Source organism: Cryptomeria japonica, chromosome 9 (assembly GCF_030272615.1).
Source record: "Cryptomeria japonica chromosome 9, Sugi_1.0, whole genome shotgun sequence".
Taxonomy (NCBI): Eukaryota; Viridiplantae; Streptophyta; class Pinopsida; order Cupressales; family Cupressaceae; genus Cryptomeria; species Cryptomeria japonica.
The window spans coordinates 588,226,245-588,370,423 of NC_081413.1; the positions used below are offsets into that span (position 1 = coordinate 588,226,245).

General features: G+C 36.3%; 5 protein-coding genes and 1 pseudogene across 5 annotated transcripts; all 6 read right to left on the minus strand.

Annotated features, from left to right (window-relative positions):
- Positions 1-16,065: 16,065 nt before the first annotated feature.
- On the minus strand, positions 16,066-17,093 carry LOC131858210 (pathogenesis-related protein 1-like). Its single transcript, XM_059211344.1, has 2 exons — positions 16,847-17,093; positions 16,066-16,679 (listed from the first exon to the last, which is right to left on the minus strand). The coding sequence occupies exons 1-2, from the start codon at positions 17,025-17,027 to the stop codon at positions 16,372-16,374; spliced, it is 489 nt and encodes a 162-aa protein (XP_059067327.1). The 5' UTR covers positions 17,028-17,093; the 3' UTR covers positions 16,066-16,371.
- A 20,035-nt stretch (positions 17,094-37,128) lies between these two features.
- LOC131858225 (pathogenesis-related protein 1-like) lies at positions 37,129-38,040 on the minus strand. Its single transcript, XM_059211398.1, has 2 exons — positions 37,794-38,040; positions 37,129-37,626 (listed from the first exon to the last, which is right to left on the minus strand). The coding sequence occupies exons 1-2, from the start codon at positions 37,972-37,974 to the stop codon at positions 37,319-37,321; spliced, it is 489 nt and encodes a 162-aa protein (XP_059067381.1). The 5' UTR covers positions 37,975-38,040; the 3' UTR covers positions 37,129-37,318.
- A 19,919-nt stretch (positions 38,041-57,959) lies between these two features.
- LOC131858213 (pathogenesis-related protein 1-like) lies at positions 57,960-58,987 on the minus strand. Its single transcript, XM_059211363.1, has 2 exons — positions 58,741-58,987; positions 57,960-58,573 (listed from the first exon to the last, which is right to left on the minus strand). Exons 1-2 carry the CDS (start codon positions 58,919-58,921, stop codon positions 58,266-58,268), a joined length of 489 nt encoding a protein of 162 aa, XP_059067346.1. The 5' UTR covers positions 58,922-58,987; the 3' UTR covers positions 57,960-58,265.
- A 19,815-nt stretch (positions 58,988-78,802) lies between these two features.
- Positions 78,803-79,935, minus strand: LOC131858233 (pathogenesis-related protein 1-like; annotated as a pseudogene).
- A 19,919-nt stretch (positions 79,936-99,854) lies between these two features.
- Positions 99,855-100,882, minus strand: LOC131858212 (pathogenesis-related protein 1-like). Its single transcript, XM_059211359.1, has 2 exons — positions 100,636-100,882; positions 99,855-100,468 (listed from the first exon to the last, which is right to left on the minus strand). Exons 1-2 carry the CDS (start codon positions 100,814-100,816, stop codon positions 100,161-100,163), a joined length of 489 nt encoding a protein of 162 aa, XP_059067342.1. The 5' UTR covers positions 100,817-100,882; the 3' UTR covers positions 99,855-100,160.
- A 19,919-nt stretch (positions 100,883-120,801) lies between these two features.
- LOC131858211 (pathogenesis-related protein 1-like) lies at positions 120,802-121,829 on the minus strand. Its single transcript, XM_059211356.1, has 2 exons — positions 121,583-121,829; positions 120,802-121,415 (listed from the first exon to the last, which is right to left on the minus strand). The coding sequence occupies exons 1-2, from the start codon at positions 121,761-121,763 to the stop codon at positions 121,108-121,110; spliced, it is 489 nt and encodes a 162-aa protein (XP_059067339.1). The 5' UTR covers positions 121,764-121,829; the 3' UTR covers positions 120,802-121,107.
- Positions 121,830-144,179: the final 22,350 nt, after the last annotated feature.

Consider the following 144,179-nt stretch of genomic DNA (forward strand, 5'->3'; position numbering starts at 1 on the left):
AAAATCTTCTACAAATAAAATTAAATTATTAGTCTAATTAACATTATTATATTTTGTGTGACATTATTGTCTATAATATTCAACCAATTTGAATTATTTTAGTGAATACCCGCAATAAAGTGGTTGAAATTTCTAATATCTTTTAGAATATTATTAGATTTAAAAAACAACTGATTAAAAGATCATACAAAGGTGATTGTTGAAACATGAATTTTTTAATTATTGCTTTCTTTGGGACAATGCATTAGGCGTGTATATAATTTGATATAATAGGAAATGGATAATATTAAAGAGAAGCTATAGTTTTGATATTGGGGAGCAAAGCTCAAACCAGAACTACTATGAGAACTAAGACTCTAGCATAATTTCTTCCTGCAATAGGGTTGTATGGGTCATCTTTGAGCATGGTGATTCTTCCTTTGGGCTCTGCACTATGTACACTCCCAATGTTTATAGGGATAGATCTGACCTCTGGCAATGGCTTGCATCCCTTGCAAATATCCCTTGGATCCTTGGGGAAGACTTTAACATGGTTGAACACAAGGAAGATAAGTTAGGGGGGGGCCAATGTTGAGTGAAAAGAGGAAGAGAAGTTAGATTGGGTATGATTGAAAAGCATTAAGAGACTCTTTGACCCCTTGGAAGGTTTAAAACAAGCGTATAAGGGCATATGGTTTACGTGGTGCAATTATCAAAAAGCTAGAAACGGGATTTTCTCTAGATTGGACAGATTCTACACCGACAAGGATGCCTTATCCTTTGTCCTGGATCAACAAGGGTGCCCGATGATTGTGAGGCCTTCTTCCCTATCTGGCCATCACCCCATTTTTGCCAATCTTGTCTTCAAAAGTTCTAACAAGACGGATAACAAAAGTGGTGGCAAATTCATCCTTAACAGTAAATTATTACAATACCATGATGTTTCGGCTACCATTCATATTGCGAGATTGTTCAATAAATGGGATTCTCAAGATATCTCTAATATTACTAGTTGGAATACCTCGGTGTCTAACTAGCAGAAGGTTCTTTGTACCATTGGTAAGAAAAGGCCAAGGATGCTAGACAGCTGGAGCTAATCCTCTCCTCTAATATGCATAAGGCAGAGTAAGACATTCAAAGAGACCCCAACAGTTCACATCTTACCCACTTGGTGGTTGTGGCTAGAGATAAACTCGGGAAACTTCAGCATGTTCGAGCCATGGGAGCCAGGACTAGAGGTAGGATGTCGTGGTTGTCTCAAGGAGATAAAGGATCTAAATTCTTCTTCAACCTTCTTAACCAGAAATAGTTCAAGGAGAATATAGAAAAGTTGTGGGTGGTCAGCAGGGAAGTCTCTCAAGAAGAAGAGATCATGGATGAATTCTTTTCTATACAAGATATTGTTCTCCTCAGAGGATTCTCCCGCATCCATGCTTGCTAGAGACCAATGTTGGACTCTTTTACCTAAGCTTCTCTCTCTTCAAGAAGGTAAGATTTTTAGTAGGCCTTTCTCGGTTGAGGAGATCAAAGGAGCCATCAAATATTTGGATAATGATAAAGCCCTCGGTCCGGATGGGCTTACCAATGAGTTCTATAAGGCTAATATTAGCTGGATTGTGGATGACTTACTAGAGGTATATAAGGAAGCTACTAAGACAGGGTCTCTGGGTGCTGACATTAATAGAGGCCTTATCAAACTTATCTAAAGAAGGGGACAAGGCTCTTATCAAAAATTCGCATCCTATTACACTACTTAATGTATCCTATAAGATCCTTATGAAGATGATTGCTATTAGACTTGAAAATATCCTTCCTGAGTTTGTTTGTATCACTCAGACTGCATTTATTAAAGGGAGATACACCTTGGAGAACCTCATTACTAGTTGGGAGGCTATGGAGTGGGCTAGACTTTCGGATCAAAAGGTGGCCATTTTTCTTTTGGACTTTGGAAAGGCTTACGATAGGATTGAATGGAGCTTTATTTCCATGATGCTTAAAGATTTTGGTTTCCGTGAGGTTTTCTCTCAATATGTTCAGGTACTCCTTAGGGATGCTCATTCCCAGGTAGAAGTTAAAGGGTTGATCTCGTAGCCCTTCAAGCTTAGTACATCTATTTGACAAGGGTACCCTCTATCCCTTGCTCGCTTTGTAATGGCCTCTGATGCTCTATTTTACCTTCTTAGGGATAACTCTCTCTCCCCAAGGGTTAGAGGGATCTCCCTTTCGAATAAGTCTAAATTGATTAACATTCAGTTTGCAGATGACTCTGCACTTTTCTTTGAACTTTCCTAGGAAAACTTGAGTGCTTTATCTCCCAAGCTCACCTTGTTTTGTGATGCTTCACGGGCAAAGATTTCCCAAACCAAATCTACTATACTCAATTAGTCTAAGTGACCACCAAATTGGCTCTCCACCTATGGGTTTCAAAGGGGATGACCTCACACAATTTTCAGATACTTGGGGATTTCTTTCGCAATCTCTCCTTGCCTCAAAGATATGTGGGTGTGGATTAAGGGCAAGATTGACACCAAACTTACCAAATGGAACAAACAGTACCTCTCACTGGCTGGGACAGTACAAGTTTGTCAAAAGATTATGTCAGCCTATAGTATCTACTATGCCTCTGTATGGATGTTTAGTAATTATCAAATCAACGAGTTGCAGAAGATAATCAGAGATTTTTTGTGGTCCGATGGTAGAGGTCAAAGAAAAGAACACTCAGTCAAATGGGAGTGGTTTTGTATGGAAAAGACTATTGGAGGACTAGGCCTTTAGGATCTTAATTCTTGCCAAATGGGAGTCAAATGGGAGTGGTTTAGCAATTAATTTTTGCTTTCTTTGGGAAAATGCATTAGGCATGTATATAATTTGATATAATAGGAAATGGATAATATTAAAGAGAAGCTGTAGTTTTGATAATGGGGAGCAAAGCTCAAACCAACTATTATGAGAACTAAGACTCTAGCATAATTTCTTCCTGCAATAGGGTTGTATGGATCACCTTTGAGCATGGTGACTCTTCCTTTGGGCTTTGCACTATGTACACTCTCAATGATTATAGGGATAGATCTGACCTCTGGAAATGGCTTGCATCACTTCCAGATATCCCCTAGGTCCTTGGGGGAAACTTTAACATGGTTGAACACAAGGAAGATAAGTTAGGGGGAGCCAATGTTGAGTGGAAAGGGGAAGAGAAGGTAGATTGGGTAAGACTGTAAAGCATTAAGAGACTCTTTGACCCCTTGGAAGGTTTAAAACAACCCTATAAGGGAATATGGTTTACCTGGTGCAGTTATCAAATAGCTAGAAACGGGATTTTCTCTAGATTGGACAGATTCTAAACCAACAAGGATGCCTTATCCTTTGTCCCGGATCAACAAGGGTGCCCGATGATTCTGAGGCCTTCTTCTGTATCTGGCCATCACCCCATTTTTGCCAATATTGTTTTCAGAAGTTCTAACAAGACGGATAACAAAAGTGGTGGCAAATTCATCCTTAACAGTAAATTATTGTAGGACCATGATGTTTTGGGTGCTATTCATATTGTAAGATTGTTCAATAAATGGGATTCTCAAGATATCTCTAATATTAATAGGTGGAATACCTCAATGTCTGACTAGCAGAAGGTTCTTTGTACCATTGGTAAGAAGTAGGCCAAGGATGCTAGACAGATGGAGCTTATCCTCTCCTTTGATATGCATAAGGCAGAGTAAGACATTCAAAGAGACCCCAACAGTTCACATCTTACCCACTTGGTGGGAGTGGCTAGAGATAAACTCGGGAAATTTCAGCATGTTAGAGCCATGGTAGCCAGGACTAGAGGTAGGATGTTGTGGTTGTCTCAAGGAGATAAAGGATGTAAATTCTTCTTCAACCTTGTTAACCAAAAACAGTTCAAGGAGAAGATAGAAATGTTGTGGGTGGACAGCAGGGAAGTCTCTGAATAATAAGAGATCATGGATGAACTCTTTCTTTTACAAGATGTTGTTCTCCTAAGAGGATTCTCCTGCATCCATGCTTGCTAAAGACAAATGTAGGACTCTTTTCCCCAAGCTTCTCTCTCTTCAAGAAGGTAAGACTCTTAGTAGGCCTCTCTCCGGTGAGGAAATAAAAGGAGCCATCAAATATTTGCATAATGGTAAAGCCCTCGGTCCGGATGGGCTTACCAATGAGTTCTATAAGGCTAATATTAGCTGGATTGTGGATAACTTACTAGAGGTATATAAGGAATCTACTAAGACAGGGTCTCTGGGTGCTAACATTAATAGAGGCCATATCAAACTTGTCTAAAGAAGGGGAGAAGGCTCTTATCAAAAAGTCGCGTCCTATTACACTACTTAATGTATCCTTTAAGATCCTTCCGAAGATGATTGCTATTAGACTTGAAAATATCCTTCCTAAGTTTATTTGTATCACTCAGACTGCATTTATTAAAGGGAGATACACCTTGGAGAACCTCATTACCAGTTGTGAGGCTATGGAGTTGGCTAGACTTTCGGATCAAAAGGTGGTCATGTTTCTATTGGACTTTGGAAAGGCTTACGATAGGATTGAATGGATCTTTATTTCCATGATGCTTAAATCTTTTGGTTTCCCTGAGGTTTTCTCTCAATATGTTCAGGTACTCCTTAGGGATGCTCATTCCCAGGTAGAAGTTAATGGGTTGATCTTGTAGCCCTTCAAGCTTAGTAGATCTATTCGGCAAGGGTGCCCACTATCCCCTACTCTCTTTGTAATATCCTCTGACGCTCTGTTTTACCTTCTCAGGGATAACTCTCTCTCCCCAAGGGTTAGAGGGATCTCCCTTTTGAATAATTCTAAATTGCTTAACATTCAGTTTGCAGATGACACTACACTTTTCTTTGAACTGTCCAAGGAAAACTTGAGTGCTTTATCTCCCAACCTCACCTTGTTCTGTGATGCTTCAGGGGAAAAGATTTCCCAAACCAAATCTACTATACTCAGTTAGTCTGAGGGGCCACCAAATTGTCTCTCCACCTATGGGTTTCAATGGGGAGGACCTAACACAATTTTCAGATACCTCGGGATTCCTTTCACAATCTCTCCTTGCCTCAAAGATATGTGGGTATGGATTAAGGTCAAGATTGACAGCAAACTTACCAAATTGAACAAACACTACCTCTCGCTGGCCGGGAGAGTACAAGTTTGGCAAAAGATTATGTTAGCCTATAGTATCTACTATGCCTCTGTATGGATGTTTACTAATTATCAAATCAATGAGTTGTAGAAGATAATCAGATATTTTTTGTGGTCCGATGGTAGAGGTCAAAGAAAACCTCACTCAGTCAAATGGAATTGCTGTTGTATGGACAAGACTATTGGAGGACTAGATGTTTAGGATCTTAAAGTGCAAGGGACTGCACTTGTTGCTAAATGGATCTTCCATTCATTGGAAGGCAATGAACCTTGGAAAGTACTCATTCGGAACAACGTCAGACTGGGTGTTCCCAAGAAGGCTAAATCCTGGAAATCCCTTCCTATTAGTGACCTTTTAGCTGGAACCTTCTCAGTCTCTACCACAGGCTCTGCTGTCTTTAAATCTATTTGGAAGGCATGGGAGAGCGTTAGGTTTAGTATTCGCAAAAATTGGATCAGTCCCGATAACCAAGTCTGTGGGGAATGATCAATCTGGTGGAACTTAGCCCACAATGGTAAACCCCTCGATCTCACTCAAGGATGTTCGGCCAAGAAATGGGCCAACAAAGGTATTTGTTGTCTTAAAGATATTATTGTTAATGGTGCTCTCATCTCATGGGATGGTCTTTCCAGCAAATATCAGCTTCCTTTGTCTAATAAAAGACCATAAGACATTATGTACAATGCATGTGATCTCTTGCAGCTTCCTAAAAGATGCAATGTGAATGAAGACAGGTTTGTATCCTTCTCATGGGCTGATGGCAGCCCACTCTGTAATGTGAAATTAATTTCTATCTATAAAACTATATCATATAATGTTGATATTCTTAATCATGTTAATATTATTTGGTACTCGGAATTATCACCTGCTCAATGGGGCAAAATATTTAAGGCTCTTTGGAGCTCTCCTCTGGCTCCTAAAAAGAAAACTTTTAGATGGTTGTTAATGCTTGATAAATTGCCTATTAGATTTGATTATAGTAAAGAAGATCTTTATAATATTTGTAAAGTTTAGGATTCCAGTAGACATATCTTCTTTGATTGTATTATTAGTAAGGAAGTTTGGCTTATTTTTTGTTTGATTAAACCGATGTATATTAACATACTTGATGTTGTTACTGGATTTATTAAAGGCATTAAGAAAGACACTAATCTCTTTTGGAATGTGTTATCTTGTGAAATTCTTTGGCATCTATGGAGAATTAGGAATATAGAAATATTTCAAGGGGAAGAAAGGGCCCTTATTGAGTCTTTTCGTAGACTCGGGTTTCATTTTATCTTCTCGCAGGTTACTATGGTTATCAGGCTGAATAAGGAGAAATTTTGTAGGTTCCTTACTGATGGGCATACAATAATATTTATCTGTGAGCTCTCTCATGGCTATACCTGGGGGAGAATGAATGCAGAAAGAACCCCCTTTATAATTTCTCTGGAATCATGGATGCTCTTATGGAGAAAATCATAGGAAATGGACAGCTGGTTTGCCGGCAAATGGTACACTCTGTCGGAATGTTGGATGGTCGGAGGTTGGTTTGGATAGAAGGCCCCTTCGAATGGACTGCTTGGATCTAGCACAAATTTATCTCATTATGGATGTATATAGTTGGATAGTCTTTTGTATATGCCTCTTTAGCTGCATAGGCCTGTATATGTTTCGCATATATCACGGTTTAGGACTGTATAATCTTTTTGTATATGTTGACCGGTATTTTGTATAAACCCATATGTCAATACCCTAATCTTTACATACTCTCTGATGTGGATACATACTTAGAAGGCTGGCATGAATTGTTGACACAAATTTAATTGTTTTGTAATTCAGTCTACTCTCTATTATCAATAAATAAATAATTATTTATCTGTATTTAAATAAGACAAAGTGCATTCAATAAGTAGCATTGAAAATGAAGACAATGATATCATTAATAGAATAAGTCATAAAAAAATCCTTAAATGATTAAAAATATAATGAATCAAAATCTTCTACAATTGATATTAAATTATTAGTCTAATTATTATTATTATATTTTGTGTGACATTATTGTCAATAATATTCAACCAATTTGAATTCTTTTAGGGAATACCCTTAATAAAGTGCTTGAAATTTCTAATATATTTAAGAATATTATTAGATTTTTTAAAAAAAATGATTAAAAGATCATACAAAGGTGATTGTTGAAACATGATTTTTTTAATTCTTTTTTTTTTTTAACAATACATTAGGCATGTGTATAAATTGATATTATAGGAAATGGATAATATTAAAGAGAAGCTACAGTTTTTATATTGGGGAGCAAAGCCCGAACCTGAACTACTATGACAACTAAGACTGTGGCGTAATTTCTTCCTACGTTGTATTAGTATGATTGCTGGGAGAATTCACCAAATAAGTATTCTTATAGCCCTTAATATCTATCATCATCTACAAAGTGAAGCGCATCAGCTTATACAAAAGATAAGTGAACAAAGGAAAAATGTAGTACACCATCTAAAAATTAGACCCAAGTGGAAGATTTGCTACTTCTCTCAAGCTTCGTGGAAATAATGAAGAAGGATGGAAAAAGAGAATCGAAGACCAACGTAGTAGGTGTTGAAAATCATGGGGGATGTACATTACCCTACAATATCAACTTAGCAGGTTGCTACTTCTCTGTGTCGTGGACTCCTCTATTATGTGCTTTTGGTCCTACGAAGGGCGGTTGTTTTCTTTAGATGGTGGTGTCTTTTGATGCTAGGGATTCATTAGGAAGGGCTTCTTCTTTCTTATTTTTGTGTTGTTGTCTCTCAATCCTCCTTTCCTACTTGGTTCGGGGTTTGGAAGTTTTATTTGACTCTCACCTTCTAGTAACTTTTTGGTGGTTGGCCTTGAAGGTGTTGTGTTCTTCAAGGATTATTTTTATGTTGTGAGTTGGTAGCACGTTGTCTTTGTTGTTCGTAAAGGCACATTTTCCCTTGGCAAAGAGTTTCCTCATGCTGCGGTGGGTGGAACTAGAATGGATGTTGTGGGCCCCGGATACCTTGCGGGTGCCTAATCAAAGAAGGCTCTATTCTTCGTTATTCTTCTATAATGTTGGATCCTTGTTGCTTCTAGAGGTTGTTTTATTCATGGGGGACTTCTACTTTCAATCCCTACTTCCCCATGGTTTATGGCTTTGTCGCTTTCCTTTAGGATCTTGTGCAAACGGTAGGTTCTAGGATCTCTTTTTTTCCAATTCTTTCAGTTTCTGGCTATGGTCTCTTCCCGAGTTATCCTTCTCTCTCATATTTTCTCCCTTTTTATTTATGATATCAGGTGTTCCATCAAGGTGCCTTTGAACATGTTTGGGCTAGTCCATTCAAGATTGTTTTTTGCTCTACAAGAATGGCTAGGTGTTCCTTTTAGGTTGTGGGGTGCCTTCCAAAACACTCTGTTAGTTTTTTACACTCTATTAGTTTTTTATTTTCTTTATTTTTTGGCCAATGCAAGGGTTTTCATTTAGGATTATGGTTTGGGGTGCTCTCCAAAACCCCTCTTTTTATAGAATGTGAGAGTGTAAGTCTGCTAAGAGTTTGGGACCCTTGTTCCCGCCTTTTGGGTTCTTTTTTCTTCTGGATTGCTTCTCAAAAAAGGGGTGTTCCCTTTTTTGGTGTCTGGGGGTTTCACTTCTTGTGAGCTCCTCCTGGTTATGTAAATGGGTATAGGCCCTCTCTTTCTTTTATTAATCAAAACTATTCTATTGTATTTTACATTTCAAATCATGAAAATTTTTACATGTATGTTATTTTCTTTCATGCTTTATGTTTAAAATAATCAAGTTTCTCTTTTCAAAATAGGAATCGGCGCATAAAATGGTTTGGAGACACATCAATTAAGTTTTCTAAAAATGTATTGATTAGTAGCTAAAAAGACGTTTTTATTTTTAAGATGGAAAACATAGACATAGACAACCAACCAAGCTTGTTTTAAGGTCTACAAGCCACAGACAACCATCTGAAAGGTGTTGACCTAGTGTTTGCAGTTTCTTATTTCTTTGAATACTAATGTGGATGAACCTACATCTCTAGAAGAGGGATTAGGTATGAATGATGAAGAATCTTGGAAGGTTATTATTGATGATGAAATGGTGGCTTTGAAAAGGAATGATGCATGGGATCTTGTACCATTTCTTGAAGGATGAAAACCCGTCGGTTGTAAGTGGATTTCAAGAAAAAGATTGGTTCAAATGGAGGTATTGAGAATTATAAAGAACGCTTGGTTACGAATGGTTACTGTGAGGTTGAGGGAATTGGTTATGGTGAGATATTTTCTCCTCTTATGAAAATAAAAGCCATTATATTTTTTCTTTCTACCGCTGATGCTTATAATTTAAAGGTTGAGCAAATGGATGTGAAAACTACATCCCTTCATGATGATTTTCAGGAGGAAATTCATATGACATGCAGCAAGAGCATTGCGTGATAAAAGGTAAAAGTAATTTGGTTGGAAAATTGAAGAATTATTTGTTTGGCCTCGAACCTCGTCTTAGAATGTGGTACCCAAAATTTTATACATGTGTTTTGAGTTTGGGTTTTGAGGGTTATAAGTCATATCACTATGTTTATTATAACTTTGATGGTGATCATTTCCTGTGCATTGCATTATATGTTGACGATATGTCATTCATTGGTAAAGGGAAAGGTATGATTTCAGAACTAAAGTCTCAGCTTGTTGCTAAAATTGAAATGAAAGATCTTGGTACGAAAAAACACATTCTTGGGATGGAGATTACAAGAGATAGAGTGAACAAAAAGTTATGGCTAGGCTAGATTAAGTATGCCAATTCAATCTTACAGAGGTTCAACATGCACCACTCTATACCATTATGTGTTCCTTTTACAGTTGGAATAAAATTCTCCATTTTCATATTGCCCTGCATCCCCATCAAAGATGGAAGACATGAGCAGAGTGCCTTACCAGAGCGCAGTTTGAAGATTGATGTATGATATGGTCTGTACTAGATCGGACATTTCCTAAGCAGTGGGAGTTCTTTGGAGATATATGTCTAATGCTGGCAGAATTCATTGGGATGCAATTGAAAAGGTCTTCAGATATTTGGAGGGCACCCCAAAATATTCTTTGTTTTATCATGGTAATTTGGTATGAGACAAGATTTCCATTGATGTTCATGGTTATGTGGATTCAGACTAGGCAAGTGATGTTGAAAGCAGAATATCCAATGGTGCTTTTGTGTTTACTTTATCTGGTGGTGCAATTAGTCTGACAAGTAAGAGATGGGATGTGGTTGCCTTTTCTACTACTGAAGCAGAGTATATGGTAGCTACTCGCTCTTGTAAAGAAGTCGTTTGTCTTAATGGATTGTATTCAGACATTGAAATAAAACAAGGTGTATGGATAATTTATTGCGATTATCAAAGTGCGATATGTCTAGATAAGAACGTGACATTTCATGTCGGGACCAAGCACATTGATGTTTAGCATGACTTTATCATGGATATAGTCGAGAATCGTAGGGTGAAGTTGGTTAAAGTGGAGACTTTGATCAATGTTGGAGATTCTTTAACTAAGGCTATGAGCATAGAGAAGTTCAGATGGTGTTCGGAGTCTATGGGGCTCTCAGCCCCTAGTGATTAAATAATGATGTTGGAACCCCTCTCGTCCCTCTTGAAAGGCATTCAACAAGTGGAAGATTTGTTAGGAAAATTGTATTGGTGTGCTTAGAGTGTTGAATATCGTACTGGTGCATTTAGAGTGTTGAACATTCTAACGATGCATTTAGATGGGTGAATAAAAGAGAAGCGTTCAAGTACATTTAGAGTGTTGGATAAGGAATGCTCGATTTTTCCTACCGGTGCATTTTGTGTGCTATGGAAGCAATTCTAGAACTCTTGATAATTGATAAAGCCGCATTTTATGTATCAGTCGTTATTGTAAATCTTGGTTTCAGATGACACTCTATGATCCATCATCAGGATGTATGAGACTGCCAAGATATGTAAAAAAATTGATCGTGACAATCCCATACATCTCTTGACACTCTCATACATCTGGTGATGGATCACAGAGTGTGATCCGAAATATTGATGCAAAAAACAAAGACACAATCAAACTTTAGAAAACGGGATGATAATTAACTAATGGATTGTGGAAACTTGATTAAAATAATTTCGAATCTTGAGTGTTTAGCAATAGGCCATAGATCTAGCAGTCCATACTCGGTGTTCTTTTCTTCCCTCTAGAAGGAAACCTATATTATAACGGAATTGTATTACAACTATTTAGGGTGATGTATAATTAGGGCGTGATAGGTGTTGAGTTACCTCAGGATCTCAATTGGTGATACTCCTGTGAGAAGCTTGCTCTGTAATTATATTGTAATCTATTGTCGATACTTTAATAATATATTGGGTGGCTTTCGGGGTGTGGGGTTTTTCTCTCTAAAGACCTTTCCCCACGTAAATCACTTTGTTGTGGCATCGCATGCTATTTATGCTCACTTCTATTAAGTTTATGTAATTGTCTAAAGATCTGTAAAAACAATTATACATTACCCTCCTCTAAAGGTTAATTTCATGTTTCTATTCTTTCTTTGCAAACAAATAATCCATCACAGGTCACCAAAACTACAGTATACCTGTTGTTGACCATCATGAATTTTTTTTTAAGTTTAATTTTGTTTTTAAATCCTCGAGATTTTGATCCCTTGGTTGATTGACTACAACATTTTATCTAGGACCTTTTGAATTCTTATCACAAATTTTTACATGGCACGATCTTAAACTATACAATATTTGTCAGCCTCACAACTTCTCCCTATTGGGCCATCAGTGAGCGAATAGTAGGTGGCGTTTAAATTCCGGAGACTAATGCCATGATTTACATGTAGTGTTGCTTCATATATCCTTAATTGTGTGAGCTTGTTAGCTTCTCCCTATCGAACTACTCATCATTCAATGGCATCTCAAATGAGATGGGATTAAATAATTAGCCAACAAACTATTCTATGTGGGGAGCCCCCACAGAATCTGTATCGTGCCATAATTGTTTCTCATCAATAGATTACATTTTCTTGTACGATTTTAAACCATGGGAAAGGAAAATTCAAACTCACCTTATCCGTATAACCATCATCGCTGTCATTTTTCAGTGTATGAGGGCATGACCACTTTCATTGGAGTCTTTAAAATGGGGTGTCGTGGTGGTGCAGTAAGTGATCTTTGGTCATGCCATGAATTATGTAATTATTTGATGTAGAACAAATAAAATTCGTTTCATTATACTAAAGTAATCCGGTTTGTTTGATGGACTCAGAAGAACGAAGCTGTAGGAGAGGTTTCGGTGGCATATGCAGTAAGATCCCAGGAAGAAGCTATCAGCGAACAAGAAATAAAATATTTTGTTACGATATAAGTGATCTACGATGAGAGGTTATAAACGTTTATTTTGTGGATTCCATCCCCAAATCTCCCTCTGGTGAGATCTTGAGGTAGGACCTAAGAGCCAGAATTGCAATAGCCTAATCCATCCATACACTTTTTCTTCAGAAAAAAATCATACACAATATACGGTGTATAACCAAATCTACTCGCATCACACATAAATTCATGTAGTTTATTAAACTATTTAATGTTGGTATTTTTTCGTTTAATATTTTTTAGGAGCAAATCTGAACCATGCCCAGTTTGGAATTTTCCATTACTTCGAAGATTGTAACTGCTTTTGTGGGCAGTCTGCTGGCACATATGGATATGCCACTTTCTATGCATACATGGTAGGAGCCCCTCGATCCCAAAGGGATTTAAAATATTTTTTGATTTGTTGAAGGACAACCGAGCTTATATTCATAGAAATAATAGAGTCTCAATTCTATAAGAATATAAACATCTTTTATACATATTTTATATTTTCATATAATACAGAGAGCTAGATTGAGGCAGTAGACATTCAATTTTTGGGATAAAATATTCAAATTCTTTTGCATCCTTCGCAATAATTTGTCAAAACTTAAAAGATCACATAAGCTTTATTCCAATTTAGACCCCTTCCTTCATAAACTTGCACTATCCATCTTCATCCCTAGGTTTGATCGAGAGGGTGGGAATGTAGCCCTTGTAGTCTAACCAAAGTGGACCAAAGATACTTCCAATAAGTTATGCAATCAATATCAAGCACAAGGCATGGAGATCCAAATGCTAAATGTTGAGCTTTAGGGCAACATTCCACTAAATGGCTTATCATCGTAATAGACCAAGAAAATCGCCTTGGAATTTGAGGTAAAAAAGATTAATATGACTCTTGAAGAAAACAAGAAAACTTCAAGAGACGAAAAGAAAAAGAAAATAATAGAGTTGTGGAATAAACGCAAGTCAATAGAAGGCTCACAAAATCAATTGACTCGGCCTAATGGATGTAGAGTAAGCTCCAAGAAAAAGATTAGTGAATAACACAAATACATGAAGAAGAAAAGAAAACAGTAGTGTGCCTAGAATAGTACCAATGATTAGAGACATCTTCTTGAATCAGCAGGTATCCGAAACCCCAAGATGTAACACTTCAAAAAATATAATAAAGATTAACAACGACCAACCATCAGCTAAATAACCTCAATTGGGCATCAAAGATTTGGCTTGAACAACCTCAAGGTCTAGAAGTCGATAAATAGGAGACTCCTAGAGGAACGAAGACCTGAAACTTGGGTTTTGGCAAGGCTCCCATAACCTCAAGACCCAGTGAAATGAGAAGATAACATATAAAAAACAACTAGGTGACTAGGTTTTGAAAAGGCTCCCATAACCTTTGAAGTAAGGGAAACACTTGCTCTTCCAGATAGCCAAACACATACAGAAAAGAAAGAACAAATGGTTCTGATGGGATCCCCAAACCATCACAAAGGGTTTTGCAATGGCACCCTGAACCATCAAACAAATAGAAGATCCCTCCAAAGTCCAAGATCTCCACCTACATAGGAGCAACTAAAACTAAGCAGGGAATCCAACAATGTAGTACCTCTCAAAATCACCTGCATCCTACATCTCCACTTCTATAGGAGATAGCTTCACCCCAAAAAAAAAAGAGTAGAAGAGAACCAAGGAAGCCAATAGAGATACATAACCCAGTCCAACCAAGGGTTCTCCACCTCAATAGGAGAAACAAAGATCGAGAGAAAGGGAGAGACAAAACATTCACCAGGAAGCGACTCTAAAACATGATAGACAAGAAAACCATGGAGACCCACTTCCTTGAGCTTTGGGAAGCCTAAAAAGATAAACTCAAAAGGAACATCACCTCGATAGGATATCCACGAGTGAGCAGAAGAAGATCAAAACCCCTTACCCAATATCCAATAGTGAAAACGGGCCCAGAAGGCAACCAGGCCACAAACACGCCAAAGAAAACAAGAAATATCTTCATAAAAAATAATTAGAAACAAAGATTCTAGAACTTGGGGTCAAATTCACAAAACAAATACCAAAACCGAAGGAAGAAACCCTCAATAGCCTCACTATAATCAGTACAAATCATCAAGCACCCAGAACGGCCATAGGAGCAGAAAAAGAGACCACACAGAAAAGGGCGAAGTCTCTCGCAACTTCGACATCCTCAGCCACAAGCATTCCAACATCGCTCTCGTCGCTCCCACCTTTCACCAACCACCAACGCATTGTCCAAAAAGAGGTACGGGGAGCACCTAAAAAAGAGGACAAAATCCCCACGTACCACGCAACACCAAAACCAAGCACAAAAAAAAAGCCTTAGGGCAAGCAGTCTGAGAAATGGCACCAACAAATCTACACGGAATAGGGAAAGCTCCCACAACTACCACATGTAAAACACCCGTCCAGACAAAAATGGGGCACAAAAAAATCCCCCACATGGCATCGAAGGATGCATAAAGAAAACAGAAGGGAGAGGCACCAGGAAACGACCCAACAACTAGGGCCATCTCCATCGCTCTCACCGTCTCCCTCTCCTTCCTCAACAGCTTCTACAACACCGCCTATGTTTGAAACCCTAGCGCCGTCATTGTTCTCCATCTCCTTTTAACCTTTTGTTTCTTTTTTTTTTTCATTTCAATATAAATGTTATGAATATTTTATGATAAAAAATTACCTTGGTGAGATTATCTTTGCGAATCAAATTTCACACTCGTAATATTTCTCATGTTGATGTAGGTATGTGCATACAATTTTCAAATGTAGATTAAAAAATATCAATGATTCCAAAGTATTGTAATGAATTCACAAATCAATTCTGACGTGTGTATTAATAATAACGCATGCTCAAAGGTTGGGTAGAATATTATTATAGTGCGAACAGTTAATTATTTATATAATGGTAACAAAAATTCTATGTACGAGAAACTATTCATGATTATGTGGTATAGAAAATAAATGTTTTAATTTTGGCTATATTTTCTTTTAGTTGCAGGAGCTATTGTCAAAGAGTGTATTAGAAAGATCTATACAATGGAAAACAAAGGTTCCAAAACTTTTACAGAGAAAGCCTTTGCGTAAATTCCTTACAGATGAATGAAATATTTAACAACTTTGCATGGTTTTTTCTTCATCTATCAATGAAGAGAACTGAACATTTTATCTTTGTGGAATTAGTTTTGCAAATCAAACATCACACTAGTGTTAAGATTTCTCATGTTTATGTAGGTATGTATGTTGAGGCAATTTTCAAATATAGATACAAAACATCAATGAACAATTAACACTTTTATACAATGATAACAAAAATTCTATGTTCAATTTTTCGTCGAGAAGCAAATAAAATACAATCCCACAAGACAATCTGCATTTTAATAAAGAAGGACAATGCATCTCTACCGGAAAGAAGCTTCCATGAAAATAGCAGAGAAGAAATCACCATTCCATTCTATATCGAAAGGTAGTTAACCTCCATGACAGTGCTCGATTGACAGTTATTTCAAAATTGTAAAACCATAATTGAACACTTAAAAGAAAGCATCGACCTTTAGCTCATTATTACAGCAAAAACACAAAGTTTTTTTTCTAATCAATTGCGAGGAGGCTGAAATTGGAAACCCAAAATCTAAGCCAACATTGAGAAAGTGAGAAAGCTTTACAGTTAGACCCAGCTAACAGGCCTAGGACATACATCTTCCTATTGAAGTATATCTAAGTGGCACAACTGCCATTGACAAATAGTGCAACCCTCCCTGTTATCATCATCAGTGTGAGATATTATTAAGTGACACTGACACTGCTGCCATTGAGATCTTGATACTCCATTTAGCAGTATAAAGTGGGATTGGCGATAAGATATTCCTCCACCTGCTTGAACAAACCAGTGTTGTTGGCCTTGATCTCCTCAATTTTGGCTTCATCCTGGGGAACACCAGGTAGGCTATCGTAGTTGCAGGTAAATGTGGTAATGCATCCACCATTACCCCCTGGTTTAGGGGTGTATTTAATCTTGTGGCTTACTGACGCTACCTTTTCCCCCAACATTCCTCCTTCCACAAGGCTGTAACCATAAACCAGGTTGGCCTCGTCAACTAAGTCCACTTTCTCTTTCATATAGCTAAAATCTTTGTTGGCTGCAATAGCAATTACAATTTCATATCGTATTATTAGTAACAATGTCTCTGGTTCTTATGATTCAAAACTTCATCGAAAAACAATATCTTCAGCTGTTAAAATGGGACGTACAACTTAAACATGATGCAAGTTTAGAATAGTGAAACCAAACCTAAATGTTACTTACCAGGAGTGAAATTAACGTGTCGAATGGTACCAACTCCTCCATCACCTTGAACAAGTGTGATGCCCGATATGAGGCCTGGTGCTTGCTTTGGCAATAAGTTGTGGGTGTCCACAGTTGCTTTCCACAGCCTTTTTGCCTCCACTGGAGACTCTATTTCAATGCTGAAACTTCCTGCCACCATCTTCTCTTCTCTTCTCTTTATCTCAAGATTTCTACAAAAACTCTTCTTCGAAATGCTTGCCTTCGTTCGTTCGGTGTGGTGTTGTGTATGAGAAGATGTATGTATGGTATTTATAGAGTGAATTGCAAGAGCTCTATTACTAATCTTTCTTGTGAACTGATTTTGATTGTTTAGTCAAAGTAACGTGCCCTTTCTCATTGACTGACTTTCGAAGCAGGCACAGAAAACAAAAGATTCGCCACAACAACAAACCAGTTAAAATTACCAAAGCATTTGGACTTTACTAGGTACCTACCGACTCACTTTATCACATTGAGCGGATCCTCATCACACGTTTTGAATGTTTTACTATTGTTCTGGAAGCTTCCTCGCTCCACTCTCATTAGAATTCATACGATGTTGTAGCTGGACAATGAATATCTTCAGATGTGCGTAGGCAAGCAAATGAATATTATCTATGAACATGGCAATTTCTTTCCATTTGCATTTCAATTATTTATAATAAGTAATTTAAATTTAAATAATTATAATATGTATTAAAGAAAATTTAAAATAAAATATAGAGACCATGTCTAATCTTTAATATATCAATGGTTATTACTAAGTTTTCCGTTTTTAAAATGGTACAATAGATGAGTAGATATCAATTAATATGATGAGAGTTCGAGAAGTTAGATGTATTATTTTACACACTAATGAATTTAATTAATTAATTTATCTTTTACATTCATTTGAGAATCCGAAGATACTCAATCCCTAGTTATAATGAAAATGTTGATATGTATGCCACCTTGTTTGACCATAGACAAGTAAAATAACGATCTTTGAAGCACCTCTAGATTTGGATAGTTTGTCAAGATATGGATGGTAGAGATCATGTCTTAGATTGGAGTCTAGGATTTTCTTGTATGTGGGAAAGGATAAGTAGTATTCAAATATGGAGTATATGATTAGATCAAGTGAATGTAAGTGATAATAGCTTTATTGTAATTGCGAAATGAGATGCAATAAAGTTGAGGCCCGAAGAGAATGTAATTGGATGAAGGCGATCAAATCGTGAAATGAAGGGTTGAGATAAACTTGTCTCGCATGGAGAGAGGACATTTACACACGTCTGGGTCCCTCACAGGAGGATAATCAATATTGAACTTGAATTGAGTGTGGATGTGTGAAAGATTGTGTTTTGCATTTCAGTGTTGAGGTAGAAATGCATTATTTTATTCTTAAAATGAGGAGATGAACGCGCCTTACCCTAATTAAATAGATAGAATAAATCATCTAATTACTTAGTGATGAAGGAATGTTAATGTAAACATTTAAACATGATTTAATTAACTAATTATGATGGGGAGCTATCTCAATTAATTAAACAAGTATGATTTTCCTAATTAATATGTGAGGAAAGATGGTCTAAAGAATTAAATATTGTTTTTCGTTAGTTAGTGAATATCTGGTAAAGGATTATGATGTGAATTGATGAAATTGTGAGAAATGTTAGGTTGAAATGTGCAAGGGAATTTTAACTATCTAAAAAAATATGAACCTCTTTAAATATATATAATTCAATGTATATTAATGATTCAAGTTGTGCTTACAACATGAGAATACGATACCATGCAGCTTCATATCTTATACCAAGTGAATGACACAATACAAGATCAATTAAACATTTTCACTAGGGAAAAGTTAACACGAATAATACAAATAGTGATTTACATCCCTTACATGTAATGGGTAATTTCAAAAAGATGGGTAACTAAAAGGTTACCATGCCATTTCTTCGTACCCTAATAAACATAACGCAAGTGCATAATCATTTGAGTGAATTATAACATGAGTGAGTTATAACCTAAGTGTGCTCCAACACACTCACTTTATGTTTGCTTCAAATGAAAAAAGGACTTAAAGATGAGTTCATTTCAACTTTGCCTCTCAACAAGAAAATGCGATCTTGCAAACATTTCAAGACACACTCGCATTGTGGGATAGATTTTTCATTACCATTTACATGCCAAATAATTGGCAAGTTGTTGTCATAATGCGATAATAAAATTAATTGCATTGGTTTTAGGCTTATCTTTCTAATGAAACATGTAACGATGCTCCCTTTTAAAACTATTGAACATAAACCGGAAGATATCAAATAGTTTTTGCACGATCTTCTTTTAGGAGCATCTTATGGACTTACTCCTCCAGATTTTATAAGGTATTTACTTCCTTTCAAAATACGTTACAAATTAAATCTCAAATGTGCTGTAAAATTTGTGCCAAATTTAATTTAATTATAGGCTTATGTCTTCCAGTTTTTTTTTCTTTCTCCTTTACAAAAGTCATCTCGTTAAATATAATCTAAAATTGATGATGCAAGAAGTACTTTGTTCTTTTTTGTTTAAAACCATACATATTCAAATGCAAGACCTTTATTTTTCTTATTAGCACTGACCAAGAATTACTATTTATTGGTAAATACCAAATACATATTCTATTTGCAAGGGACACTGCACAGGTTATCAGGTGTTGTCACTGATGGCAACCCAAGTCCGTGATCCCATTCGCATAACTTCATTTGATCATATCGGAAGTTTTATTGGTAATTTGCTTAAGTTCGGCAAGCCTAGGACAAAGCATCTGACAGTGTTCAATATTTATGTCGGGATTTCATTTCAGGTTACCATTTTATGTTGTGGATCTGAAGGAAGGTAGATGGATGTCTGGAACATATTATTCCAGAGTTTTGGTCTCTGGTGGTGATTGGTGTGCATTATGCAAGCCTCTGAGTACCGGGTTCCGGTCCGTCAGTCTAGGACAAGCCGACTTGTGTAGTTGATCGTTGTGCAGATTTGATCGAGCGGTTTCGGTGATTGGTTTTGTGATCCGAGAGGTTTAGCCGACAGTTTTGATAACGTGTGAGCAATTGTTTTGGTCCGCATTACTATTTGTGCTCGAATGTACTCCACAGTTCATACACATTTCAATAATATTCTAAGTGTTCTTGAGCTAACTAGCGATGGATATGATTTCATGTTGCGGATATATATAATCAATGTTTTTAATCATTTTAAGCATAAAAAAAGGTGTTGGTGATCGATTGTGCGCAGTTTCACATGCGCGGGATAGATATCTATGCTTCAAATTCATAGATGAACAACCTGACAGAGAAGTAAGAGATAAAGTGTAAGAAATCAGTGTTTCGTAATTAAACGAAACTCTACTTGGGAATTTGTAGATGTTGTTCTTCAGTTCGGACATTTCAGTTATCTTTTGTTAATGATTTTTTAGGCAATGACCCTCCTTTTGAGAAGTGAGCTCTAAGCAGTATGCCTAAATGCATGTGCATTGCCATTGTGAAACCTTTATTTGAGTATACTCATTTTGTGGGTTCATCCCTACCGTGGATTTTCCCCTAACACGGCTTCCACATATAAAATCCTTGTACTATGGTGTTGTGTTTGTTCATTTTATGTTCTTGCATGTTTATTTTGATTAAATGCATTAAATGGTTAAAGGAACAGATTAATAATATCAAAGTTTGCAGAACACTGATCCACCCACCCGCTCCCCCCTCAATGTTCCTTCATTCCAACATATTCTAGATATAAATACAGTAGTAGATCGTGCATAACCTCGATTTGATCATATTAGTGTTCTTGTAAAAAAAATTGCAAATCAAAGAACGAATCCATCCTACCAAATTTTCATTGTGCTTCAAATTAATTATCCCATGTATTATTTACTTTATAGATTCATTTTATTTCGTAAAGAAAATTCAAATAATAATTTAAATTTATAAATATTTTAATTATATGTATTTAAATAAGACAAAGTGCATTCAATAAGTAGCATTGAAAATGAAGACAATTATATCATTAATAGAATAAGTCATAAAAAATTCCTTAAATGATTAAAAATATAATGAATCAAAATCTTCTACAAATAAAATTAAATTATTAGTCTAATTAACATTATTATATTTTGTGTGACATTATTGTCTATAATATTCAACCAATTTGAATTCTTTTAGTGAATACCCGCAATAAAGTGGTTGAAATTTCTAATATCTTTTAGAATATTATTAGATTTAAAAAACAACTGATTAAAAGATCATACAAAGGTGATTGTTGAAACATGAATTTTTTAATTATTGCTTTCTTTGGGACAATGCATTAGGCGTGTATATAATTTGATTTAATAGGAAATGGATAATATTAAAGAGAAGCTATAGTTTTGATATTGGGGAGCAAAGCTCAAACCAGAACTACTATGAGAACTAAGACTCTAGCATAATTTCTTCCTGCAATAGGGTTGTATGGGTCATCTTTGAGCATGGTGATTCTTCCTTTGGGCTCTGCACTATGTACACTCCCAATGTTTATAGGGATAGATCTGACCTCTGGCAATGGCTTGCATCCCTTCCAGATATCCCTTGGATCCTTGGGGAAGACTTTAACATGGTTGAACACAAGGAAGATAAGTTAGGGGGGGCCAATGTTGAGTGAAAAGAGGAAGAGAAGTTAGATTGGGTATGATTGAAAAGCATTAAGAGACTCTTTGACCCCTTGGAAGGTTTAAAACAAGCGTATAAGGGCATATGGTTTACGTGGTGCAATTATCAAAAAGCTGGAAACGGGATTTTCTCTAGATTGGACAGATTCTACACCGACAAGGATGCCTTATCCTTTGTCCTGGATCAACAAGGGTGCCCGATGATTGTGAGGCCTTCTTCCCTATCTGGCCATCACCCCATTTTTGCCAATCTTGTCTTCAAAATTTCTAACAAGACGGATAACAAAAGTGGTGGCAAATTCATCCTTAACAGTAAATTATTACAATACCATGATGTTTCGGCTACCATTCATATTGCGAGATTGTTCAATAAATGCGATTCTCAAGATATCTCTAATATTACTAGTTGGAATACCTCGGTGTCTAACTAGCAGAAGGTTCTTTGTACCATTGGTAAGAAAAGGCCAAGGATGCTAGACAGCTGGAGCTAATCCTCTCCTCTAATATGCATAAGGCAGAGTAAGACATTCAAAGAGACCCCAACAGTTCACATCTTACCCACTTGGTGGTTGTGGCTAGAGATAAACTCGGGAAACTTCAGCATGTTCGAGCCATGGGAGCCAGGACTAGAGGTAGGATGTCGTGGTTGTCTCAAGGAGATAAAGGATCTAAATTCTTCTTCAACCTTCTTAACCAGAAACAGTTCAAGGAGAATATAGAAAAGTTGTGGGTGGTCAGCAGGGAAGTCTCTCAAGAAGAAGAGATCATGGATGAATTCTTTTCTATACAAGATATTGTTCTCCTCAGAGGATTCTCCCGCATCCATGCTTGCTAGAGACCAATGTTGGACTCTTTTACCTAAGCTTCTCTCTCTTCAAGAAGGTAAGATTTTTAGTAGGCCTTTCTCGGTTGAGGAGATCAAAGGAGCCATCAAATATTTGGATAATGATAAAGCCCTCGGTCCGGATGGGCTTACCAATGAGTTCTATAAGGCTAATATTAGCTGGATTGTGGATGACTTACTAGAGGTATATAAGGAAGCTACTAAGACAGGGTCTCTGGGTGCTGACATTAATAGAGGCCTTATCAAACTTATCTAAAGAAGGGGACAAGGCTCTTATCAAAAATTTGCATCCTATTACACTACTTAATGTATCCTATAAGATCCTTATGAAGATGATTGCTATTAGACTTGAAAATATCCTTCCTGAGTTTGTTTGTATCACTCAGACTGCATTTATTAAAGGGAGATACACCTTGGAGAACCTCATTACTAGTTGGGAGGCTATGGAGTGGGCTAGACTTTCGGATCAAAAGGTGGCCATTTTTCTTTTGGACTTTGGAAAGGCTTACGATAGGATTGAATGGAGCTTTATTTCCATGATGCTTAAAGATTTTGGTTTCCGTGAGGTTTTCTCTCAATATGTTCAGGTACTCCTTAGGGATGCTCATTCCCAGGTAGAAGTTAAAGGGTTGATCTCATAGCCCTTCAAGCTTAGTACATCTATTTGACAAGGGTACCCTCTATCCCTTGCTCTCTTTGTAATGGCCTCTGATGCTCTATTTTACCTTCTTAGGGATAACTCTCTCTCCCCAAGGGTTAGAGGGATCTCCCTTTCGAATAAGTCTAAATTGATTAACATTCAGTTTGCAGATGACTCTGCACTTTTCTTTGAACTTTCCTAGGAAAACTTGAGTGCTTTATCTCCCAAGCTCACCTTGTTTTGTGATGCTTCACGGGCAAAGATTTCCCAAACCAAATCTACTATACTCAATTAGTCTAAGTGACCACCAAATTGGCTCTCCACCTATGGGTTTCAAAGGGGATGACCTCACACAATTTTCAGATACTTGGGGATTTCTTTCGCAATTTCTCCTTGCCTCAAAGATATGTGGGTGTGGATTAAGGGCAAGATTGACACCAAACTTACCAAATGGAACAAACAGTACCTCTCACTGGCTGGGACAGTACAAGTTTGTCAAAAGATTATGTCATCCTATAGTATCTACTATGCCTCTGTATGGATGTTTAGTAATTATCAAATCAACGAGTTGCAGAAGATAATCAGAGATTTTTTGTGGTCCGATGGTAGAGGTCAAAGAAAAGAACACTCAGTCAAATGGGAGTGGTTTTGTATGGAAAAGACTATTGGAGGACTAGGCCTTTAGGATCTTAATTCTTGCCAAATGGGAGTCAAATGGGAGTGGTTTAGTAATTAATTCTTGCTTTCTTTGGGACAATGCATTAGGCATGTATATAATTTGATATAATAGGAAATGGATAATATTAAAGAGAAGCTGTAGTTTTGATAATGGGGAGCAAAGCTCAAACCAACTACTATGAGAACTAAGACTCTAGCATAATTTCTTCCTGCAATAGGGTTGTATGGATCACCTTTGAGCATGGTGACTCTTCCTTTGGGCTTTGCACTATGTACACTCTCAATGATTATAGGGATAGATCTGACCTCTGGAAATGGCTTGCATCACTTCCAGATATCCCCTAGGTCCTTGGGGGAAACTTTAACATGGTTGAACACAAGGAAGATAAGTTAGGGGGAGCCAATGTTGAGTGGAAAGGGGAAGAGAAGTTAGATTGGGTAAGACTGAAAAGCATTAAGAGACTCTTTGACCCCTTGGAAGGTTTAAAACAACCCTATAAGGGAATATGGTTTACCTGGTGCAATTATCAAAAAGCTAGAAACGGGATTTTCTCTAGATTGGACAGATTCTAAACCAACAAGGATGCCTTATCCTTTGTCCCGGATCAACAAGGGTGCCCGATGATTGTGAGGCCTTCTTCTGTATCTGACCCTCACCCCATTTTTGCCAATATTGTTTTCAGAAGTTCTAACAAGACGGATAACAAAAGTGGTGGCAAATTCATCCTTAACAGTAAATTATTGTAGGACCATGATGTTTTGGGTGCTATTCATATTGTAAGATTGTTCAATAAATGGGATTCTCAAGATATCTCTAATATTAATAGGTGGAATACCTCAATGTCTGACTAGCAGAAGGTTCTTTGTACCATTGGTAAGAAGTAGGCCAAGGATGCTAGACAGATGGAGCTTATCCTCTCCTTTGATATGCATAAGGCAGAGTAAGACATTCAAAGAGACCCCAACAGTTCACATCTTACCCACTTGGTGGGAGTGGCTAGAGATAAACTCGAGAAATTTCAGCATGTTAGAGCCATGGTAGCCAGGACTAGAGGTAGGATGTTGTGGTTGTCTCAAGGAGATAAAGGATGTAAATTCTTCTTCAACCTTGTTAACCAAAAACAGTTCAAGGAGAAGATAGAAATGTTGTGGGTGGACAGCAGGGAAGTCTCTGAATAATAAGAGATCATGGATGAACTCTTTCTTTTACAAGATGTTGTTCTCCTAAGAGGATTCTCCTGCATCCATGCTTGCTAAAGACAAATGTCGGACTCTTTTCCCCAAGCTTCTCTCTCTTCAAGAGGGTAAGACTCTTAGTAGGCCTCTCTCCGGTGAGGAAATAAAAGGAGCCATCAAATATTTGCATAATGGTAAAGCCCTCGGTCCGGATGGGCTTACCAATGAGTTCTATAAGGCTAATATTAGCTGGATTGTGGATAACTTACTAGAGGTATATAAGGAATCTACTAAGACAGGGTCTCTGGGTGCTGACATTAATAGAGGCCATATCAAACTTGTCTAAAGAAGGGGAGAAGGCTCTTATCAAAAAGTCGCGTCCTATTACACTACTTAATGTATCCTTTAAGATCCTTGCGAAGATGATTGCTATTAGACTTGAAAATATCCTTCCTAAGTTTATTTGTATCACTCAGACTGCATTTATTAAAGGGAGATACACCTTGGAGAACCTCATTACCAGTTGTGAGGCTATGGAGTTGGCTAGACTTTCGGATCAAAAGGTGGTCATGTTTCTATTGGACTTTGGAAAGGCTTACGATAGGATTGAATGGATCTTTATTTCCATGATGCTTAAATCTTTTGGTTTCCCTGAGGTTTTCTCTCAATATGTTCAGGTACTCCTTAGGGATGCTCATTCCCAGGTAGAAGTTAATGGGTTGATCTTGTAGCCCTTCAAGCTTAGTAGATCTATTCGGCAATGGTGCCCACTATCCCCTACTCTCTTTGTAATATCCTCTGACGCTCTGTTTTACCTTCTCAGGGATAACTCTCTCTCCCCGAGGGTTAGAGGGATCTCCCTTTTGAATAATTCTAAATTGCTTAACATTCAGTTTGCAGATGACACTACACTTTTCTTTGAACTGTCCAAGGAAAACTTGAGTGCTTTATCTCCCAACCTCACCTTGTTCTGTGATGCTTCAGGGGAAAAGATTTCCCAAACCAAATCTACTATACTCAGTTAGTCTGAGGGGCCACCAAATTGTCTCTCCACCTATGGGTTTCAATGGGGAGGACCTAACACAATTTTCAGATACCTCGGGATTCCTTTCACAATCTCTCCTTGCCTCAAAGATATGTGGGTATGGATTAAGGTCAAGATTGACAGCAAACTTACCAAATTGAACAAACACTACCTCTCGCTGGCCGGGAGAGTACAAGTTTGGCAAAAGATTATGTTAGCCTATAGTATCTACTATGCCTCTGTATGGATGTTTACTAATTATCAAATCAATGAGTTGTAGAAGATAATCAGATATTTTTTGTGGTCCGATGGTAGAGGTCAAAGAAAACCTCACTCAGTCAAATGGAATTGCTGTTGTATGGACAAGACTATTGGAGGACTAGATGTTTAGGATCTTAAAGTGCAAGGGACTGCACTTGTTGCTAAATGGATCTTCCATTCATTGGAAGGCAATGAACCTTGGAAAGTACTCATTCGGAACAACGTCAGACTGGGTGTTCCCAAGAAGGCTAAATCCTGGAAATCCCTTCCTATTAGTGACCTTTTAGCTGGAACCTTCTCAGTCTATACCACAGGCTCTGCTGTCTTTAAATCTATTTGGAAGGCATGGGAGAGCGTTAGGTTTAGTATTCGCAAAAATTGGATCAGTCCCGATAACCAAGTCTGTGGGGAATGATCAATCTGGTGGAACTTAGCCCACAATGGTAAACCCCTCGATCTCACTCAAGGATGTTCGGCCAAGAAATGGGCCAACAAAGGTATTTGTTGTCTTAAAGATATTATTGTTAATGGTGCTCTCATCTCATGGGATGGTCTTTCCAGCAAATATCAGCTTCCTTTGTCTAATAAAAGACCATAAGACATTATGTACAATGCATGTGATCTCTTGCAGCTTCCTAAAAGATGCAATGTGAATGAAGACAGGTTTGTATCCTTCTCATGGGCTGATGGCAGCCCACTCTGTAATGTGAAATTAATTTCTATCTATAAAACTATATCATATAATGTTGATATTCTTAATCATGTTAATATTATTTGGTACTCGGAATTATCACCTGCTCAATGGGGCAAAATATTTAAGGCTCTTTGGAGCTCTCCTCTGGCTCCTAAAAAGAAAACTTTTAGATGGTTGTTAATGCTTGATAAATTGCCTATTAGATTTGATTATAGTAAAGAAGATCTTTATAATATTTGTAAAGTTTAGGATTCCAGTAGACATATCTTCTTTGACTGTATTATTAGTAAGGAAGTTTGGCTTATTTTTTGTTTGATTAAACCGATGTATATTAACATACTTGATGTTGTTACTGGATTTATTAAAGGCATTAAGAAAGACACTAATCTATTTTGGAATGTGTTATCTTGTGAAATTCTTTGGCATCTATGGAGAATTAGGAATATAGAAATATTTCAAGGGGAAGAAAGGGCCCTTATTGAGTCTTTTCGTAGACTCGGGTTTCATTTTATCTTCTCGCAGGTTACTATGGTTATCAGGCTGAATAAGGAGAAATTTTGTAGGTTCCTTACTGATGGGCATACAATAATATTTATCTGTGAGCTCTCTCATGGCTATACCTGGGGGAGAATGAATGCAGAAAGAACCCCCTTTATAATTTCTCTGGAATCATGGATGCTCTTATGGAGAAAATCATAGGAAATGGACAGCTGGTTTGCCGGCAAATGGTACACTCTGTCGGAATGTTGGATGGTCGGAGGTTGGTTTGGATAGAAGGCCCCTTCGAATGGACTGCTTGGATCTAGCACAAATTTATCTCATTATGGATGTATATAGTTGGATAGTCTTTTGTATATGCCTCTTTAGCTGCATAGGCCTGTATATGTTTCGCATATATCACGGTTTAGGACTGTATAATCTTTTTGTATATGTTGACCGGTATTTTGTATAAACCCATATGTCAATACCCTAATCTTTACATACTCTCTGATGTGGATACATACTTAGAAGGCTGGCATGAATTGTTGACACAAATTTAATTGTTTTGTAATTCAGTCTACTCTCTATTATCAATAAATAAATAATTATTTATCTGTATTTAAATAAGACAAAGTGCATTCAATAAGTAGCATTGAAAATGAAGACAATGATATCATTAATAGAATAAGTCATAAAAAAATCCTTAAATGATTAAAAATATAATGAATCAAAATCTTCTACAATTGATATTAAATTATTAGTCTAATTATTATTATTATATTTTGTGTGACATTATTGTCAATAATATTCAACCAATTTGAATTCTTTTAGGGAATACCCTTAATAAAGTGCTTGAAATTTCTAATATATTTAAGAATATTATTAGATTTTTTAAAAAAAATGATTAAAAGATCATACAAAGGTGATTGTTGAAACATGATTTTTTTAATTCTTTTTTTTTTTTAACAATACATTAGGCATGTGTATAAATTGATATTATAGGAAATGGATAATATTAAAGAGAAGCTACAGTTTTTATATTGGGGAGCAAAGCCCGAACCTGAACTACTATGACAACTAAGACTGTGGCGTAATTTCTTCCTACGTTGTATTAGTATGATTGCTGGGAGAATTCACCAAATAAGTATTCTTATAGCCCTTAATATCTATCATCATCTACAAAGTGAAGCGCATCAGCTTATACAAAAGATAAGTGAACAAAGGAAAAATGTAGTACACCATCTAAAAATTAGACCCAAGTGGAAGATTTGCTACTTCTCTCAAGCTTCGTGGAAATAATGAAGAAGGATGGAAAAAGAGAATCGAAGACCAACGTAGTAGGTGTTGAAAATCATGGGGGATGTACATTACCCTACAATATCAACTTAGCAGGTTGCTACTTCTCTGTGTCGTGGACTCCTCTATTATGTGCTTTTGGTCCTACGAAGGGCGGTTGTTTTCTTTAGATGGTGGTGTCTTTTGATGCTAGGGATTCATTAGGAAGGGCTTCTTCTTTCTTATTTTTGTGTTGTTGTCTCTCAATCCTCCTTTCCTACTTGGTTCGGGGTTTGGAAGTTTTATTTGACTCTCACCTTCTAGTAACTTTTTGGTGGTTGGCCTTGAAGGTGTTGTGTTCTTCAAGGATTATTTTTATGTTGTGAGTTGGTAGCACGTTGTCTTTGTTGTTCGTAAAGGCACATTTTCCCTTGGCAAAGAGTTTCCTCATGCTGCGGTGGGTGGAACTAGAATGGATGTTGTGGGCCCCGGATACCTTGCGGGTGCCTAATCAAAGAAGGCTCTATTCTTCGTTATTCTTCTATAATGTTGGATCCTTGTTGCTTCTAGAGGTTGTTTTATTCATGGGGGACTTCTACTTTCAATCCCTACTTCCCCATGGTTTATGGCTTTGTCGCTTTCCTTTAGGATCTTGTGCAAACGGTAGGTTCTAGGATCTCTTTTTTTCCAATTCTTTCAGTTTCTGGCTATGGTCTCTTCCCGAGTTATCCTTCTCTCTCATATTTTCTCCCTTTTTATTTATGATATCAGGTGTTCCATCAAGGTGCCTTTGAACATGTTTGGGCTAGTCCATTCAAGATTGTTTTTTGCTCTACAAGAATGGCTAGGTGTTCCTTTTAGGTTGTGGGGTGCCTTCCAAAACACTCTGTTAGTTTTTTACACTCTATTAGTTTTTTATTTTCTTTATTTTTTGGCCAATGCAAGGGTTTTCCTTTAGGATTATGGTTTGGGGTGCTCTCCAAAACCCCTCTTTTTATAGAATGTGAGAGTGTAAGTCTGCTAAGAGTTTGGGACCCTTGTTCCCGCCTTTTGGGTTCTTTTTTCTTCTGGATTGCTTCTCAAAAAAGGGGTGTTCCCTTTTTTGGTGTCTGGGGGTTTCACTTCTTGTGAGCTCCTCCTGGTTATGTAAATGGGTATAGGCCCTCTCTTTCTTTTATTAATCAAAACTATTCTATTGTATTTTACATTTCAAATCATGAAAATTTTTACATGTATGTTATTTTCTTTCATGCTTTATGTTTAAAATAATCAAGTTTCTCTTTTCAAAATAGGAATCGGCGCATAAAATGGTTTGGAGACACATCAATTAAGTTTTCTAAAAATGTATTGATTAGTAGCTAAAAAGACGTTTTTATTTTTAAGATGGAAAACATAGACATAGACAACCAACCAAGCTTGTTTTAAGGTCTACAAGCCACAGACAACCATCTGAAAGGTGTTGACCTAGTGTTTGCAGTTTCTTATTTCTTTGAATACTAATGTGGATGAACCTACATCTCTAGAAGAGGGATTAGGTATGAATGATGAAGAATCTTGGAAGGTTATTATTGATGATGAAATGGTGGCTTTGAAAAGGAATGATGCATGGGATCTTGTACCATTTCTTGAAGGATGAAAACCCGTCGGTTGTAAGTGGATTTCAAGAAAAAGATTGGTTCAAATGGAGGTATTGAGAATTATAAAGAACGCTTGGTTACGAATGGTTACTGTGAGGTTGAGGGAATTGGTTATGGTGAGATATTTTCTCCTCTTATGAAAATAAAAGCCATTATATTTTTTCTTTCTACCGCTGATGCTTATAATTTAAAGGTTGAGCAAATGGATGTGAAAACTACATCCCTTCATGATGATTTTCAGGAGGAAATTCATATGACATGCAGCAAGAGCATTGCGTGATAAAAGGTAAAAGTAATTTGGTTGGAAAATTGAAGAATTATTTGTTTGGCCTCGAACCTCGTCTTAGAATGTGGTACCCAAAATTTTATACATGTGTTTTGAGTTTGGGTTTTGAGGGTTATAAGTCATATCACTATGTTTATTATAACTTTGATGGTGATCATTTCCTGTGCATTGCATTATATGTTGACGATATGTCATTCATTGGTAAAGGGAAAGGTATGATTTCAGAACTAAAGTCTCAGCTTGTTGCTAAAATTGAAATGAAAGATCTTGGTACGAAAAAACACATTCTTGGGATGGAGATTACAAGAGATAGAGTGAACAAAAAGTTATGGCTAGGCTAGATTAAGTATGCCAATTCAATCTTACAGAGGTTCAACATGCACCACTCTATACCATTATGTGTTCCTTTTACAGTTGGAATAAAATTCTCCATTTTCATATTGCCCTGCATCCCCATCAAAGATGGAAGACATGAGCAGAGTGCCTTACCAGAGCGCAGTTTGAAGATTGATGTATGATATGGTCTGTACTAGATCGGACATTTCCTAAGCAGTGGGAGTTCTTTGGAGATATATGTCTAATGCTGGCAGAATTCATTGGGATGCAATTGAAAAGGTCTTCAGATATTTGGAGGGCACCCCAAAATATTCTTTGTTTTATCATGGTAATTTGGTATGAGACAAGATTTCCATTGATGTTCATGGTTATGTGGATTCAGACTAGGCAAGTGATGTTGAAAGCAGAATATCCAATGGTGCTTTTGTGTTTACTTTATCTGGTGGTGCAATTAGTCTGACAAGTAAGAGATGGGATGTGGTTGCCTTTTCTACTACTGAAGCAGAGTATATGGTAGCTACTCGCTCTTGTAAAGAAGTCGTTTGTCTTAATGGATTGTATTCAGACATTGAAATAAAACAAGGTGTATGGATAATTTATTGCGATTATCAAAGTGCGATATGTCTAGATAAGAACGTGACATTTCATGTCGGGACCAAGCACATTGATGTTTAGCATGACTTTATCATGGATATAGTCGAGAATCGTAGGGTGAAGTTGGTTAAAGTGGAGACTTTGATCAATGTTGGAGATTCTTTAACTAAGGCTATGAGCATAGAGAAGTTCAGATGGTGTTCGGAGTCTATGGGGCTCTCAGCCCCTAGTGATTAAATAATGATGTTGGAACCCCTCTCGTCCCTCTTGAAAGGCATTCAACAAGTGGAAGATTTGTTAGGAAAATTGTATTGGTGTGCTTAGAGTGTTGAATATCGTACTGGTGCATTTAGAGTGTTGAACATTCTAACGATGCATTTAGATGGGTGAATAAAAGAGAAGCGTTCAAGTACATTTAGAGTGTTGGATAAGGAATGCTCGATTTTTCCTACCGGTGCATTTTGTGTGCTATGGAAGCAATTCTAGAACTCTTGATAATTGATAAAGCCGCATTTTATGTATCAGTCGTTATTGTAAATCTTGGTTTCAGATGACACTCTATGATCCATCATCAGGATGTATGAGACTGCCAAGATATGTAAAAAAATTGATCGTGACAATCCCATACATCTCTTGACACTCTCATACATCTGGTGATGGATCACAGAGTGTGATCCGAAATATTGATGCAAAAAACAAAGACACAATCAAACTTTAGAAAACGGGATGATAATTAACTAATGGATTGTGGAAACTTGATTAAAATAATTTCGAATCTTGAGTGTTTAGCAATAGGCCATAGATCTAGCAGTCCATACTCGGTGTTCTTTTCTTCCCTCTAGAAGGAAACCTATATTATAACGGAATTGTATTACAACTATTTAGTGTGATGTATAATTAGGGCGTGATAGGTGTTGAGTTACCTCAGGATCTCAATTGGTGATACTCCTGTGAGAAGCTTGCTCTGTAATTATATTGTAATCTATTGTCGATACTTTAATAATATATTGGGTGGCTTTCGGGGTGTGGGGTTTTTCTCTCTAAAGACCTTTCCCCACGTAAATCACTTTGTTGTGGCATCGCATGCTATTTATGCTCACTTCTATTAAGTTTATGCAATTGTCTAAAGATCTGTAAAAACAATTATACATTACCCTCCTCTAAAGGTTAATTTCATGTTTCTATTCTTTCTTTGCAAACAAATAATCCATCACAGGTCACCAAAACTACAGTATACCTGTTGTTGACCATCATGAATTTTTTTTTAAGTTTAATTTTGTTTTTAAATCCTCGAGATTTTGATCCCTTGGTTGATTGACTACAACATTTTATCTAGGACCTTTTGAATTCTTATCACAAATTTTTACATGGCACGATCTTAAACTATACAATATTTGTCAGCCTCACAACTTCTCCCTATTGGGCCATCAGTGAGCGAATAGTAGGTGGCGTTTAAATTCCGGAGACTAATGCCATGATTTACATGTAGTGTTGCTTCATATATCCTTAATTGTGTGAGCTTGTTAGCTTCTCCCTATCGAACTACTCATCATTCAATGGCATCTCAAATGAGATGGGATTAAATAATTAGCCAACAAACTATTCTATGTGGGGAGCCCCCACAGAATCTGTATCGTGCCATAATTGTTTCTCATCAATAGATTACATTTTCTTGTACGATTTTAAACCATGGGAAAGGAAAATTCAAACTCACCTTATCCGTATAACCATCATCGTTGTCATTTTTCAGTGTATGAGGGCATGACCACTTTCATTGGAGTCTTTAAAATGGGGTGTCGTGGTGGTGCAGTAAGTGATCTTTGGTCATGCCATGAATTATGTAATTATTTGATGTAGAACAAATAAAATTCGTTTCATTATACTAAAGTAATCCGGTTTGTTTGATGGACTCAGAAGAACGAAGCTGTAGGAGAGGTTTCGGTGGCATATGCAGTAAGATCCCAGGAAGAAGCTATCAGCGAACAAGAAATAAAATATTTTGTTACGATATAAGTGATCTACGATGAGAGGTTATAAACGTTTATTTTGTGGATTCCATCCCCAAATCTCCCTCTGGTGAGATCTTGAGGTAGGACCTAAGAGCCAGAATTGCAATAGCCTAATCCATCCATACACTTTTTCTTCAGAAAAAAATCATACACAATATATGGTGTATAACCAAATCTACTCGCATCACACATAAATTCATGTAGTTTATTAAACTATTTAATGTTGGTATTTTTTCGTTTAATATTTTTTAGGAGCAAATCTGAACCATGCCCAGTTTGGAATTTTCCATTACTTCGAAGATTGTAACTGCTTTTGTGGGCAGTCTGCTGGCACATATGGATATGCCACTTTCTATGCATACATGGTAGGAGCCCCTCGATCCCAAAGGGATTTAAAATATTTTTTGATTTGTTGAAGGACAACCGAGCTTATATTCATAGAAATAATAGAGTCTCAATTCTATAAGAATATAAACATCTTTTATACATATTTTATATTTTCATATAATACAGAGAGCTAGATTGAGGCAGTAGACATTCAATTTTTGGGATAAAATATTCAAATTCTTTTGCATCCTTCGCAATAATTTGTCAAAACTTAAAAGATCACATAAGCTTTATTCCAATTTAGACCCCTTCCTTCATAAACTTGCACTATCCATCTTCATCCCTAGGTTTGATCGAGAGGGTGGGAATGTAGCCCTTGTAGTCTAACCAAAGTGGACCAAAGATACTTCCAATAAGTTATGCAATCAATATCAAGCACAAGGCATGGAGATCCAAATGCTAAATGTTGAGCTTTAGGGCAACATTCCACTAAATGGCTTATCATCGTAATAGACCAAGAAAATCGCCTTGGAATTTGAGGTAAAAAAGATTAATATGACTCTTGAAGAAAACAAGAAAACTTCAAGAGACGAAAAGAAAAAGAAAATAATAGAGTTGTGGAATAAACGCAAGTCAATAGAAGGCTCACAAAATCAATTGACTCGGCCTAATGGATGTAGAGTAAGCTCCAAGAAAAAGATTAGTGAATAACACAAATACATGAAGAAGAAAAGAAAACAGTAGTGTGCCTAGAATAGTACCAATGATTAGAGACATCTTCTTGAATCAGCAGGTATCCGAAACCCCAAGATGTAACACTTCAAAAAATATAATAAAGATTAACAACGACCAACCATCAGCTAAATAACCTCAATTGGGCATCAAAGATTTGGCTTGAACAACCTCAAGGTCTAGAAGTCGATAAATAGGAGACTCCTAGAGGAACGAAGACCTGAAACTTGGGTTTTGGCAAGGCTCCCATAATCTCAAGACCCAGTGAAATGAGAAGATAACATATAAAAAACAACTAGGTGACTAGGTTTTGAAAAGGCTCCCATAACCTTTGAAGTAAGGGAAACACTTGCTCTTCCAGATAGCCAAACACATACAGAAAAGAAAGAACAAATGGTTCTGATAGGATCCCCAAACCATCACAAAGGGTTTTGCAATGGCACCCTGAACCATCAAACAAATAGAAGATCCCTCCAAAGTCCAAGATCTCCACCTACATAGGAGCAACTAAAACTAAGCAGGGAATCCAACCATGTAGTACCTCTCAAAATCACCTGCATCCTACATCTCCACTTCTATAGGAGATAGCTTCACCCCAAAAAAAAAAGAGTAGAAGAGAACCAAGGAAGCCAATAGAGATACATAACCCAGTCCAACCAAGGGTTCTCCACCTCAATAGGAGAAACAAAGATCGAGAGAAAGGGAGAGACAAAACATTCACCAGGAAGCGACTCTAAAACATGATAGACAAGAAAACCATGGAGACCCACTTCCTTGAGCTTTGGGAAGCCTAAAAAGATAAACTCAAAAGGAACATCACCTCGATAGGATATCCACGAGTGAGCAGAAGAAGATCAAAACCCCTTACCCAATATCCAATAGTGAAAACGGGCCCAGAAGGCAACCAGGCCACAAACACGCCAAAGAAAACAAGAAATATCTTCATAAAAAAATAATTAGAAACAAAGATTCTAGAACTTGGGGTCAAATTCACAAAACAAATACCAAAACCGAAGGAAGAAACCCTCAATAGCCTCACTATAATCAGTACAAATCATCAAGCACCCAGAACGGCCATAGGAGCAGAAAAAGAGACCACACAGAAAAGGGCGAAGTCTCTCGCAACTTCGACATCCTCAGCCACAAGCATTCCAACATCGCTCTCGTCGCTCCCACCTTTCACCAACCACCAACGCATTGTCCAAAAAGAGGTACGGGGAGCACCTAAAAAAGAGGACAAAATCCCCACGTACCACGCAACACCAAAACCAAGCACAAAAAAAAAGCCTTAGGGCAAGCAGTCTGAGAAATGGCACCAACAAATCTACACGGAATAGGGAAAGCTCCCACAACTACCACATGTAAAACACCCGTCCAGACAAAAATGGGGCACAAAAAAATCCCCCACATGGCATCGAAGGGATGCATAAAGAAAACAGAAGGGAGAGGCACCAGGAAACGACCCAACAACTAGGGCCATCTCCATCGTTCTCACCGTCTCCCTCTCCTTCCTCAACAGCTTCTACAACACCGCCTATGTTTGAAACCCTAGCGCCGTCGTTGTTCTCCATCTCCTTTTAACCTTTTGTTTCTTTTTTTTTTTCATTTCAATATAAATGTTATGAATATTTTATGATAAAAAATTACCTTGGCGAGATTATCTTTGCGAATCAAATTTCACACTCGTAATATTTCTCATGTTGATGTAGGTATGTGCATACAATTTTCAAATGTAGATTAAAAAATATCAATGATTCCAAAGTATTGTAATGAATTCACAAATCAATTCTGACGTGTGTATTAATAATAACGCATGCTCAAAGGTTGGGTAGAATATTATTATAGTGCGAACAGTTAATTATTTATATAATGGTAACAAAAATTCTATGTACGAGAAACTATTCATGATTATGTGGTATAGAAAATAAATGTTTTAATTTTGGCTATATTTTCTTTTAGTTGCAGGAGCTATTGTCAAAGAGTGTATTAGAAAGATCTATACAATGGAAAACAAAGGTTCCAAAACTTTTACAGAGAAAGCCTTTGCGTAAATTCCTTACAGATGAATGAAATATTTAACAACTTTGCATGGTTTTTTCTTCATCTATCAATGAAGAGAACTGAACATTTTATCTTTGTGGAATTAGTTTTGCAAATCAAACATCACACTAGTGTTAAGATTTCTCATGTTTATGTAGGTATGTATGTTGAGGCAATTTTCAAATATAGATACAAAACATCAATGAACAATTAACACTTTTATACAATGATAACAAAAATTCTATGTTCAATTTTTCGTCGAGAAGCAAATAAAATACAATCCCACAAGACAATCTGCATTTTAATAAAGAAGGCCAATGCATCTCTACCGGAAAGAAGCTTCCATGAAAATAGCAGAGAAGAAATCACCATTCCATTCTATATCGAAAGGTAGTTAACCTCCATGACAGTGCTCGATTGACAGTTATTTCAAAATTGTAAAACCATAATTGAACACTTAAAAGAAAGCATCGACCTTTAGCTCATTATTACAGCAAAAACACAAAGTTTTTTTTCTAATCAATTGCGAGGAGGCTGAAATTGGAAACCCAAAATGTAAGCCAACATTGAGAAAGTGAGAAAGCTTTACAGTTAGACCCAGCTAACAGGCCTAGGACATACATCTTCCTATTGAAGTATATCTAAGTGGCACAACTGCCATTGACAAATAGTGCAACCCTCCCTGTTATCATCATCAGTGTGAGATATTATTAAGTGACACTGACACTGCTGCCATTGAGATCTTGATACTCCATTTAGCAGTATAAAGTGGGATTGGCGATAAGATATTCCTCCACCTGCTTGAACAAACCAGTGTTGTTGGCCTTGATCTCCTCAATTTTGGCTTCATCCTGGGGAACACCAGGTAGGCTATCGTAGTTGCAGGTAAATGTGGTAATGCATCCACCATTACCCCCTGGTTTAGGGGTGTATTTAATCTTGTGGCTTACTGACGCTACCTTTTCCCCCAACATTCCTCCTTCCACAAGGCTGTAACCATAAACCAGGTTGGCCTCGTCAACTAAGTCCACTTTCTCTTTCATATAGCTAAAATCTTTGTTGGCTGCAATAGCAATTACAATTTCATATCGTATTATTAGTAACAATGTCTCTGGTTCTTATGATTCAAAACTTCATCGAAAAACAATATCTTCAGCTGTTAAAATGGGACGTACAACTTAAACATGATGCAAGTTTAGAATAGTGAAACCAAACCTAAATGTTACTTACCAGGAGTGAAATTAACGTGTCGAATGGTACCAACTCCTCCATCACCTTGAACAAGTGTGATGCCCGATATGAGGCCTGGTGCTTGCTTTGGCAATAAGTTGTGGGTGTCCACAGTTGCTTTCCACAGCCTTTTTGCCTCCACTGGAGACTCTATTTCAATGCTGAAACTTCCTGCCACCATCTTCTCTTCTCTTCTCTTTATCTCAAGATTTCTACAAAAACTCTTCTTCGAAATGCTTGCCTTCGTTCGTTCGGTGTGGTGTTTTGTATGAGAAGATGTATGTATGGTATTTATAGAGTGAATTGCAAGAGCTCTATTACTAATCTTTCTTGTGAACTGATTTTGATTGTTTAGTCAAAGTAACGTGCCCTTTCTCATTGACTGACTTTCGAAGCAGGCACAGAAAACAAAAGATTCGCCACAACAACAAACCAGTTAAAATTACCAAAGCATTTGGACTTTACTAGGTACCTACCGACTCACTTTATCACATTGAGCGGATCCTCATCACACGTTTTGAATGTTTTACTATTGTTCTGGAAGCTTCCTCGCTCCACTCTCATTAGAATTCATACGATGTTGTAGCTGGACAATGAATATCTTCAGATGTGCGTAGGCAAGCAAATGAATATTATCTATGAACATGGCAATTTCTTTCCATTTGCATTTCAATTATTTATAATAAGTAATTTAAATTTAAATAATTATAATATGTATTAAAGAAAATTTAAAATAAAATATAGAGACCATGTCTAATCTTTAATATATCAATGGTTATTACTAAGTTTTCCGTTTTTAAAATGGTACAATAGATGAGTAGATATCAATTAATATGATGAGAGTTCGAGAAGTTAGATGTATTATTTTACACACTAATGAATTTAATTAATTAATTTATCTTTTACATTCATTTGAGAATCCGAAGATACTCAATCCCTAGTTATAATGAAAATGTTGATATGTATGCCACCTTGTTTGACCATAGACAAGTAAAATAACGATCTTTGAAGCACCTCTAGATTTGGATAGTTTGTCAAGATATGGATGGTAGAGATCATGTCTTAGATTGGAGTCTAGGATTTTCTTGTATGTGGGAAAGGATAAGTAGTATTCAAATATGGAGTATATGATTAGATCAAGTGAATGTAAGTGATAATAGCTTTATTGTAATTGCGAAATGAGATGCAATAAAGTTGAGGCCCGAAGAGAATGTAATTGGATGAAGGCGATCAAATCGTGAAATGAAGGGTTGAGATAAACTTGTCTCGCATGGAGAGAGGACATTTACACACGTCTGGGTCCCTCACAGGAGGATAATCAATATTGAACTTGAATTGAGTGTGGATGTGTGAAAGATTGTGTTTTGCATTTCAGTGTTGAGGTAGAAATGCATTATTTTATTCTTAAAATGAGGAGATGAACGCGCCTTACCCTAATTAAATAGATAGAATAAATCATCTAATTACTTAGTGATGAAGGAATGTTAATGTAAACATTTAAACATGATTTAATTAACTAATTATGATGGGGAGCTATCTCAATTAATTAAACAAGTATGATTTTCCTAATTAATATGTGAGGAAAGATGGTCTAAAGAATTAAATATTGTTTTTCGTTAGTTAGTGAATATCTGGTAAAGGATTATGATGTGAATTGATGAAATTGTGAGAAATGTTAGGTTGAAATGTGCAAGGGAATTTTAACTATCTAAAAAAATATGAACCTCTTTAAATATATATAATTCAATGTATATTAATGATTCAACTTGTGCTTACAACATGAGAATACGATACCATGCAGCTTCATATCTTATACCAAGTGAATGACACAATACAAGATCAATTAAACATTTTCACTAGGGAAAAGTTAACACGAATAATACAAATAGTGATTTACATCCCTTACATGTAATGGGTAATTTCAAAAAGATGGGTAACTAAAAGGTTACCATGCCATTTCTTCGTACCCTAATAAACATAACGCAAGTGCATAATCATTTGAGTGAATTATAACATGAGTGAGTTATAACCTAAGTGTGCTCCAACACACTCACTTTATGTTTGCTTCAAATGAAAAAAGGACTTAAAGATGAGTTCATTTCAACTTTGCCTCTCAACAAGAAAATGCGATCTTGCAAACATTTCAAGACACACTCGCATTGTGGGATAGATTTTTCATTACCATTTACATGCCAAATAATTGGCAAGTTGTTGTCATAATGCGATAATAAAATTAATTGCATTGGTTTTAGGCTTATCTTTCTAATGAAACATGTAACGATGCTCCCTTTTAAAACTATTGAACATAAACCGGAAGATATCAAATAGTTTTTGCACGATCTTCTTTTAGGAGCATCTTATGGACTTACTCCTCCAGATTTTATAAGGTATTTACTTCCTTTCAAAATACGTTACAAATTAAATCTCAAATGTGCTGTAAAATTTGTGCCAAATTTAATTTAATTATAGGCTTATGTCTTCCAGTTTTTTTTTCTTTCTCCTTTACAAAAGTCATCTCGTTAAATATAATCTAAAATTGATGATGCAAGAAGTACTTTGTTCTTTTTTGTTTAAAACCATACATATTCAAATGCAAGACCTTTATTTTTCTTATTAGCACTGACCAAGAATTACTATTTATTGGTAAATACCAAATACATATTCTATTTGCAAGGGACACTGCACAGGTTATCAGGTGTTGTCACTGATGGCAACCCAAGTCCGTGATCCCATTCGCATAACTTCATTTGATCATATCGGAAGTTTTATTGGTAATTTGCTTAAGTTCGGCAAGCCTAGGACAAAGCATCTGACAGTGTTCAATATTTATGTCGGGATTTCATTTCAGGTTACCATTTTATGTTGTGGATCTGAAGGAAGGTAGATGGATGTCTGGAACATATTATTCCAGAGTTTTGGTCTCTGGTGGTGATTGGTGTGCATTATGCAAGCCTCTGAGTACCGGGTTCCGGTCCGTCAGTCTAGGACAAGCCGACTTGTGTAGTTGATCGTTGTGCAGATTTGATCGAGCGGTTTCGGTGATTGGTTTTGTGATCCGAGAGGTTTAGCCGACAGTTTTGATAACGTGTGAGCAATTGTTTTGGTCCGCATTACTATTTGTGCTCGAATGTACTCCACAGTTCATACACATTTCAATAATATTCTAAGTGTTCTTGAGCCAACTAGCGATGGATATGATTTCATGTTGCGGATATATATAATCAATGTTTTTAATCATTTTAAGCATAAAAAAAGGTGTTGGTGATCGATTGTGCGCAGTTTCACATGCGCGGGATAGATATCTATGCTTCAAATTCATAGATGAACAACCTGACAGAGAAGTAAGAGATAAAGTGTAAGAAATCAGTGTTTCGTAATTAAACGAAACTCTACTTGGGAATTTGTAGATGTTGTTCTTCAGTTCGGACATTTCAGTTATCTTTTGTTAATGATTTTTTAGGCAATGACCCTCCTTTTGAGAAGTGAGCTCTAAGCAGTATGCCTAAATGCATGTGCATTGCCATTGTGAAACCTTTATTTGAGTATACTCATTTTGTGGGTTCATCCCTACCGTGGATTTTCCCCTAACACGGCTTCCACATATAAAATCCTTGTACTATGGTGTTGTGTTTGTTCATTTTATGTTCTTGCATGTTTATTTTGATTAAATGCATTAAATGGTTAAAGGAACAGATTAATAATATCAAAGTTTGCAGAACACTGATCCACCCACCCGCTCCCCCCTCAATGTTCCTTCATTCCAACATATTCTAGATATAAATACAGTAGTAGATCGTGCATAACCTCGATTTGATCATATTAGTGTTCTTGTAAAAAAAATTGCAAATCAAAGAACGAATCCATCCTACCAAATTTTCATTGTGCTTCAAATTAATTATCCCATGTATTATTTACTTTATAGATTCATTTTATTTCGTAAAGAAAATTCAAATAATAATTTAAATTTATAAATATTTTAATTATATGTATTTAAATAAGACAAAGTGCATTCAATAAGTAGCATTGAAAATGAAGACAATTATATCATTAATAGAATAAGTCATAAAAAATTCCTTAAATGATTAAAAATATAATGAATCAAAATCTTCTACAAATAAAATTAAATTATTAGTCTAATTAACATTATTATATTTTGTGTGACATTATTGTCTATAATATTCAACCAATTTGAATTCTTTTAGTGAATACCCGCAATAAAGTGGTTGAAATTTCTAATATCTTTTAGAATATTATTAGATTTAAAAAACAACTGATTAAAAGATCATACAAAGGTGATTGTTGAAACATGAATTTTTTAATTATTGCTTTCTTTGGGACAATGCATTAGGCGTGTATATAATTTGATTTAATAGGAAATGGATAATATTAAAGAGAAGCTATAGTTTTGATATTGGGGAGCAAAGCTCAAACCAGAACTACTATGAGAACTAAGACTCTAGCATAATTTCTTCCTGCAATAGGGTTGTATGGGTCATCTTTGAGCATGGTGATTCTTCCTTTGGGCTCTGCACTATGTACACTCCCAATGTTTATAGGGATAGATCTGACCTCTGGCAATGGCTTGCATCCCTTCCAGATATCCCTTGGATCCTTGGGGAAGACTTTAACATGGTTGAACACAAGGAAGATAAGTTAGGGGGGGCCAATGTTGAGTGAAAAGAGGAAGAGAAGTTAGATTGGGTATGATTGAAAAGCATTAAGAGACTCTTTGACCCCTTGGAAGGTTTAAAACAAGCGTATAAGGGCATATGGTTTACGTGGTGCAATTATCAAAAAGCTGGAAACGGGATTTTCTCTAGATTGGACAGATTCTACACCGACAAGGATGCCTTATCCTTTGTCCTGGATCAACAAGGGTGCCCGATGATTGTGAGGCCTTCTTCCCTATCTGGCCATCACCCCATTTTTGCCAATCTTGTCTTCAAAAGTTCTAACAAGACGGATAACAAAAGTGGTGGCAAATTCATCCTTAACAGTAAATTATTACAATACCATGATGTTTCGGCTACCATTCATATTGCGAGATTGTTCAATAAATGCGATTCTCAAGATATCTCTAATATTACTAGTTGGAATACCTCGGTGTCTAACTAGCAGAAGGTTCTTTGTACCATTGGTAAGAAAAGGCCAAGGATGCTAGACAGCTGGAGCTAATCCTCTCCTCTAATATGCATAAGGCAGAGTAAGACATTCAAAGAGACCCCAACAGTTCACATCTTACCCACTTGGTGGTTGTGGCTAGAGATAAACTCGGGAAACTTCAGCATGTTCGAGCCATGGGAGCCAGGACTAGAGGTAGGATGTCGTGGTTGTCTCAAGGAGATAAAGGATCTAAATTCTTCTTCAACCTTCTTAACCAGAAACAGTTCAAGGAGAATATAGAAAAGTTGTGGGTGGTCAGCAGGGAAGTCTCTCAAGAAGAAGAGATCATGGATGAATTCTTTTCTATACAAGATATTGTTCTCCTCAGAGGATTCTCCCGCATCCATGCTTGCTAGAGACCAATGTTGGACTCTTTTACCTAAGCTTCTCTCTCTTCAAGAAGGTAAGATTTTTAGTAGGCCTTTCTCGGTTGAGGAGATCAAAGGAGCCATCAAATATTTGGATAATGATAAAGCCCTCGGTCCGGATGGGCTTACCAATGAGTTCTATAAGGCTAATATTAGCTGGATTGTGGATGACTTACTAGAGGTATATAAGGAAGCTACTAAGACAGGGTCTCTGGGTGCTGACATTAATAGAGGCCTTATCAAACTTATCTAAAGAAGGGGACAAGGCTCTTATCAAAAATTTGCATCCTATTACACTACTTAATGTATCCTATAAGATCCTTATGAAGATGATTGCTATTAGACTTGAAAATATCCTTCCTGAGTTTGTTTGTATCACTCAGACTGCATTTATTAAAGGGAGATACACCTTGGAGAACCTCATTACTAGTTGGGAGGCTATGGAGTGGGCTAGACTTTCGGATCAAAAGGTGGCCATTTTTCTTTTGGACTTTGGAAAGGCTTACGATAGGATTGAATGGAGCTTTATTTCCATGATGCTTAAAGATTTTGGTTTCCGTGAGGTTTTCTCTCAATATGTTCAGGTACTCCTTAGGGATGCTCATTCCCAAGTAGAAGTTAAAGGGTTGATCTCATAGCCCTTCAAGCTTAGTACATCTATTTGACAAGGGTACCCTCTATCCCTTGCTCTCTTTGTAATGGCCTCTGATGCTCTATTTTACCTTCTTAGGGATAACTCTCTCTCCCCAAGGGTTAGAGGGATCTCCCTTTCGAATAAGTCTAAATTGATTAACATTCAGTTTGCAGATGACTCTGCACTTTTCTTTGAACTTTCCTAGGAAAACTTGAGTGCTTTATCTCCCAAGCTCACCTTGTTTTGTGATGCTTCACGGGCAAAGATTTCCCAAACCAAATCTACTATACTCAATTAGTCTAAGTGACCACCAAATTGGCTCTCCACCTATGGGTTTCAAAGGGGATGACCTCACACAATTTTCAGATACTTGGGGATTTCTTTCGCAATCTCTCCTTGCCTCAAAGATATGTGGGTGTGGATTAAGGGCAAGATTGACACCAAACTTACCAAATGGAACAAACAGTACCTCTCACTGGCTGGGACAGTACAAGTTTGTCAAAAGATTATGTCATCCTATAGTATCTACTATGCCTCTGTATGGATGTTTAGTAATTATCAAATCAACGAGTTGCAGAAGATAATCAGAGATTTTTTGTGGTCCGATGGTAGAGGTCAAAGAAAAGAACACTCAGTCAAATGGGAGTGGTTTTGTATGGAAAAGACTATTGGAGGACTAGGCCTTTAGGATCTTAATTCTTGCCAAATGGGAGTCAAATGGGAGTGGTTTAGTAATTAATTCTTGCTTTCTTTGGGACAATGCATTAGGCATGTATATAATTTGATATAATAGGAAATGGATAATATTAAAGAGAAGCTGTAGTTTTGATAATGGGGAGCAAAGCTCAAACCAACTACTATGAGAACTAAGACTCTAGCATAATTTCTTCCTGCAATAGGGTTGTATGGATCACCTTTGAGCATGGTGACTCTTCCTTTGGGCTTTGCACTATGTACACTCTCAATGATTATAGGGATAGATCTGACCTCTGGAAATGGCTTGCATCACTTCCAGATATCCCCTAGGTCCTTGGGGGAAACTTTAACATGGTTGAACACAAGGAAGATAAGTTAGGGGGAGCCAATGTTGAGTGGAAAGGGGAAGAGAAGTTAGATTGGTTAAGACTGAAAAGCATTAAGAGACTCTTTGACCCCTTGGAAGGTTTAAAACAACCCTATAAGGGAATATGGTTTACCTGGTGCAATTAGCAAAAAGCTAGAAATGGGATTTTCTCTAGATTGGACAGATTCTAAACCAACAAGGATGCCTTATCCTTTGTCCCGGATCAACAAGGGTGCCCGATGATTGTGAGGCCTTCTTCTGTATCTGACCCTCACCCCATTTTTGCCAATATTGTTTTCAGAAGTTCTAACAAGACGGATAACAAAAGTGGTGGCAAATTCATCCTTAACAGTAAATTATTGTAGGACCATGATGTTTTGGGTGCTATTCATATTGTAAGATTGTTCAATAAATGGGATTCTCAAGATATCTCTAATATTAATAGGTGGAATACCTCAATGTCTGACTAGCAGAAGGTTCTTTGTACCATTGGTAAGAAGTAGGCCAAGGATGCTAGACAGATGGAGCTTATCCTCTCCTTTGATATGCATAAGGCAGAGTAAGACATTCAAAGAGACCCCAACAGTTCACATCTTACCCACTTGGTGGGAGTGGCTAGAGATAAACTCGAGAAATTTCAGCATGTTAGAGCCATGGTAGCCAGGACTAGAGGTAGGATGTTGTGGTTGTCTCAAGGAGATAAAGGATGTAAATTCTTCTTCAACCTTGTTAACCAAAAACAGTTCAAGGAGAAGATAGAAATGTTGTGGGTGGACAGCAGGGAAGTCTCTGAATAATAAGAGATCATGGATGAACTCTTTCTTTTACAAGATGTTGTTCTCCTAAGAGGATTCTCCTGCATCCATGCTTGCTAAAGACAAATGTCGGACTCTTTTCCCCAAGCTTCTCTCTCTTCAAGAGGGTAAGACTCTTAGTAGGCCTCTCTCCGGTGAGGAAATAAAAGGAGCCATCAAATATTTGCATAATGGTAAAGCCCTCGGTCCGGATGGGCTTACCAATGAGTTCTATAAGGCTAATATTAGCTGGATTGTGGATAACTTACTAGAGGTATATAAGGAATCTACTAAGACAGGGTCTCTGGGTGCTGACATTAATAGAGGCCATATCAAACTTGTCTAAAGAAGGGGAGAAGGCTCTTATCAAAAAGTCGCGTCCTATTACACTACTTAATGTATCCTTTAAGATCCTTGCGAAGATGATTGCTATTAGACTTGAAAATATCCTTCCTAAGTTTATTTGTATCACTCAGACTGCATTTATTAAAGGGAGATACACCTTGGAGAACCTCATTACCAGTTGTGAGGCTATGGAGTTGGCTAGACTTTCGGATCAAAAGGTGGTCATGTTTCTATTGGACTTTGGAAAGGCTTACGATAGGATTGAATGGATCTTTATTTCCATGATGCTTAAATCTTTTGGTTTCCCTGAGGTTTTCTCTCAATATGTTCAGGTACTCCTTAGGGATGCTCATTCCCAGGTAGAAGTTAATGGGTTGATCTTGTAGCCCTTCAAGCTTAGTAGATCTATTCGGCAATGGTGCCCACTATCCCCTACTCTCTTTGTAATATCCTCTGACGCTCTGTTTTACCTTCTCAGGGATAACTCTCTCTCCCCGAGGGTTAGAGGGATCTCCCTTTTGAATAATTCTAAATTGCTTAACATTCAGTTTGCAGATGACACTACACTTTTCTTTGAACTGTCCAAGGAAAACTTGAGTGCTTTATCTCCCAACCTCACCTTGTTCTGTGATGCTTCAGGGGAAAAGATTTCCCAAACCAAATCTACTATACTCAGTTAGTCTGAGGGGCCACCAAATTGTCTCTCCACCTATGGGTTTCAATGGGGAGGACCTAACACAATTTTCAGATACCTCGGGATTCCTTTCACAATCTCTCCTTGCCTCAAAGATATGTGGGTATGGATTAAGGTCAAGATTGACAGCAAACTTACCAAATTGAAGAAACACTACCTCTCGCTGGCCGGGAGAGTACAAGTTTGGCAAAAGATTATGTTAGCCTATAGTATCTACTATGCCTCTGTATGGATGTTTACTAATTATCAAATCAATGAGTTGTAGAAGATAATCAGATATTTTTTGTGGTCCGATGGTAGAGGTCAAAGAAAACCTCACTCAGTCAAATGGAATTGCTGTTGTATGGACAAGACTATTGGAGGACTAGATGTTTAGGATCTTAAAGTGCAAGGGACTGCACTTGTTGCTAAATGGATCTTCCATTCATTGGAAGGCAATGAACCTTGGAAAGTACTCATTCGAAACAACGTCAGACTGGGTGTTCCCAAGAAGGCTAAATCCTGGAAATCCCTTCCTATTAGTGACCTTTTAGCTGGAACCTTCTCAGTCTCTACCACAGGCTCTGCTGTCTTTAAATCTATTTGGAAGGCATGGGAGAGCGTTAGGTTTAGTATTCGCAAAAATTGGATCAGTCCCGATAACCAAGTCTGTGGGGAATGATCAATCTGGTGGAACTTAGCCCACAATGGTAAACCCCTCGATCTCACTCAAGGATGTTCGGCCAAGAAATGGGCCAACAAAGGTATTTGTTGTCTTAAAGATATTATTGTTAATGGTGCTCTCATCTCATGGGATGGTCTTTCCAGCAAATATCAGCTTCCTTTGTCTAATAAAAGACCATAAGACATTATGTACAATGCATGTGATCTCTTGCAGCTTCCTAAAAGATGCAATGTGAATGAAGACAGGTTTGTATCCTTCTCATGGGCTGATGGCAGCCCACTCTGTAATGTGAAATTAATTTCTATCTATAAAACTATATCATATAATGCTGATATTCTTAATCATGTTAATATTATTTGGTACTCGGAATTATCACCTGCTCAATGGGGCAAAATATTTAAGGCTCTTTGGAGCTCTCCTCTGGCTCCTAAAAAGAAAACTTTTAGATGGTTGTTAATGCTTGATAAACTGCCTATTAGATTTGATTATAGTAAAGAAGATCTTTATAATATTTGTAAAGTTAAGGATTCCAGTAGACATATCTTCTTTGACTGTATTACTAGTAAGGAATTTTGGCTTATTTTTTGTTTGATTAAACCGATGTATATTAACATACTTGATGTTGTTACTGGATTTATTAAAGGCATTAAGAAAGACACTAATCTTTTTTGGAATGTGTTATCTTGTGAAATTCTTTGGCATCTATGGAGAATTAGGAATATAGAAATATTTCAAGGGGAAGAAAGGGCCCTTATTGAGTCTTTTCGTAGACTCGGGTTTCATTTTATCTTCTCACAGGTTACTATGGTTATCAGGCTGAATAAGGAGAAATTTTGTAGGTTCCTTACTGATGGGCATACAATAATATTTATCTGTGAGCTCTCTCATGGCTATACCTGGGGGAGAATGAATGCAGAAAGAACCCCCTTTATAATTTCTCTGGAATCATGGATGCTCTTATGGAGAAAATCATAGGAAATGGACAGCTGGTTTGCCGGCAAATGGTACACTCTGTCGGAATGTTGGATGGTCGGAGGTTGGTTTGGATAGAAGGCCCCTTCGAATGGACTGCTTGGATCTAGCACAAATTTATCTCATTATGGATGTATATAGTTGGATAGTCTTTTGTATATGCCTCTTTAGCTGCATAGGCCTGTATATGTTTCGCATATATCACGGTTTAGGACTGTATAATCTTTTTGTATATGTTGACCGGTATTTTGTATAAACCCATATGTCAATACCCTAATCTTTACATACTCTCTGATGTGGATACATACTTAGAAGGCTGGCATGAATTGTTGACACAAATTTAATTGTTTTGTAATTCAGTCTACTCTCTATTATCAATAAATAAATAATTATTTATCTGTATTTAAATAAGACAAAGTGCATTCAATAAGTAGCATTGAAAATGAAGACAATGATATCATTAATAGAATAAGTCATAAAAAAATCCTTAAATGATTAAAAATATAATGAATCAAAATCTTCTACAATTGATATTAAATTATTAGTCTAATTATTATTATTATATTTTGTGTGACATTATTGTCAATAATATTCAACCAATTTGAATTCTTTTAGGGAATACCCTTAATAAAGTGGTTGAAATTTCTAATATATTTAAGAATATTATTAGATTTTTTTAAAAAAATGATTAAAACATCATACAAAGGTGATTGTTGAAACATGATTTTTTTAATTCTTTTTTTTTTTTAACAATACATTAGGCATGTGTATAAATTGATATTATAGGAAATGGATAATATTAAAGAGAAGCTATAGTTTTGATATTGGGGAGCAAAGCCCGAACCTGAACTACTATGACAACTAAGACTGTGGCGTAATTTCTTCCTACGCTGTATTAGTATGATTGCTGGGAGAATTCACCAAATAAGTATTCTTATAGCCCTTAATATCTATCATCATCTACAAAGTGAAGCGCATCAGCTTATACAAAAGATAAGTGAACAGAGGAAAAATGTAGTACACCATCTAAAAATTAGACCCAAGTGGAAGATTTGCTACTTCTCTCAAGCTTCGTGGAAATAATGAAGAAGGATGGAAAAAGAGAATCGAAGACCAACGTAGTAGGTGTTGAAAATCATGGGGGATGTACATTACCCTACAATATCAACTTAGCAGGTTGCTACTTCTCTGTGTCGTGGACTCCTGTATTATGTGCTTTTGGTCCTACGAAGGGCGGTTGTTTTCTTTAGATGGTGGTGTCTTTTGATGCTAGGGATTCATTAGGAAGGGCTTCTTCTTTCTTATTTTTGTGTTGTTGTCTCTCAATCCTCCTTTCCTACTTGGTTCGGGGTTTGGAAGTTTTATTTGACTCTCACCTTCTAGTAACTTTTTGGTGGTTGGCCTTGAAGGTGTTGTGTTCTTCAAGGATTATTTTTATGTTGTGAGTTGGTAGCACGTTGTCTTTGTTGTTCGTAAAGGCACATTTTCCTTTGGCAAAGAGTTTCCTCATGCTGCGGTGGGTGGAACTAGAATGGATGTTGTGGGCCCCGGATACCTTGCGGGTGCCTAATCAAAGAAGGCTCTATTCTTCGTTATTCTTCTATAATGTTGGATCCTTGTTGCTTCTAGAGGTTGTTTTATTCATGGGGGACTTCTACTTTCACTCCCTACTTCCCCATGGTTTATGGCTTTGTCGCTTTCCTTTAGGATCTTGTGCAAACGGTAGGTTCTAGGATCTCTTTTTTTCCAATTCTTTCGGTTTCTGGCTATGGTCTCTTCCCGAGTTATCCTTCTCTCTGATATTTTCTCCCTTTTTATTTATGATATCAGCTGTTCCATCAAGGTGCCTTTGAACATGTTTGGGCTAGTCCATTCAAGATTGTTTTTTGCTCTACAGGAATGGCTAGGTGTTCCTTTTAGGTTGTGGGGTGCCTTCCAAAACACTCTGTTAGTTTTTTACAATCTATTAGTTTTTTATTTTCTTTATTTTTTGGCCAATGCAAGGGTTTTCATTTAGGATTATGGTTTGGGGTGCTCTCCAAAACCCCTCTTTTTATAGAATGTGAGAGTGTAAGTCTGCTAAGAGTTTGGGACCCTTGTTCCCGCCTTTTGGGTTCTTTTTTCTTCTGGATTGCTTCTCAAAAAAGGGGTGTTCCCTTTTTTGGTGTCTGGGGGTTTCACTTCTTGTGAGCTCCTCCTGGTTATGTAAATGGGTATAGGCCCTCTCTTTCTTTTATTAATCAAAACTATTCTATTGTATTTTACATTTCGAATCATGAAAATTTTTACATGTATGTTATTTTCTTTCATGCTTTGTGTTTAAAATAATCAAGTTTCTCTTTTCAAAATAGGAATCGGTGCATAAAATGGTTTGGAGACACATCAATTAAGTTTTCTAAAAATGTATTGATTAGTAGCTAAAAAGACGTTTTTATTTTTAAGATGGAAAACATAGACATAGACAACCAACCAAGCTTGTTTTAAGGTCTACAAGCCACAGACAACCATCTGAAAGGTGTTGACCTAGTGTTTGCAGTTTCTTATTTCTTTGAATACTAATGTGGATGAACCTACATCTCTAGAAGAGGGATTAGGTATGAATGATGAAGAATCTTGGAAGGTTATTATTGATGATGAAATGGTGGCTTTGAAAAGGAATGATGCATGGGATCTTGTACCATTTCTTGAAGGATGAAAACCCGTCGGTTGTAAGTGGATTTCAAGAAAAAGATTGGTTCAAATGGAGGTATTGAGAATTATAAAGAACGCTTGGTTACGAATGGTTACTGTGAGGTTGAGGGAATTGGTTATGGTGAGATATTTTCTCCTCTTATGAAAATAAAAGCCATTATATTTTTTCTTTCTACCGCTGATGCTTATAATTTAAAGGTTGAGCAAATGGATGTGAAAACTACATCCCTTCATGATGATTTTCAGGAGGAAATTCATATGACATGCAGCAAGAGCATTGCGTGATAAAAGGTAAAAGTAATTTGGTTGGAAAATTGAAGAATTATTTGTTTGGCCTCGAACCTCGTCTTAGAATGTGGTACCCAAAATTTTATACATGTGTTTTGAGTTTGGGTTTTGAGGGTTATAAGTCATATCACTATGTTTATTATAACTTTGATGGTGATCATTTCCTGTGCATTGCATTATATGTTGACGATATGTCATTCATTGGTAAAGGGAAAGGTATGATTTAAGAACTAAAGTCTCAGCTTGTTGCTAAAATTGAAATGAAAGATCTTGGTACGAAAAAACACATTCTTGGGATGGAGATTACAAGAGATAGAGTGAACAAAAAGTTATGGCTAGGCTAGATTAAGTATGCCAATTCAATCTTACAGAGGTTCAACATGCACCACTCTATACCATTATGTGTTCCTTTTACAGTTGGAATAAAATTCTCCATTTTCATATTGCCCTGCATCCCCATCAAAGATGGAAGACATGAGCAGAGTGCCTTACCAGAGCGCAGTTTGAAGATTGATGTATGATATGGTCTGTACTAGATCGGACATTTCCTAAGCAGTGGGAGTTCTTTGGAGATATATGTCTAATGCTGGCAGAATTCATTGGGATGCAATTGAAAAGGTCTTCAGATATTTGGAGGGCACCCCAAAATATTCTTTGTTTTATCATGGTAATTTGGTATGAGACAAGATTTCCATTGATGTTCATGGTTATGTGGATTCAGACTAGGCAAGTGATGTTGAAAGCAAAATATCCAATGGTGCTTTTGTGTTTACTTTATCTGGTGGTGCAATTAGTCTGACAAGTAAGAGATGGGATGTGGTTGCCTTTTCTACTACTGAAGCAGAGTATATGGTAGCTACTCGCTCTTGTAAATAAGTCGTTTGTCTTAATGGATTGTATTCAGACATTGAAATAAGACAAGGTGTATGGATAATTTATTGCGATTATCAAAGTGCGATATGTCTAGATAAGAACGTGACATTTCATGTCGGGACCAAGCACATTGATGTTTAGCATGACTTTATCATGGATATAGTCGAGAATCGTAGGGTGAAGTTGGTTAAAGTGGAGACTTTGATCAATGTTGGAGATTCTTTAACTAAGGCTATGAGCATAGAGAAGTTCAGATGGTGTTCGGAGTCTATGGGGCTCTCAGCCCCTAGTGATTAAATAATGATGTTGGAACCCCTCTCGTCCCTCTTGAAAGGCATTCAACAAGTGGAAGATTTGTTAGGAAAATTGTATTGGTGTGCTTAGAGTGTTGAATATCGTACTGGTGCATTTAGAGTGTTGAACATTCTAACGATGCATTTAGATGGGTGAATAAAAGAGAAGCGTTCAAGTACATTTAGAGTGTTGGATAAGGAATGCTCGATTTTTCCTACCGGTGCATTTTGTGTGCTATGGAAGCAATTCTAGAACTCTTGATAATTGATAAAGCCGCATTTTATGTATCAGTCGTTATTGTAAATCTTGGTTTCAGATGACACTCTATGATCCATCATCAGGATGTATGAGACTGCCAAGATATGTAAAAAAATTGATCGTGACAATCCCATACATCTCTTGACACTCTCATACATCTGGTGATGGATCACAGAGTGTGATCCGAAATATTGATGCAAAAAACAAAGACACAATCAAACTTTAGAAAACGGGATGATAATTAACTAATGGATTGTGGAAACTTGATTAAAATAATTTCGAATCTTGAGTGTTTAGCAATAGGCCATAGATCTAGCAGTCCATACTCGGTGTTCTTTTCTTCCCTCTAGAAGGAAACCTATATTATAACGGAATTGTATTACAACTATTTAGTGTGATGTATAATTAGGGCGTGATAGCTGTTGAGTTACCTCAGGATCTCAATTGGTGATACTCCTGTGAGAAGCTTGCTCTGTAATTATATTGTAATCTATTGTCGATACTTTAATAATATATTGGGTGGCTTTCGGGGTGTGGGGTTTTTCTCTCTAAAGACCTTTCCCCACGTAAATCACTTTGTTGTGGCATCGCATGCTATTTATGCTCACTTCTATTAAGTTTATGTAATTGTCTAAAGATCTGTAAAAACAATTATACATTACCCTCCTCTAAAGGTTAATTTCATGTTTCTATTCTTTCTTTGCAAACAAATAATCCATCACAGGTCACCAAAACTACAGTATACCTGTTGTTGACCATCATGAATTTTTTTTTAAGTTTAATTTTGTTTTTAAATCCTCGAGATTTTGATCCCTTGGTTGATTGACTACAACATTTTATCTAGGACCTTTTGAATTCTTATCACAAATTTTTACATGGCACGATCTTAAACTATACAATATTTGTCAGCCTCACAACTTCTCCCTATTGGGCCATCAGTGAGCGAATAGTAGGTGGCGTTTAAATTCCAGAGACTAATGCCATGATTTACATGTAGTGTTGCTTCATATATCCTTAATTGTGTGAGCTTGTTAGCTTCTCCCTATCGAACTACTCATCATTCAATGGCATCTCAAATGAGATGGGATTAAATAATTAGCCAACAAACTATTCTATGTGGGGAGCCCCCACAGAATCTGTATCGTGCCATAATTGTTTCTCATCAATAGATTACATTTTCTTGTACGATTTTAAACCATGGGAAAGGAAAATTCAAACTCACCTTATCCGTATAACCATCATCGCTGTCATTTTTTAGTGTATGAGGGCATGACCACTTTCATTGGAGTCTTTAAAATGGGGTGTCGTGGTGGTGCAGTAAGTGATCTTTGGTCATGCCATGAATTATGTAATTATTTGATGTAGAACAAATAAAATTCGTTTCATTATACTAAAGTAATCCGGTTTGTTTGATGGACTCAGAAGAACGAAGCTGTAGGAGAGGTTTCGGTGGCATATGCAGTAAGATCCCAGGAAGAAGCTATCAGCGAACAAGAAATAAAATATTTTGTTACGATATAAGTGATCTACGATGAGAGGTTATAAACGTTTATTTTGTGGATTCCATCACCAAATCTCCCTCTGGTGAGATCTTGAGGTAGGACCTAAGAGCCAGAATTGCAATAGCCTAATCCATCCATACACTTTTTCTTCAGAAAAAAATCATACACAATATACGGTGTATAACCAAATCTACTCGCATCACACATAAATTCATGTAGTTTATTAAACTATTTAATGTTGGTATTTTTTCGTTTAATATTTTTTAGGAGCAAATCTGAACCATGCCCAGTTTGGAATTTTCCATTACTTTGAAGATTGTAACTGCTTTTGTGGGCAGTCTGCTGGCACATATGGATATGCCACTTTCTATGCATACATGGTAGGAGCCCCTCGATCCCAAAGGGATTTAAAATATTTTTTGATTTGTTGAAGGACAACCGAGCTTACATTCATAGAAATAATAGAGTCTCAATTCTATAAGAATATAAACATCTTTTATACATATTTTATATTTTGATATAATACAGAGAGCTAGATTGAGGCAGTAGACATTCAATTTTTGGGATAAAATATTCAAATTCTTTTGCATCCTTCGCAATAATTTGTCAAAACTTAAAAGATCACATAAGCTTTATTCCAATTTAGACCCCTTCCTTCATAAACTTGCACTATCCATCTTCATCCCTAGGTTTGATCGAGAGGGTGGGAATGTAGCCCTTGTAGTCTAACCAAAGTGGACCAAAGATACTTCCAATAAGTTATGCAATCAATATCAAGCACAAGGCATGGAGATCCAAATGCTAAATGTTGAGCTTTAGGGCAACATTCCACTAAATGGCTTATCATCGTAATAGACCAAGAAAATCGCCTTGGAATTTGAGGTAAAAAAGATTAATATGACTCTTGAAGAAAACAAGAAAACTTCAAGAGACGAAAAGAAAAAGAAAATAATAGAGTTGTGGAATAAACGCAAGTCAATAGAAGGCTCACAAAATCAATTGACTCGGCCTAATGGATGTAGAGTAAGCTCCAAGAAAAAGATTAGTGAATAACACAAATACATGAAGAAGAAAAGAAAACAGTAGTGTGCCTAGAATTGTACCAATGATTAGAGACATCTTCTTGAATCAGCAGGTATCCGAAACCCCAAGATGTAACACTTCAAAAAATATAATAAAGATTAACAACGACCAACCATCAGCTAAATAACCTCAATTGGGCATCAAAGATTTGGCTTGAACAACCTCAAGGTCTAGAAGTCGATAAATAGGAGACTCCTAGAGGAACGAAGACCTGAAACTTGGGTTTTGGCAAGGCTCCCATAACCTCAAGACCCAGTGAAATGAGAAGATAACATATAAAAAACAACTAGGTGACTAGGTTTTGAAAAGGCTCCCATAACCTTTGAAGTAAGGGAAACACTTGCTCTTCCAGATAGCCAAACACATACAGAAAAGAAAGAACAAATGGTTCTGATAGGATCCCCAAACCATCACAAAGGGTTTTGCAATGGCACCCTGAACCATCAAACAAATAGAAGATCCCTCCAAAGTCCAAGATCTCCACCTACATTGGAGCAACTAAAACTAAGCAGGGAATCCAACCATGTAGTACCTCTCAAAATCACCTGCATCCTACATCTCCACTTCTATAGGAGATAGCTTCACCCCAAAAAAAAAAGAGTAGAAGAGAACCAAGGAAGCCAATAGAGATACATAACCCAGTCCAACCAAGGGTTCTCCACCTCAATAGGAGAAACAAAGATCAAGAGAAAGGGAGAGACAAAACATTCACCAGGAAGCGACTCTAAAACATGATAGACAAGAAAACCATGGAGACCCACTTCCTTGAGCTTTGGGAAGCCTAAAAAGATAAACTCAAAAGGAACATCACCTCGATAGGATATCCACGAGTGAGCAGAAGAAGATCAAAACCCCTTACCCAATATCCAATAGTGAAAACGGGCCCAGAAGGCAACCAGGCCACAAACATGCCAAAGAAAACAAGAAATATCTTCATAAAAAAATAATTAGAAACAAAGATTCTAGAACTTGGGGTCAAATTCACAAAACAAATACCAAAACCGAAGGAAGAAACCCTCAATAGCCTCACTATAATCAGTACAAATCATCAAGCACCCAGAACGGCCATAGGAGCAGAAAAAGAAACCACACAGAAAAGGGCGAAGTCTCTCGCAACTTCGACATCCTCAGCCACAAGCATTCCAACATCGCTCTCGTCGCTCCCACCTTTCACCAACCACCAACGCATTGTCCAAAAAGAGGTACGGGGAGCACCTAAAAAAGAGGACAAAATCCCCACGTACCACGCAACACCAAAACCAAGCACAAAAAAAAAGCCTTAGGGCAAGCAGTCTGAGAAATGGCACCAACAAATCTACACGGAATAGGGAAAGCTCCCACAACTACCACATGTAAAACACCCGTCCAGACAAAAATGGGGCACAAAAAAATCCCCCACATGGCATCGAAGGGATGCATAAAGAAAACAGAAGGGAGAGGCACCAGGAAACGACCCAACAACTAGGGCCATCTCCATCGTTCTCACCGTCTCCCTCTCCTTCCTCAACAGCTTCTACAACACCGCCTATGTTTGAAACCCTAGCGCCGTCGTTGTTCTCCATCTCCTTTTAACCTTTTGTTTCTTTTTTTTTTTCATTTCAATATAAATGTTATGAATATTTTATGATAAAAAATTACCTTGGTGAGATTATCTTTGCGAATCAAATTTCACACTCGTAATATTTCTCATGTTGATGTAGGTATGTGCATACAATTTTCAAATGTAGATTAAAAAATATCAATGATTCCAAAGTATTGTAATGAATTCACAAATCAATTCTGACGTGTGTATTAATAATAACGCATGCTCAAAGGTTGGGTAGAATATTATTATAGTGCGAACAGTTAATTATTTATATAATGGTAACAAAAATTCTATGTACGAGAAACTATTCATGATTATGTGGTATAGAAAATAAATGTTTTAATTTTGGCTATATTTTCTTTTAGTTGCAGGAGCTATTGTCAAAGAGTGTATTAGAAAGATCTATACAATGGAAAACAAAGGTTCCAAAACTTTTACAGAGAAAGCCTTTGCGTAAATTCCTTACAGATGAATGAAATATTTAACAACTTTGCATGGTTTTTTCTTCATCTATCAATGAAGAGAACTGAACATTTTATCTTTGTGGAATTAGTTTTGCAAATCAAACATCACACTAGTGTTAAGATTTCTCATGTTTATGTAGGTATGTATGTTGAGGCAATTTTCAAATATAGATACAAAACATCAATGAACAATTAACACTTTTATACAATGATAACAAAAATTCTATGTTCAATTTTTCGTCGAGAAGCAAATAAAATACAATCCCACAAGACAATCTGCATTTTAATAAAGAAGGACAATGCATCTCTACCGGAAAGAAGCTTCCATGAAAATAGCAGAGAAGAAATCACCATTCCATTCTATATCGAAAGGTAGTTAACCTCCATGACAGTGCTCGATTGACAGTTATTTCAAAATTGTAAAACCATAATTGAACACTTAAAAGAAAGCATCGACCTTTAGCTCATTATTACAGCAAAAACACAAAGTTTTTTTTCTAATCAATTGCGAGGAGGCTGAAATTGGAAACCCAAAATCTAAGCCAACATTGAGAAAGTGAGAAAGCTTTACAGTTAGACCCAGCTAACAGGCCTAGGACATACATCTTCCTATTGAAGTATATCTAAGTGGCACAACTGCCATTGACAAATAGTGCAACCCTCCCTGTTATCATCATCAGTGTGAGATATTATTAAGTGACACTGACACTGCTGCCATTGAGATCTTGATACTCCATTTAGCAGTATAAAGTGGGATTGGCGATAAGATATTCCTCCACCTGCTTGAACAAACCAGTGTTGTTGGCCTTGATCTCCTCAATTTTGGCTTCATCCTGGGGAACACCAGGTAGGCTATCGTAGTTGCAGGTAAATGTGGTAATGCATCCACCATTACCCCCTGGTTTAGGGGTGTATTTAATCTTGTGGCTTACTGACGCTACCTTTTCCCCCAACATTCCTCCTTCCACAAGGCTGTAACCATAAACCAGGTTGGCCTCGTCAACTAAGTCCACTTTCTCTTTCATATAGCTAAAATCTTTGTTGGCTGCAATAGCAATTACAATTTCATATCGTATTATTAGTAACAATGTCTCTGGTTCTTATGATTCAAAACTTCATCGAAAAACAATATCTTCAGCTGTTAAAATGGGACGTACAACTTAAACATGATGCAAGTTTAGAATAGTGAAACCAAACCTAAATGTTACTTACCAGGAGTGAAATTAACGTGTCGAATGGTACCAACTCCTCCATCACCTTGAACAAGTGTGATGCCCGATATGAGGCCTGGTGCTTGCTTTGGCAATAAGTTGTGGGTGTCCACAGTTGCTTTCCACAGCCTTTTTGCCTCCACTGGAGACTCTATTTCAATGCTGAAACTTCCTGCCACCATCTTCTCTTCTCTTCTCTTTATCTCAAGATTTCTACAAAAACTCTTCTTCGAAATGCTTGCCTTCGTTCGTTCGGTGTGGTGTTGTGTATGAGAAGATGTATGTATGGTATTTATAGAGTGAATTGCAAGAGCTCTATTACTAATCTTTCTTGTGAACTGATTTTGATTGTTTAGTCAAAGTAACGTGCCCTTTCTCATTGACTGACTTTCGAAGCAGGCACAGAAAACAAAAGATTCGCCACAACAACAAACCAGTTAAAATTACCAAAGCATTTGGACTTTACTAGGTACCTACCGACTCACTTTATCACATTGAGCGGATCCTCATCACAGGTTTTGAATGTTTTACTATTGTTCTGGAAGCTTCCTCGCTCCACTCTCATTAGAATTCATACGATGTTGTAGCTGGACAATGAATATCTTCAGATGTGCGTAGGCAAGCAAATGAATATTATCTATGAACATGGCAATTTCTTTCCATTTGCATTTCAATTATTTATAATAAGTAATTTAAATTTAAATAATTATAATATGTATTAAAGAAAATTTAAAATAAAATATAGAGACCATGTCTAATCTTTAATATATCAATGGTTATTACTAAGTTTTCCGTTTTTAAAATGGTACAATAGATGAGTAGATATCAATTAATATGATGAGAGTTCGAGAAGTTAGATGTATTATTTTACACACTAATGAATTTAATTAATTAATTTATCTTTTACATTCATTTGAGAATCCGAAGATACTCAATCCCTAGTTATAATGAAAATGTTGATATGTATGCCACCTTGTTTGACCATAGACAAGTAAAATAACGATCTTTGAAGCACCTCTAGATTTGGATAGTTTGTCAAGATATGGATGGTAGAGATCATGTCTTAGATTGGAGTCTAGGATTTTCTTGTATGTGGGAAAGGATAAGTAGTATTCAAATATGGAGTATATGATTAGATCAAGTGAATGTAAGTGATAATAGCTTTATTGTAATTGCGAAATGAGATGCAATAAAGTTGAGGCCCGAAGAGAATGTAATTGGATGAAGGCGATCAAATCGTGAAATGAAGGGTTGAGATAAACTTGTCTCGCATGGAGAGAGGACATTTACACACGTCTGGGTCCCTCACAGGAGGATAATCAATATTGAACTTGAATTGAGTGTGGATGTGTGAAAGATTGTGTTTTGCATTTCAGTGTTGAGGTAGAAATGCATTATTTTATTCTTAAAATGAGGAGATGAACGCGCCTTACCCTAATTAAATAGATAGAATAAATCATCTAATTACTTAGTGATGAAGGAATGTTAATGTAAACATTTAAACATGATTTAATTAACTAATTATGATGGGGAGCTATCTCAATTAATTAAACAAGTATGATTTTCCTAATTAATATGTGAGGAAAGATGGTCTAAAGAATTAAATATTGTTTTTCGTTAGTTAGTGAATATCTGGTAAAGGATTATGATGTGAATTGATGAAATTGTGAGAAATGTTAGGTTGAAATGTGCAAGGGAATTTTAACTATCTAAAAAAATATGAACCTCTTTAAATATATATAATTCAATGTATATTAATGATTCAACTTGTGCTTACAACATGAGAATACGATACCATGCAGCTTCATATCTTATACCAAGTGAATGACACAATACAAGATCAATTAAACATTTTCACTAGGGAAAAGTTAACACGAATAATACAAATAGTGATTTACATCCCTTACATGTAATGGGTAATTTCAAAAAGATGGGTAACTAAAAGGTTACCATGCCATTTCTTCGTACCCTAATAAACATAACGCAAGTGCATAATCATTTGAGTGAATTATAACATGAGTGAGTTATAACCTAAGTGTGCTCCAACACACTCACTTTATGTTTGCTTCAAATGAAAAAAGGACTTAAAGATGAGTTCATTTCAACTTTGCCTCTCAACAAGAAAATGCGATCTTGCAAACATTTCAAGACACACTCGCATTGTGGGATAGATTTTTCATTACCATTTACATGCCAAATAATTGGCAAGTTGTTGTCATAATGCGATAATAAAATTAATTGCATTGGTTTTAGGCTTATCTTTCTAATGAAACATGTAACGATGCTCCCTTTTAAAACTATTGAACATAAACCGGAAGATATCAAATAGTTTTTGCACGATCTTCTTTTAGGAGCATCTTATGGACTTACTCCTCCAGATTTTATAAGGTATTTACTTCCTTTCAAAATACGTTACAAATTAAATCTCAAATGTGCTGTAAAATTTGTGCCAAATTTAATTTAATTATAGGCTTATGTCTTCCAGTTTTTTTTTCTTTCTCCTTTACAAAAGTCATCTCGTTAAATATAATCTAAAATTGATGATGCAAGAAGTACTTTGTTCTTTTTTGTTTAAAACCATACATATTCAAATGCAAGACCTTTATTTTTCTTATTAGCACTGACCAAGAATTACTATTTATTGGTAAATACCAAATACATATTCTATTTGCAAGGGACACTGCACAGGTTATCAGGTGTTGTCACTGATGGCAACCCAAGTCCGTGATCCCATTCGCATAACTTCATTTGATCATATCGGAAGTTTTATTGGTAATTTGCTTAAGTTCGGCAAGCCTAGGACAAAGCATCTGACAATGTTCAATATTTATGTCGGGATTTCGTTTCAGGTTACCATTTTATGTTGTGGATCTGAAGGAAGGTAGATGGATGTCTGGAACATATTATTCCAGAGTTTTGGTCTCTGGTGGTGATTGGTGTGCATTATGCAAGCCTCTGAGTACCGGGTTCCGGTCCGTCAGTCTAGGACAAGCCGACTTGTGTAGTTGATCGTTGTGCAGATTTGATCGAGCGGTTTCGGTGATTGGTTTTGTGATCCGAGAGGTTTAGCCGACAGTTTTGATAACGTGTGAGCAATTGTTTTGGTCCGCATTACTATTTGTGCTCGAATGTAGTCCACAGTTCATACACATTTCAATAATATTCTAAGTGTTCTTGAGCCAACTAGCGATGGATATGATTTCATGTTGCGGATATATATAATCAATGTTTTTAATCATTTTAAGCATAAAAAAAGGTGTTGGTGATCGATTGTGCGCAGTTTCACATGCGCGGGATAGATATCTATGCTTCAAATTCATAGATGAACAACCTGACAGAGAAGTAAGAGATAAAGTGTAAGAAATCAGTGTTTCGTAATTAAACGAAACTCTACTTGGGAATTTGTAGATGTTGTTCTTCAGTTCGGACATTTCAGTTATCTTTTGTTAATGATTTTTTAGGCAATGACCCTCCTTTTGAGAAGTGAGCTCTAAGCAGTATGCCTAAATGCATGTGCATTGCCATTGTGAAACCTTTATTTGAGTATACTCATTTTGTGGGTTCATCCCTACCGTGGATTTTCCCCTAACACGGCTTCCACATATAAAATCCTTGTACTATGGTGTTGTGTTTGTTCATTTTATGTTCTTGCATGTTTATTTTGATTAAATGCATTAAATGGTTAAAGGAACAGATTAATAATATCAAAGTTTGCAGAACACTGATCCACCCACCCGCTCCCCCCTCAATGTTCCTTCATTCCAACATATTCTAGATATAAATACAGTAGTAGATCGTGCATAACCTCGATTTGATCATATTAGTGTTCTTGTAAAAAAAATTGCAAATCAAAGAACGAATCCATCCTACCAAATTTTCATTGTGCTTCAAATTAATTATCCCATGTATTATTTACTTTATAGATTCATTTTATTTCGTAAAGAAAATTCAAATAATAATTTAAATTTATAAATATTTTAATTATATGTATTTAAATAAGACAAAGTGCATTCAATAAGTAGCATTGAAAATGAAGACAATGATATCATTAATAGAATAAGTCATAAAAAATTCCTTAAATGATTAAAAATATAATGAATCAAAATCTTCTACAAATAAAATTAAATTATTAGTCTAATTAACATTATTATATTTTGTGTGACATTATTGTCTATAATATTCAACCAATTTGAATTCTTTTAGTGAATACCCGCAATAAAGTGGTTGAAATTTCTAATATCTTTTAGAATATTATTAGATTTAAAAAACAACTGATTAAAAGATCATACAAAGGTGATTGTTGAAACATGAATTTTTTAATTATTGCTTTCTTTGGGACAATGCATTAGGCGTGTATATAATTTGATTTAATAGGAAATGGATAATATTAAAGAGAAGCTATAGTTTTGATATTGGGGAGCAAAGCTCAAACCAGAACTACTATGAGAACTAAGACTCTAGCATAATTTCTTCCTGCAATAGGGTTGTATGGGTCATCTTTGAGCATGGTGATTCTTCCTTTGGGCTCTGCACTATGTACACTCCCAATGTTTATAGGGATAGATCTGACCTCTGGCAATGGCTTGCATCCCTTCCAGATATCCCTTGGATCCTTGGGGAAGACTTTAACATGGTTGAACACAAGGAAGATAAGTTAGGGGGGGCCAATGTTGAGTGAAAAGAGGAAGAGAAGTTAGATTGGGTATGATTGAAAAGCATTAAGAGACTCTTTGACCCCTTGGAAGGTTTAAAACAAGCGTATAAGGGCATATGGTTTACGTGGTGCAATTATCAAAAAGCTGGAAACGGGATTTTCTCTAGATTGGACAGATTCTACACCGACAAGGATGCCTTATCCTTTGTCCTGGATCAACAAGGGTGCCCGATGATTGTGAGGCCTTCTTCCCTATCTGGCCATCACCCCATTTTTGCCAATCTTGTCTTCAAAAGTTCTAACAAGACGGATAACAAAAGTGGTGGCAAATTCATCCTTAACAGTAAATTATTACAATACCATGATGTTTCGGCTACCATTCATATTGCGAGATTGTTCAATAAATGCGATTCTCAAGATATCTCTAATATTACTAGTTGGAATACCTCGGTGTCTAACTAGCAGAAGGTTCTTTGTACCATTGGTAAGAAAAGGCCAAGGATGCTAGACAGCTGGAGCTAATCCTCTCCTCTAATATGCATAAGGCAGAGTAAGACATTCAAAGAGACCCCAACAGTTCACATCTTACCCACTTGGTGGTTGTGGCTAGAGATAAACTCGGGAAACTTCAGCATGTTCGAGCCATGGGAGCCAGGACTAGAGGTAGGATGTCGTGGTTGTCTCAAGGAGATAAAGGATCTAAATTCTTCTTCAACCTTCTTAACCAGAAACAGTTCAAGGAGAATATAGAAAAGTTGTTGGTGGTCAGCAGGGAAGTCTCTCAAGAAGAAGAGATCATGGATGAATTCTTTTCTATACAAGATATTGTTCTCCTCAGAGGATTGTCCCGCATCCATGCTTGCTAGAGACCAATGTTGGACTCTTTTACCTAAGCTTCTCTCTCTTCAAGAAGGTAAGATTTTTAGTAGGCCTTTCTCGGTTGAGGAGATCAAAGGAGCCATCAAATATTTGGATAATGATAAAGCCCTCGGTCCGGATGGGCTTACCAATGAGTTCTATAAGGCTAATATTAGCTGGATTGTGGATGACTTACTAGAGGTATATAAGGAAGCTACTAAGACAGGGTCTCTGGGTGCTGACATTAATAGAGGCCTTATCAAACTTATCTAAAGAAGGGGACAAGGCTCTTATCAAAAATTTGCATCCTATTACACTACTTAATGTATCCTATAAGATCCTTATGAAGATGATTGCTATTAGACTTGAAAATATCCTTCCTGAGTTTGTTTGTATCACTCAGACTGCATTTATTAAAGGGAGATACACCTTGGAGAACGTCATTACTAGTTGGGAGGCTATGGAGTGGGCTAGACTTTCGGATCAAAAGGTGGCCATTTTTCTTTTGGACTTTGGAAAGGCTTACGATAGGATTGAATGGAGCTTTATTTCCATGATGCTTAAAGATTTTGGTTTCCGTGAGGTTTTCTCTCAATATGTTCAGGTACTCCTTAGGGATGCTCATTCCCAGGTAGAAGTTAAAGGGTTGATCTCATAGCCCTTCAAGCTTAGTACATCTATTCGACAAGGGTACCCTCTATCCCTTGCTCTCTTTGTAATGGCCTCTGATGCTCTATTTTACCTTCTTAGGGATAACTCTCTCTCCCCAAGGGTTAGAGGGATCTCCCTTTCGAATAAGTCTAAATTGATTAACATTCAGTTTGCAGATGACTCTGCACTTTTCTTTGAACTTTCCTAGGAAAACTTGAGTGCTTTATCTCCCAAGCTCACCTTGTTTTGTGATGCTTCACGGGCAAAGATTTCCCAAACCAAATCTACTATACTCAATTAGTCTAAGTGACCACCAAATTGGCTCTCCACCTATGGGTTTCAAAGGGGATGACCTCACACAATTTTCAGATACTTGGGGATTTCTTTCGCAATCTCTCCTTGCCTCAAAGATATGTGGGTGTGGATTAAGGGCAAGATTGACACCAAACTTACCAAATGGAACAAACAGTACCTCTCACTGGCTGGGACAGTACAAGTTTGTCAAAAGATTATGTCATCCTATAGTATCTACTATGCCTCTGTATGGATGTTTAGTAATTATCAAATCAACGAGTTGCAGAAGATAATCAGAGATTTTTTGTGGTCCGATGGTAGAGGTCAAAGAAAAGAACACTCAGTCAAATGGGAGTGGTTTTGTATGGAAAAGACTATTGGAGGACTAGGCCTTTAGGATCTTAATTCTTGCCAAATGGGAGTCAAATGGGAGTGGTTTAGTAATTAATTCTTTCTTTCTTTGGGACAATGCATTAGGCATGTATATAATTTGATATAATAGGAAATGGATAATATTAAAGAGAAGCTGTAGTTTTGATAATGGGGAGCAAAGCTCAAACCAACTACTATGAGAACTAAGACTCTAGCATAATTTCTTCCTGCAATAGGGTTGTATGGATCACCTTTGAGCATGGTGACTCTTCCTTTGGGCTTTGCACTATGTACACTCTCAATGATTATAGGGATAGATCTGACCTCTGGAAATGGCTTGCATCACTTCCAGATATCCCCTAGGTCCTTGGGGGAAACTTTAACATGGTTGAACACAAGGAAGATAAGTTAGGGGGAGCCAATGTTGAGTGGAAAGGGGAAGAGAAGTTAGATTGGGTAAGACTGAAAAGCATTAAGAGACTCTTTGACCCCTTGGAAGGTTTAAAACAACCCTATAAGGGAATATGGTTTACCTGGTGCAATTATCAAAAAGCTAGAAACGGGATTTTCTCTAGATTGGACAGATTCTAAACCAACAAGGATGCCTTATCCTTTGTCCCGAATCAACAAGGGTGCCCGATGATTGTGAGGCCTTCTTCTGTATCTGACCCTCACCCCATTTTTGCCAATATTGTTTTCAGAAGTTCTAACAAGACGGATAACAAAAGTGGTGGCAAATTCATCCTTAACAGTAAATTATTGTAGGACCATGATGTTTTGGGTGCTATTCATATTGTAAGATTGTTCAATAAATGGGATTCTCAAGATATCTCTAATATTAATAGGTGGAATACGTCAATGTCTGACTAGCAGAAGGTTCTTTGTACCATTGGTAAGAAGTAGGCCAAGGATGCTAGACAGATGGAGCTTATCCTCTCCTTTGATATGCATAAGGCAGAGTAAGACATTCAAAGAGACCCCAACAGTTCACATCTTACCCACTTGGTGGGAGTGGCTAGAGATAAACTCGAGAAATTTCAGCATGTTAGAGCCATGGTAGCCAGGACTAGAGGTAGGATGTTGTGGTTGTCTCAAGGAGATAAAGGATGTAAATTCTTCTTCAACCTTGTTAACCAAAAACAGTTCAAGGAGAAGATAGAAATGTTGTGGGTGGACAGCAGGGAAGTCTCTGAATAATAAGAGATCATGGATGAACTCTTTCTTTTACAAGATGTTGTTCTCCTAAGAGGATTCTCCTGCATCCATGCTTGCTAAAGACAAATGTCGGACTCTTTTCCCCAAGCTTCTCTCTCTTCAAGAGGGTAAGACTCTTAGTAGGCCTCTCTCCGGTGAGGAAATAAAAGGAGCCATCAAATATTTGCATAATGGTAAAGCCCTCGGTCCGGATGGGCTTACCAATGAGTTCTATAAGGCTAATATTAGCTGGATTGTGGATAACTTACTAGAGGTATATAAGGAATCTACTAAGACAGGGTCTCTGGGTGCTGACATTAATAGAGGCCATATCAAACTTGTCTAAAGAAGGGGAGAAGGCTCTTATCAAAAAGTCGCGTCCTATTACACTACTTAATGTATCCTTTAAGATCCTTGCGAAGATGATTGCTATTAGACTTGAAAATATCCTTCCTAAGTTTATTTGTATCACTCAGACTGCATTTATTAAAGGGAGATACACCTTGGAGAACCTCATTACCAGTTGTGAGGCTATGGAGTTGGCTAGACTTTCGGATCAAAAGGTGGTCATGTTTCTATTGGACTTTGGAAAGGCTTACGATAGGATTGAATGGATCTTTATTTCCATGATGCTTAAATCTTTTGGTTTCCCTGAGGTTTTCTCTCAATATGTTCAGGTACTCCTTAGGGATGCTCATTCCCAGGTAGAAGTTAATGGGTTGATCTTGTAGCCCTTCAAGCTTAGTAGATCTATTCGGCAAGGGTGCCCACTATCCCCTACTCTCTTTGTAATATCCTCTGACGCTCTGTTTTACCTTCTCAGGGATAACTCTCTCTCCCCGAGGGTTAGAGGGATCTCCCTTTTGAATAATTCTAAATTGCTTAACATTCAGTTTGCAGATGACACTACACTTTTCTTTGAACTGTCCAAGGAAAACTTGAGTGCTTTATCTCCCAACCTCACCTTGTTCTGTGATGCTTCAGGGGAAAAGATTTCCCAAACCAAATCTACTATACTCAGTTAGTCTGAGGGGCCACCAAATTGTCTCTCCACCTATGGGTTTCAATGGGGAGGACCTAACACAATTTTCAGATACCTCGGGATTCCTTTCACAATCTCTCCTTGCCTCAAAGATATGTGGGTATGGATTAAGGTCAAGATTGACAGCAAACTTACCAAATTGAACAAACACTACCTCTCGCTGGCCGGGAGAGTACAAGTTTGGCAAAAGATTATGTTAGCCTATAGTATCTACTATGCCTCTGTATGGATGTTTACTAATTATCAAATCAATGAGTTGTAGAAGATAATCAGATATTTTTTGTGGTCCAATGGTAGAGGTCAAAGAAAACCTCACTCAGTCAAATGGAATTGCTGTTGTATGGACAAGACTATTGGAGGACTAGATGTTTAGGATCTTAAAGTGCAAGGGACTGCACTTGTTGCTAAATGGATCTTCCATTCATTGGAAGGCAATGAACCTTGGAAAGTACTCATTCGGAACAACGTCAGACTGGGTGTTCCCAAGAAGGCTAAATCCTGGAAATCCCTTCCTATTAGTGACCTTTTAGCTGGAACCTTCTCAGTCTCTACCACAGGCTCTGCTGTCTTTAAATCTATTTGGAAGGCATGGGAGAGCGTTAGGTTTAGTATTCGCAAAAATTGGATCAGTCCCGATAACCAAGTCTGTGGGGAATGATCAATCTGGTGGAACTTAGCCCACAATGGTAAACCCCTCGATCTCACTCAAGGATGTTCGGCCAAGAAATGGGCCAACAAAGGTATTTGTTGTCTTAAAGATATTATTGTTAATGGTGCTCTCATCTCATGGGATGGTCTTTCCAGCAAATATCAGCTTCCTTTGTCTAATAAAAGACCATAAGACATTATGTACAATGCATGTGATCTCTTGCAGCTTCCTAAAAGATGCAATGTGAATGAAGACAGGTTTGTATCCTTCTCATGGGCTGATGGCAGCCCACTCTGTAATGTGAAATTAATTTCTATCTATAAAACTATATCATATAATGTTGATATTCTTAATCATGTTAATATTATTTGGTACTCGGAATTATCACCTGCTCAATGGGGCAAAATATTTAAGGCTCTTTGGAGCTCTCCTCTGGCTCCTAAAAAGAAAACTTTTAGATGGTTGTTAATGCTTGATAAACTGCCTATTAGATTTGATTATAGTAAAGAAGATCTTTATAATATTTGTAAAGTTAAGGATTCCAGTAGACATATCTTCTTTGACTGTATTATTAGTAAGGAATTTTGGCTTATTTTTTGTTTGATTAAACCGATGTATATTAACATACTTGATGTTGTTACTGGATTTATTAAAGGCATTAAGAAAGACACTAATATTTTTTGGAATGTGTTATCTTGTGAAATTCTTTGGCATCTATGGAGAATTAGGAATATAGAAATATTTCAAGGGGAAGAAAGGGCCCTTATTGAGTCTTTTCGTAGACTCGGGTTTCATTTTATCTTCTCGCAGGTTACTATGGTTATCAGGCTGAATAAGGAGAAATTTTGTAGGTTCCTTACTGATGGGCATACAATAATATTTATCTGTGAGCTCTCTCATGGCTATACCTGGGGGAGAATGAATGCAGAAAGAACCCCCTTTATAATTTCTCTGGAATCATGGATGCTCTTATGGAGAAAATCATAGGAAATGGACAGCTGGTTTGCCGGCAAATGGTACACTCTGTCGGAATGTTGGATGGTCGGAGGTTGGTTTGGATAGAAGGCCCCTTCGAATGGACTGCTTGGATCTAGCACAAATTTATCTCATTATGGATGTATATAGTTGGATAGTCTTTTGTATATGCCTCTTTAGCTGCATAGGCCTGTATATGTTTCGCATATATCACGGTTTAGGACTGTATAATCTTTTTGTATATGTTGACCGGTATTTTGTATAAACCCATATGTCAATACCCTAATCTTTACATACTCTCTGATGTGGATACATACTTAGAAGGCTGGCATGAATTGTTGACACAAATTTAATTGTTTTGTAATTCAGTCTACTCTCTATTATCAATAAATAAATAATTATTTATGTGTATTTAAATAAGACAAAGTGCATTCAATAAGTAGCATTGAAAATGAAGACAATGATATCATTAATAGAATAAGTCATAAAAAAATCCTTAAATGATTAAAAATATAATGAATCAAAATCTTCTACAATTGATATTAAATTATTAGTCTAATTATTATTATTATATTTTGTGTGACATTATTGTCAATAATATTCAACCAATTTGAATTCTTTTAGGGAATACCCTTAATAAAGTGGTTGAAATTTCTAATATATTTAAGAATATTATTAGATTTTTAAAAAAAAATGATTAAAAGATCATACAAAGGTGATTGTTGAAACATGATTTTTTTAATTCTTTTTTTTTTTTAACAATACATTAGGCATGTGTATAAATTGATATTATAGGAAATGGATAATATTAAAGAGAAGCTACAGTTTTGATATTGGGGAGCAAAGCCCGAACCTGAACTACTATGACAACTAAGACTGTGGCGTAATTTCTTCCTACGTTGTATTAGTATGATTGCTGGGAGAATTCACCAAATAAGTATTCTTATAGCCCTTAATATCTATCATCATCTACAAAGTGAAGCGCATCAGCTTATACAAAAGATAAGTGAACAGAGGAAAAATGTAGTACACCATCTAAAAATTAGACCCAAGTGGAAGATTTGCTACTTCTCTCAAGCTTCGTGGAAATAATGAAGAAGGATGGAAAAAGAGAATCGAAGACCAACGTAGTAGGTGTTGAAAATCATGGGGGATGTACATTACCCTACAATATCAACTTAGCAGGTTGCTACTTCTCTGTGTCGTGGACTCCTGTATTATGTGCTTTTGGTCCTACGAAGGGCGGTTGTTTTCTTTAGATGGTGGTGTCTTTTGATGCTAGGGATTCATTAGGAAGGGCTTCTTCTTTCTTATTTTTGTGTTGTTGTCTCTCAATCCTCCTTTCCTACTTGGTTCGGGGTTTGGAAGTTTTATTTGACTCTCACCTTCTAGTAACTTTTTGGTGGTTGGCCTTGAAGGTGTTGTGTTCTTCAAGGATTATTTTTATGTTGTGAGTTGGTAGCACGTTGTCTTTGTTGTTCGTAAAGGCACATTTTCCTTTGGCAAAGAGTTTCCTCATGTTGCGGTGGGTGGAACTAGAATGGATGTTGTGGGCCCCGGATACCTTGCGGGTGCCTAATCAAAGAAGGCTCTATTCTTCGTTATTCTTCTATAATGTTGGATCCTTGTTGCTTCTAGAGGTTGTTTTATTCATGGGGGACTTCTACTTTCACTCCCTACTTCCCCATGGTTTATGGCTTTGTCGCTTTCCTTTAGGATCTTGTGCAAACGGTAGGTTCTAGGATCTCTTTTTTTCCAATTCTTTCGGTTTCTGGCTATGGTCTCTTCCCGAGTTATCCTTCTCTCTGATATTTTCTCCCTTTTTATTTATGATATCAGCTGTTCCATCAAGGTGCCTTTGAACATGTTTGGGCTAGTCCATTCAAGATTGTTTTTTGCTCTACAGGAATGGCTAGGTGTTCCTTTTAGGTTGTGGGGTGCCTTCCAAAACACTCTGTTAGTTTTTTACAATCTATTAGTTTTTTATTTTCTTTATTTTTTGGCCAATGCAAGGGTTTTCATTTAGGATTATGGTTTGGGGTGCTCTCCAAAACCCCTCTTTTTATAGAATGTGAGAGTGTAAGTCTGCTAAGAGTTTGGGACCCTTGTTCCCGCCTTTTGGGTTCTTTTTTCTTCTGGATTGCTTCTCAAAAAAGGGGTGTTCCCTTTTTTGGTGTCTGGGGGTTTCACTTCTTGTGAGCTCCTCCTGGTTATGTAAATGGGTATAGGCCCTCTCTTTCTTTTATTAATCAAAACTATTCTATTGTATTTTACATTTCGAATCATGAAAATTTTTACATGTATGTTATTTTCTTTCATGCTTTGTGTTTAAAATAATCAAGTTTCTCTTTTCAAAATAGGAATCGGTGCATAAAATGGTTTGGAGACACATCAATTAAGTTTTCTAAAAATGTATTGATTAGTAGCTAAAAAGACGTTTTTATTTTTAAGATGGAAAACATAGACATAGACAACCAACCAAGCTTGTTTTAAGGTCTACAAGCCACAGACAACCATCTGAAAGGTGTTGACCTAGTGTTTGCAGTTTCTTATTTCTTTGAATACTAATGTGGATGAACCTACATCTCTAGAAGAGGGATTAGGTATGAATGATGAAGAATCTTGGAAGGTTATTATTGATGATGAAATGGTGGCTTTGAAAAGGAATGATGCATGGGATCTTGTACCATTTCTTGAAGGATGAAAACCCGTCGGTTGTAAGTGGATTTCAAGAAAAAGATTGGTTCAAATGGAGGTATTGAGAATTATAAAGAACGCTTGGTTACGAATGGTTACTGTGAGGTTGAGGGAATTGGTTATGGTGAGATATTTTCTCCTCTTATGAAAATAAAAGCCATTATATTTTTTCTTTCTACCGCTGATGCTTATAATTTAAAGGTTGAGCAAATGGATGTGAAAACTACATCCCTTCATGATGATTTTCAGGAGGAAATTCATATGACATGCAGCAAGAGCATTGCGTGATAAAAGGTAAAAGTAATTTGGTTGGAAAATTGAAGAATTATTTGTTTGGCCTCGAACCTCGTCTTAGAATGTGGTACCCAAAATTTTATACATGTGTTTTGAGTTTGGGTTTTGAGGGTTATAAGTCATATCACTATGTTTATTATAACTTTGATGGTGATCATTTCCTGTGCATTGCATTATATGTTGACGATATGTCATTCATTGGTAAAGGGAAAGGTATGATTTCAGAACTAAAGTCTCAGCTTGTTGCTAAAATTGAAATGAAAGATCTTGGTACGAAAAAACACATTCTTGGGATGGAGATTACAAGAGATAGAGTGAACAAAAAGTTATGGCTAGGCTAGATTAAGTATGCCAATTCAATCTTACAGAGGTTCAACATGCACCACTCTATACCATTATGTGTTCCTTTTACAGTTGGAATAAAATTCTCCATTTTCATATTGCCCTGCATCCCCATCAAAGATGGAAGACATGAGCAGAGTGCCTTACCAGAGCGCAGTTTGAAGATTGATGTATGATATGGTCTGTACTAGATCGGACATTTCCTAAGCAGTGGGAGTTCTTTGGAGATATATGTCTAATGCTGGCAGAATTCATTGGGATGCAATTGAAAAGGTCTTCAGATATTTGGAGGGCACCCCAAAATATTCTTTGTTTTATCATGGTAATTTGGTATGAGACAAGATTTCCATTGATGTTCATGGTTATGTGGATTCAAACTAGGCAAGTGATGTTGAAAGCAGAATATCCAATGGTGCTTTTGTGTTTACTTTATCTGGTGGTGCAATTAGTCTGACAAGTAAGAGATGGGATGTGGTTGCCTTTTCTACTACTGAAGCAGAGTATATGGTAGCTACTCGCTCTTGTAAATAAGTCGTTTGTCTTAATGGATTGTATTCAGACATTGAAATAAGACAAGGTGTATGGATAATTTATTGCGATTATCAAAGTGCGATATGTCTAGATAAGAACGTGACATTTCATGTCGGGACCAAGCACATTGATGTTTAGCATGACTTTATCATGGATATAGTCGAGAATCGTAGGGTGAAGTTGGTTAAAGTGGAGACTTTGATCAATGTTGGAGATTCTTTAACTAAGGCTATGAGCATAGAGAAGTTCAGATGGTGTTCGGAGTCTATGGGGCTCTCAGCCCCTAGTGATTAAATAATGATGTTGGAACCCCTCTCGTCCCTCTTGAAAGGCATTCAACAAGTGGAAGATTTGTTAGGAAAATTGTATTGGTGTGCTTAGAGTGTTGAATATCGTACTGGTGCATTTAGAGTGTTGAACATTCTAACGATGCATTTAGATGGGTGAATAAAAGAGAAGCGTTCAAGTACATTTAGAGTGTTGGATAAGGAATGCTCGATTTTTCCTACCGGTGCATTTTGTGTGCTATGGAAGCAATTCTAGAACTCTTGATAATTGATAAAGCCGCATTTTATGTATCAGTCGTTATTGTAAATCTTGGTTTCAGATGACACTCTATGATCCATCATCAGGATGTATGAGACTGCCAAGATATGCAAAAAAATTGATCGTGACAATCCCATACATCTCTTGACACTCTCATACATCTGGTGATGGATCACAGAGTGTGATCCGAAATATTGATGCAAAAAACAAAGACACAATCAAACTTTAGAAAACGGGATGATAATTAACTAATGGATTGTGGAAACTTGATTAAAATAATTTCGAATCTTGAGTGTTTAGCAATAGGCCATAGATCTAGCAGTCCATACTCGGTGTTCTTTTCTTCCCTCTAGAAGGAAACCTATATTATAACGGAATTGTATTACAACTATTTAGTGTGATGTATAATTAGGGCGTGATAGGTGTTGAGTTACCTCAGGATCTCAATTGGTGATACTCCTGTGAGAAGCTTGCTCTGTAATTATATTGTAATCTATTGTCGATACTTTAATAATATATTGGGTGGCTTTCGGGGTGTGGGGTTTTTCTCTCTAAAGACCTTTCCCCACGTAAATCACTTTGTTGTGGCATCGCATGCTATTTATGCTCACTTCTATTAAGTTTATGTAATTGTCTAAAGATCTGTAAAAACAATTATACATTACCCTCCTCTAAAGGTTAATTTCATGTTTCTATTCTTTCTTTGCAAACAAATAATCCATCACAGGTCACCAAAACTACAGTATACCTGTTGTTGACCATCATGAATTTTTTTTTAAGTTTAATTTTGTTTTTAAATCCTCGAGATTTTGATCCCTTGGTTGATTGACTACAACATTTTATCTAGGACCTTTTGAATTCTTATCACAAATTTTTACATGGCACGATCTTAAACTATACAATATTTGTCAGCCTCACAACTTCTCCGTATTGGGCCATCAGTGAGCGAATAGTAGGTGGCGTTTAAATTCCAGAGACTAATGCCATGATTTACATGTAGTGTTGCTTCATATATCCTTAATTGTGTGAGCTTGTTAGCTTCTCCCTATCGAACTACTCATCATTCAATGGCATCTCAAATGAGATGGGATTAAATAATTAGCCAACAAACTATTCTATGTGGGGAGCCCCCACAGAATCTGTATCGTGCCATAATTGTTTCTCATCAATAGATTACATTTTCTTGTACGATTTTAAACCATGGGAAAGGAAAATTCAAACTCACCTTATCCGTATAACCATCATCGCTGTCATTTTTCAGTGTATGAGGGCATGACCACTTTCATTGGAGTCTTTAAAATGGGGTGTCGTGGTGGTGCAGTAAGTGATCTTTGGTCATGCCATGAATTATGTAATTATTTGATGTAGAACAAATAAAATTCGTTTCATTATACTAAAGTAATCCGGTTTGTTTGATGGACTCAGAAGAACGAAGCTGTAGGAGAGGTTTCGGTGGCATATGCAGTAAGATCCCAGGAAGAAGATATCAGCGAACAAGAAATAAAATATTTTGTTACGATATAAGTGATCTACGATGAGAGGTTATAAACGTTTATTTTGTGGATTCCATCCCCAAATCTCCCTCTGGTGAGATCTTGAGGTAGGACCTAAGAGCCAGAATTGCAATAGCCTAATCCATCCAAACACTTTTTCTTTAGAAAAAAATCATACACAATATACGGTGTATAACCAAATCTACTCGCATCACACATAAATTCATGTAGTTTATTAAACTATTTAATGTTGGTATTTTTTCGTTTAATATTTTTTAGGAGCAAATCTGAACCATGCCCAGTTTGGAATTTTCCATTACTTCGAAGATTGTAACTGCTTTTGTGGGCAGTCTGCTGGCACATATGGATATGCCACTTTCTATGCATACATGGTAGGAGCCCCTCGATCCCAAAGGGATTTAAAATATTTTTTGATTTGTTGAAGGACAACTGAGCTTATATTCATAGAAATAATAGAGTCTCAATTCTATAAGAATATAAACATCTTTTATACATATTTTATATTTTGATATAATACAGAGAGCTAGATTGAGGCAGTAGACATTCAATTTTTGGGATAAAATATTCAAATTCTTTTGCATCCTTCGCAATAATTTGTCAAAACTTAAAAGATCACATAAGCTTTATTCCAATTTAGACCCCTTCCTTCATAAACTTGCACTATCCATCTTCATCCCTAGGTTTGATCGAGAGGGTGGGAATGTAGCCCTTGTAGTCTAACCAAAGTGGACCAAAGATACTTCCAATAAGTTATGCAATCAATATCAAGCACAAGGCATGGAGATCCAAATGCTAAATGTTGAGCTTTAGGGCAACATTCCACTAAATGGCTTATCATCGTAATAGACCAAGAAAATCGCCTTGGAATTTGAGGTAAAAAAGATTAATATGACTCTTGAAGAAAACAAGAAAACTTCAAGAGACGAAAAGAAAAAGAAAATAATAGAGTTGTGGAATAAACGCAAGTCAATAGAAGGCTCACAAAATCAATTGACTCGGCCTAATGGATGTAGAGTAAGCTCCAAGAAAAAGATTAGTGAATAACACAAATACATGAAGAAGAAAAGAAAACAGTAGTGTGCCTAGAATAGTACCAATGATTAGAGACATCTTCTTGAATCAGCAGGTATCCGAAACCCCAAGATGTAACACTTCAAAAAATATAATAAATATTAACAACGACCAACCATCAGCTAAATAACCTCAATTGGGCATCAAAGATTTGGCTTGAACAACCTCAAGGTCTAGAAGTCGATAAATAGGAGACTCCTAGAGGAACGAAGACCTGAAACTTGGGTTTTGGCAAGGCTCCCATAACCTCAAGACCCAGTGAAATGAGAAGATAACATATAAAAAACAACTAGGTGACTAGGTTTTGAAAAGGCTCCCATAACCTTTGAAGTAAGGGAAACACTTGCTCTTCCAGATAGCCAAACACATACAGAAAAGAAAGAACAAATGGTTCTGATGGGATCCCCAAACCATCACAAAGGGTTTTGCAATGGCACCCTGAACCATCAAACAAATAGAAGATCCCTCCAAAGTCCAAGATCTCCACCTACATAGGAGCAACTAAAACTAAGCAGGGAATCCAACAATGTAGTACCTCTCAAAATCACCTGCATCCTACATCTCCACTTCTATAGGAGATAGCTTCACCCCAAAAAAAAAAGAGTAGAAGAGAACCAAGGAAGCCAATAGAGATACATAACCCAGTCCAACCAAGGGTTCTCCACCTCAATAGGAGAAACAAAGATCGAGAGAAAGGGAGAGACAAAACATTCACCAGGAAGCGACTCTAAAACATGATAGACAAGAAAACCATGGAGACCCACTTCCTTGAGCTTTGGGAAGCCTAAAAAGATAAACTCAAAAGGAACATCACCTCGATAGGATATCCACGAGTGAGCAGAAGAAGATCAAAACCCCTTACCCAATATCCAATAGTGAAAACGGGCCCAGAAGGCAACCAGGCCACAAACACGCCAAAGAAAACAAGAAATATCTTCATAAAAAAATAATTAGAAACAAAGATTCTAGAACTTGGGGTCAAATTCACAAAACAAATACCAAAACCGAAGGAAGAAACCCTCAATAGCCTCACTATAATCAGTACAAATCATCAAGCACCCAGAACGGCCATAGGAGCAGAAAAAGAGACCACACAGAAAAGGGCGAAGTCTCTCGCAACTTCGACATCCTCAGCCACAAGCATTCCAACATCGCTCTCGTCGCTCCCACCTTTCACCAACCACCAACGCATTGTCCAAAAAGAGGTACGGGGAGCACCTAAAAAAGAGGACAAAATCCCCACGTACCACGCAACACCAAAACCAAGCACAAAAAAAAAGCCTTAGGGCAAGCAGTCTGAGAAATGGCACCAACAAATCTACACGGAATAGGGAAAGCTCCCACAACTACCACATGTAAAACACCCGTCCAGACAAAAATGGGGCACAAAAAAATCCCCCACATGGCATTGAAGGGATGCATAAAGAAAACAGAAGGGAGAGGCACCAGGAAACGACCCAACAACTAGGGCCATCTCCATCGTTCTCACCGTCTCCCTCTCCTTCCTCAACAGCTTCTACAACACCGCCTATGTTTGAAACCCTAGCGCCGTCGTTGTTCTCCATCTCCTTTTAACCTTTTGTTTCTTTTTTTTTTTCATTTCAATATAAATGTTATGAATATTTTATGATAAAAAATTACCTTGGTGAGATTATCTTTGCGAATCAAATTTCACACTCGTAATATTTCTCATGTTGATGTAGGTATGTGCATACAATTTTCAAATGTAGATTAAAAAATATCAATGATTCCAAAGTATTGTAATGAATTCACAAATCAATTCTGACGTGTGTATTAATAATAACGCATGCTCAAAGGTTGGGTAGAATATTATTATAGTGCGAACAGTTAATTATTTATATAATGGTAACAAAAATTCTATGTACGAGAAACTATTCATGATTATGTGGTATAGAAAATAAATGTTTTAATTTTGGCTATATTTTCTTTTAGTTGCAGGAGCTATTGTCAAAGAGTGTATTAGAAAGATCTATACAATGGAAAACAAAGGTTCCAAAACTTTTACAGAGAAAGCCTTTGCGTAAATTCCTTACAGATGAATGAAATATTTAACAACTTTGCATGGTTTTTTCTTCATCTATCAATGAAGAGAACTGAACATTTTATCTTTGTGGAATTAGTTTTGCAAATCAAACATCACACTAGTGTTAAGATTTCTCATGTTTATGTAGGTATGTATGTTGAGGCAATTTTCAAATATAGATACAAAACATCAATGAACAATTAACACTTTTATACAATGATAACAAAAATTCTATGTTCAATTTTTCGTCGAGAAGCAAATAAAATACAATCCCACAAGACAATCTGCATTTTAATAAAGAAGGACAATGCATCTCTACCGGAAAGAAGCTTCCATGAAAATAGCAGAGAAGAAATCACCATTCCATTCTATATCGAAAGGTAGTTAACCTCCATGACAGTGCTCGATTGACAGTTATTTCAAAATTGTAAAACCATAATTGAACACTTAAAAGAAAGCATCGACCTTTAGCTCATTATTACAGCAAAAACACAAAGTTTTTTTTCTAATCAATTGCGAGGAGGCTGAAATTGGAAACCCAAAATCTAAGCCAACATTGAGAAAGTGAGAAAGCTTTACAGTTAGACCCAGCTAACAGGCCTAGGACATACATCTTCCTATTGAAGTATATCTAAGTGGCACAACTGCCATTGACAAATAGTGCAACCCTCCCTGTTATCATCATCAGTGTGAGATATTATTAAGTGACACTGACACTGCTGCCATTGAGATCTTGATACTCCATTTAGCAGTATAAAGTGGGATTGGCGATAAGATATTCCTCCACCTGCTTGAACAAACCAGTGTTGTTGGCCTTGATCTCCTCAATTTTGGCTTCATCCTGGGGAACACCAGGTAGGCTATCGTAGTTGCAGGTAAATGTGGTAATGCATCCACCATTACCCCCCTTGTTTAGGGGTGTATTTAATCTTGTGGCTTACTGACGCTACCTTTTCCCCCAACATTCCTCCTTCCACAAGGCTGTAACCATAAACCAGGTTGGCCTCGTCAACTAAGTCCACTTTCTCTTTCATATAGCTAAAATCTTTGTTGGCTGCAATAGCAATTACAATTTCATATCGTATTATTAGTAACAATGTCTCTGGTTCTTATGATTCAAAACTTCATCGAAAAACAATATCTTCAGCTGTTAAAATGGGACGTACAACTTAAACATGATGCAAGTTTAGAATAGTGAAACCAAACCTAAATGTTACTTACCAGGAGTGAAATTAACGTGTCGAATGGTACCAACTCCTCCATCACCTTGAACAAGTGTGATGCCCGATATGAGGCCTGGTGCTTGCTTTGGCAATAAGTTGTGGGTGTCCACAGTTGCTTTCCACAGCCTTTTTGCCTCCACTGGAGACTCTATTTCAATGCTGAAACTTCCTGCCACCATCTTCTCTTCTCTTCTCTTTATCTCAAGATTTCTACAAAAACTCTTCTTCGAAATGCTTGCCTTCGTTCGTTCGGTGTGGTGTTGTGTATGAGAAGATGTATGTATGGTATTTATAGAGTGAATTGCAAGAGCTCTATTACTAATCTTTCTTGTGAACTGATTTTGATTGTTTAGTCAAAGTAACGTGCCCTTTCTCATTGACTGACTTTCGAAGCAGGCACAGAAAACAAAAGATTCGCCACAACAACAAACCAGTTAAAATTACCAAAGCATTTGGACTTTACTAGGTACCTACCGACTCACTTTATCACATTGAGCGGATCCTCATCACAGGTTTTGAATGTTTTACTATTGTTCTGGAAGCTTCCTCGCTCCACTCTCATTAGAATTCATACGATGTTGTAGCTGGACAATGAATATCTTCAGATGTGCGTAGGCAAGCAAATGAATATTATCTATGAACATGGCAATTTCTTTCCATTTGCATTTCAATTATTTATAATAAGTAATTTAAATTTAAATAATTATAATATGTATTAAAGAAAATTTAAAATAAAATATAGAGACCATGTCTAATCTTTAATATATCAATGGTTATTACTAAGTTTTCCGTTTTTAAAATGGTACAATAGATGAGTAGATATCAATTAATATGATGAGAGTTCGAGAAGTTAGATGTATTATTTTACACACTAATGAATTTAATTAATTAATTTATCTTTTACATTCATTTGAGAATCCGAAGATACTCAATCCCTAGTTATAATGAAAATGTTGATATGTATGCCACCTTGTTTGACCATAGACAAGTAAAATAACGATCTTTGAAGCACCTCTAGATTTGGATAGTTTGTCAAGATATGGATGGTAGAGATCATGTCTTAGATTGGAGTCTAGGATTTTCTTGTATGTGGGAAAGGATAAGTAGTATTCAAATATGGAGTATATGATTAGATCAAGTGAATGTAAGTGATAATAGCTTTATTGTAATTGCGAAATGAGATGCAATAAAGTTGAGGCCCGAAGAGAATGTAATTGGATGAAGGCGATCAAATCGTGAAATGAAGGGTTGAGATAAACTTGTCTCGCATGGAGAGAGGACATTTACACACGTCTGGGTCCCTCACAGGAGGATAATCAATATTGAACTTGAATTGAGTGTGGATGTGTGAAAGATTGTGTTTTGCATTTCAGTGTTGAGGTAGAAATGCATTATTTTATTCTTAAAATGAGGAGATGAACGCGCCTTACCCTAATTAAATAGATAGAATAAATCATCTAATTACTTAGTGATGAAGGAATGTTAATGTAAACATTTAAACATGATTTAATTAACTAATTATGATGGGGAGCTATCTCAATTAATTAAACAAGTATGATTTTCCTAATTAATATGTGAGGAAAGATGGTCTAAAGAATTAAATATTGTTTTTCGTTAGTTAGTGAATATCTGGTAAAGGATTATGATGTGAATTGATGAAATTGTGAGAAATGTTAGGTTGAAATGTGCAAGGGAATTTTAACTATCTAAAAAAATATGAACCTCTTTAAATATATATAATTCAATGTATATTAATGATTCAACTTGTGCTTACAACATGAGAATACGATACCATGCAGCTTCATATCTTATACCAAGTGAATGACACAATACAAGATCAATTAAACATTTTCACTAGGGAAAAGTTAACACGAATAATACAAATAGTGATTTACATCCCTTACATGTAATGGGTAATTTCAAAAAGATGGGTAACTAAAAGGTTACCATGCCATTTCTTCGTACCCTAATAAACATAACGCAAGTGCATAATCATTTGAGTGAATTATAACATGAGTGAGTTATAACCTAAGTGTGCTCCAACACACTCACTTTATGTTTGCTTCAAATGAAAAAAGGACTTAAAGATGAGTTCATTTCAACTTTGCCTCTCAACAAGAAAATGCGATCTTGCAAACATTTCAAGACACACTCGCATTGTGGGATAGATTTTTCATTACCATTTACATGCCAAATAATTGGCAAGTTGTTGTCATAATGCGATAATAAAATTAATTGCATTGGTTTTAGGCTTATCTTTCTAATGAAACATGTAACGATGCTCCCTTTTAAAACTATTGAACATAAACCGGAAGATATCAAATAGTTTTTGCACGATCTTCTTTTAGGAGCATCTTATGGACTTACTCCTCCAGATTTTATAAGGTATTTACTTCCTTTCAAAATACGTTACAAATTAAATCTCAAATGTGCTGTAAAATTTGTGCCAAATTTAATTTAATTATAGGCTTATGTCTTCCAGTTTTTTTTTCTTTCTCCTTTACAAAAGTCATCTCGTTAAATATAATCTAAAATTGATGATGCAAGAAGTACTTTGTTCTTTTTTGTTTAAAACCATACATATTCAAATGCAAGACCTTTATTTTTCTTATTAGCACTGACCAAGAATTACTATTTATTGGTAAATACCAAATACATATTCTATTTGCAAGGGACACTGCACAGGTTATCAGGTGTTGTCACTGATGGCAACCCAAGTCCGTGATCCCATTCGCATAACTTCATTTGATCATATCGGAAGTTTTATTGGTAATTTGCTTAAGTTCGGCAAGCCTAGGACAAAGCATCTGACAATGTTCAATATTTATGTCGGGATTTCGTTTCAGGTTACCATTTTATGTTGTGGATCTGAAGGAAGGTAGATGGATGTCTGGAACATATTATTCCAGAGTTTTGGTCTCTGGTGGTGATTGGTGTGCATTATGCAAGCCTCTGAGTACCGGGTTCCGGTCCGTCAGTCTAGGACAAGCCGACTTGTGTAGTTGATCGTTGTGCAAATTTGATCGAGCGGTTTCGGTGATTGGTTTTGTGATCCGAGAGGTTTAGCCGACAGTTTTGATAATGTGTGAGCAATTGTTTTGGTCCGCATTACTATTTGTGCTCGAATGTAGTCCACAGTTCATACACGTTTCAATAATATTCTAAGTGTTCTTGAGCCAACTAGAGATGGATATGATTTCATGTTGCGGATATATATAATCAATGTTTGTAATCATTTTAAGCATAAAAAAAGGTGTTGGTGATCGATTGTGCGCAGTTTCACATGCGCGGGATAGATATCTATGCTTCAAATTCATAGATGAACAACCTGACAGAGAAGTAAGAGATAAAGTGTAAGAAATCAGTGTTTCGTAATTAAACGAAACTCTACTTGGGAATTTGTAGATGTTGTTCTTCAGTTCGGACATTTCAGTTATCTTTTGTTAATGATTTTTTAGGCAATGACCCTCCTTTTGAGAAGTGAGCTCTAAGCAGTATGCCTAAATGCATGTGCATTGCCATTGTGAAACCTTTATTTGAGTATACTCATTTTGTGGGTTCATCCCTACCGCGGATTTTCCCCTAACACGGCTTCCACATATAAAATCCTTGTACTATGGTGTTGTGTTTGTTCATTTTATGTTCTTGCATGTTTATTTTGATTAAATGCATTAAATGGTTAAAGGAACAGATTAATAATATCAAAGTTTGCAGAACACTGATTCACCCACCCGCTCCCCCCTCAATGTTCCTTCATTCCAACATATTCTAGATATAAATACAGTAGTAGATCGTGCATAACCTCGATTTGATCATATTAGTGTTCTTGTAAAAAAAATTGCAAATCAAAGAACGAATCTATCCTACCAAATTTTCATTGTGCTTCAAATTAATTATCCCATGTATTATTTACTTTATAGATTCATTTTATTTCGTAAAGAAAATTCAAATAATAATTTAAATTTATAAATATTTTAATTATATGTATTTAAATAAGACAAAGTGCATTCAATAAGTAGCGTTGAAAATGAAGACAATGATATCATTAATAGAATAAGTCATAAAAAATTCCTTAAATGATTAAAAATATAATGAATCAAAATCTTCTACAAATAAAATTAAATTATTAGTCTAATTAACATTATTATATTTTGTGTGACATTATTGTCTATAATATTCAACCAATTTGAATTCTTTTAGTGAATACCCGCAATAAAGTGGTTGAAATTTCTAATATCTTTTAGAATATTATTAGATTTAAAAAACAACTGATTAAAAGATCATACAAAGGTGATTGTTGAAACATGAATTTTTTAATTATTGCTTTCTTTGGGACAATGCATTAGGCGTGTATATAATTTGATATAATAGGAAATGGATAATATTAAAGAGAAGCTATAGTTTTGATATTGGGGAGCAAAGCTCAAACCAGAACTACTATGAGAACTAAGACTCTAGCATAATTTCTTCCTGCAATAGGGTTGTATGGGTCATCTTTGAGCATGGTGATTCTTCCTTTGGGCTCTGCACTATGTACACTCCCAATGTTTATAGGGATAGATCTGACCTCTGGCAATGGCTTGCATCCCTTCCAGATATCCCTTGGATCCTTGGGGAAGACTTTAACATGGTTGAACACAAGGAAGATAAGTTAGGGGGGGCCAATGTTGAGTGAAAAGAGGAAGAGAAGTTAGATTGGGTATGATTGAAAAGCATTAAGAGACTCTTTGACCCCTTGGAAGGTTTAAAACAAGCGTATAACGGCATATGGTTTACGTGGTGCAATTATCAAAAAGCTAGAAACGGGATTTTCTCTAGATTGGACAGATTCTACACCGACAAGGATGCCTTATCCTATGTCCTGGATCAACAAGGGTGCCCGATGATTGTGAAGCCTTCTTCCCTATCTGGCCATCACCCCATTTTTGCCAATCTTGTCTTCAAAAGTTCTAACAAGACGGATAACAAAAGTGGTGGCAAATTCATCCTTAACAGTAAATTATTACAATACCATGATGTTTCGGCTACCATTCATATTGCGAGATTGTTCAATAAATGGGATTCTCAAGATATCTCTAATATTACTAGTTGGAATACCTCGGTGTCTAACTAGCAGAAGGTTCTTTGTACCATTGGTAAGAAAAGGCCAAGGATGCTAGACAGCTGGAGCTAATCCTCTCCTCTAATATGCATAAGGCAGAGTAATACATTCAAAGAGACCCCAACAGTTCACATCTTACCCACTTGGTGGTTGTGGCTAGAGATAAACTCGGGAAACTTCAGCATGTTCGAGCCATGGGAGCCAGGACTAGAGGTAGGATGTCGTGGTTGTCTCAAGGAGATAAAGGATCTAAATTCTTCTTCAACCTTCTTAACCAGAAACAGTTCAAGGAGAATATAGAAAAGTTGTGGGTGGTCAGCAGGGAAGTCTCTCAAGAAGAAGAGATCATGGATGAATTCTTTTCTATACAAGATATTGTTCTCCTCAGAGGATTCTCCTGCATCCATGCTTGCTAGAGACCAATGTTGGCCTCTTTTACCTAAGCTTCTCTCTCTTCAAGAAGGTAAGATTTTTAGTAGGCCTTTCTCGGTTGAGGAGATCAAAGGAGCCATCAAATATTTGGATAATGATAAAGCCCTCGGTCCGGATGGGCTTACCAATGAGTTCTATAAGGCTAATATTAGCTGGATTGTGGATGACTTACTAGAGGTATATAAGGAAGCTACTAAGACAGGGTCTCTGGGTGCTGACATTAATAGAGGCCTTATCAAACTTATCTAAAGAAGGGGACAAGGCTCTTATCAAAAATTTGCATCCTATTACACTACTTAATGTATCCTATAAGATCCTTATGAAGATGATTGCTATTAGACTTGAAAATATCCTTCCTGAGTTTGTTTGTATCACTCAGACTGCATTTATTAAAGGGAGATACACCTTGGAGAACCTCATTACTAGTTGGGAGGCTATGGAGTGGGCTAGACTTTCGGATCAAAAGGTGGCCATTTTTCTTTTGGACTTTGGAAAGGCTTACGATAGGATTGAATGGAGCTTTATTTCCATGATGCTTAAAGATTTTGGTTTCCGTGAGGTTTTCTCTCAATATGTTCAGGTACTCCTTAGGGATGCTCATTCCCAGGTAGAAGTTAAAGGGTTGATCTCATAGCCCTTCAAGCTTAGTACATCTATTCGACAAGGGTACCCTCTATCCCTTGCTCTCTTTGTAATGGCCTCTGATGCTCTATTTTACCTTCTTAGGGATAACTCTCTCTCCCCAAGGGTTAGAGGGATCTCCCTTTCGAATAAGTCTAAATTGATTAACATTCAGTTTGCAGATGACTCTGCACTTTTCTTTGAACTTTCCTAGGAAAACTTGAGTGCTTTATCTCCCAAGCTCACCTTGTTTTGTGATGCTTCACGGGCAAAGATTTCCCAAACCAAATCTACTATACTCAATTAGTCTAAGTGACCACCAAATTGGCTCTCCACCTATGGGTTTCAAAGGGGATGACCTCACACAATTTTCAGATACTTGGGGATTTCTTTCGCAATCTCTCCTTGCCTCAAAGATATGTGGGTGTGGATTAAGGGCAAGATTGACACCAAACTTACCAAATGGAACAAACAGTACCTCTCACTGGCTGGGACAGTACAAGTTTGTCAAAAGATTATGTCATCCTATAGTATCTACTATGCCTCTGTATGGATGTTTAGTAATTATCAAATCAACGAGTTGCAGAAGATAATCAGAGATTTTTTGTGGTCCGATGGTAGAGGTCAAAGAAAAGAACACTCAGTCAAATGGGAGTGGTTTTGTATGGAAAAGACTATTGGAGGACTAGGCCTTTAGGATCTTAATTCTTGCCAAATGGGAGTCAAATGGGAGTGGTTTAGTAATTAATTCTTTCTTTCTTTGGGACAATGCATTAGGCATGTATATAATTTGATATAATAGGAAATGGATAATATTAAAGAGAAGCTGTAGTTTTGATAATGGGGAGCAAAGCTCAAACCAACTACTATGAGAACTAAGACTCTAGCATAATTTCTTCCTGCAATAGGGTTGTATGGATCACCTTTGAGCATGGTGACTCTTCCTTTGGGCTTTGCACTATGTACACTCTCAATGATTATAGGGATAGATCTGACCTCTGGAAATGGCTTGCATCACTTCCAGATATCCCCTAGGTCCTTGGGGGAAACTTTAACATGGTTGAACACAAGGAAGATAAGTTAGGGGGAGCCAATGTTGAGTGGAAAGGGGAAGAGAAGTTAGATTGGGTAAGACTGAAAAGCATTAAGAGACTCTTTGACCCCTTGGAAGGTTTAAAACAACCCTATAAGGGAATATGGTTTACCTGGTGCAATTATCAAAAAGCTAGAAACGGGATTTTCTCTAGATTGGACAGATTCTAAACCAACAAGGATGCCTTATCCTTTGTCCCGAATCAACAAGGGTGCCCGATGATTGTGAGGCCTTCTTCTGTATCTGACCCTCACCCCATTTTTGCCAATATTGTTTTCAGAAGTTCTAACAAGACGGATAACAAAAGTGGTGGCAAATTCATCCTTAACAGTAAATTATTGTAGGACCATGATGTTTTGGGTGCTATTCATATTGTAAGATTGTTCAATAAATGGGATTCTCAAGATATCTCTAATATTAATAGGTGGAATACGTCAATGTCTGACTAGCAGAAGGTTCTTTGTACCATTGGTAAGAAGTAGGCCAAGGATGCTAGACAGATGGAGCTTATCCTCTCCTTTGATATGCATAAGGCAGAGTAAGACATTCAAAGAGACCCCAACAGTTCACATCTTACCCACTTGGTGGGAGTGGCTAGAGATAAACTCGGGAAATTTCAGCATGTTAGAGCCATGGTAGCCAGGACTAGAGGTAGGATGTTGTGGTTGTCTCAAGGAGATAAAGGATGTAAATTCTTCTTCAACCTTGTTAACCAAAAACAGTTCAAGGAGAAGATAGAAATGTTGTGGGTGGACAGCAGGGAAGTCTCTGAATAATAAGAGATCATGGATGAACTCTTTCTTTTACAAGATGTTGTTCTCCTAAGAGGATTCTCCTGCATCCATGCTTGCTAAAGACAAATGTCGGACTCTTTTCCCCAAGCTTCTCTCTCTTCAAGAGGGTAAGACTCTTAGTAGGCCTCTCTCCGGTGAGGAAATAAAAGGAGCCATCAAATATTTGCATAATGGTAAAGCCCTCGGTCCGGATGGGCTTACCAATGAGTTCTATAAGGCTAATATTAGCTGGATTGTGGATAACTTACTAGAGGTATATAAGGAATCTACTAAGACAGGGTCTCTGGGTGCTGACATTAATAGAGGCCATATCAAACTTGTCTAAAGAAGGGGAGAAGGCTCTTATCAAAAAGTCGCGTCCTATTACACTACTTAATGTATCCTTTAAGATCCTTGCGAAGATGATTGCTATTAGACTTGAAAATATCCTTCCTAAGTTTATTTGTATCACTCAGACTGCATTTATTAAAGGGAGATACACCTTGGAGAACCTCATTACCAGTTGTGAGGCTATGGAGTTGGCTAGACTTTCGGATCAAAAGGTGGTCATGTTTCTATTGGACTTTGGAAAGGCTTACGATAGGATTGAATGGATCTTTATTTCCATGATGCTTAAATCTTTTGGTTTCCCTGAGGTTTTCTCTCAATATGTTCAGGTACTCCTTAGGGATGCTCATTCCCAGGTAGAAGTTAATGGGTTGATCTTGTAGCCCTTCAAGCTTAGTAGATCTATTCGGCAAGGGTGCCCACTATCCCCTACTCTCTTTGTAATATCCTCTGACGCTCTGTTTTACCTTCTCGGGGATAACTCTCTCTCCCCGAGGGTTAGAGGGATCTCCCTTTTGAATAATTCTAAATTGCTTAACATTCAGTTTGCAGATGACACTACACTTTTCTTTGAACTGTCCAAGGAAAACTTGAGTGCTTTATCTCCCAACCTCACCTTGTTCTGTGATGCTTCAGGGGAAAAGATTTCCCAAACCAAATCTACTATACTCAGTTAGTCTGAGGGGCCACCAAATTGTCTCTCCACCTATGGGTTTCAATGGGGAGGACCTAACACAATTTTCAGATACCTCGGGATTCCTTTCACAATCTCTCCTTGCCTCAAAGATATGTGGGTATGGATTAAGGTCAAGATTGACAGCAAACTTACCAAATTGAACAAACACTACCTCTCGCTGGCCGGGAGAGTACAAGTTTGGCAAAAGATTATGTTAGCCTATAGTATCTACTATGCCTCTGTATGGATGTTTACTAATTATCAAATCAATGAGTTGTAGAAGATAATCAGATATTTTTTGTGGTCCGATGGTAGAGGTCAAAGAAAACCTCACTCAGTCAAATGGAATTGCTGTTGTATGGACAAGACTATTGGAGGACTAGATGTTTAGGATCTTAAAGTGCAAGGGACTGCACTTGTTGCTAAATGGATCTTCCATTCATTGGAAGGCAATGAACCTTGGAAAGTACTCATTCGGAACAACGTCAGACTGGGTGTTCCCAAGAAGGCTAAATCCTGGAAATCCCTTCCTATTAGTGACCTTTTAGCTGGAACCTTCTCAGTCTCTACCACAGGCTCTGCTGTCTTTAAATCTATTTGGAAGGCATGGGAGAGCGTTAGGTTTAGTATTCGCAAAAATTGGATCAGTCCCGATAACCAAGTCTGTGGGGAATGATCAATCTGGTGGAACTTAGCCCACAATGGTAAACCCCTCGATCTCACTCAAGGATGTTCGGCCAAGAAATGGGCCAACAAAGGTATTTGTTGTCTTAAAGATATTATTGTTAATGGTGCTCTCATCTCATGGGATGGTCTTTCCAGCAAATATCAGCTTCCTTTGTCTAATAAAAGACCATAAGACATTATGTACAATGCATGTGATCTCTTGCAGCTTCCTAAAAGATGCAATGTGAATGAAGACAGGTTTGTATCCTTCTCATGGGCTGATGGCAGCCCACTCTGTAATGTGAAATTAATTTCTATCTATAAAACTATATCATATAATGTTGATATTCTTAATCATGTTAATATTATTTGGTACTCGGAATTATCACCTGCTCAATGGGGCAAAATATTTAAGGCTCTTTGGAGCTCTCCTCTGGCTCCTAAAAAGAAAACTTTTAGATGGTTGTTAATGCTTGATAAACTGCCTATTAGATTTGATTATAGTAAAGAAGATCTTTATAATATTTGTAAAGTTAAGGATTCCAGTAGACATATCTTCTTTGACTGTATTATTAGTAAGGAATTTTGGCTTATTTTTTGTTTGATTAAACCGATGTATATTAACATACTTGATGTTGTTACTGGATTTATTAAAGGCATTAAGAAAGACACTAATCTTTTTTGGAATGTGTTATCTTGTGAAATTCTTTGGCATCTATGGAGAATTAGGAATATAGAAATATTTCAAGGGGAAGAAAGGGCCCTTATTGAGTCTTTTCGTAGACTCGGGTTTCATTTTATCTTCTCGCAGGTTACTATGGTTATCAGGCTGAATAAGGAGAAATTTTGTAGGTTCCTTACCGATGGGCATACAATAATATTTATCTGTGAGCTCTCTCATGGCTATACCTGGGGGAGAATGAATGCAGAAAGAACCCCCTTTATAATTTCTCTGGAATCATGGATGCTCTTATGGAGAAAATCATAGGAAATGGACAGCTGGTTTGCCGGCAAATGGTACACTCTGTCGGAATGTTGGATGGTCGGAGGTTGGTTTGGATAGAAGGCCCCTTCGAATGGACTGCTTGGATCTAGCACAAATTTATCTCATTATGGATGTATATAGTTGGATAGTCTTTTGTATATGCCTCTTTAGCTGCATAGGCCTGTATATGTTTCGCATATATCACGGTTTAGGACTGTATAATCTTTTTGTATATGTTGACCGGTATTTTGTATAAACCCATATGTCAATACCCTAATCTTTACATACTCTCTGATGTGGATACATACTTAGAAGGCTGGCATGAATTGTTGACACAAATTTAATTGTTTTGTAATTCAGTCTACTCTCTATTATCAATAAATAAATAATTATTTATGTGTATTTAAATAAGACAAAGTGCATTCAATAAGTAGCATTGAAAATGAAGACAATGATATCATTAATAGAATAAGTCATAAAAAAATCCTTAAATGATTAAAAATATAATGAATCAAAATCTTCTACAATTGATATTAAATTATTAGTCTAATTATTATTATTATATTTTGTGTGACATTATTGTCAATAATATTCAACCAATTTGAATTCTTTTAGGGAATACCCTTAATAAAGTGGTTGAAATTTCTAATATATTTAAGAATATTATTAGATTTTTTTAAAAAAATGATTAAAAGATCATACAAAGGTGATTGTTGAAACATGATTTTTTTAATTCTTTTTTTTTTTTAACAATACATTAGGCATGTGTATAAATTGATATTATAGGAAATGGATAATATTAAAGAGAAGCTACAGTTTTGATATTGGGGAGCAAAGCCCGAACCTGAACTACTATGACAACTAAGACTGTGGCGTAATTTCTTCCTACGTTGTATTAGTATGATTGCTGGGAGAATTCACCAAATAAGTATTCTTATAGCCCTTAATATCTATCATCATCTACAAAGTGAAGCGCATCAGCTTATACAAAAGATAAGTGAACAGAGGAAAAATGTAGTACACCATCTAAAAATTAGACCCAAGTGGAAGATTTGCTACTTCTCTCAAGCTTCGTGGAAATAATGAAGAAGGATGGAAAAAGAGAATCGAAGACCAACGTAGTAGGTGTTGAAAATCATGGGGGATGTACATTACCCTACAATATCAACTTAGCAGGTTGCTACTTCTCTGTGTCGTGGACTCCTGTATTATGTGCTTTTGGTCCTACGAAGGGCGGTTGTTTTCTTTAGATGGTGGTGTCTTTTGATGCTAGGGATTCATTAGGAAGGGCTTCTTCTTTCTTATTTTTGTGTTGTTGTCTCTCAATCCTCCTTTCCTACTTGGTTCGGGGTTTGGAAGTTTTATTTGACTCTCACCTTCTAGTAACTTTTTGGTGGTTGGCCTTGAAGGTGTTGTGTTCTTCAAGGATTATTTTTATGTTGTGAGTTGGTAGCACGTTGTCTTTGTTGTTCGTAAAGGCACATTTTCCTTTGGCAAAGAGTTTCCTCATGCTGCGGTGGGTGGAACTAGAATGGATGTTGTGGGCCCCGGATACCTTGCGGGTGCCTAATCAAAGAAGGCTCTATTCTTCGTTATTCTTCTATAATGTTGGATCCTTGTTGCTTCTAGAGGTTGTTTTATTCATGGGGGACTTCTACTTTCACTCCCTACTTCCCCATGGTTTATGGCTTTGTCGCTTTCCTTTAGGATCTTGTGCAAACGGTAGGTTCTAGGATCTCTTTTTTTCCAATTCTTTCGGTTTCTGGCTATGGTCTCTTCCCGAGTTATCCTTCTCTCTGATATTTTCTCCCTTTTTATTTATGATATCAGGTGTTCCATCAAGGTGCCTTTGAACATGTTTGGGCTAGTCCATTCAAGATTGTTTTTTGCTCTACAGGAATGGCTAGGTGTTCCTTTTAGGTTGTGGGGTGCCTTCCAAAACACTCTGTTAGTTTTTTACACTCTATTAGTTTTTTATTTTCTTTATTTTTTGGCCAATGCAAGGGTTTTCGTTTAGGATTATGGTTTGGGGTGCTCTCCAAAACCCCTCTTTTTATAGAATGTGAGAGTGTAAGTCTGCTAAGAGTTTGGGACCCTTGTTCCCGCCTTTTGGGTTCTTTTTTCTTCTGGATTGCTTCTCAAAAAAGGGGTGTTCCCTTTTTTGGTGTCTGGGGGTTTCACTTCTTGTGAGCTCCTCCTGGTTATGTAAATGGGTATAGGCCCTCTCTTTCTTTTATTAATCAAAACTATTCTATTGTATTTTACATTTCGAATCATGAAAATTTTTACATGTATGTTATTTTCTTTCATGCTTTGTGTTTAAAATAATCAAGTTTCTCTTTTCAAAATAGGAATCGGCGCATAAAATGGTTTGGAGACACATCAATTAAGTTTTCTAAAAATGTATTGATTAGTAGCTAAAAAGACGTTTTTATTTTTAAGATGGAAAACATAGACATAGACAACCAACCAAGCTTGTTTTAAGGTCTACAAGCCACAGACAACCATCTGAAAGGTGTTGACCTAGTGTTTGCAGTTTCTTATTTCTTTGAATACTAATGTGGATGAACCTACATCTCTAGAAGAGGGATTAGGTATGAATGATGAAGAATCTTGGAAGGTTATTATTGATGATGAAATGGTGGCTTTGAAAAGGAATGATGCATGGGATCTTGTACCATTTCTTGAAGGATGAAAACCCGTCGGTTGTAAGTGGATTTCAAGAAAAAGATTGGTTCAAATGGAGGTATTGAGAATTATAAAGAACGCTTGGTTACGAATGGTTACTGTGAGGTTGAGGGAATTGGTTATGGTGAGATATTTTCTCCTCTTATGAAAATAAAAGCCATTATATTTTTTCTTTCTACCGCTGATGCTTATAATTTAAAGGTTGAGCAAATGGATGTGAAAACTACATCCCTTCATGATGATTTTCAGGAGGAAATTCATATGACATGCAGCAAGAGCATTGCGTGATAAAAGGTAAAAGTAATTTGGTTGGAAAATTGAAGAATTATTTGTTTGGCCTCGAACCTCGTCTTAGAATGTGGTACCCAAAATTTTATACATGTGTTTTGAGTTTGGGTTTTGAGGGTTATAAGTCATATCACTATGTTTATTATAACTTTGATGGTGATCATTTCCTGTGCATTGCATTATATGTTGACGATATGTCATTCATTGGTAAAGGGAAAGGTATGATTTCAGAACTAAAGTCTCAGCTTGTTGCTAAAATTGAAATGAAAGATCTTGGTACGAAAAAACACATTCTTGGGATGGAGATTACAAGAGATAGAGTGAACAAAAAGTTATGGCTAGGCTAGATTAAGTATGCCAATTCAATCTTACAGAGGTTCAACATGCACCACTCTATACCATTATGTGTTCCTTTTACAGTTGGAATAAAATTCTCCATTTTCATATTGCCCTGCATCCCCATCAAAGATGGAAGACATGAGCAGAGTGCCTTACCAGAGCGCAGTTTGAAGATTGATGTATGATATGGTCTGTACTAGATCGGACATTTCCTAAGCAGTGGGAGTTCTTTGGAGATATATGTCTAATGCTGGCAGAATTCATTGGGATGCAATTGAAAAGGTCTTCAGATATTTGGAGGGCACCCCAAAATATTCTTTGTTTTATCATGGTAATTTGGTATGAGACAAGATTTCCATTGATGTTCATGGTTATGTGGATTCAGACTAGGCAAGTGATGTTGAAAGCAGAATATCCAATGGTGCTTTTGTGTTTACTTTATCTGGTGGTGCAATTAGTCTGACAAGTAAGAGATGGGATGTGGTTGCCTTTTCTACTACTGAAGCAGAGTATATGGTAGCTACTCGCTCTTGTAAATAAGTCGTTTGTCTTAATGGATTGTATTCAGACATTGAAATAAGACAAGGTGTATGGATAATTTATTGCGATTATCAAAGTGCGATATGTCTAGATAAGAACGTGACATTTCATGTCGGGACCAAGCACATTGATGTTTAGCATGACTTTATCATGGATATAGTCGAGAATCGTAGGGTGAAGTTGGTTAAAGTGGAGACTTTGATCAATGTTGGAGATTCTTTAACTAAGGCTATGAGCATAGAGAAGTTCAGATGGTGTTCGGAGTCTATGGGGCTCTCAACCCCTAGTGATTAAATAATGATGTTGGAACCCCTCTCGTCCCTCTTGAAAGGCATTCAACAAGTGGAAGATTTGTTAGGAAAATTGTATTGGTGTGCTTAGAGTGTTGAATATCGTACTGGTGCATTTAGAGTGTTGAACATTCTAACGATGCATTTAGATGGGTGAATAAAAGAGAAGCGTTCAAGTACATTTAGAGTGTTGGATAAGGAATGCTCGATTTTTCCTACCGGTGCATTTTGTGTGCTATGGAAGCAATTCTAGAACTCTTGATAATTGATAAAGCCGCATTTTATGTATCAGTCGTTATTGTAAATCTTGGTTTCAGATGACACTCTATGATCCATCATCAGGATGTATGAGACTGCCAAGATATGCAAAAAAATTGATCGTGACAATCCCATACATCTCTTGACACTCTCATACATCTGGTGATGGATCACAGAGTGTGATCCGAAATATTGATGCAAAAAACAAAGACACAATCAAACTTTAGAAAACGGGATGATAATTAACTAATGGATTGTGGAAACTTGATTAAAATAATTTCGAATCTTGAGTGTTTAGCAATAGGCCATAGATCTAGCAGTCCATACTCGGTGTTCTTTTCTTCCCTCTAGAAGGAAACCTATATTATAACGGAATTGTATTACAACTATTTAGTGTGATGTATAATTAGGGCGTGATAGGTGTTGAGTTACCTCAGGATCTCAATTGGTGATACTCCTGTGAGAAGCTTGCTCTGTAATTATATTGTAATCTATTGTCGATACTTTAATAATATATTGGGTGGCTTTCGGGGTGTGGGGTTTTTCTCTCTAAAGACCTTTCCCCACGTAAATCACTTTGTTGTGGCATCGCATGCTATTTATGCTCACTTCTATTAAGTTTATGTAATTGTCTAAAGATCTGTAAAAACAATTATACATTACCCTCCTCTAAAGGTTAATTTCATGTTTCTATTCTTTCTTTGCAAACAAATAATCCATCACAGGTCACCAAAACTACAGTATACCTGTTGTTGACCATCATGAATTTTTTTTTAAGTTTAATTTTGTTTTTAAATCCTCGAGATTTTGATCCCTTGGTTGATTGACTACAACATTTTATCTAGGACCTTTTGAATTCTTATCACAAATTTTTACATGGCACGATCTTAAACTATACAATATTTGTCAGCCTCACAACTTCTCCGTATTGGGCCATCAGTGAGCGAATAGTAGGTGGCGTTTAAATTCCAGAGACTAATGCCATGATTTACATGTAGTGTTGCTTCATATATCCTTAATTGTGTGAGCTTGTTAGCTTCTCCCTATCGAACTACTCATCATTCAATGGCATCTCAAATGAGATGGGATTAAATAATTAGCCAACAAACTATTCTATGTGGGGAGCCCCCACAGAATCTGTATCGTGCCATAATTGTTTCTCATCAATAGATTACATTTTCTTGTACGATTTTAAACCATGGGAAAGGAAAATTCAAACTCACCTTATCCGTATAACCATCATCGCTGTCATTTTTCAGTGTATGAGGGCATGACCACTTTCATTGGAGTCTTTAAAATGGGGTGTCGTGGTGGTGCAGTAAGTGATCTTTGGTCATGCCATGAATTATGTAATTATTTGATGTAGAACAAATAAAATTCGTTTCATTATACTAAAGTAATCCGGTTTGTTTGATGGACTCAGAAGAACGAAGCTGTAGGAGAGGTTTCGGTGGCATATGCAGTAAGATCCCAGGAAGAAGATATCAGCGAACAAGAAATAAAATATTTTGTTACGATATAAGTGATCTACGATGAGAGGTTATAAACGTTTATTTTGTGGATTCCATCCCCAAATCTCCCTCTGGTGAGATCTTGAGGTAGGACCTAAGAGCCAGAATTGCAATAGCCTAATCCATCCAAACACTTTTTCTTTAGAAAAAAATCATACACAATATACGGTGTATAACCAAATCTACTCGCATCACACATAAATTCATGTAGTTTATTAAACTATTTAATGTTGGTATTTTTTCGTTTAATATTTTTTAGGAGCAAATCTGAACCATGCCCAGTTTGGAATTTTCCATTACTTCGAAGATTGTAACTGCTTTTGTGGGCAGTCTGCTGGCACATATGGATATGCCACTTTCTATGCATACATGGTAGGAGCCCCTCGATCCCAAAGGGATTTAAAATATTTTTTGATTTGTTGAAGGACAACTGAGCTTATATTCATAGAAATAATAGAGTCTCAATTCTATAAGAATATAAACATCTTTTATACATATTTTATATTTTGATATAATACAGAGAGCTAGATTGAGGCAGTAGACATTCAATTTTTGGGATAAAATATTCAAATTCTTTTGCATCCTTCGCAATAATTTGTCAAAACTTAAAAGATCACATAAGCTTTATTCCAATTTAGACCCCTTCCTTCATAAACTTGCACTATCCATCTTCATCCCTAGGTTTGATCGAGAGGGTGGGAATGTAGCCCTTGTAGTCTAACCAAAGTGGACCAAAGATACTTCCAATAAGTTATGCAATCAATATCAAGCACAAGGCATGGAGATCCAAATGCTAAATGTTGAGCTTTAGGGCAACATTCCACTAAATGGCTTATCATCGTAATAGACCAAGAAAATCGCCTTGGAATTTGAGGTAAAAAAGATTAATATGACTCTTGAAGAAAACAAGAAAACTTCAAGAGACGAAAAGAAAAAGAAAATAATAGAGTTGTGGAATAAACGCAAGTCAATAGAAGGCTCACAAAATCAATTGACTCGGCCTAATGGATGTAGAGTAAGCTCCAAGAAAAAGATTAGTGAATAACACAAATACATGAAGAAGAAAAGAAAACAGTAGTGTGCCTAGAATAGTACCAATGATTAGAGACATCTTCTTGAATCAGCAGGTATCCGAAACCCCAAGATGTAACACTTCAAAAAATATAATAAATATTAACAACGACCAACCATCAGCTAAATAACCTCAATTGGGCATCAAAGATTTGGCTTGAACAACCTCAAGGTCTAGAAGTCGATAAATAGGAGACTCCTAGAGGAACGAAGACCTGAAACTTGGGTTTTGGCAAGGCTCCCATAACCTCAAGACCCAGTGAAATGAGAAGATAACATATAAAAAACAACTAGGTGACTAGGTTTTGAAAAGGCTCCCATAACCTTTGAAGTAAGGGAAACACTTGCTCTTCCAGATAGCCAAACACATACAGAAAAGAAAGAACAAATGGTTCTGATGGGATCCCCAAACCATCACAAAGGGTTTTGCAATGGCACCCTGAACCATCAAACAAATAGAAGATCCCTCCAAAGTCCAAGATCTCCACCTACATAGGAGCAACTAAAACTAAGCAGGGAATCCAACCATGTAGTACCTCTCAAAATCACCTGCATCCTACATCTCCACTTCTATAGGAGATAGCTTCACCCCAAAAAAAAAAGAGTAGAAGAGAACCAAGGAAGCCAATAGAGATACATAACCCAGTCCAACCAAGGGTTCTCCACCTCAATAGGAGAAACAAAGATCGAGAGAAAGGGAGAGACAAAACATTCACCAGGAAGCGACTCTAAAACATGATAGACAAGAAAACCATGGAGACCCACTTCCTTGAGCTTTGGGAAGCCTAAAAAGATAAACTCAAAAGGAACATCACCTCGATAGGATATCCACGAGTGAGCAGAAGAAGATCAAAACCCCTTACCCAATATCCAATAGTGAAAACGGGCCCAGAAGGCAACCAGGCCACAAACACGCCAAAGAAAACAAGAAATATCTTCATAAAAAAATAATTAGAAACAAAGATTCTAGAACTTGGGGTCAAATTCACAAAACAAATACCAAAACCGAAGGAAGAAACCCTCAATAGCCTCACTATAATCAGTACAAATCATCAAGCACCCAGAACGGCCATAGGAGCAGAAAAAGAGACCACACAGAAAAGGGCGAAGTCTCTCGCAACTTCGACATCCTCAGCCACAAGCATTCCAACATCGCTCTCGTCGCTCCCACCTTTCACCAACCACCAACGCATTGTCCAAAAAGAGGTACGGGGAGCACCTAAAAAAGAGGACAAAATCCCCACGTACCACGCAACACCAAAACCAAGCACAAAAAAAAAGCCTTAGGGCAAGCAGTCTGAGAAATGGCACCAACAAATCTACACGGAATAGGGAAAGCTCCCACAACTACCACATGTAAAACACCCGTCCAGACAAAAATGGGGCACAAAAAAATCCCCCACATGGCATCGAAGGGATGCATAAAGAAAACAGAAGGGAGAGGCACCAGGAAACGACCCAACAACTAGGGCCATCTCCATCGCTCTCACCGTCTCCCTCTCCTTCCTCAACAGCTTCTACAACACCGCCTATGTTTGAAACCCTAGCGCCGTCGTTGTTCTCCATCTCCTTTTAACCTTTTGTTTCTTTTTTTTTTTCATTTCAATATAAATGTTATGAATATTTTATGATAAAAAATTACCTTGGTGAGATTATCTTTGCGAATCAAATTTCACACTCGTAATATTTCTCATGTTGATGTAGGTATGTGCATACAATTTTCAAATGTAGATTAAAAAATATCAATGATTCCAAAGTATTGTAATGAATTCACAAATCAATTCTGACGTGTGTATTAATAATAACGCATGCTCAAAGGTTGGGTAGAATATTATTATAGTGCGAACAGTTAATTATTTATATAATGGTAACAAAAATTCTATGTACGAGAAACTATTCATGATTATGTGGTATAGAAAATAAATGTTTTAATTTTGGCTATATTTTCTTTTAGTTGCAGGAGCTATTGTCAAAGAGTGTATTAGAAAGATCTATACAATGGAAAACAAAGGTTCCAAAACTTTTACAGAGAAAGCCTTTGCGTAAATTCCTTACAGATGAATGAAATATTTAACAACTTTGCATGGTTTTTTCTTCATCTATCAATGAAGAGAACTGAACATTTTATCTTTGTGGAATTAGTTTTGCAAATCAAACATCACACTAGTGTTAAGATTTCTCATGTTTATGTAGGTATGTATGTTGAGGCAATTTTCAAATATAGATACAAAACATCAATGAACAATTAACACTTTTATACAATGATAACAAAAATTCTATGTTCAATTTTTCGTCGAGAAGCAAATAAAATACAATCCCACAAGACAATCTGCATTTTAATAAAGAAGGACAATGCATCTCTACCGGAAAGAAGCTTCCATGAAAATAGCAGAGAAGAAATCACCATTCCATTCTATATCGAAAGGTAGTTAACCTCCATGACAGTGCTCGATTGACAGTTATTTCAAAATTGTAAAACCATAATTGAACACTTAAAAGAAAGCATCGACCTTTAGCTCATTATTACAGCAAAAACACAAAGTTTTTTTTCTAATCAATTGCGAGGAGGCTGAAATTGGAAACCCAAAATCTAAGCCAACATTGAGAAAGTGAGAAAGCTTTACAGTTAGACCCAGCTAACAGGCCTAGGACATACATCTTCCTATTGAAGTATATCTAAGTGGCACAACTGCCATTGACAAATAGTGCAACCCTCCCTGTTATCATCATCAGTGTGAGATATTATTAAGTGACACTGACACTGCTGCCATTGAGATCTTGATACTCCATTTAGCAGTATAAAGTGGGATTGGCGATAAGATATTCCTCCACCTGCTTGAACAAACCAGTGTTGTTGGCCTTGATCTCCTCAATTTTGGCTTCATCCTGGGGAACACCAGGTAGGCTATCGTAGTTGCAGGTAAATGTGGTAATGCATCCACCATTACCCCCTGGTTTAGGGGTGTATTTAATCTTGTGGCTTACTGACGCTACCTTTTCCCCCAACATTCCTCCTTCCACAAGGCTGTAACCATAAACCAGGTTGGCCTCGTCAACTAAGTCCACTTTCTCTTTCATATAGCTAAAATCTTTGTTGGCTGCAATAGCAATTACAATTTCATATCGTATTATTAGTAACAATGTCTCTGGTTCTTATGATTCAAAACTTCATCGAAAAACAATATCTTCAGCTGTTAAAATGGGACGTACAACTTAAACATGATGCAAGTTTAGAATAGTGAAACCAAACCTAAATGTTACTTACCAGGAGTGAAATTAACGTGTCGAATGGTACCAACTCCTCCATCACCTTGAACAAGTGTGATGCCCGATATGAGGCCTGGTGCTTGCTTTGGCAATAAGTTGTGGGTGTCCACAGTTGCTTTCCACAGCCTTTTTGCCTCCACTGGAGACTCTATTTCAATGCTGAAACTTCCTGCCACCATCTTCTCTTCTCTTCTCTTTATCTCAAGATTTCTACAAAAACTCTTCTTCGAAATGCTTGCCTTCGTTCGTTCGGTGTGGTGTTGTGTATGAGAAGATGTATGTATGGTATTTATAGAGTGAATTGCAAGAGCTCTATTACTAATCTTTCTTGTGAACTGATTTTGATTGTTTAGTCAAAGTAACGTGCCCTTTCTCATTGACTGACTTTCGAAGCAGGCACAGAAAACAAAAGATTCGCCACAACAACAAACCAGTTAAAATTACCAAAGCATTTGGACTTTACTAGGTACCTACCGACTCACTTTATCACATTGAGCGGATCCTCATCACACGTTTTGAATGTTTTACTATTGTTCTGGAAGCTTCCTCGCTCCACTCTCATTAGAATTCATACGATGTTGTAGCTGGACAATGAATATCTTCAGATGTGCGTAGGCAAGCAAATGAATATTATCTATGAACATGGCAATTTCTTTCCATTTGCATTTCAATTATTTATAATAAGTAATTTAAATTTAAATAATTATAATATGTATTAAAGAAAATTTAAAATAAAATATAGAGACCATGTCTAATCTTTAATATATCAATGGTTATTACTAAGTTTTCCGTTTTTAAAATGGTACAATAGATGAGTAGATATCAATTAATATGATGAGAGTTCGAGAAGTTAGATGTATTATTTTACACACTAATGAATTTAATTAATTAATTTATCTTTTACATTCATTTGAGAATCCGAAGATACTCAATCCCTAGTTATAATGAAAATGTTGATATGTATGCCACCTTGTTTGACCATAGACAAGTAAAATAACGATCTTTGAAGCACCTCTAGATTTGGATAGTTTGTCAAGATATGGATGGTAGAGATCATGTCTTAGATTGGAGTCTAGGATTTTCTTGTATGTGGGAAAGGATAAGTAGTATTCAAATATGGAGTATATGATTAGATCAAGTGAATGTAAGTGATAATAGCTTTATTGTAATTGCGAAATGAGATGCAATAAAGTTGAGGCCCGAAGAGAATGTAATTGGATGAAGGCGATCAAATCGTGAAATGAAGGGTTGAGATAAACTTGTCTCGCATGGAGAGAGGACATTTACACACGTCTGGGTCCCTCACAGGAGGATAATCAATATTGAACTTGAATTGAGTGTGGATGTGTGAAAGATTGTGTTTTGCATTTCAGTGTTGAGGTAGAAATGCATTATTTTATTCTTAAAATGAGGAGATGAACGCGCCTTACCCTAATTAAATAGATAGAATAAATCATCTAATTACTTAGTGATGAAGGAATGTTAATGTAAACATTTAAACATGATTTAATTAACTAATTATGATGGGGAGCTATCTCAATTAATTAAACAAGTATGATTTTCCTAATTAATATGTGAGGAAAGATGGTCTAAAGAATTAAATATTGTTTTTCGTTAGTTAGTGAATATCTGGTAAAGGATTATGATGTGAATTGATGAAATTGTGAGAAATGTTAGGTTGAAATGTGCAAGGGAATTTTAACTATCTAAAAAAATATGAACCTCTTTAAATATATATAATTCAATGTATATTAATGATTCAACTTGTGCTTACAACATGAGAATACGATACCATGCAGCTTCATATCTTATACCAAGTGAATGACACAATACAAGATCAATTAAACATTTTCACTAGGGAAAAGTTAACACGAATAATACAAATAGTGATTTACATCCCTTACATGTAATGGGTAATTTCAAAAAGATGGGTAACTAAAAGGTTACCATGCCATTTCTTCGTACCCTAATAAACATAACGCAAGTGCATAATCATTTGAGTGAATTATAACATGAGTGAGTTATAACCTAAGTGTGCTCCAACACACTCACTTTATGTTTGCTTCAAATGAAAAAAGGACTTAAAGATGAGTTCATTTCAACTTTGCCTCTCAACAAGAAAATGCGATCTTGCAAACATTTCAAGACACACTCGCATTGTGGGATAGATTTTTCATTACCATTTACATGCCAAATAATTGGCAAGTTGTTGTCATAATGCGATAATAAAATTAATTGCATTGGTTTTAGGCTTATCTTTCTAATGAAACATGTAACGATGCTCCCTTTTAAAACTATTGAACATAAACCGGAAGATATCAAATAGTTTTTGCACGATCTTCTTTCAGGAGCATCTTATGGACTTACTCCTCCAGATTTTATAAGGTATTTACTTCCTTTCAAAATACGTTACAAATTAAATCTCAAATGTGCTGTAAAATTTGTGCCAAATTTAATTTAATTATAGGCTTATGTCTTCCAGTTTTTTTTTCTTTCTCCTTTACAAAAGTCATCTCGTTAAATATAATCTAAAATTGATGATGCAAGAAGTACTTTGTTCTTTTTTGTTTAAAACCATACATATTCAAATGCAAGACCTTTATTTTTCTTATTAGCACTGACCAAGAATTACTATTTATTGGTAAATACCAAATACATATTCTATTTGCAAGGGACACTGCACAGGTTATCAGGTGTTGTCACTGATGGCAACCCAAGTCCGTGATCCCATTCGCATAACTTCATTTGATCATATCGGAAGTTTTATTGGTAATTTGCTTAAGTTCGGCAAGCCTAGGACAAAGCATCTGACAGTGTTCAGTATTTATGTCGGGATTTCGTTTCAGGTTACCATTTTATGTTGTGGATCTGAAGGAAGGTAGATGGATGTCTGGAACATATTATTCCAGAGTTTTGGTCTCTGGTGGTGATTGGTGTGCATTATGCAAGCCTCTGAGTACCGGGTTTCGGTCCGTCAGTCTAGGACAAGCCGACTTGTGTAGTTGATCGTTGTGCAAATTTGATCGAGCGGTTTTGGTGATTGGTTTTGTGATCCGAGAGGTTTAGCCGACAGTTTTGATAATGTGTGAGCAATTGTTTTGGTCCGCATTACTATTTGTGCTCGAATGTAGTCCACAGTTCATACACGTTTCAATAATATTCTAAGTGTTCTTGAGCCAACTAGAGATGGATATGATTTCATGTTGCGGATATATATAATCAATGTTTGTAATCATTTTAAGCATAAAAAAAGGTGTTGGTGATCGATTGTGCGCAGTTTCACATGCGCGGGATAGATATCTATGCTTCAAATTCATAGATGAACAACCTGACAGAGAAGTAAGAGATAAAGTGTAAGAAATCAGTGTTTCGTAATTAAACGAAACTCTACTTGGGAATTTGTAGATGTTGTTCTTCAGTTCGGACATTTCAGTTATCTTTTGTTAATGATTTTTTAGGCAATGACCCTCCTTTTGAGAAGTGAGCTCTAAGCAGTATGCCTAAATGCATGTGCATTGCCATTGTGAAACCTTTATTTGAGTATACTCATTTTGTGGGTTCATCCCTACCGCGGATTTTCCCCTAACACGGCTTCCACATATAAAATCCTTGTACTATGGTGTTGTGTTTGTTCATTTTATGTTCTTGCATGTTTATTTTGATTAAATGCATTAAATGGTTAAAGGAACAGATTAATAATATCAAAGTTTGCAGAACACTGATTCACCCACCCGCTCCCCCCTCAATGTTCCTTCATTCCAACATATTCTAGATATAAATACAGTAGTAGATCGTGCATAACCTCGATTTGATCATATTAGTGTTCTTGTAAAAAAAATTGCAAATCAAAGAACGAATCTATCCTACCAAATTTTCATTGTGCTTCAAATTAATTATCCCATGTATTATTTACTTTATAGATTCATTTTATTTCGTAAAGAAAATTCAAATAATAATTTAAATTTATAAATATTTTAATTATATGTATTTAAATAAGACAAAGTGCATTCAATAAGTAGCGTTGAAAATGAAGACAATGATATCATTAATAGAATAAGTCATAAAAAATTCCTTAAATGATTAAAAATATAATGAATCAAAATCTTCTACAAATAAAATTAAATTATTAGTCTAATTAACATTATTATATTTTGTGTGACATTATTGTCTATAATATTCAACCAATTTGAATTCTTTTAGTGAATACCCGCAATAAAGTGGTTGAAATTTCTAATATCTTTTAGAATATTATTAGATTTAAAAAACAACTGATTAAAAGATCATACAAAGGTGATTGTTGAAACATGAATTTTTTAATTATTGCTTTCTTTGGGACAATGCATTAGGCGTGTATATAATTTGATATAATAGGAAATGGATAATACTAAAGAGAAGCTATAGTTTTGATATTGGGGAGCAAAGCTCAAACCAGAACTACTATGAGAACTAAGACTCTAGCATAATTTCTTCCTGCAATAGGGTTGTATGGGTCATCTTTGAGCATGGTGATTCTTCCTTTGGGCTCTGCACTATGTACACTCCCAATGTTTATAGGGATAGATCTGACCTCTGGCAATGGCTTGCATCCCTTCCAGATATCCCTTGGATCCTTGGGGAAGACTTTAACATGGTTGAACACAAGGAAGATAAGTTAGGGGGGGCCAATGTTGAGTGAAAAGAGGAAGAGAAGTTAGATTGGGTATGATTGAAAAGCATTAAGAGACTCTTTGACCCCTTGGAAGGTTTAAAACAAGCGTATAACGGCATATGGTTTACGTGGTGCAATTATCAAAAAGCTAGAAACGGGATTTTCTCTAGATTGGACAGATTCTACACCGACAAGGATGCCTTATCCTATGTCCTGGATCAACAAGGGTGCCCGATGATTGTGAAGCCTTCTTCCCTATCTGGCCATCACCCCATTTTTGCCAATCTTGTCTTCAAAAGTTCTAACAAGACGGATAACAAAAGTGGTGGCAAATTCATCCTTAACAGTAAATTATTACAATACCATGATGTTTCGGCTACCATTCATATTGCGAGATTGTTCAATAAATGGGATTCTCAAGATATCTCTAATATTACTAGTTGGAATACCTCGGTGTCTAACTAGCAGAAGGTTCTTTGTACCATTGGTAAGAAAAGGCCAAGGATGCTAGACAGCTGGAGCTAATCCTCTCCTCTAATATGCATAAGGCAGAGTAATACATTCAAAGAGACCCCAACAGTTCACATCTTACCCACTTGGTGGTTGTGGCTAGAGATAAACTCGGGAAACTTCAGCATGTTCGAGCCATGGGAGCCAGGACTAGAGGTAGGATGTCGTGGTTGTCTCAAGGAGATAAAGGATCTAAATTCTTCTTCAACCTTCTTAACCAGAAACAGTTCAAGGAGAATATAGAAAAGTTGTGGGTGGTCAGCAGGGAAGTCTCTCAAGAAGAAGAGATCATGGATGAATTCTTTTCTATACAAGATATTGTTCTCCTCAGAGGATTCTCCTGCATCCATGCTTGCTAGAGACCAATGTTGGCCTCTTTTACCTAAGCTTCTCTCTCTTCAAGAAGGTAAGATTTTTAGTAGGCCTTTCTCGGTTGAGGAGATCAAAGGAGCCATCAAATATTTGGATAATGATAAAGCCCTCGGTCCGGATGGGCTTACCAATGAGTTCTATAAGGCTAATATTAGCTGGATTGTGGATGACTTACTAGAGGTATATAAGGAAGCTACTAAGACAGGGTCTCTGGGTGCTGACATTAATAGAGGCCTTATCAAACTTATCTAAAGAAGGGGACAAGGCTCTTATCAAAAATTTGCATCCTATTACACTACTTAATGTATCCTATAAGATCCTTATGAAGATGATTGCTATTAGACTTGAAAATATCCTTCCTGAGTTTGTTTGTATCACTCAGACTGCATTTATTAAAGGGAGATACACCTTGGAGAACCTCATTACTAGTTGGGAGGCTATGGAGTGGGCTAGACTTTCGGATCAAAAGGTGGCCATTTTTCTTTTGGACTTTGGAAAGGCTTACGATAGGATTGAATGGAGCTTTATTTCCATGATGCTTAAAGATTTTGGTTTCCGTGAGGTTTTCTCTCAATATGTTCAGGTACTCCTTAGGGATGCTCATTCCCAGGTAGAAGTTAAAGGGTTGATCTCATAGCCCTTCAAGCTTAGTACATCTATTCGACAAGGGTACCCTCTATCCCTTGCTCTCTTTGTAATGGCCTCTGATGCTCTATTTTACCTTCTTAGGGATAACTCTCTCTCCCCAAGGGTTAGAGGGATCTCCCTTTCGAATAAGTCTAAATTGATTAACATTCAGTTTGCAGATGACTCTGCACTTTTCTTTGAACTTTCCTAGGAAAACTTGAGTGCTTTATCTCCCAAGCTCACCTTGTTTTGTGATGCTTCACGGGCAAAGATTTCCCAAACCAAATCTACTATACTCAATTAGTCTAAGTGACCACCAAATTGGCTCTCCACCTATGGGTTTCAAAGGGGATGACCTCACACAATTTTCAGATACTTGGGGATTTCTTTCGCAATCTCTCCTTGCCTCAAAGATATGTGGGTGTGGATTAAGGGCAAGATTGACACCAAACTTACCAAATGGAACAAACAGTACCTCTCACTGGCTGGGACAGTACAAGTTTGTCAAAAGATTATGTCATCCTATAGTATCTACTATGCCTCTGTATGGATGTTTAGTAATTATCAAATCAACGAGTTGCAGAAGATAATCAGAGATTTTTTGTGGTCCGATGGTAGAGGTCAAAGAAAAGAACACTCAGTCAAATGGGAGTGGTTTTGTATGGAAAAGACTATTGGAGGACTAGGCCTTTAGGATCTTAATTCTTGCCAAATGGGAGTCAAATGGGAGTGGTTTAGTAATTAATTCTTTCTTTCTTTGGGACAATGCATTAGGCATGTATATAATTTGATATAATAGGAAATGGATAATATTAAAGAGAAGCTGTAGTTTTGATAATGGGGAGCAAAGCTCAAACCAACTACTATGAGAACTAAGACTCTAGCATAATTTCTTCCTGCAATAGGGTTGTATGGATCACCTTTGAGCATGGTGACTCTTCCTTTGGGCTTTGCACTATGTACACTCTCAATGATTATAGGGATAGATCTGACCTCTGGAAATGGCTTGCATCACTTCCAGATATCCCCTAGGTCCTTGGGGGAAACTTTAACATGGTTGAACACAAGGAAGATAAGTTAGGGGGAGCCAATGTTGAGTGGAAAGGGGAAGAGAAGTTAGATTGGGTAAGACTGAAAAGCATTAAGAGACTCTTTGACCCCTTGGAAGGTTTAAAACAACCCTATAAGGGAATATGGTTTACCTGGTGCAATTATCAAAAAGCTAGAAACGGGATTTTCTCTAGATTGGACAGATTCTAAACCAACAAGGATGCCTTATCCTTTGTCCCGAATCAACAAGGGTGCCCGATGATTGTGAGGCCTTCTTCTGTATCTGACCCTCACCCCATTTTTGCCAATATTGTTTTCAGAAGTTCTAACAAGACGGATAACAAAAGTGGTGGCAAATTCATCCTTAACAGTAAATTATTGTAGGACCATGATGTTTTGGGTGCTATTCATATTGTAAGATTGTTCAATAAATGGGATTCTCAAGATATCTCTAATATTAATAGGTGGAATACGTCAATGTCTGACTAGCAGAAGGTTCTTTGTACCATTGGTAAGAAGTAGGCCAAGGATGCTAGACAGATGGAGCTTATCCTCTCCTTTGATATGCATAAGGCAGAGTAAGACATTCAAAGAGACCCCAACAGTTCACATCTTACCCACTTGGTGGGAGTGGCTAGAGATAAACTCGGGAAATTTCAGCATGTTAGAGCCATGGTAGCCAGGACTAGAGGTAGGATGTTGTGGTTGTCTCAAGGAGATAAAGGATGTAAATTCTTCTTCAACCTTGTTAACCAAAAACAGTTCAAGGAGAAGATAGAAATGTTGTGGGTGGACAGCAGGGAAGTCTCTGAATAATAAGAGATCATGGATGAACTCTTTCTTTTACAAGATGTTGTTCTCCTAAGAGGATTCTCCTGCATCCATGCTTGCTAAAGACAAATGTCGGACTCTTTTCCCCAAGCTTCTCTCTCTTCAAGAGGGTAAGACTCTTAGTAGGCCTCTCTCCGGTGAGGAAATAAAAGGAGCCATCAAATATTTGCATAATGGTAAAGCCCTCGGTCCGGATGGGCTTACCAATGAGTTCTATAAGGCTAATATTAGCTGGATTGTGGATAACTTACTAGAGGTATATAAGGAATCTACTAAGACAGGGTCTCTGGGTGCTGACATTAATAGAGGCCATATCAAACTTGTCTAAAGAAGGGGAGAAGGCTCTTATCAAAAAGTCGCGTCCTATTACACTACTTAATGTATCCTTTAAGATCCTTGCGAAGATGATTGCTATTAGACTTGAAAATATCCTTCCTAAGTTTATTTGTATCACTCAGACTGCATTTATTAAAGGGAGATACACCTTGGAGAACCTCATTACCAGTTGTGAGGCTATGGAGTTGGCTATACTTTCGGATCAAAAGGTGGTCATGTTTCTATTGGACTTTGGAAAGGCTTACGATAGGATTGAATGGATCTTTATTTCCATGATGCTTAAATCTTTTGGTTTCCCTGAGGTTTTCTCTCAATATGTTCAGGTACTCCTTAGGGATGCTCATTCCCAGGTAGAAGTTAATGGGTTGATCTTGTAGCCCTTCAAGCTTAGTAGATCTATTCGGCAAGGGTGCCCACTATCCCCTACTCTCTTTGTAATATCCTCTGACGCTCTGTTTTACCTTCTCGGGGATAACTCTCTCTCCCCGAGGGTTAGAGGGATCTCCCTTTTGAATAATTCTAAATTGCTTAACATTCAGTTTGCAGATGACACTACACTTTTCTTTGAACTGTCCAAGGAAAACTTGAGTGCTTTATCTCCCAACCTCACCTTGTTCTGTGATGCTTCAGGGGAAAAGATTTCCCAAACCAAATCTACTATACTCAGTTAGTCTGAGGGGCCACCAAATTGTCTCTCCACCTATGGGTTTCAATGGGGAGGACCTAACACAATTTTCAGATACCTCGGGATTCCTTTCACAATCTCTCCTTGCCTCAAAGATATGTGGGTATGGATTAAGGTCAAGATTGACAGCAAACTTACCAAATTGAACAAACACTACCTCTCGCTGGCCGGGAGAGTACAAGTTTGGAAAAAGATTATGTTAGCCTATAGTATCTACTATGCCTCTGTATGGATGTTTACTAATTATCAAATCAATGAGTTGTAGAAGATAATCAGATATTTTTTGTGGTCCGATGGTAGAGGTCAAAGAAAACCTCACTCAGTCAAATGGAATTGTTGTTGTATGGACAAGACTATTGGAGGACTAGATGTTTAGGATCTTAAAGTGCAAGGGACTGCACTTGTTGCTAAATGGATCTTCCATTCATTGGAAGGCAATGAACCTTGGAAAGTACTCATTCGGAACAACGTCAGACTGGGTGTTCCCAAGAAGGCTAAATCCTGGAAATCCCTTCCTATTAGTGACCTTTTAGCTGGAACCTTCTCAGTCTCTACCACAGGCTCTGCTGTCTTTAAATCTATTTGGAAGGCATGGGAGAGCGTTAGGTTTAGTATTCGCAAAAATTGGATCAGTCCCGATAACCAAGTCTGTGGGGAATGATCAATCTGGTGGAACTTAGCCCACAATGGTAAACCCCTCGATCTCACTCAAGGATGTTCGGCCAAGAAATGGGCCAACAAAGGTATTTGTTGTCTTAAAGATATTATTGTTAATGGTGCTCTCATCTCATGGGATGGTCTTTCCAGCAAATATCAGCTTCCTTTGTCTAATAAAAGACCATAAGACATTATGTACAATGCATGTGATCTCTTGCAGCTTCCTAAAAGATGCAATGTGAATGAAGACAGGTTTGTATCCTTCTCATGGGCTGATGGCAGCCCACTCTGTAATGTGAAATTAATTTCTATCTATAAAACTATATCATATAATGTTGATATTCTTAATCATGTTAATATTATTTGGTACTCGGAATTATCACCTGCTCAATGGGGCAAAATATTTAAGGCTCTTTGGAGCTCTCCTCTGGCTCCTAAAAAGAAAACTTTTAGATGGTTGTTAATGCTTGATAAACTGCCTATTAGATTTGATTATAGTAAAGAAGATCTTTATAATATTTGTAAAGTTAAGGATTCCAGTAGACATATCTTCTTTGACTGTATTATTAGTAAGGAATTTTGGCTTATTTTTTGTTTGATTAAACCGATGTATATTAACATACTTGATGTTGTTACTGGATTTATTAAAGGCATTAAGAAAGACACTAATCTTTTTTGGAATGTGTTATCTTGTGAAATTCTTTGGCATCTATGGAGAATTAGGAATATAGAAATATTTCAAGGGGAAGAAAGGGCCCTTATTGAGTCTTTTCGTAGACTCGGGTTTCATTTTATCTTCTCGCAGGTTACTATGGTTATCAGGCTGAATAAGGAGAAATTTTGTAGGTTCCTTACCGATGGGCATACAATAATATTTATCTGTGAGCTCTCTCATGGCTATACCTGGGGGAGAATGAATGCAGAAAGAACCCCCTTTATAATTTCTCTGGAATCATGGATGCTCTTATGGAGAAAATCATAGGAAATGGACAGCTGGTTTGCCGGCAAATGGTACACTCTGTCGGAATGTTGGATGGTCGGAGGTTGGTTTGGATAGAAGGCCCCTTCGAATGGACTGCTTGGATCTAGCACAAATTTATCTCATTATGGATGTATATAGTTGGATAGTCTTTTGTATATGCCTCTTTAGCTGCATAGGCCTGTATATGTTTCGCATATATCACGGTTTAGGACTGTATAATCTTTTTGTATATGTTGACCGGTATTTTGTATAAACCCATATGTCAATACCCTAATCTTTACATACTCTCTGATGTGGATACATACTTAGAAGGCTGGCATGAATTGTTGACACAAATTTAATTGTTTTGTAATTCAGTCTACTCTCTATTATCAATAAATAAATAATTATTTATGTGTATTTAAATAAGACAAAGTGCATTCAATAAGTAGCATTGAAAATGAAGACAATGATATCATTAATAGAATAAGTCATAAAAAAATCCTTAAATGATTAAAAATATAATGAATCAAAATCTTCTACAATTGATATTAAATTATTAGTCTAATTATTATTATTATATTTTGTGTGACATTATTGTCAATAATATTCAACCAATTTGAATTCTTTTAGGGAATACCCTTAATAAAGTGGTTGAAATTTCTAATATATTTAAGAATATTATTAGATTTTTAAAAAAAAATGATTAAAAGATCATACAAAGGTGATTGTTGAAACATGATTTTTTTAATTCTTTTTTTTTTTTAACAATACATTAGGCATGTGTATAAATTGATATTATAGGAAATGGATAATATTAAAGAGAAGCTACAGTTTTGATATTGGGGAGCAAAGCCCGAACCTGAACTACTATGACAACTAAGACTGTGGCGTAATTTCTTCCTACGTTGTATTAGTATGATTGCTGGGAGAATTCACCAAATAAGTATTCTTATAGCCCTTAATATCTATCATCATCTACAAAGTGAAGCGCATCAGCTTATACAAAAGATAAGTGAACAGAGGAAAAATGTAGTACACCATCTAAAAATTAGACCCAAGTGGAAGATTTGCTACTTCTCTCAAGCTTCGTGGAAATAATGAAGAAGGATGGAAAAAGAGAATCGAAGACCAACGTAGTAGGTGTTGAAAATCATGGGGGATGTACATTACCCTACAATATCAACTTAGCAGGTTGCTACTTCTCTGTGTCGTGGACTCCTGTATTATGTGCTTTTGGTCCTACGAAGGGCGGTTGTTTTCTTTAGATGGTGGTGTCTTTTGATGCTAGGGATTCATTAGGAAGGGCTTCTTCTTTCTTATTTTTGTGTTGTTGTCTCTCAATCCTCCTTTCCTACTTGGTTCGGGGTTTGGAAGTTTTATTTGACTCTCACCTTCTAGTAACTTTTTGGTGGTTGGCCTTGAAGGTGTTGTGTTCTTCAAGGATTATTTTTATGTTGTGAGTTGGTAGCACGTTGTCTTTGTTGTTCGTAAAGGCACATTTTCCTTTGGCAAAGAGTTTCCTCATGCTGCGGTGGGTGGAACTAGAATGGATGTTGTGGGCCCCGGATACCTTGCGGGTGCCTAATCAAAGAAGGCTCTATTCTTCGTTATTCTTCTATAATGTTGGATCCTTGTTGCTTCTAGAGGTTGTTTTATTCATGGGGGACTTCTACTTTCACTCCCTACTTCCCCATGGTTTATGGCTTTGTCGCTTTCCTTTAGGATCTTGTGCAAACGGTAGGTTCTAGGATCTCTTTTTTTCCAATTCTTTCGGTTTCTGGCTATGGTCTCTTCCCGAGTTATCCTTCTCTCTGATATTTTCTCCCTTTTTATTTATGATATCAGGTGTTCCATCAAGGTGCCTTTGAACATGTTTGGGCTAGTCCATTCAAGATTGTTTTTTGCTCTACAGGAATGGCTAGGTGTTCCTTTTAGGTTGTGGGGTGCCTTCCAAAACACTCTGTTAGTTTTTTACACTCTATTAGTTTTTTATTTTCTTTATTTTTTGGCCAATGCAAGGGTTTTCATTTAGGATTATGGTTTGGGGTGCTCTCCAAAACCCCTCTTTTTATAGAATGTGAGAGTGTAAGTCTGCTAAGAGTTTGGGACCCTTGTTCCCGCCTTTTGGGTTCTTTTTTCTTCTGGATTGCTTCTCAAAAAAGGGGTGTTCCCTTTTTTGGTGTCTGGGGGTTTCACTTCTTGTGAGCTCCTCCTGGTTATGTAAATGGGTATAGGCCCTCTCTTTCTTTTATTAATCAAAACTATTCTATTGTATTTTACATTTCGAATCATGAAAATTTTTACATGTATGTTATTTTCTTTCATGCTTTGTGTTTAAAATAATCAAGTTTCTCTTTTCAAAATAGGAATCGGCGCATAAAATGGTTTGGAGACACATCAATTAAGTTTTCTAAAAATGTATTGATTAGTAGCTAAAAAGACGTTTTTATTTTTAAGATGGAAAACATAGACATAGACAACCAACCAAGCTTGTTTTAAGGTCTACAAGCCACAGACAACCATCTGAAAGGTGTTGACCTAGTGTTTGCAGTTTCTTATTTCTTTGAATACTAATGTGGATGAACCTACATCTCTAGAAGAGGGATTAGGTATGAATGATGAAGAATCTTGGAAGGTTATTATTGATGATGAAATGGTGGCTTTGAAAAGGAATGATGCATGGGATCTTGTACCATTTCTTGAAGGATGAAAACCCGTCGGTTGTAAGTGGATTTCAAGAAAAAGATTGGTTCAAATGGAGGTATTGAGAATTATAAAGAACGCTTGGTTACGAATGGTTACTGTGAGGTTGAGGGAATTGGTTATGGTGAGATATTTTCTCCTCTTATGAAAATAAAAGCCATTATATTTTTTCTTTCTACCGCTGATGCTTATAATTTAAAGGTTGAGCAAATGGATGTGAAAACTACATCCCTTCATGATGATTTTCAGGAGGAAATTCATATGACATGCAGCAAGAGCATTGCGTGATAAAAGGTAAAAGTAATTTGGTTGGAAAATTGAAGAATTATTTGTTTGGCCTCGAACCTCGTCTTAGAATGTGGTACCCAAAATTTTATACATGTGTTTTGAGTTTGGGTTTTGAGGGTTATAAGTCATATCACTATGTTTATTATAACTTTGATGGTGATCATTTCCTGTGCATTGCATTATATGTTGACGATATGTCATTCATTGGTAAAGGGAAAGGTATGATTTCAGAACTAAAGTCTCAGCTTGTTGCTAAAATTGAAATGAAAGATCTTGGTACGAAAAAACACATTCTTGGGATGGAGATTACAAGAGATAGAGTGAACAAAAAGTTATGGCTAGGCTAGATTAAGTATGCCAATTCAATCTTACAGAGGTTCAACATGCACCACTCTATACCATTATGTGTTCCTTTTACAGTTGGAATAAAATTCTCCATTTTCATATTGCCCTGCATCCCCATCAAAGATGGAAGACATGAGCAGAGTGCCTTACCAGAGCGCAGTTTGAAGATTGATGTATGATATGGTCTGTACTAGATCGGACATTTCCTAAGCAGTGGGAGTTCTTTGGAGATATATGTCTAATGCTGGCAGAATTCATTGGGATGCAATTGAAAAGGTCTTCAGATATTTGGAGGGCACCCCAAAATATTCTTTGTTTTATCATGGTAATTTGGTATGAGACAAGATTTCCATTGATGTTCATGGTTATGTGGATTCAGACTAGGCAAGTGATGTTGAAAGCAGAATATCCAATGGTGCTTTTGTGTTTACTTTATCTGGTGGTGCAATTAGTCTGACAAGTAAGAGATGGGATGTGGTTGCCTTTTCTACTACTGAAGCAGAGTATATGGTAGCTACTCGCTCTTGTAAATAAGTCGTTTGTCTTAATGGATTGTATTCAGACATTGAAATAAGACAAGGTGTATGGATAATTTATTGCGATTATCAAAGTGCGATATGTCTAGATAAGAACGTGACATTTCATGTCGGGACCAAGCACATTGATGTTTAGCATGACTTTATCATGGATATAGTCGAGAATCGTAGGGTGAAGTTGGTTAAAGTGGAGACTTTGATCAATGTTGGAGATTCTTTAACTAAGGCTATGAGCATAGAGAAGTTCAGATGGTGTTCGGAGTCTATGGGGCTCTCAACCCCTAGTGATTAAATAATGATGTTGGAACCCCTCTCGTCCCTCTTGAAAGGCATTCAACAAGTGGAAGATTTGTTAGGAAAATTGTATTGGTGTGCTTAGAGTGTTGAATATCGTACTGGTGCATTTAGAGTGTTGAACATTCTAACGATGCATTTAGATGGGTGAATAAAAGAGAAGCGTTCAAGTACATTTAGAGTGTTGGATAAGGAATGCTCGATTTTTCCTACCGGTGCATTTTGTGTGCTATGGAAGCAATTCTAGAACTCTTGATAATTGATAAAGCCGCATTTTATGTATCAGTCGTTATTGTAAATCTTGGTTTCAGATGACACTCTATGATCCATCATCAGGATGTATGAGACTGCCAAGATATGCAAAAAAATTGATCGTGACAATCCCATACATCTCTTGACACTCTCATACATCTGGTGATGGATCACAGAGTGTGATCCGAAATATTGATGCAAAAAACAAAGACACAATCAAACTTTAGAAAACGGGATGATAATTAACTAATGGATTGTGGAAACTTGATTAAAATAATTTCGAATCTTGAGTGTTTAGCAATAGGCCATAGATCTAGCAGTCCATACTCGGTGTTCTTTTCTTCCCTCTAGAAGGAAACCTATATTATAACGGAATTGTATTACAACTATTTAGTGTGATGTATAATTAGGGCGTGATAGGTGTTGAGTTACCTCAGGATCTCAATTGGTGATACTCCTGTGAGAAGCTTGCTCTGTAATTATATTGTAATCTATTGTCGATACTTTAATAATATATTGGGTGGCTTTCGGGGTGTGGGGTTTTTCTCTCTAAAGACCTTTCCCCACGTAAATCACTTTGTTGTGGCATCGCATGCTATTTATGCTCACTTCTATTAAGTTTATGTAATTGTCTAAAGATCTGTAAAAACAATTATACATTACCCTCCTCTAAAGGTTAATTTCATGTTTCTATTCTTTCTTTGCAAACAAATAATCCATCACAGGTCACCAAAACTACAGTATACCTGTTGTTGACCATCATGAATTTTTTTTTAAGTTTAATTTTGTTTTTAAATCCTCGAGATTTTGATCCCTTGGTTGATTGACTACAACATTTTATCTAGGACCTTTTGAATTCTTATCACAAATTTTTACATGGCACGATCTTAAACTATACAATATTTGTCAGCCTCACAACTTCTCCGTATTGGGCCATCAGTGAGCGAATAGTAGGTGGCGTTTAAATTCCAGAGACTAATGCCATGATTTACATGTAGTGTTGCTTCATATATCCTTAATTGTGTGAGCTTGTTAGCTTCTCCCTATCGAACTACTCATCATTCAATGGCATCTCAAATGAGATGGGATTAAATAATTAGCCAACAAACTATTCTATGTGGGGAGCCCCCACAGAATCTGTATCGTGCCATAATTGTTTCTCATCAATAGATTACATTTTCTTGTACGATTTTAAACCATGGGAAAGGAAAATTCAAACTCACCTTATCCGTATAACCATCATCGCTGTCATTTTTCAGTGTATGAGGGCATGACCACTTTCATTGGAGTCTTTAAAATGGGGTGTCGTGGTGGTGCAGTAAGTGATCTTTGGTCATGCCATGAATTATGTAATTATTTGATGTAGAACAAATAAAATTCGTTTCATTATACTAAAGTAATCCGGTTTGTTTGATGGACTCAGAAGAACGAAGCTGTAGGAGAGGTTTCGGTGGCATATGCAGTAAGATCCCAGGAAGAAGATATCAGCGAACAAGAAATAAAATATTTTGTTACGATATAAGTGATCTACGATGAGAGGTTATAAACGTTTATTTTGTGGATTCCATCCCCAAATCTCCCTCTGGTGAGATCTTGAGGTAGGACCTAAGAGCCAGAATTGCAATAGCCTAATCCATCCAAACACTTTTTCTTTAGAAAAAAATCATACACAATATACGGTGTATAACCAAATCTACTCGCATCACACATAAATTCATGTAGTTTATTAAACTATTTAATGTTGGTATTTTTTCGTTTAATATTTTTTAGGAGCAAATCTGAACCATGCCCAGTTTGGAATTTTCCATTACTTCGAAGATTGTAACTGCTTTTGTGGGCAGTCTGCTGGCACATATGGATATGCCACTTTCTATGCATACATGGTAGGAGCCCCTCGATCCCAAAGGGATTTAAAATATTTTTTGATTTGTTGAAGGACAACTGAGCTTATATTCATAGAAATAATAGAGTCTCAATTCTATAAGAATATAAACATCTTTTATACATATTTTATATTTTGATATAATACAGAGAGCTAGATTGAGGCAGTAGACATTCAATTTTTGGGATAAAATATTCAAATTCTTTTGCATCCTTCGCAATAATTTGTCAAAACTTAAAAGATCACATAAGCTTTATTCCAATTTAGACCCCTTCCTTCATAAACTTGCACTATCCATCTTCATCCCTAGGTTTGATCGAGAGGGTGGGAATGTAGCCCTTGTAGTCTAACCAAAGTGGACCAAAGATACTTCCAATAAGTTATGCAATCAATATCAAGCACAAGGCATGGAGATCCAAATGCTAAATGTTGAGCTTTAGGGCAACATTCCACTAAATGGCTTATCATCGTAATAGACCAAGAAAATCGCCTTGGAATTTGAGGTAAAAAAGATTAATATGACTCTTGAAGAAAACAAGAAAACTTCAAGAGACGAAAAGAAAAAGAAAATAATAGAGTTGTGGAATAAACGCAAGTCAATAGAAGGCTCACAAAATCAATTGACTCGGCCTAATGGATGTAGAGTAAGCTCCAAGAAAAAGATTAGTGAATAACACAAATACATGAAGAAGAAAAGAAAACAGTAGTGTGCCTAGAATAGTACCAATGATTAGAGACATCTTCTTGAATCAGCAGGTATCCGAAACCCCAAGATGTAACACTTCAAAAAATATAATAAATATTAACAACGACCAACCATCAGCTAAATAACCTCAATTGGGCATCAAAGATTTGGCTTGAACAACCTCAAGGTCTAGAAGTCGATAAATAGGAGACTCCTAGAGGAACGAAGACCTGAAACTTGGGTTTTGGCAAGGCTCCCATAACCTCAAGACCCAGTGAAATGAGAAGATAACATATAAAAAACAACTAGGTGACTAGGTTTTGAAAAGGCTCCCATAACCTTTGAAGTAAGGGAAACACTTGCTCTTCCAGATAGCCAAACACATACAGAAAAGAAAGAACAAATGGTTCTGATGGGATCCCCAAACCATCACAAAGGGTTTTGCAATGGCACCCTGAACCATCAAACAAATAGAAGATCCCTCCAAAGTCCAAGATCTCCACCTACATAGGAGCAACTAAAACTAAGCAGGGAATCCAACCATGTAGTACCTCTCAAAATCACCTGCATCCTACATCTCCACTTCTATAGGAGATAGCTTCACCCCAAAAAAAAAAGAGTAGAAGAGAACCAAGGAAGCCAATAGAGATACATAACCCAGTCCAACCAAGGGTTCTCCACCTCAATAGGAGAAACAAAGATCGAGAGAAAGGGAGAGACAAAACATTCACCAGGAAGCGACTCTAAAACATGATAGACAAGAAAACCATGGAGACCCACTTCCTTGAGCTTTGGGAAGCCTAAAAAGATAAACTCAAAAGGAACATCACCTCGATAGGATATCCACGAGTGAGCAGAAGAAGATCAAAACCCCTTACCCAATATCCAATAGTGAAAACGGGCCCAGAAGGCAACCAGGCCACAAACACGCCAAAGAAAACAAGAAATATCTTCATAAAAAAATAATTAGAAACAAAGATTCTAGAACTTGGGGTCAAATTCACAAAACAAATACCAAAACCGAAGGAAGAAACCCTCAATAGCCTCACTATAATCAGTACAAATCATCAAGCACCCAGAACGGCCATAGGAGCAGAAAAAGAGACCACACAGAAAAGGGCGAAGTCTCTCGCAACTTCGACATCCTCAGCCACAAGCATTCCAACATCGCTCTCGTCGCTCCCACCTTTCACCAACCACCAACGCATTGTCCAAAAAGAGGTACGGGGAGCACCTAAAAAAGAGGACAAAATCCCCACGTACCACGCAACACCAAAACCAAGCACAAAAAAAAAGCCTTAGGGCAAGCAGTCTGAGAAATGGCACCAACAAATCTACACGGAATAGGGAAAGCTCCCACAACTACCACATGTAAAACACCCGTCCAGACAAAAATGGGGCACAAAAAAATCCCCCACATGGCATCGAAGGGATGCATAAAGAAAACAGAAGGGAGAGGCACCAGGAAACGACCCAACAACTAGGGCCATCTCCATCGCTCTCACCGTCTCCCTCTCCTTCCTCAACAGCTTCTACAACACCGCCTATGTTTGAAACCCTAGCGCCGTCGTTGTTCTCCATCTCCTTTTAACCTTTTGTTTCTTTTTTTTTTTCATTTCAATATAAATGTTATGAATATTTTATGATAAAAAATTACCTTGGTGAGATTATCTTTGCGAATCAAATTTCACACTCGTAATATTTCTCATGTTGATGTAGGTATGTGCATACAATTTTCAAATGTAGATTAAAAAATATCAATGATTCCAAAGTATTGTAATGAATTCACAAATCAATTCTGACGTGTGTATTAATAATAACGCATGCTCAAAGGTTGGGTAGAATATTATTATAGTGCGAACAGTTAATTATTTATATAATGGTAACAAAAATTCTATGTACGAGAAACTATTCATGATTATGTGGTATAGAAAATAAATGTTTTAATTTTGGCTATATTTTCTTTTAGTTGCAGGAGCTATTGTCAAAGAGTGTATTAGAAAGATCTATACAATGGAAAACAAAGGTTCCAAAACTTTTACAGAGAAAGCCTTTGCGTAAATTCCTTACAGATGAATGAAATATTTAACAACTTTGCATGGTTTTTTCTTCATCTATCAATGAAGAGAACTGAACATTTTATCTTTGTGGAATTAGTTTTGCAAATCAAACATCACACTAGTGTTAAGATTTCTCATGTTTATGTAGGTATGTATGTTGAGGCAATTTTCAAATATAGATACAAAACATCAATGAACAATTAACACTTTTATACAATGATAACAAAAATTCTATGTTCAATTTTTCGTCGAGAAGCAAATAAAATACAATCCCACAAGACAATCTGCATTTTAATAAAGAAGGACAATGCATCTCTACCGGAAAGAAGCTTCCATGAAAATAGCAGAGAAGAAATCACCATTCCATTCTATATCGAAAGGTAGTTAACCTCCATGACAGTGCTCGATTGACAGTTATTTCAAAATTGTAAAACCATAATTGAACACTTAAAAGAAAGCATCGACCTTTAGCTCATTATTACAGCAAAAACACAAAGTTTTTTTTCTAATCAATTGCGAGGAGGCTGAAATTGGAAACCCAAAATCTAAGCCAACATTGAGAAAGTGAGAAAGCTTTACAGTTAGACCCAGCTAACAGGCCTAGGACATACATCTTCCTATTGAAGTATATCTAAGTGGCACAACTGCCATTGACAAATAGTGCAACCCTCCCTGTTATCATCATCAGTGTGAGATATTATTAAGTGACACTGACACTGCTGCCATTGAGATCTTGATACTCCATTTAGCAGTATAAAGTGGGATTGGCGATAAGATATTCCTCCACCTGCTTGAACAAACCAGTGTTGTTGGCCTTGATCTCCTCAATTTTGGCTTCATCCTGGGGAACACCAGGTAGGCTATCGTAGTTGCAGGTAAATGTGGTAATGCATCCACCATTACCCCCTGGTTTAGGGGTGTATTTAATCTTGTGGCTTACTGACGCTACCTTTTCCCCCAACATTCCTCCTTCCACAAGGCTGTAACCATAAACCAGGTTGGCCTCGTCAACTAAGTCCACTTTCTCTTTCATATAGCTAAAATCTTTGTTGGCTGCAATAGCAATTACAATTTCATATCGTATTATTAGTAACAATGTCTCTGGTTCTTATGATTCAAAACTTCATCGAAAAACAATATCTTCAGCTGTTAAAATGGGACGTACAACTTAAACATGATGCAAGTTTAGAATAGTGAAACCAAACCTAAATGTTACTTACCAGGAGTGAAATTAACGTGTCGAATGGTACCAACTCCTCCATCACCTTGAACAAGTGTGATGCCCGATATGAGGCCTGGTGCTTGCTTTGGCAATAAGTTGTGGGTGTCCACAGTTGCTTTCCACAGCCTTTTTGCCTCCACTGGAGACTCTATTTCAATGCTGAAACTTCCTGCCACCATCTTCTCTTCTCTTCTCTTTATCTCAAGATTTCTACAAAAACTCTTCTTCGAAATGCTTGCCTTCGTTCGTTCGGTGTGGTGTTGTGTATGAGAAGATGTATGTATGGTATTTATAGAGTGAATTGCAAGAGCTCTATTACTAATCTTTCTTGTGAACTGATTTTGATTGTTTAGTCAAAGTAACGTGCCCTTTCTCATTGACTGACTTTCGAAGCAGGCACAGAAAACAAAAGATTCGCCACAACAACAAACCAGTTAAAATTACCAAAGCATTTGGACTTTACTAGGTACCTACCGACTCACTTTATCACATTGAGCGGATCCTCATCACACGTTTTGAATGTTTTACTATTGTTCTGGAAGCTTCCTCGCTCCACTCTCATTAGAATTCATACGATGTTGTAGCTGGACAATGAATATCTTCAGATGTGCGTAGGCAAGCAAATGAATATTATCTATGAACATGGCAATTTCTTTCCATTTGCATTTCAATTATTTATAATAAGTAATTTAAATTTAAATAATTATAATATGTATTAAAGAAAATTTAAAATAAAATATAGAGACCATGTCTAATCTTTAATATATCAATGGTTATTACTAAGTTTTCCGTTTTTAAAATGGTACAATAGATGAGTAGATATCAATTAATATGATGAGAGTTCGAGAAGTTAGATGTATTATTTTACACACTAATGAATTTAATTAATTAATTTATCTTTTACATTCATTTGAGAATCCGAAGATACTCAATCCCTAGTTATAATGAAAATGTTGATATGTATGCCACCTTGTTTGACCATAGACAAGTAAAATAACGATCTTTGAAGCACCTCTAGATTTGGATAGTTTGTCAAGATATGGATGGTAGAGATCATGTCTTAGATTGGAGTCTAGGATTTTCTTGTATGTGGGAAAGGATAAGTAGTATTCAAATATGGAGTATATGATTAGATCAAGTGAATGTAAGTGATAATAGCTTTATTGTAATTGCGAAATGAGATGCAATAAAGTTGAGGCCCGAAGAGAATGTAATTGGATGAAGGCGATCAAATCGTGAAATGAAGGGTTGAGATAAACTTGTCTCGCATGGAGAGAGGACATTTACACACGTCTGGGTCCCTCACAGGAGGATAATCAATATTGAACTTGAATTGAGTGTGGATGTGTGAAAGATTGTGTTTTGCATTTCAGTGTTGAGGTAGAAATGCATTATTTTATTCTTAAAATGAGGAGATGAACGCGCCTTACCCTAATTAAATAGATAGAATAAATCATCTAATTACTTAGTGATGAAGGAATGTTAATGTAAACATTTAAACATGATTTAATTAACTAATTATGATGGGGAGCTATCTCAATTAATTAAACAAGTATGATTTTCCTAATTAATATGTGAGGAAAGATGGTCTAAAGAATTAAATATTGTTTTTCGTTAGTTAGTGAATATCTGGTAAAGGATTACGATGTGAATTGATGAAATTGTGAGAAATGTTAGGTTGAAATGTGCAAGGGAATTTTAACTATCTAAAAAAATATGAACCTCTTTAAATATATATAATTCAATGTATATAAATGATTCAACTTGTGCTTACAACATGAGAATACGATACCATGCAGCTTCATATCTTATACCAAGTGAATGACACAATACAAGATCAATTAAACATTTTCACTAGGGAAAAGTTAACACGAATAATACAAATAGTGATTTACATCCCTTACATGTAATGGGTAATTTCAAAAAGATGGGTAACTAAAAGGTTACCATGCCATTTCTTCGTACCCTAATAAACATAACGCAAGTGCATAATCATTTGAGTGAATTATAACATGAGTGAGTTATAACCTAAGTGTGCTCCAACACACTCACTTTATGTTTGCTTCAAATGAAAAAAGGACTTAAAGATGAGTTCATTTCAACTTTGCCTCTCAACAGGAAAATGCGATCTTGCAAACATTTCAAGACACACTCGCATTGTGGGATAGATTTTTCATTACCATTTACATGCCAAATAATTGGCAAGTTGTTGTCATAATGCGATAATAAAATTAATTGCATTGGTTTTAGGCTTATCTTTCTAATGAAACATGTAACGATGCTCCCTTTTAAAACTATTGAACATAAACCGGAAGATATCAAATAGTTTTTGCACGATCTTCTTTTAGGAGCATCTTATGGACTTACTCCTCCAGATTTTATAAGGTATTTACTTCCTTTCAAAATACGTTACAAATTAAATCTCAAATGTGCTGTAAAATTTGTGCCAAATTTAATTTAATTATAGGCTTATGTCTTCCAGTTTTTTTTTCTTTCTCCTTTACAAAAGTCATCTTGTTAAATATAATCTAAAATTGATGATGCAAGAAGTACTTTGTTCTTTTTTGTTTAAAACCATACATATTCAAATGCAAGACCTTTATTTTTCTTATTAGCACTGACCAAGAATTACTATTTATTGGTAAATACCAAATACATATTCTATTTGCAAGGGACACTGCACAGGTTATCAGGTGTTGTCATTGATGGCAACCCAAGTCCGTGATCCCATTCGCATAACTTCATTTGATCATATCGGAAGTTTTATTGGTAATTTGCTTAAGTTCGGCAAGCCTAGGACAAAGCATCTGACAGTGTTTAGTATTTATGTCGGGATTTCGTTTCAGGTTACCATTTTATGTTGTGGATCTGAAGGAAGGTAGATGGATGTCTGGAACATATTATTCCAGAGTTTTGGTCTCTGGTGGTGATTGGTGTGCATTATGCAAGCCTCTGAGTACCGGGTTCCGGTCCGTCAGTCTAGGACAAGCCGACTTGTGTAGTTGATCGTTGTGCAGATTTGATCGAGCGGTTTCGGTGATTGGTTTTGTGATCCGAGAGGTTTAGCCGACAGTTTTGATAACGTGTGAGCAATTGTTTTGGTCCGCATTACTATTTGTGCTCGAATGTACTCCACAGTTCATACACGTTTCAATAATATTCTAAGTGTTCTTGAGCCAACTAGCGATGGATATGATTTCATGTTGCGGATATATATAATCAATGTTTTTAATCATTTTAAGCATAAAAAAAGGTGTTGGTGATCGATTGTGCGCAGTTTCACATGCGCGGGATAGATATCTATGCTTCAAATTCATAGATGAACAACCTGACAGAGAAGTAAGAGATAAAGTGTAAGAAATCAGTGTTTCGTAATTAAACGAAACTCTACTTGGGAATTTGTAGATGTTGTTCTTCAGTTCGGACATTTCAGTTATCTTTTGTTAATGATTTTTTAGGCAATGACCCTCCTTTTGAGAAGTGAGCTCTAAGCAGTATGCCTAAATGCATGTGCATTGCCATTGTGAAACCTTTATTTGAGTATACTCATTTTGTGGGTTCATCCCTACCGTGGATTTTCCCCTAACACGGCTTCCACATATAAAATCCTTGTACTATGGTGTTGTGTTTGTTCATTTTATGTTCTTGCATGTTTATTTTGATTAAATGCATTAAATGGTTAAAGGAACAGATTAATAATATCAAAGTTTGCAGAACACTGATCCACCCACCCGCTCCCCCCTCAATGTTCCTTCATTCCAACATATTCTAGATATAAATACAGTAGTAGATCGTGCATAACCTCGATTTGATCATATTAGTGTTCTTGTAAAAAAAATTGCAAATCAAAGAACGAATCCATCCTACCAAATTTTCATTGTGCTTCAAATTAATTATCCCATGTATTATTTACTTTATAGATTCATTTTATTTCGTAAAGAAAATTCAAATAATAATTTAAATTTATAAATATTTTAATTATATGTATTTAAATAAGACAAAGTGCATTCAATAAGTAGCATTGAAAATGAAGACAATGATATCATTAATAGAATAAGTCATAAAAAATTCCTTAAATGATTAAAAATATAATGAATCAAAATCTTCTACAAATTAAATTAAATTATTAGTCTAATTAACATTATTATATTTTGTGTGACATTATTGTCTATAATATTCAACCAATTTGAATTCTTTTAGTGAATACCCGCAATAAAGTGGTTGAAATTTCTAATATCTTTTAGAATATTATTAGATTTAAAAAACAACTGATTAAAAGATCATACAAAGGTGATTGTTGAAACATGAATTTTTTAATTATTGCTTTCTTTGGGACAATGCATTAGGCGTGTATATAATTTGATATAATAGGAAATGGATAATAGTAAAGAGAAGCTATAGTTTTGATATTGGGGAGCAAAGCTCAAACCAGAACTACTATGAGAACTAAGACTCTAGCATAATTTCTTCCTGCAATAGGGTTGTATGGGTCACCTTTGAGCATGGTGATTCTTCCTTTCGGCTCTGCACTATGTACACTCCCAATGTTTATAGGGATAGATCTGACCTCTGGCAATGGCTTTCATCCCTTCCAGATATCCCTTGGATCCTTGGGGGAGACTTTAACATGGTTGAACACAAGGAAGATAAGTTAGGGGGGGCCAATGTTGAGTGGAAAGAGGAAGAGAAGTTAGATTGGGTATGATTGAAAAGCATTAAGAGACTCTTTGACCCCTTGGAAGGTTTAAAACAAGCGTATAAGGGCATATGGTTTACGTGGTGCAATTATCAAAAAGCTAGAAACGGGATTTTCTCTAGATTGGACAGATTCTACACCGACAAGGATGCCTTATCCTTTGTCCTGGATCAACAAGGGTGCCCAATGATTGTGAGGCCTTCTTCCCTATCTGGCCATCACCCCATTTTTGCCAATATTGTCTTCAGAAGTTCTAACAAGACGGATAACAAAAGTGGTGGCAAATTCATCCTTAACAGTAAATTATTACAATACCATGATGTTTCGGCTACCATTCATATTGCGAGATTGTTCAATAAATGGGATTCTCAAGATATCTCTAATATTACTAGTCGGAATACCTCGGTGTCTAACTAGCAGAAGGTTCTTTGTACCATTGGTAAGAAAAGGCCAAGGATGCTAGACAGCTGGAGCTAATCCTCTCCTCTAATATGCATAAGGCAGAGTAAGACATTCAAAGAGACCCCAAAAATTCACATCTTACCCACTTGGTGGTTGTGGCTAGAGATAAACTCGGGAAACTTCAGCATGTTCGAGCCATGGGAGCCAGGACTAGAGGTAGGATGTCGTGGTTGTCTCAAGGAGATAAAGGATCTAAATTCTTCTTCAACCTTCTTAACCAGAAACAGTTCAAGGAGAAGATAGAAAAGTTGTGGGTGGACAGCAGGGAAGTCTCTCAAGAAGAAGAGATCATGGATGAATTCTTTTCTTTACAAGATATTGTTCTCCTCAGAGGATTCTCCCGCATCCATGCTTGCTAGAGACCAATGTCGGACTCTTTTACCTAAGCTTCTCTCTCTTCAAGAAGGTAAGACTCTTAGTAGGCCTTTCTCGGTTGAGGAGATCAAAGGAGCCATCAAATATTTGCATAATGATAAAGCCCTCGGTCCGGATGGGCTTACCAATGAGTTCTATAAGGCTAATATTAGCTGGATTGTGGATGACTTACTAGAGGTATATAAGGAAGCTACTAAGACAGGGTCTCTGGGTGCTGACATTAATAGAGGCCTTATCAAACTTATCTAAAGAAGGGGACAAGGCTCTTATCAAAAATTCGCATCCTATTACACTACTTAATGTATCCTATAAGATCCTTATGAAGATGATTGCTATTAGACTTGAAAATATCTTTCCTGAGTTTATTTGTATCACTCAGACTGCATTTATTAAAGGGAGATACACCTTGGAGAACCTCATTACCAGTTGGGAGGCTATGGAGTGGGCTAGACTTTCGGATCAAAAGGTGGCCATTTTTCTTTTGGACTTTGGAAAGGCTTACGATAGGATTGAATGGAGCTTTATTTCCATGATGCTTAAAGCTTTTGGTTTCCGTGAGGTTTTCTCTCAATATGTTCAGGTACTCCTTAGGGATGCTCATTCCTAGGTAGAAGTTAAAGGGTTGATCTCGTAGCCCTTCAAGCTTAGTACATCTATTCGGCAAGGGTACCCTCTATCCCTTGCTCTCATTGTAATGGCCTCTGATGCTCTATTTTACCTTCTTAGGGATAACTCTCTCTCCCCAAGGGTTAGAGGGATCTCCCTTTCGAATAAGTCTAAATTGATTAACATTCAGTTTGCAGATGACTCTGCACTTTTCTTTGAACTTTCCTAGGAAAACTTGAGTGCTTTATCTCCCAAGCTCACCTTGTTTTGTGATGCTTCACGGGCAAAGATTTCCCAAACCAAATCTACTATACTCAATTAGTCTGAGTGACCACCAAATTGGCTCTCCACCTATGGGTTTCAATGGGGATGACCTCACACAATTTTCAGATACTTGGGGATTTCTTTCGCAATCTCTCCTTGCCTCAAAGATATGTGGGTGTGGATTAAGGGCAAGATTGACACCAAACTTACCAAATGGAACAAACAGTACCTCTCACTGGCTGGGACAGTACAAGTTTGTCAAAAGATTATGTCATCCTATAGTATCTACTATGCCTCTGTATGGATGTTTAGTAATTATCAAATCAACGAGTTGCAGAAGATAATCAGAGATTTTTTGTGGTCCGATGGTAGAGGTCAAAGAAAAGAACACTCAGTCAAATGGGAGTGGTTTTGTATGGAAAAGACTATTGGAGGACTAGGCCTTTAGGATCTTAATTCTTGCCAAATGGGAGTCAAATGGGAGTGGTTTAGTAATTAATTCTTCCTTTCTTTGGGACAATGCATTAGGCATGTATATAATTTGATATAATAGGAAATGGATAATATTAAAGAGAAGCTGTAGTTTTGATAATGGGGAGCAAAGCTCAAACCAACTACTATGAGAACTAAGACTCTAGCATAATTTCTTCCTGCAATAGGGTTGTATGGATCACCTTTGAGCATGGTGACTCTTCCTTTGGGCTTTGCACTATGTACACTCTCAATGATTATAGGGATAGATCTGACCTCTGGAAATGGCTTGCATCACTTCCAGATATCCCCTAGGTCCTTGGGGGAAACTTTAACATGGTTGAACACAAGGAAGATAAGTTAGGGGGAGCCAATGTTGAGTGGAAAGGGGAAGAGAAGTTAGATTGGGTAAGACTGAAAAGCATTAAGAGACTCTTTGACCCCTTGGAAGGTTTAAAACAACCCTATAAGGGAATATGGTTTACCTGGTGCAATTATCAAAAAGCTAGAAACGGGATTTTCTCTAGATTGGACAGATTCTAAACCAACAAGGATGCCTTATCCTTTGTCCCGGATCAACAAGGGTGCCCGATGATTGTGAGGCCTTCTTCTGTATCTGACCCTCACCCCATTTTTGCCAATATTGTTTTCAGAAGTTCTAACAAGACGGATAACAAAAGTGGTGGCAAATTCATCCTTAACAGTAAATTATTGTAGGACCATGATGTTTTGGGTGTTATTCATATTGTAAGATTGTTCAATAAATGGGATTCTCAAGATATCTCTAATATTAATAGGTGGAATACCTCAATGTCTGACTAGCAGAAGGTTCTTTGTACCATTGGTAAGAAGTAGGCCAAGGATGCTAGACAGATGGAGCTTATCCTCTCCTTTGATATGCATAAGGCAGAGTAAGACATTCAAAGAGACCCCAACAGTTCACATCTTACCCACTTGGTGTAAGTGGCTAGAGATAAACTCGGGAAATTTCAGCATGTTAGAGCCATGGTAGCCAGGACTAGAGGTAGGATGTTGTGGTTGTCTCAAGGAGATAAAGGATGTAAATTCTTCTTCAACCTTGTTAACCAAAAACAGTTCAAGGAGAAGATAGAAATGTTGTGGGTGGACAGCAGGGAAGTCTCTGAATAATAAGAGATCATGGATGAACTCTTTCTTTTACAAGATGTTGTTCTCCTAAGAGGATTCTCCTGCATCCATGCTTGCTAAAGACAAATGTCGGACTCTTTTCCCCAAGCTTCTCTCTCTTCAAGAAGGTAAGACTCTTAGTAGGCCTCTCTCCGGTGAGGAAATAAAAGGAGCCATCAAATATTTGCATAATGGTAAAGCCCTCGGTCCGGATGGGCTTACCAATGAGTTCTATAAGGCTAATATTAGCTGGATTGTGGATAACTTACTAGAGGTATATAAGGAATCTACTAAGACAGGGTCTCTGGGTGCTGACATTAATAGAGGCCATATCAAACTTGTCTAAAGAAGGGGAGAAGGCTCTTATCAAAAAGTCGCGTCCTATTACACTACTTAATGTATCCTTTAAGATCCTTGCGAAGATGATTGCTATTAGACTTGAAAATATCCTTCCTAAGTTTATTTGTATCACTCAGACTGCATTTATTAAAGGGAGATACACCTTGGAGAACCTCATTACCAGTTGTGAGGCTATGGAGTTGGCTAGACTTTCGGATCAAAAGGTGGTCATGTTTCTATTGGACTTTGGAAAGGCTTACGATAGGATTGAATGGATCTTTATTTCCATGATGCTTAAATCTTTTGGTTTCCCTGAGGTTTTCTCTCAATATGTTCAGGTACTCCTTAGGGATGCTCATTCCCAGGTAGAAGTTAATGGGTTGATCTTGTAGCCCTTCAAGCTTAGTAGATCTATTCGGCAAGGGTGCCCACTATCCCCTACTCTCTCTGTAATATCCTCTGACGCTCTGTTTTACCTTCTCAGGGATAACTCTCTCTCCCCAAGGGTTAGAGGGATCTCCCTTTTGAATAATTCTAAATTGCTTAACATTCAGTTTGCAGATGACACTACACTTTTCTTTGAACTGTCCAAGGAAAACTTGAGTGCTTTATCTCCCAACCTCACCTTGTTCTGTGATGCTTCAAGGGAAAAGATTTCCCAAACCAAATCTACTATACTCAGTTAGTCTGAGGGGCCACCAAATTGTCTCTCCACCTATGGGTTTCAATGGGGAGGACCTAACACAATTTTCAGATACCTCGGGATTCCTTTCACAATCTCTCCTTGCCTCAAAGATATGTGGGTATGGATTAAGGTCAAGATTGACAGCAAACTTACCAAATTGAACAAACTCTACCTCTCGCTGGCCGGGAGAGTACAAGTTTGGCAAAAGATTATGTTAGCCTATAGTATCTACTATGCCTCTGTATGGATGTTTACTAATTATCAAATCAATGAGTTGTAGAAGATAATCAGATATTTTTTGTGGTCCGATGGTAGAGGTCAAAGAAAACCTCACTCAGTCAAATGGAATTGCTGTTGTATGGACAAGACTATTGGAGGACTAGATGTTTAGGATCTTAAAGTGCAAGGGACTGCACTTGTTGCTAAATGGATCTTCCATTCATTGGAAGGCAATGAACCTTGGAAAGTACTCATTCGGAACAACGTCAGACTGGGTGTTCCCAAGAAGGCTAAATCCTGGAAATCCCTTCCTATTAGTGACCTTTTAGCTGGAACCTTCTCAGTCTCTACCACAGGCTCTGCTGTCTTTAAATCTATTTGGAAGGCATGGGAGAGCGTTAGGTTTAGTATTCGCAAAAATTGGATCAGTCCCGATAACCAAGTCTGTGGGGAATGATCAATCTGGTGGAACTTAGCCCACAATGGTAAACCCCTCGATCTCACTCAAGGATGTTCGGCCAAGAAATGGGCCAACAAAGGTATTTGTTGTCTTAAAGATATTATTGTTAATGGTGCTCTCATCTCATGGGATGGTCTTTCCAGCAAATATCAGCTTCCTTTGTCTAATAAAAGACCATAAGACATTATGTACAATGCATGTGATCTCTTGCAGCTTCCTAAAAGATGCAATGTGAATGAAGACAGGTTTGTATCCTTCTCATGGGCTGATGGCAGCCCACTCTGTAATGTGAAATTAATTTCTATCTATAAAACTATATCATATAATGTTGATATTCTTAATCATGTTAATATTATTTGGTACTCGGAATTATCACCTGCTCAATGGGGCAAAATATTTAAGGCTCTTTGGAGCTCTCCTCTGGCTCCTAAAAAGAAAACTTTTAGATGGTTGTTAATGCTTGATAAACTGCCTATTAGATTTGATTATAGTAAAGAAGATCTTTATAATATTTGTAAAGTTAAGGATTCCAGTAGACATATCTTCTTTGACTGTATTATTAGTAAGGAATTTTGGCTTATTTTTTGTTTGATTAAACCGATGTATATTAACATACTTGATGTTGTTACTGGATTTATTAAAGGCATTAAGAAAGACACTAATCTTTTTTGGAATGTGTTATCTTGTGAAATTCTTTGGCATCTATGGAGAATTAGGAATATAGAAATATTTCAAGGGGAAGAAAGGGCCCTTATTGAGTCTTTTCGTAGACTCGGGTTTCATTTTATCTTCTCGCAGGTTACTATGGTTATCAGGCTGAATAAGGAGAAATTTTGTAGGTTCCTTACCGATGGGCATACAATAATATTTATCTGTGAGCTCTCTCATGGCTATACCTGGGGGAGAATGAATGCAGAAAGAACCCCCTTTATAATTTCTCTGGAATCATGGATGCTCTTATGGAGAAAATCATAGGAAATGGACAGCTGGTTTGCCGGCAAATGGTACACTCTGTCGGAATGTTGGATGGTCGGAGGTTGGTTTGGATAGAAGGCCCCTTCGAATGGACTGCTTGGATCTAGCACAAATTTATCTCATTATGGATGTATATAGTTGGATAGTCTTTTGTATATGCCTCTTTAGCTGCATAGGCCTGTATATGTTTCGCATATATCACGGTTTAGGACTGTATAATCTTTTTGTATATGTTGACCGGTATTTTGTATAAACCCATATGTCAATACCCTAATCTTTACATACTCTCTGATGTGGATACATACTTAGAAGGCTGGCATGAATTGTTGACACAAATTTAATTGTTTTGTAATTCAGTCTACTCTCTATTATCAATAAATAAATAATTATTTATGTGTATTTAAATAAGACAAAGTGCATTCAATAAGTAGCATTGAAAATGAAGACAATGATATCATTAATAGAATAAGTCATAAAAAAATCCTTAAATGATTAAAAATATAATGAATCAAAATCTTCTACAATTGATATTAAATTATTAGTCTAATTATTATTATTATATTTTGTGTGACATTATTGTCAATAATATTCAACCAATTTGAATTCTTTTAGGGAATACCCTTAATAAAGTGGTTGAAATTTCTAATATATTTAAGAATATTATTAGATTTTTTAAAAAAAATGATTAAAAGATCATACAAAGGTGATTGTTGAAACATGATTTTTTTAATTCTTTTTTTTTTTTAACAATACATTAGGCATGTGTATAAATTGATATTATAGGAAATGGATAATATTAAAGAGAAGCTACAGTTTTGATATTGGGGAGCAAAGCCCGAACCTGAACTACTATGACAACCCACACTTTTTGACACAATTAAAATTATTTTCTCAAACTGTTTTGGGAAATGGTTTGTAACACACTGAAGATTGATGAGCATATTTTTTTGTATTTTTTTTTCAAATATTTTTTTTTTAATTAATTTTTTAATGGTCGTAATTATCTTTTTAAAAATTTGACATGTACGACCCACATAATTTGACGTAAACTTAGCATTTTTTGAATTTTTTTTTTTTAAATTGAAAAGAATTTTGTGTAGATTGATGACATATAATAATTTTTTCAAAATTCATTAAAATAAAAAAGTTATTAAATTAAGAAAATTAGTTAATATTTCAAATTTATGGACCTGATTTAGTATAAATTAAATGAAAAATACTTAAAATAATCAATTTTTAAATTAATTTGCATATTTAGAATCTAGACAGTATAATCTGAAATGGGTTTCAATTTCGTATAAAAATTCTCTGATTAGAGGCACGTAAACTATTTCATTTCATCATATTTGTGCTTTCATTCATGGAGCTTTGAATTTGCAGGTTCATGTCTCAGGTGTGGCCATCCCAGGCCTATCCCGGGCCTAATCCCAAGGCAAGTGGCGGGTTGTGAATTCAAATTTTACATAACGGGCCCCCGTTTTAGAAACGGGGGCTCATTTCTAAAATGGGGGCCCGTTTCATTTTTTGCCGGTTGGATTTAATAACGGGCCCCCGTTTCTAAATAACCGTTACTGTAAAAAAAAAGATAGATTGCATCGATTTACCACACTATCATTGAAATTCGTACTGATAAAGATTTTTTACATCATTTGGCAGTACTTTTTAATATTTTTTACACAATTTTTTGAAGAACTCAATAAAAAGATATTATTTTTTGAAGACGAGTTTGTAAAAATGGGTTCTAAGCAACGTCAAAAGAAAAAAATAGGACAATGACAGTGGACGAAATTCAAGCACAAAGAGAGAAGGAGGCGAAATGCCAAAGAGATCAAAGATCACAACAACGACAATTGAATAACACTTCTGAAGCATCTCGTTCAGTGCCCGTTGTAGATGAGACCATTGAAGACATCATGATGGATGCAAGAAATGTAGAACCACACACGGGTATGACTGTTGATGCAAATGTTGATGTGGATGCGAATCCTGGTATGTTTTTAAATCCCGATGACTATGATGCCAATCAAATTGCTGATTTAAATGAAGCTGGATATAAATTTCATACACCAATACGAAAAGAAATAAAAATTGAAAATATTACACCACCCTCTCTGAAAGAAAATGAATGTAATTTGTTTACTATTGATAGCAATGTGCTAGATAATCTTAATGGGTTAGTTTCTTGGAGACAAATCAGAACACATGCGAACAGATTATATAAACAATTTTTCTATAATAAAAAGTTAGGATTCCAATGTCAATTAATGCTACAATTAATAAAAATGTTAAAAATGCGTAAAGTCATGAAAAAAATAGGTATTTATGCAAAACCAAAAAGAAAAGATGAATCATATAAGCAAGTTGTATCTACTGTTGCCAGTGCCATCGATTCTATAGGAAAAACAAGTCGATCTAAAGATAAGAATGCAGCACGTAGAGTTACAACTATAGTTGACAAAATGATTGTCAGTAAAAGAATGTTAAGTGATATAAGTGGCTATTTGAACTTACATCGTAGAACCTTGTCAAGAGCAGCCAAAAGAAGAGACACAATTGAAATTGATCCACTAAACCATTGTTGGAGTTTTAGTGGTAGACTTCAAAGGTCGGACATGAAATTAAATGATGAAACTAAACAATTAATTGCAAAATTTTGGCATGATAACACTAGAGTTTCATCAAATGCTAGAGATGTTTTAAAGTTAAGGGTGGGATCAAAAATTTGTGATCCTCATCCAAAACATCTTCTTGACATGACTCAAACTGAATTCTTTAAAAAATTTAGTGATGAATCTGTGTTAATGAATTTACGAATTAGTCAAAGATCATTTGAAAAATGCAAACCCTGGTATGTTAAAATCAATAAACAAAGAATATCTTGTTGTTGTAAAACTCATGTCCAGTTTCGTTACTATTATGATGTTTTTCGATATATACATTGTATGTTGCATGGTAATGATCTTGTGCAGGATTGTGGTGTTTATGTTCCACCTGAAACTATAAAAGATTTTATTGGAAGTTTATTTTGTAAACCACCTAATGAACAATTATTTCTTTCCAGTTCATGCATTTATGGCCTTTGCAATTTATGTGGGAACTATTCTTCGATAGGTGAATGTTTGCATGAACATGTTTCATCTGAGTTTGGACAAAAAATGGTTGTTGTTAGGAGATTTAAAAATATAGAATACCCTCTAAAGGATGGAAAGATGGGGAAACGTTTAGAATTGATTACAGAACAAAATAGTGTGAATGCATTTATTAGTGAGTTTAAAACTCATATTGTTCCAAAATATGTGAAACATTCCCAACATGCCCAATGGCTTGATGGATAGTTTCGCATATGCAAGAACACATTTCTAGTTGGAACAATAGTATCAGTTGTGGATTTTGCAGAAAATTATACTCTAAAACCACAAGAGGAAACTCAATCACAATACTACAACTCAGTGCAAGTGGCCATATTTGTGCACATTATATATAGACATGACCATGACAGTACAGAAGATAACAGAAAAATTTTGAGGGAGTATCATTTCTATGTTAGCGATAATCGATTACACTCTTCAGAGTTTGTTCAACATTGCTTCGAGGTATTTTATGATAATCTTAAGGAAAGAGAAATTGACATGAAACAACATATGATATGGTCAGATAACTACACTAAACAATTCAAAAATGCAAGAATGTTTTATTGGCTATGCAAAGTTCACAAGATAACCAATGTCCAACATTTATGGAGTTTTTTTGAAGCGGGACATGGTAAGGGGGAACACGATGGAGCCGGTGCTTGTATAAAAAGAGCTCTTGCTAGAGAACAATTGAAATTCGAGGATGCAGTGAAATTCAGAGATGCTCGTGCAGTTGTAGATTGGTGCAATTCAAAGTTGTCAAAAGGATCAACTAAAAACTCTACAATTCGACATTTCTTCTGGTTGATAGAGGAAGATAGTATTCCTATTCGTCATGATTGTAATACCATCATTGGATCAGCTAAATGGCATTCGTTTAAGAGTTCTAATTCAAACACATGGACTATATTCACAAGGCAACTTGCTTGCTTTTGTCAGTTTTGTGTTTCTGGAGATTGGGAATTTTGTGAGAATAAAGAATGGATTGAAGAATGGCAACAAAGATCATTGACACCCATAGATGCAAATGATCTGCATGAAAGAACTGATGAAGATATGGATTAAATGTTTGCATCAAATGACTATGATCGCATTTCAGATCTTATACAACAAGGTAAAATTATTTTTGAAATTTGTTTTGATTTATTAAATAGTACATAAATTTATGAAATCTTACAGTGTATATTTTTGTTTTTATTTCTCATTAAATATTAAAATAAAATTGTTTTGTGCACAGGACATGTCTATGTTGTTGTTGCACCAGAGGACAATGAAGAGGGGACAGAGTATTGGTTGGCTCGATGTGTAGAGCCAAAACATAAGCTAACTACTCCTCGAGTAGATGATGATGGTTATGACTATCCAATAGGATCTGTGGTTGTTGTTGGCACTTGGCTACGCAAATATCTAACAAGAAAGAATGGATTGCTCGCATTTGAAGATTATGAATTAGAGAAGAAGATTATACATTACTCACATTTGGTAGTGGCAACTAATATAAAATTGGATAGATATCGTGGCAGACCTGCTAATAAACAATTATGGACTCTCTCTATGGAAGAGCACGAGACAATTATAGATGCTTTGCAAAAGAGAGAGGATGCAGATGGTATAATGCAATGAATCTAGTAAAATTTTGTTTCAGGTCTACCACAAGTAGAAGGCATCAATGAAAACAAAGTTATTTAAATATACTATTTATTTTATTTTAGATATGTCTTCTTGATTACATTTTGTGTACAATATACATAAATGAGAGACTATTGGTCAAATTTATGAATGAGATAATTATGTTTTAATCAATTTCTATTCATTATATTTGTTAAATGATACTATTTAATTTAGAATATGTTATAATTATAAGATATGTTTCGATACTTAGTTCATGATGTATGCACCTTTAGTTTATCTAATCACAAGAACTATTTAAATGAAATTCCAAAAATAAAATTACAAGTCCACATAATGCCTATAAAGTATGCACATAATTTCAAGTCAATATATATGATCTAATTTGCACATAATTTCAAGTCCACATAATATCTAATGGGCACAATACACATAAAGTATGCACATAATATATATGATCTAATCCTATTATGAAACTATCCATATATATAAAGTATGTGTGTGCACGTGTAAACAAATATCAAAAGCCCATAAAATAGTACATATCAGAGCCAAATAAATAGTAAAATTTCAAGTCCACATAATCCATATATAATATCTAATCCATATATATGTCTAGATGGTAACATGATGTTCACTCCACATAATATCTAATGTGCACAAAATATATAAAGTATGCACAAAATATATATGATCTAATCCTATTATGCAACTATCCATATATATAAAGTATGTGCACGTGTAAACAAATGTGTAAAGTCCATAAAAAAGTACATATCAAAGCCAAATAAACAATAAAATCTAAGTGCTATCATCAATAACATCTCGTGGTCTCTTGTCCCCGGGACGTGGTCCAGATCCACCTGTCTCATGCTGTACAATAAAAAAATAATATTAAAATATTACTTGAAATTAACTATTAAAAAAATCATTTATCAAATATAGTAGAATTTGTAAATTAAGTTACAAACTTACCATATGCTCATCAGATCCTCTAGCAGTATCTCTCTTGTCCCCAGGACATGGTCCAGATCCACCTGTCTCATGCTGTACAATAAAAAAATAATATTAAAATATTACTTGAAATTAACTATTAAAAGAATCATTTATCAAATATAGTAGAATTCATAAATTAAGTTACAAACTTACCATATGCTCATCAGATCCTCTAGCAGTATCTCTCTTGTCCCTGGGACGTGGTCCAGATCCACCCGTCTCATGCTTTACAATAAAAAAATAATATTAAAATATTACTTGAAATTAACTATTAAAAGAATCATTTATCAAATATAGTAGAATTCATAAATTAAGTTACAAACTTACCATATGCTCATCAAATCCTCTAGCAGTATCTTGTGCAGTATCAACACCAAATGTAGTGCTAGCTAACTCCTGTACAAGGTCAAATTCAAAGTGTCCAATTAAATATTAAATTAAGAGTCAAAATAAGATCAAATTAAGTATTACATATTAATACCTCAAAGGATGTCGATGTGCGTTCAAATTGGCTCTGATCAAAATTATGAGGATAACCTATCCTAATGGTAGTGTCCACCTGCATACATGCATTTAATGAAATCATATTTAGTGAACATATATATGTGTACTAAATAATTTCAAGTTACAATATTATAAGATTTCATATTTAATTTAAGAATTATAAGATACATACCATAGATGGTGTCACAATAGTCAGACCCTCTTCTCGATGTGATGTAGAGGGTCCCTCATGACCTGAATCCTGGAGAAAGAAGCATTCAATGTATCAACATGAAAATTTATATAGTATACGATGATAACATATTAACTTAAAAAGATAGTACAATGTCTAGATAGAAATTTATACTATACCCCATAAGGTGTGCTGAGTTGTGTTCCAGTAGATGCAATATTGACTCTAATATTAGGTGTAGTTCTTATCTACATAAACAAAATTTATTTAATGAAGTATTAGATTGTATAAAAAAAGAGATGCACTTAGTTTATACCTATATTTAATGAAGTATAAAAAGATTGACATGTACATGTATATATATCTATACCTAGTCAAGATGAACATCCGAGCAAAGAAAATCCATATAAGATGTCATCATACTATCATCTGCTGCATCATGCTCAGCTGGAACTGAAGTAGATCCTGCATTAGCAGTAGGACCTACACACGTCTCATGACAACACGAACACATATGTGGCATCCATCGAGGAGCAGATGCCATGTGAGTAGCTTGCTCACTCAGGTTACCTGTGAGGGAAGTCAAAGCATCTAATGTCGAAATGAATGATGTATTTTGGACATTTGCAGGAATCGATGGAGCAACAAGTGGAACTATGGGTGGATCCGATAGGGGATTATTACTCCGTTCCCCTAATCTATGTTGTGGCATTCCACGACCAACACCCTGGAATGACTTAATGTCAAAATAATTTGGTTTTTGGTTCATTACAAACTCACAGTATAATTTCTTCAAAAAATAAAAAGGGACCTCATAATTACGATGAGGTGGATAATCAAAAACCATCCACCATCTATCCCAAAAGTATCTAGCCATTTCTGGATGCACACACCACCTAATTGAAATTCTTTTCTGGTTAGGTTGCATTGGTTCTCTTGTTTTTGGGTTGGTAAAATATGGACATAAATGAGCTTTGGTTATTTTCAAATCAGTGATTTGCCTATAAGTTAAACCATCTGCATAAAAATCACGCAACTCTTGTCGTCGTTTATGAAATTGATCTAATTGAGAATCAATAGATCTAACTGACTCGACAACAGTTTGCATTGATTTTGCAAACTCTACAAGATGGGGTGGCGTGATTTGCTCATTTTGGATAGCAGCAATATTTTGTTCAATCACTTGTAGGTTTTCATTAATTCGTTCTCTTAAACGAATTTCATCCAATCTAGGGGGTTGTTGTGGTGGTGGTGGTGGTGGTGGAGGTGGAGGAGGAGGAGGAGGGGGTTGTGGTGGGGGATTTTCACCTAATAGTTCATCTATGTCAAAGACATCCATGATAACAAAGAACTCCTGCATATATAAAGATATACATGAATTATATACAACTCTATGTCAAAGAAGAATCTATTTTACTAAATTAAAAAAAAACATTTATAAATAGTAACATTTCTATGTTGTTGAATGAGATACACATGAAATATATAATATAATATTGAACTTAAAAAAATATACATGTACATACTATTGAATCTTGAAATATAAAATTTGCGCACAAAACTTAATAAAAAATTTCAATGAAACATCATAAATCTATTATATATTCAATTTAATAAATTCATTTCTTGTAAAATGCATCAACTATTAAAATCAATATAAAATATTTCATACATAAGATCAATAAAGAAGTGAGAAATAAGATGATCCTCCTTCTAGTGTAAGAATATATAGCATGGAAACAATATTACTAAGACAACATAATATTTTGTTGACTTTAACTTAAAGTTATTTTGAAACTAAATTATAATGAGATACAACACAATAATATTAATAAATCTAGAAAAATGCACGTGTGTGTTTGGATGCTCCATATTTCTAGTGTTTTAGTGTACATGATAATTTATTAGAATTCAATTACATAGTTTTGAGATAATTGCCATTAATTCATATTACATTGATTAGTCTTCAGACAATCTTAAAAAAAAACTAATCTCCCATGACTATAAATGACCTACTTAAAACATATTATATTCTAAGTGGTTGTCATGTAAAGACAAAACATCAAAACTTTTGAAGAGTTAAGCATATTTCACCATTAAATTTCTCCCATAATCAAATCTACACAAGATTATAATTTACAAAACCTTCAAAAAATATTATTTCCTATAAATCATTTATTATAAAACTCCGCAATCATTTGTTTTCATATATAATCTTTCTATAAAATTTAAGATATCAATTCATACACAAATTCTCTTACAAAGTTGAATAAGAAATGAAACTCTTACATAAAAATCAACACAACATGCCAACAATTAAAAACAAAATTAACCTTGCAATATTTACTTTCAAAATAATCAATTTCAACAATATTTTACACATGCATTTATAATTATCAACTAGAATATTATTTTGACTAACATACCAAATAAAATTCCTAACATACTATATGATCCTCATTAATACCCATCCATAATATTTCTTTAACGGATACATCTCCTTCAAATCATCACATCGTAATGCTTTTTATTTTAATAATTGAAAGCTTTAGGGATGCGCTCACGCACAAAGGGGTCCACTATCATACTTGCAAGCACTTAATTATTAAGTAAATGAACAAACTACAACTCAATGAAGCTAAAAAAGTGATGCAACCCTGTTTTTAAATATCCCAATTCCTTTCGCTGACCTAATACTTTTAGTGGCAACCATTTTAAAATTTCGTATTAATCAAAGAGAATATTTTAGGGAAAAAATGCAGTGTTGGCACTTTATGAAAATAAAGGTTTTTAAGACTCTAGAGACTTGTTCATCACAATATTTTATTGTTTAATATGCAAAATTTTGAAAGTTTTTGATATGTACAGACAAATTAAATTTTTCATATAATTAGAGGTGAAATCAATTTTGAATTCTACTTCAATGATTGAGGGGATCTTACAATTCTGACTTTAAATATAGCTTCATTTATACTCTTTCATAAATAAACTAAAATAGAAGCTATAAAGAATTGCTAAATTCTAGCAATATATGTGTATGCAAGCAAGCATAAAAAATCAATAAAGGACTTAAACTATGAATTTCAAACCATCATGCTATGCATAAGTACCACCTTTAGATCAAGTTAAAGGATAATGTATAAAAGATGAAAGACAATAGTATCTCAGAAAGAAAACTCTTGTTGTAGCTAAAGGTTGATGGCTTCAAGATGGATTTGTGACCAAGATAGGATGTAAGGTGCTTAAATTGGCAACATAACATTGCATTACAAGAGTTCTTGAAAATAGCTCATATAATGATTTATTTATAGTCATGAAGGATAGAGGATTAAAGACTAAGATTGTTTTGAGAGATCAATGAAGTAGATTGATTGAAAGGATTGTGTGCATTAGAAGCTTCCAAGTGGCAACTTATGTTTGGTGCACATGAGGAGTTCATGATCCAAGAAATTTTTGAGGAAAAGGTCTTCTTAGGGGCGTATACACCAAGATGTTGTAAAAAAAGGTAGCCAAATGACCAAAAAAAGATAAACACGAGTGCATTATTGGGAAATTCATTTAACGCATTTGAGGTCTTTTTTGTAGTGTTTTTTTCTTACACTATCCTAGGCTCGTTTACACTATCCTAGGTTCATTAGGATTGTCCTATAATCATTAGGACTATCCTAGGTTCATTAGGATTGTCCCAAGTTCATTATGGCTTTCTTAGGCTCATTAGGACTTTCTTAGGTTCATTAAGACTGCCCTACATTCATTAGGATCATTTGAGGCTCATTGGGACTATCATATGTTCATTGTGATTGTCCTAGGTTCATTAATTTAATTCGTGTGTTCATTAGGACTATCTCATAGCTTCAACTAATATCTTAAATTAACTATTTTAAAAAAATTAGCTCCTTAACAATTTAATATTATATACAATCGAATATGATTTCAACTTCAAACCTTGTGCACCTTTTAAAACCAAAAGATGTTGTTAAAACCATTCTTCTAATATTAGCTTAATCATAACATAATCTAATAAATCTTCCTCAAAATATCTACCAACTTCAAATCATATATCAAATCTTTTATAATATAAATTACATTCTAGATATACCAATATACTTCTAAAGATATTCAAAATACTTCTTGGGAATTATATTTTTCAAATCTTTCGGATGTATATATAATTAGCACCCCATTTAGAAAACTCATTATCAGTCAACATTATAAATCAAGAATATTTTTTATTTTCTATTAATGAATTATATATTTGGCATATTAGCTTCCTTTATGAACCTATGTAAACCAAACTCCAATTTTAGTAACTTATCTAGCTTTGCTCTAAAATTGTGTCCATAATTGATCCTTTTATACCATCACATGACATAATAGGACCATAATAGGACCTTTATGCCATGACATGGCATAAACCTAAGCCTAAACTTTGATATCTAAAATTTGAAGAGTAATGTTAATTACTTTTAAGGTTATACTAATTTAGTGGTAACTTTTGTATTGCCTAATGAAGATTAAGAACAATTTAGGTACATATGTTCGGTTTTATTTCAATTTCATTTTCGAACGTTTTTTGTTTTGTTTCCATTTCATTTTCATTTTTTTGTTTGTGTCGATTTCGTTTTGTTAATTATCTAGGTTTGGTTTTGATTTCTAAATTTGTTGATTACGGTTTAGGGTTAACTGTTCAAAAATATTTTAGATCAAAATCAAGAATTTACAAATATAAAAAATAATTTATTTATATGCTACTATAAAAAAAAACTAAAATAATAAAAAAAAACTAAATAATACACAAAAAAACAAGAAAATTATGAAACGTGAAAATAGATGACTGAATGTGTACCTGGGATAGTGGTGGAGGCTTGAAGTGGAAACCACAGCACAAGGGCCCGTTTTTGATCTCTTCTTGTCAATTAACTGTCACAGGGAAAATGAAAAATTTGCCCAATAAAACGGTAAAAATAGAATTTCAAAACAGGGGCCCGTTTTTAAAAAACGGGCCCCCGTTTTGTTTATAAACGGGGGCTCATTTTGTAACAAAATGGGGGCCCGTTTTATTTAGCTTCGGCACCCCGTGACCTTTCGGCTCGGGAGGCCGAACCATTAACGAGGCCCCGTTTTTTAGAACGGGCCCCCGTTTTTTGAAAATGGGGGCCTGTTTTGCGGAGCGCGTTTTCCAACGCACGGACTTCTGCGAATTTGTGACTCATTAGCTTGCACATACCCTTAAGGATTCTAGTAGACATATCTTCTTTGACTGTATTATTGCTAAGGAAGTTTGGTTTATTTTTTGTTTGATTAAACCGATGTATATTAACATACTTGATGTTGTTACTGGATTTATTAAAGGCATTAAGAAAGACACTAATCTTTTTTTGGAATCTGTTATCTTGTGAAATTCTTTGGTATCTACAGAGAATTAGGAATATAGAAATATTTCAAGGGGAAGAAAGGGCCCTTAC

Excerpts from the sequence above, each read along its gene's own strand:
- LOC131858212 (XM_059211359.1), bottom strand. The coding sequence starts at position 100,816 with ATGGTGGCAGGAAGTTTCAGCATTGAAATAGAGTCTCCAGTGGAGGCA. Across the intron at positions 100,469-100,635 it reads ACACGTTAATTTCACTCCTG|CCAACAAAGATTTTAGCTAT; the intron begins GTAAGTAACATT and ends TTGCTATTGCAG.
- LOC131858211 (XM_059211356.1), bottom strand. The coding sequence starts at position 121,763 with ATGGTGGCAGGAAGTTTCAGCATTGAAATAGAGTCTCCAGTGGAGGCA. Across the intron at positions 121,416-121,582 it reads ACACGTTAATTTCACTCCTG|CCAACAAAGATTTTAGCTAT; the intron begins GTAAGTAACATT and ends TTGCTATTGCAG.
- LOC131858225 (XM_059211398.1), bottom strand. The coding sequence starts at position 37,974 with ATGGTGGCAGGAAGTTTCAGCATTGAAATAGAGTCTCCAGTGGAGGCA. Across the intron at positions 37,627-37,793 it reads ACACGTTAATTTCACTCCTG|CCAACAAAGATTTTAGCTAT; the intron begins GTAAGTAACATT and ends TTGCTATTGCAG.
- LOC131858213 (XM_059211363.1), bottom strand. The coding sequence starts at position 58,921 with ATGGTGGCAGGAAGTTTCAGCATTGAAATAGAGTCTCCAGTGGAGGCA. Across the intron at positions 58,574-58,740 it reads ACACGTTAATTTCACTCCTG|CCAACAAAGATTTTAGCTAT; the intron begins GTAAGTAACATT and ends TTGCTATTGCAG.
- LOC131858210 (XM_059211344.1), bottom strand. The coding sequence starts at position 17,027 with ATGGTGGCAGGAAGTTTCAGCATTGAAATAGAGTCTCCAGTGGAGGCA. Across the intron at positions 16,680-16,846 it reads ACACGTTAATTTCACTCCTG|CCAACAAAGATTTTAGCTAT; the intron begins GTAAGTAACATT and ends TTGCTATTGCAG.